Below are 144179 nucleotides of genomic sequence, written 5' to 3' on the forward strand. Positions count from 1 at the left end.
CCCCAGGTGATTCATTTTATCCATTTGGTTTTGATCTTTTAATTTTTCCGCTCAAACCATAACATTCCTGACCTTATCTAAAAATTCTGGGAGCCTATAATTTTGTTGACTGAGTACAATTCACATGGAGAGATCTATTTAAAAAATACATATATATATAATGCATTTCAAACCACTAAAAGATTAACATTTTTATATTCTTAATTTTAGCTGAATACATCCCAAGTTTCTGCCAGGTCTTCCCCACATTAAGGTATAGTCAAAAGCTGTTCTGGGATTAGTCACATCTCACTGCCTTCACCCACTGATTAACAGGCCGAGTAAAGTTCAGTTGCTTTCAAGCAGGCCAATGAAGTATTTCCATGCATTTACCCAATTTCTCAAATTGTAATATGAAACCTGTCAAGGAAGGATTATAAGTGGGAACCGAGACAGATTTCTTTAGTGTCCACCCACTACATTTTTTTTTTTTTTTTATGACTTATCCATTTACTTGAGAGAGAGAGAACACAAGCAGGGAGGGGAGGAAGGGCAGAGGGAGAGGGAGAAGCAGCCCCCCCACCGAGCAGGGAGCCCGATGCGGGGCTCAATCCCAGGACCCTGGGATCCTGACCTGAGCCCAAGGCAGATACTTAACCAACTGAGCCACTCAGGTGCCCCTCAACCCACTACATTAAATTTTGCCTTACCTCAATTTGGTTAGCTTCTTACTGCTGAAAGGATAACCAAAAATGTTACAAGTTTTGAAGTTAAAAATACAGCCACTTTAGGGGTGACTGGCTGGTTCAGTCGGTAAAGCATGCAACTCTTGATCTCGGGGTGGTGAGTTCAAGCCCCACCTTGGGCATACAGATCACTTAAAAAAAGTAAAAATTTTTAAAAGAATACAGCCACTTTATATTCCTCTAAAATAGCACAAAACAAAAAAGCCAATTGAAGACATCAATAGAAGTTCTCGTATTCATTTATTAACACTTCTTTGATTACAACTTATATATGCAACTTACCTTTTGTGAGACTACTTTAGATTTTCAAATATTCTCATGTTTTTACCTTTTCTATACTATAACCACAAACTATATACTTTGTAATACTTGAAAAATCATACTGCTGTGGATCACAAATTGGCTAGTTTTTACATGTGAATTTCTCTGGTAATATGTTCCTAAAGCTTTTGAATGGTTTAAACTTGTTTTGAAGTTCAGACACTGAACATTGCCTACGTACTGTTGCTGACCCATTATATTTTAATGTACAAGCCTTTAATGATGAATTTCCAAACCACTCTATGGGAGTTACCATGGACACTAAGAGGCACTCCACTGCCAAATCAGATGGATAGGAAAATGGTTTTTTAATACATTTCAGGTATCTGTAGACTTCCAGAACTGGTTCTATCACAAACAAATGGGATTTTGCCTTAATTTATCAGAGATTTTCTGACAGCATTTCAGCTACACATTTCTGTCTCATTCTCTTCTGCCCTCTGCCTCAGTCTGTATTTTATCTTTGTGAAAGACTTTACAGTGAAGACACAAGATAATTTCATAAATGTTATTTGGCTTTGACAATAAGGCCCGTGTTCAGGTTTGGACCAGTAGATAAGAAAAAGAGAGATTTGCTTAGTGTGTCTCCTTCACAAGGACATGCACCAAATCTTGGGGAGAATTATTTCTGCCTATAACCTTTCATTTGGTAAGTGTAATCTGCATGCATTCTTGTTGTATTTTTGTGATTGTTGCTAAACATGCCCTAAAACAATGAATTTAAAATCTATTTACCTTCTTGGGAGGATCTCCTTTGATAGGGATTTATTATGTAATTTAGTTGATACACTTATGAAGCCTATTCTACTAGGAAAAGGTTTGATATATTGAGGGAAATATCATTATGCTATTATTTTTACAATAACACGTATTTTGCTTTCTAAAATCTCTTAATTAAATGTTATAGAATGAGTTTGGGGCAAAATAGGGTTGGCTCTCTCCTTCTTACACAATAATTAGACATTTTTATATATCATCAAATATTTCTCAAATATTTCCATAAATTTATATTCACATATTACAATTTTGCTTCTTTAGTAGTGTTCTAAAGCTCATCTATGATGTTGAGTTAACCAAGGTGCTGTCAAAACTTTGTGTTTCCCTCATTCTAGTCATTTAATTATTTTTACCCTCAGACTAAATTTTTTTTCTAAATTTTTATTACTATTAGGCCTACACAAATTTAAATCCATTTCTGTAAACTGCTCTATGTCTCTTTTTAGAGATTAAGCCATTAAATATACATAATTCAGCAAAGTGTTATACAACATTATTCTTTATCTTATGATACCAATTACCTTTATTTAGGCCACTTGTTCCGAATCTCACCTATATTGGCAAGACTTTTGTTTGTTTTCATCTCTACAGCAAATGCCCAACAGATACATTAGGAAAATAGGCAGACAGCTGGTAAACAGACCAATTCCCTGCCTCAGGGCTGACAAAGCAATGTGCCAAATCCATCTTTCCCTAGTTTGTTTCACATCATCGCTGTTTCCAAATTTTCTGCTTTTGTTCTATAAGGATTTGAGCACTATCTAGTATATACACAGTAGCTGAAACCAAACCTGTACGTCACCAGTTTTGATATTAAGTGACAGGTTTTTCTTTTCTTTTTTACTAAATTGTGTAGCATGCATTCTTGTTTTTGGTTGGTTCGTGGTCCTCTAATTTTAATTAATTAATTAATTAATTTTTAATTTTATTAAAATTATTTTATTTTATTTGATTAATTAATTTTTAAATTTTATTTATTGAAAATAATAAATTTATTATTGTATTTATTTATTTGAGACAGAGAGAGAGAGCACAAGTGGAAACGGAGAAGCAGACTGAGCCACTCAGGCGCTCCAATTTTATTTATTTTTTAGAGAGGGAGAGAGAAGGGGGGAGGAGTAGAAGAAGAGGGAGAGACCCTTAAGCAGGCTCCACACCCAGGGTAGAGAGGAGGCAAGGCTGAAGACCAATTACAAAAGGTTTCCTTCAGTAGTTCATAAAAAAGACAACATTGCTTAGACCAGTGAAAGGGTATTGAAGATGAAGAAAAATAAATTGTTTGAGAAATAATTATGTTATCATTGATAGGAGTTGGTGATAGATTGGATAAAAGGGTTAAGGAGGGGCAGGAATTGGGACCCTGAGATCAATGACCTGAGCCAAAATCAAAAGTGCAGGCTTAACCAACTGAGCCACCCTGGTGCCCGCTTCCTTTTATTTTTAATTGTATCATGCAACTTCAATTTAAAAGATTATTATTATGGGGATGCTTGGGTGGCTTGGTTGAGCATTGGACTCTTGGTTTCGGCTCAGGTCATGATCTCATTGGTGGTGGGACTGAGCCCTGCATCGGGCTCCTTGCTTGGTGGGCAGGGATCTGCTTGAAGATTCACTCCCTCCGTCCCTCCCCCCACTCACAGTGTGCAAGCACGCTCTCTCTCATTCTCTCAATAAAATAAACAAATAAGGACACCTGGGTGGCTCAGTCAGTTAAGGTTAAGCATCTGCTTTCAGCTCAGGTCATGATCCCAGGGTCCTGGGATGGAGCCAGGCATCAGGCTCTCAGAGAGAGAGCACAAGCAGGGGAGCGGCAGAGGGAAAGGGAAAAGCAGACTCCTCGCTGAGCAGGGAGTCCAGTGTGGGGCTCTGTCACCAGACCCTGCGATCATGACCTGAGCTAAAGGCAGATGCTCAACCGACTGAGCCACCCAGGCGCCCCAATAAATAAATCTTTAATAAAAGATTGTTATTATGAAGACTGTAAACAATGTATTTCCTAGTATGCTCAATTTTGAATTTTCAGCATTAATCTTAATACAGTAATAGAATTTTAAAAATAAAATTTTTACTAATATTTTTGGTGCGGATGAAATCAATCACGGTTATGGGAAGACAAAGAATGTTGAGTTCCTTACAAAGTGTTGAGGCTACTGGCAATCTCATGCAAAGGAGGATAAAAGCCAGGGTCAGTGGTGTCTAGCCATGACTGTAAGTTATTTTAGACTAGGATGATAAGGTGATGATGCAGAGTCAAGAACAACAAGGCATTGTGATAATAATGACAGCCACTATTCCTAGACCCTCAGTATGTTTCAGGCTTTATGCTTATAACATAGTTATCCCTTTTAAAACTAACAACAACAGTGGGGTAAGTATTTGCCAAAATCCACATTTTGTGGATTTGTTATTTAATCAACAAATGTTAACTGAGTAATAATAATGTACCAGGCCCTAGGGATATCATAGTAAACAAGACTCTTGTCCTCATGGAGCTTAGGACCTAGTGGCCATACGCCACTTAACTGAGTCTTAGGAAGGTTGTGTAAGTAGCTCAAGATCAGTCTGTGTGGCTCCACATATTTACCTTCTACTTCGTATTAATGATGGCCGTGAGGTAGTAATCAGAAAGCACGTAATAGTCACAGGAAACATTGCGCTGGAGATCAAAGCCGGTTGGACACTAGGTAAGCAAGTAGGGTTCCAGAACATTGCTGATGAAAGAGCAAGAGACTGTTCTGTGTACTAAGAACATTATCAGAAAACCAAGTAGTCAAATGGGACAATGAATGCATTTTAATATATACTACACCATTATTAGAGTTCAGTGGTTCATGATAGGATATATGAAACAATACAAAAACATGAATAAAAAATCTGGACATTGTCAGTGTTCTTTGTAGGCTCTTCTTTCTCATCTGGTAGCTTGTTAGTTTTCACAGGGATTTCTCTTAGATCCTCTTCTCACTTGATGTACTGTCCCTGGGAGATTCTGTGTACTTAGGTAGTTACAAAAGCTGAAGACTTTCAAACCCAATCTCTGGCTCAGCTCCTTCTCCTCCTGCAACGTATCCAATTGCCTGTTGTCTATCTTTATGTGGCTATCTCACAGGCTGCTCAAATTCTCCATGTTCCAAGTTGAGCTCATCATGTCCATCTCCCCTGCATAAAGCCTACAGCCCCTGTTACCCTGTCTCAGGCCATAAACCTGAGAATTGTCCTTGATTCCTGCCCCTACTTAACTCTTTCATTCGATCTATCACCAACTCCTATCAGTGAGAACTTGTAATTATTTCTCAAGTAATTTATTTCTTTTCATCTTCAATACCCTTTCACTGGTCTAAGCAATGTTGTCTTTCTTCTGAACTACTGAAGGAAGGCTTTTGTCATTGGTCTCCAGGCCTTAAGTCTTGCCTCCTTTCCAATATTTTCTGTGCACTAAAAAATGTTTTTTTGTATACCGAAAATTTGATCATCTTATTTTCCTTCTTAAAACCCTTCAATGGTTCCACAGTGCCTTCCGGAGAAAATACAAAGTCTTTATTATGATCTATGGCCCAGAGAGACTTGGACCCCATATACCATTTCAGTCTCACTTTAGGTCTCCTGGCACTTGTGCTCTAGCCATTTTTGAACTGCCTTCATTTCCTTGAATGGGCATGCTCTCTCATGCCACCTGCCCTTTGCACAAGCGCTTCTCTGTCTCTTTGCCTTGCTAACTCCAGCCAATTGTTGCGTTCTCAGCTTAGATATTATCTCCTCCAAAAAACATTCCCTGACTCCCAAATCCAGTTAGGTGCACCTACTTTATGTTCCCTTAGCACCCTATCTTTCCCTCACCACAGCACTTAACATTCTATAATTATACCTCTACCTTTTTCTCTCACTGCACTATACATTCCACGAAGACAGGAACATCGTTGCCTAATGCTCATTGTATCTCCACAACCTAACACAGCGGTTCAGTACATAGTAGTTGCTCACAAGCAAATGTTAAATAAAGGAAAGATCAAAGAAATCAGAATGACCAACTTTGGAGGCCATGGCATATTCTTACTAGTTTGAAGCCTTTGCATAAACTTATCAAATGTATGAGCTAGAAGGGATTCAAGAAATCACTTTGTTCAACTTCCCACTCAATGTAAAAGCCCTTCTCCATCATGATTTATTTATTTATTTTTTAAAGATTTTACTTATTTATTTGACAGAGAGAGACACAGTGAGAGAGGGAACACAAGCAGGGGGAGTGGGAGAGGGAGAAGCAAGCTTCCCACGGAGCAGGGAGCCCGATGCGGGGCTCGATCCCAGGACCCTGGGATCATGACCTGAGCCGAAGGCAGATGCCTAACGACGGAGCCACCCAGGCGCCCTTCCATCTTGCTTTAAAGACAGCCCTGTATCCTCTTTATATGAACACTTCCAGGGGTGGAGAATACACTGATGTGCAAGAGTCTAATTGTTTTTTTTAAAGATTTTGTTTGTTTATTTATTTTAGAGAGAGACAGAGAGAGAGAGAGCACGAGCAGGGGGAGGGGCAGAGGGAAAGGGACAGAGAGAATCCCAAGCTTACTGCCCACCAAGCATGGAGCTCAACCTGGGGCTGGATACCATGGCCCTGACTGAGATCATGACCTGAGCTGAAACCAAGAGTCAGAGGCTTAACTGACTGAGCCACCCAGGCGTCCCTATGTCTAATTGTTTTCTTAAAAATCTTCCTCATTTTGAACACTTATCTGTTATAGCTTTCATCCATAGTTTAATGTCTGCCTTCTTGAGCAGCACAAAATTAATCTTTTCCTTTCTTGAGCAACTCAAAATTCATCTTTTCTAATCTTTAAAAAAAAAGTAGAGGACACCTGTGTGGCTCAGTCAGTTAAGCATCTGCCTTTGGCTCAGGTCATGATCCCAGGGTCCTGGGATCGAGTCCCACATCGGGCTCCTTGCTCAGCAGGGAGCCTGCTTCTCCCTCTCCCTGTAGCTTCCCCTGCTTGAGGTCTCTCTCTCTTGCTGACAAATAAATAAATAAAATCTTTAAAAAATAAAATAAAATAAAAATTAAAAAAACTTTTGAGAAGTAGAGTGATGATATTATCTCCTTTAACCTGATTTATGTACTTGTATTGAAACTGTACACAATTGTGTCACCAATTTTAGTAGATGTGTCACATTATTGTAATGTGATTTTGTTTTTAAGTAAAACCTGTTAGGGCAGGAATGAATTACAGGGAATGGATGACCAAAGGTCACAGGTAAGAAAGACGGAATGGGATGGGATGACAGTAGATAAATGCATATCCTGAAGAGGGGTAGCAATATATAGTATGTGCACTAAAGGCGACACACAGACTTCTCAGTAACTCCAGCTCCCCTCTCCCACAGCCCCTGAGATTTCCCACTGCCAGCTATTTGCAAGAACTGCTGCTCCCTGTCACCTACTGATCCTCTCTCCGGAGTCAGCCGATTAACAATCTGCTTTGCCTCTTATTATTATTAGAAAGGTGGTAGACCTGCTGTCCATCTTCTTAACCCACAATAAGAATCAGCATTCTGTAATCAGCCCTGCCACATCAGAACGAGTTGGAACCTTGGCACACGTCTTTGGAAACATTTTTGATCTCTAACAGACTACTGAGGGTACCTTGGCATATTTGTAAAAGATGATCTAAAACTCTAAAAATAGCTATGAGCACTATTCTCCCACATGCGTACAATTTGAATAGGTCTGGCAAGATGCTTCTAAGCTCATAAAAGTGTCATAGAATGTTATGAATTGGCTTTACATGCTTCAGTACACCCGGTGTACAGATTAGCACTTTCTGTTATGACACCCAGGCTCTGTGCCCTCTACTCCAAACAGCAGGAAAAATTTATGAGCCAGAAAACCTTTCTTGGATTTGGCCGCAGGGCAGTAAGCAGTGGAATTTAGTTGCTCACAAGGCTGGAGTCTGAGGCTCCCAGAAATCAGGGGGGAACAGCCACACTGAGTGAAATTAGTTGTTAGTGTATTCAGATGGAATGGTAAACCTGAAAGGGATTTAGGATTGCAAGTAACAAAACTTTGAAACATGGCTGCTTTGTGGTGAATGCAGGGATGGAGAGATGATCCTAACTGTGACCTGGAGAGAGGCAAGTTCAGAATGTGAGTCTAAAAAAAAAAGGATCATTCTATTGCAGATGTTAGGATTAAATGATTCAATTCTCACAGGCCTATATGTATACCTCAAAAGGGGTTGGGATCAGACTCTTTTAAGTGGTAGCCAAGAGCCAAATATAAGGTGTTGATCATGAGGCTTCTGTGATAGTCACCTTTGCATTCCTCTATTCATAGAACAAATATTTTTGAGCATCTACGTGCCAGAACACAAATATGGATTTGACATGGTCCCTGCCTTTTAGGAGTTCACATCTGAGGGGGAGGTAACAAGACAAAAAAGTGATAATATATTGTAACAACTAATATAATAGAGATAAGCCCAGGGTGTTCTGAGAACAGAGTGAACTGGAGGGAAGCCAGGTGATGAGAAGTTAAAGAAAGGCTTTGTGGAAAAGCGATGCCTAAACTGAATCCTGAAAGATGAGTAGGAGTTACCCAGAGGAAAGAGTCTGGGGAGTTCATTTCAGTCAAGAGGAATAGCATGGTATGTGGCGGGAAATGTAAGTAATTTAGTATGACTAGACTAGAGCATAAAGTACCAAGCAAGTGGGGGATGAGAGATGAACCTGGAGAAATAGGCAGGAGCCAAATCATGAAGGGCCCTGTATGCTATGCTAAGGCCCCTGAACTTTCTTCTGTAAGCAAGAGGGGAGCTGGTAAGTGACCATTTTGTTAAGTCACTCTGGCAGCAGTGTGGAGAATAGAAAGGACCAGAGAGAGGCAAGAACAGAAGGAGGGAGACTAGTTAGGAGCATGCTGTAATAGTCCAGGAGATGGGGGGGGGGCACCTGGGTGGCTCAGTCAGGTAAGCGTCTGCCTTTGTCTCAGGTCATGATCTCGGGGTCCTGGGATCCAGCCCCACGTCAGACTGGTTTCTCCCTCTCCCTTGCCTGCCACTCCCCCTGCTTGTGCTCTCGCTCTCTCTCTCTGTCAAATAAATAAATAAAATCTTTAAAAGAACCCCCACTAAATATCAATCAAATATCAAGGAAACAAGGAATAGAACTAATGATGTGGTGGAAATAAATGTCTAATCTGTCTCCAAGTCTTGTTGAGTCCTATAAAATCTCTTAAATTTGTCTCCTAAACATTTCTAATACTGCTACCTTAGCCTTCCATAACAGTGAATCTCTTCCACTCCAGTTTTTCCCTGCTTAAACTCATCAAGTATAAGATATCATGTCCTCTTGGAGAGATCTGTCTCATGAATCCAATCAAAACATTTCTTTCTGACCTGAAGACCTTTTATAGTCCAGTTCCATTCTACCTGCGCAAGCTTATCTTTCATTCCTTCCAACATGCCCCCTATGCTCTGGTCAGGCCATGCTGCATACTGTCCCTAAAATACTACATGTTCATTTCTGTCTCTGTCCCTTCCTGAGGTGTCATTTTCTATCCACTCTGTCTGTCCCATTGTCCTTTGAGGCTCAAATAAAATTCCAGCCCTGCCATGAAGATTTCCTTAACTTTCTTAGTTCTTTGATTTCCCATTACAATTATAAACGGAAACATATACCATATAGATAATTTAACTATTACTTAACTGTGTATTATATGCAAGTCTTACTTGTTCAACCACCTTATAAATTCATCAGCGGGATATAATTCAATATTACTTCAATTGTCCCAATTGGGTCTAGGCCATTTGTATTCTAACATTTTGCCCCATTTTGATACAGTATATATTTGAACTCTAAGAGCATGTTGATATCTTTCTTTCTTTCTTTTTAAGTAGGCTCCATGCCCAACATGGGGCTTCAACTCGTGACCCCGAGATCAAGAGTTGCATGCTCCACTGACTGAGCCAGCCCAGGTGCCCTGAACATGTTGATTTCTTGCTTATATGTACAAACATTTGATTCAGAATTACATTTCACTGACTGTTTTTGTTGAGAAAACATAGTAAGAGTGAATTCAACTAACCCAATGTAATTCTTTGATCAATTTTCTATTAAATGCTATTAAAACATTTTACTTTTTTTTGTATTTTTATTTTACTGAGCTTTTAATCTTAAACAATCTTTTCCATGTTCATTTTACAATGAATATTTACCAATTTTAACCTTTTTATAGAGGTATTATTGACATACAATGAACTATACATATTGAAAGTGTACAGTTTGATAAGTTTGGACATATGGTATACACCCATGCAACCATCACTCACGATTAACATAGTGAATATAACAATCTCTCATTCTGTCCTTTGCCTTTTCATTCTCTTAACAAGAATTTTTGTCTTTCAAAGAGCAGAGATTTGTAATTTTGATAAAGTCAAATCTGTCAATTTTTTATGGATTGTGTTATTGGTGTCATATTTAAGAAATCTTTGCCTAAAATCAAGGCTACAAATATTTCCTCCTGTGTTTTGTTTTAGGTTTTAGGTTTTACATTTAAGTCTATGATGCACTGTTGGTTTGTGTTTGCATGTGATGTGAGGTATGGATCTATGTTTGTCCTTTTTGCGTATGAATATTTAATTGTGCTAGCAGCATTTGTTGTAGCTATCTTTTTTCCACTTATTTGCCTTTATTTTTACTTTTAATTTTTTATTTTTAAGATTTGATTTATTTATTTGACAGAGAGAGACACAGCGAGAGAGGGAACACAAGCAGGGGGAGTGGGAGATGGAGAAGCAGGCTTCTTGCTGAGCAGGGAGCCTGTTGCGGGGCTCGATCCCAGGACTCCGGGATCACGACCTGAGCCGAAGGCCATCGCTTAACCAGCTGAGCCACCCAGGCGCCCCTTATTTTTATTTTTAAAAGATTTTATTTATTTATTTGAGAGACAGAGAGAGGGAAAGCACAGAAGGAGGGTGACAGGGAGAAGCAGACTCCCCGCTGAGCAGGGAGTCCGAAGTCTGGCTCAATCCCAGGACCCTGAGATCATGACCTGAGCCGAAGGCAGACACTTAACCGACTGAGCCACCCAGGTGCCCCTATTTCTATATTTTTAAACCAGTACCTCACTGTTTTGATTAGTGTAGCTTTGTCTTGAATTTTGGTATTCTTAGTCTTCCGACTTTGTTCTTCTTTTTGCAAATTGTGTTCACTTTTCTAGATCCTTTGCATTTTCATATGAATTTGAGAATTAGCTTGCCATTTTCTACAAAAATGCCTTCTGAGGCTTTGGGGAGAACTGACATCATAAAAATATTGTCTTCCTTCCCTTGAAGATGTTATCTCTCTCTCTCTCTCTCTCTCTCTCTCTATCATCTCCATTTATGACTTATTTAATCTCTTTTAGCAATGGTTTGTAGTTTTCAGTGTACAAGTATTTCACATCTTTGTCAGATTTTCTATTCTGCAACTGTGTCAAACTCATTTATTTGTTTTTGTAGCTCTTTTGTAGATCCCATTGGATTTTCTGAATGGATGATCATATCATCTGTGAATAAAGACTCCTTTCCAATCTAGATGCTTGCCTGCCTCAGACCCTCCCTCTCACCCTCACTCCCTCCCTCCTGCCTCAATCTCTCCCTCTAACGCTCACTCCCTCCCTCCCTCCCTCCCTCCCTTCTTCCCTCTCCCCATGCCTCCTTACCCTCTTATCTTCCTTTCCCCCTTTGATCTCTCCTTCCTTTCTCTTTCTCTCTCTCTTTCTTTCTTGCTTGCTTTCTTTCTCTCTCTTTATTTCCTTCTTTCCTTGCCTTCTTACTGTGTCTGGAAACTTCAGTACAATATTCAGTGAGTTGGTGAGAGTGGACCTCCTTGTCTTGTTCCTGATCTTAGAGAGAAAGCAGTCTTTCACCATCAAGTTTATTAGTTGTAGGTGTTTCATAGATCTTCTTTATTCCAGTTGAGGAAGTTTCTGGAAATTCTCTCAGAGCAATAAAATTGAGCATTTGCAGGTCTCACTTCCTTTGTGTCTCATATCTCATGGATTACTGTTTTTGTTGACTGATATTCAGTGTCTTGAAAACCATAGTTTCATATACTTTGTCCAAGTTTTTGATTATTTCAGATAGGACAATAAATCTGGTCCCTTTAAGCTATGTTGGCCTAAGGCGTAAGAACCACACTCTTGTTTTTCCCATATATAATATAGTAAAGATACTTAAAGACTGAACATTCCCAATACTGGGAAAATATTCTTAACTTATGTTGCCATTGACAATGCAAATAGGTTCAAACCTTTTGGGAAAGAACTTGGCAACATTTACTAAGAGACTTAAAATATTTTTACCCTACAATTGAGTAACTGAGTTTCTTGAAATTTAGGGTAAGGAAACAATAAATAAGAAAAGTGCTCTATTAATAATATTCTTAAAAGCAAGGTTATGCATAATAAAGGATTACTGGTAAGAACCTAAATATGCAATAACAGATGTACAGATCAAGTAGTATATGGTTATGTAATATAGAGAAATAGATAATATGCAGTATATAGTTATAATATCTGTAAAGAGGATCAATCTCTGGCTGGATCAGTCAGAAGAGAAAGAAGCTCTTGATCTCAGGGCCATGAGTTTGAGCCCCACGTTGGTTGTGGAGATTGCTTAAATAAATAAATAAGTAAACTTTGAAAGTAATATCTGTAAAGAGTATATAATAATAAAGAAAAAATTCTCATATGAATTTATAAAATAAATTATTATAAATATTTGTATATATCTTAACTAATAAGTAAAATAAAAGTTTATGCCACAGGAAAACCTGGAAACAAATCTATAAAAATATTATCACCAAATATACACCTTTGGTTGTCTTTGTGAACTGTGGCTATGGGTAAATTTTCACAATAATAATAATAATAATAATAATAATAATAAAACCTTAAAAAGGTCATTGTGATAATCTTGGTTTTATGGTATTTCAAAAAAGAAAACAGTCAATATAAGTCCATATAAGAAAGTAGTTGATTTAAAACACGATGGAAGTTGTTAATGAATAAACTTAATGATTTTATGTAAGTTAACCAGGCAGTACTTAACCACTGGTAATCACTGTTATATGGAGATAACTTGGAAGGAGTTAAGCAGTCAAGATTTTTTGGACTGAGAAAGGACACTAATCCAGATATATTACTGCCAGAAGTTACAGTGGTTAAAAGCCTACGGTTAGGAGTCAACCACGCTTCTGTTCAAATTTTTACTTTGCCATTTTTCAACTGAGACCTTGGATAAGTTCCCTAATTTCTCGGAACCAGTTTCCTCACTTACAAAATGGGGATAATGATAATGCCCACTCCACAGGACTTCTGTGTAATTAAAAGAGATAATTTGCTAGATAGTACTAGCAAGCAGAGTATGTTAATGATAATGACAATTAGACTAGCAAATGTTCTTCGAGTACTTACCATGTGCTAGATACTCTTCTAGGTGTTCTACATATATTAAGTAATTTGAACCCTCACAATATCCCCATAAGGTAGGTAGGATTACCATACCTATTTTTCAGATGAGACAAATGAGGCACAAAGAGGCTAAGGTGCTTGCCCAAGGCCACATAATTATTAAGTTGTAGAGGAGTAGAAGTGGAAAGGCCAGTTAGTAGGCTACTGTAGTAGTCCAGAGAAAAGAGTGACTTGAATTAAGGTTTTAGTGGTAGAGATGATGTTACTAGTCAGACAGTATGGTGCGTTCATGTCTTTAGTTTTGCCAACCTATCAAAAGGCTATTGCTTGGGGTGCCTGGGTGGCTCAGTCGGTTTAAGCGTCTGACTCTTGGTTTCAGCTCAGGTCATGATCTTGGTGTTGTGAGATGGAGCCCCGGATTGGGCTCTGTGCTCAGGGCTCTGTGCTCAACAATGGGGGAGTCTGCTTGAGATTCTCTCCCTCTAACTCCTGTCCCCACTTGCACTCGAGCACATGTGCTCTATCTCTCTCTCATATAAATCCATAAATCTTTAAAAGCAAAACAAGGGGCGCCTGGGTGGCTCAGTCATTAAGCGTCTGCCCTTCGGCTCAGGTCATGATCCCAGGGTCCTGGGATCGAGCCCCGCATCGGGCTCCTGCTTGGCGGGAAGCATGCTTCTCCCTCTCCCACGCCCCCCGCTTGTGTTCCCTCTCTTGCTGTGTCTCTCTCTGTCAAATAAATAAATAAAATCTTTAAAAAAAAACCAAAACAAAAGGCTATTGCTTATGGCCAGTAGGAGAAGCCATTGCCAACTAAGAAAATTTTAAAGTCCTCTGGTACTCTATGTATGTGTCCTGGAGAAAAAGATTTTAATCTAGGTAGAGATATTTAAGGTGAAGATTTTATTAAGGAGTATTTAAGATGTACAAAATGGAAGAAGTGGATCAAGTCATCAAGGATAACCTAGTTGTTTAGTAATTAGTACCTTAGAATTATCTACTCCATTAATGAATGACTATGTCTAGCTATTTCAATAGAGACTTTTAAAACCACAAAAGAGTGGGAAAGCATGTTAGTTTCCTACATTAACTGCACGTGTTAAAGCCAGGAAGTGTAAAACATGAGGGTATCACAACCAATATATTTTCTCTTACTTTGTGGAATCATATCATAATTGTAGATAAAGTACTTAAGCAGAAATAAATAGCTCTTAAGGGTTAGCATTGCCCAACCTAAACTTATAAGGTAAGTGAAAAGTGAAATTTCTGACCTCCTCACCAAAACAAAACACATCTAAAATATCCTGCAACATTTGATCACACACTCTCTTGTTTATGGAACACAGCTTTGACCCTTCCTTCTGACAACCTGCGAATAGGCTAACTGGGGTCATGATTATGACTGTAGTGAAGAAGAAATAGTCTTGTTGCCACATAGAGAAGAAAAACTGGATTTTAGAGTCATGTGTGACCCAGTTATCACTTTAGCGCTTTAGGTTTATAAGACTTTTATTTTTCTTCAAGTGATTTCTATACCCAGTGCGGTGCTCGAACTCACAATCCTGAAGTCAAGTGCCACATGCTCCACCAACCAAGCCAGCCAGGGGCCCCTGGAGCTTTAGGTTTATAGATACAGTCTTTAAAAGGAATTTTATCATCAAACCCAAAACAAATAAACAAACAAAAACCCCCAAAACAACAACAACAACAACAACAACAACAAAATGTTCATAATTTGAGTACACTGCCACCAGGTGAAACCTCAGTCACAGTCCCAGGAGATTTATGTCATATGTTTATTTTATTGAGAGAGAGAAACAAAACACATAAACCTGTAAACCAGGCATACTTCACATGAAATAAATGCTACATTTATGTAGCATTTATGTAGCAATAAATGTAGCATTTATTTCATGTGAAATGAAGATTTGAACCAAACTTTAAGATGAACAAATATGATTAGACTTGGGTAGATGCCCAACTTGATTCTTCATCATTTCATTACACCCTTCTATTTTATTTTTTTTAAGATTTTATTTATTTATTTGACAGAGAGAGAGAGTGTACAAGCAGGGGAAGCAGCAGGCAGAGGGAGAGGGAGAAGCAGGCTCCCTGCCAAGTGGAGCTCGGTCCCAGGACCCTGGAATCATGACCCAAGCCAAAGGCAGACACTTAACGACTGAGCCACCCAGGCTCCCCCTTTTTTTTTTGTTTTTAAGTAAACTCTACTCCCAAGGTGGGGCTCGAACTCAGGACCCCAGGATCAAGATCAAGAGTCACATGCTCTACTCACTGAGCCAGCCAGGTGCCTTATTTTAAGATATATTTTTATGGAGGATTTGAACAGATATTTAAATGGATTTCATGATATCAGGTTAACATACTAGAAACACAGAGGTCAAAATCTGGAATTGCATTAGAGACATTAAACAGGAATTCGAATCAGGTTATGGGCTCATAGTGATAACACAAAAGTTAGGAGAGGCGGACGTGTCGGGGGAGTTAACAAGGACCTAACCTCAACAGCAACACGGAGGAAAATGTTGGCTAGCGCTGGTGGCACAGTAATACAAAAGAATTTAAGAAGTGCCATGCTGATAATTCATGGTTCACTCAGCTCAGTGTTCTACTGACAAAGTGAACCTAGAAAATAGACAATAATAACCTTTATAATATGGTAGGTGTTTTATGTAATTATCTCATATAATCCTTACTACAATCCTATGAAATAGCTAATAGTGTTATGATTTCTGGTTTATAGATGAGGAATCGAAACTTTGAGAGGTAAGACTTGCCTATCTCATATCTTGTAAGTGTCATAGCAGGGATTCTAACCAAGATTGTAATAGTGCTTGCTGATGTCAGCACTGAAAACTAGGTACGTAATAGCTTCTTTTAAGTAATAGTGATCGTTGATACATCATTGATAATCTCTTTTGAGTTAATAAATATTAACTCTGGGATTAGTGAGTTTGTTAAGACTGGTTGAAGCAATGCAAGGGGTTTATCTGCAAGGGTAGAAGCAAAGACAGACAGGCATAGGAGGATCAGGGATGTTGTAAATAATGTGCTATAGATTATGATAAAATAAGTTAATGTATAGTCCCCTGAAGGTCCCATACCAGAACAGCGATTTTGGAAGGGACTGAAGATCAAGTTACTAGAGAGAGGAGAGCCAAGTGAGTTTCTCTAATCATTTTAGGTGTACTTCTCAGAGTTTTCTCTAATTCAGGAGTTGTGCTGAGATTGGAGTGAGCAGAACTGCACATTTCATTCTGGTGGCAGCTGTGAAATAGTTCAGCATGGGGTATATTAATAGCTTTTGCAGGGGCGCCTGGCTGGCTTAGTCAGTAGAGCACGTGACTCTTGATCTTGGGGCTGTAAGTTCGAGCCCGACATTAGGTATAGAGATTACCTAAAAATAAAATCTTTAAAAAAAATATACCCTTGTTGATTTAAAAAATAGTTTTTTTAGGGTTTCTGATATATATCTTGATGATACTCACCATTTCTTGTTTTTCCCCCTGAATTTTTTTTTTTAAGATTTTATTTATTTATTTGACACAGAGGGAGAGGGAACACAAGCAGGGGGAGCAAGAGAGGGAGAAGCAGGCTCCTGGCTGAGCAGGGAGCCGGATGCGGGGCTTGATCCCAGGACCCTGGGATCATGACCTGAGCCAAAGGCAGACACCCAACACACTGAGCCACCCAGGCGCCCCCCCCACCTGAATTTATTTATTTATTTTCAGTAAGCTCTATGCCCAACACGGGCTTGAACTCATGACCCTGAGATCAAGAGTAGCATGCTCTATGGACTGAACCAGACAGCCAGCCACCACCACCCCCCCTCCCCGGCCCTGGATTTAGCATTTAATTGAGCTGATGTTTTTCAGGGAACAAACTGCAGACTCCCATGGCTCTTTCCTGGATTCTAACCAGGACAGAAAAAAAAAAAGTTCATACTATAGTTTGATCTATTTAATCCCCTGGTTCGTTGACTTGCTCTAGAGCCTGAGATAAAACGTATCTCACTTTTGATTTATTTACAGACTGGTAAGAACATCCTGTAGTCTATTCCAATAATCTTGCTCTCCTAATAGAAGAATTTGGAGTTTTGGACTGTGCTTTTCCTCCTTTATATTATTTAGAGATGTTGGGTATCTAACTATTTGCTTGGGATAGTGATTATAAACTGGCCTGGAATTTCAAAAGTCCCCTTTGGGGTTCTTTTGAATACAAATAACCTTTGTCATTTGCCAGCACTTTATTTAATAGAGGGTGCATGTTTTGTTCAAAACCCCTTGTTTTCCTTCTGTAATCTTTGATATATGTCATCTAGTCTTGGTGATTTATCAACATTCGTTTTCTAAGTTTAGCTTGAATAATGCTGAGTATTGACTGTAATTTAACCAATTACCGACATATCCAGATCAGAAATAACATTGAAGTGGTAATCACTGTAAAATATTCTCTAGTGTAGACTGATGCAAAAAAATTCATGCAATATGTCAAATCTCTTTTTGTGCACAATTATCAATAAATTAACTGATTTTTCCCTTGACTTCCTCTATTTGTATATTTCTTATTATTTAGTTTTCTTTTATGAGAGCGGCAACGGTATAATAAAGAGATTAACATTTATTGAGTACCTAATGCTATACAATTCCTTGCAGAGAATAGTTTCTTGGCACAAAGTAATAGCTCATATGTGATCTTATTTATTCTTAGAACAATCCTATGTGAACTATACACTATTTTTCCTCATCTATAAAATGGAAGAATAATAGTACTTATTTTACAGAGTTGTTATGAGGATTGAATGACTTAGTATATGCAAAGCAATTACAACAGTTCCTGGTAAACAGTAAACACTATTTCATTTTATTTTATTTTTTTGGTAAGCACTATTTTAAATATTCTTCTTGTTATTTTCTAGTGTTACTTATGAGGAAACTGACGTACAGAGATTTTAAGACACTTTTCTGAGTATTACAGTCAGGTGGTTGGAACAAATTTCTAAATTTCATACTCTTCTGAACTTTTTACCTCCTGTTAAATTAACGAAACATGGGGGCCATTAGACTGAGGTGGCTCTATTGCTAAGGCAACTTACTTAAGCATACCAAAACCTAAGCCTATAAATATCTCAAGGTTATGAAATCAAAGTGCTAAGGACAACCAATCACAAACAGCCAACTAGCTTTAAGTTATAGCCAATCAGATAATTTCCTTTCTTTGCTTCCCCATGTTTTCTACATGCCTTTCCCTTGGTTCCTGTTGGCAGAGCACTCCTGGCCACTTCTAGTTTGGCATTGCCTAATTTAAATTGATAAATGCTCAGAACAGTTCTTAAATTTTTAAAATATGCCTCAGTTTATCTTTTAATACTCCTATGACCTTGGTGTTCTTGTGAAAGCTCTAGAATGTGTTATTTTGTCTGATTTTCACGTATACCTAACCTACTGTGCAGACTTCCTGTTTTTTGTACTTAGATTATCTTTTAATTCTTTGAAAGATTACTTTACTCTTAAATTTGGTTGTACATGGCCTTTTTCACTTGACAGGTATCCTGAGGGCATATTTTTCCTGGAGTCTGATACATTGTTTTAAATAACGCCAAAATTCTTATTGGCTAATTATTATTAAAATAGTTCCTTTCCTAATCTTTTCTCTAACTAATGAATTTAGTTTCTCCTCTCCCCTTCTTGATTCTGGAAGTTCTCAATTAATACTTTGAGAATTTTACTCGATCTCAATGCTTTGAGATTTTATTTTATTTAATTAGTTTTATTTAATAGCAATACTTTGAGATTTGATTTGTGATATAAAGATGAGATATAAGGTACAGCATTTCTTTCTGACACCAGTGGGCTTAAATACTTTGATTTCACTAGCTAATTCATTGTAGAGTCTGATTCTCAGTTCTGTTTCTTCTGTGGGTCATGCATATGGTAAATGTAATTTCTTGCAACATAATCATTTTAATTAACCTGTAGGGATGGCCACAATTTTTTTCCTGCATTCTTCCCCAAAGTAGAGCCAATGGCAGATTAACTTTTGTGATTTCTCTAAGAAAATGAGATTGTTAGCAGATTGCTCAAATTGAAATGGACGTAAAAGAGATGCATTTGATATTCAAATTGATGATGATTGAACATGCCCAAATATTCTGATTTTTTTTTTCTTTTTTGGGGGGTCACTTTACTTTCAGTGAAAAAGTTTTGAGTATTCTGAATGGGGGTAGAAGGGTTTAACAGTGGCCTGAATGGTTGGGTTCAGGTTCTAAAAATGACCTCCTAAAGTAGAAGATTGCTTAGCTTATTATCCCCAGTGTTAAACCTACAGAGTTCCACCTAAAACCAAAACCTTTATTTCGAAAATAAACTTTAAGGTTGCGTAATGATCAAAGAGTTTTCCATCAGCCATACCGACATGATGAGAAGAAACCTGAGATATTTTGGAGATCTTGGCACAACTTCAAAGAGTGATAGAACAGAATGCAGAGAACTTTTCCAAGTTTTGGAAGGCAGCAGTTTGGCTGAGACCCACACATACTGAAACGAGAGGCTTCCTTGAAAACATTTAAAAAGGGTTTTCCTATTTTGGAATTCTAAATTATGGCAAAATTCATATATGCTTAAAACTCAATTCTGCACCAGTTTCCCTCCCCAAATAACCCTCCACCGTTTCTCTCCGTGTCAACACTGGTAAACAATTCCTGAGGCATTTGCGGTAAGCGTTTCAATAAGGTGGCTGATAGTCCTTCTAAAACCCGTTTCAGTATATTCTGAAACGAATCCCTTTCACCCCTACCTAATATATTTGCCTTTGTTTTGCAGAGCGAGAAAGGTGAAGCAATTTACAGATCTGGGGACAGACCGCTAAATGACCTGTAGTTAAGCTGGTGTCGCTTCGCAAGATTTTGGTACCCAAAGCAGCGGAACCGAGACTTAGCATCCTTCCTCTGATCACACATTTCTTAAAGCGACCGTTCTGCACGTTGGAACACCGTCTCTTCTCTACCCAACACCTCCTCCCAGCCCGCCCCCTGGTTCCTTCCCACCCTCTACCTCGCCCCCCCTCCGCCCCCCAGCCTGCGCATGCGTCCTAAGAAACCCCTACACTCGCGGCACAAGCTGAGAGTATTGTCGGGGGCTATTCTCTCTCCCAGGAACATGGCGGCGAGTCAGGGAGGTGGTGTTAGCAGTGGGGGCGGCGGTTGTGGTGGAGGTGGAAGTAGCGGTGGCGGTAGCACAGCCGGAGGGGGAGGTGGCGGAGCCGGAGGGGGAGGCGGCGGCGGCGGCGGGACCCTGGTGGTGCCCATCCCGGTACCGACTCTTTTCGGTCAGCCGTTCCCCAACGGGCCGCAGTGGAACCCGGGGAGCCTGCAGCCTCAGCACACGGTGAGGAGCCTGGACCGGGCCCTGGAGGAGGCGGGCAACTCCGGCATCCTGAGCCTCAGTGGCAGGAAACTCCGAGACTTCCCCGGCAGCGGCTACGACCTGACGGACACCACCCAAGCAGGTGACAGGACGGGGTGGGGGGGGAGGGGAAGCTGGGCTCCGAAGGAGGAGGTGGGGGGTGTGGGTGGCTGCGTGGCTGCGTTGTTGGACTGCTGGTCTGGGCGGGTTCGCGGGGGCGGCGAGAATGACAAAGTCGGAACAGCCTTTTCTCGTGAATGTGAGGGGGAGAGAAGGGAATGGTGGTGGTGGTGCGGGGGCGGGGGGGTTGTTGACTGAAAGATGTATGGAAACCGGGCGGGATGTGAGGGGTGAAAGAGCAGTATTGTTAAAGCGAGTTTCCCCAGTAAGGAGTAGGGAGGGAGGTACTGACACCTTCCTTAATGCACTTCTTCCAACTCTCGTGGATGTTCTCATCTTTCTCGGGGGGAGGGGGCGGGGGGGGAGGACAATACGTAAAATCACAATCTACACATATTCTTTAAAGGCATACGTGCCTGGAAGAAAGGCATATTCCTTTTCGTCGTGCAGCCGCAGCATTGCCACGGTTTTTATGTGTTATTTTGTGTGTGTGTTTTAATCCTCCCAGAATATTCTTGCCTTCTGGTCACATATGCTTTTAAAGACAGATTTTTCATTTTCCTGGTGTTGAGAAGGTAGTGGTGGTTAAATTAGTATTTGTTGCTGTGGCAAATGAAATCAATCAATCACTAACATGTCTGGTATACTAGGGGAAAGGATCCTTGTTTTGAGTTATGTTAGTCTTAATTTTTATAGCAGAAATAGCCAAAAAATTTGAAGGCATTTTTAAGAAACAGAATTTATTCTTTAGGGAGTTGTGGGCTAATGGCTTATCATTTTGGTTGAGAAATTGGCTATTGTAGCGTTCTTCCTACAATCTCTGGTACTCTTTGTTGTGGTTGGCATTTTTTGTTACGAACATACTCTTTCCCCTCTGCCTTATAAACCAATGCTGATTATTTTAAATACGTTTTCGTTTGATGAACGGGTTTTTTGCTTTTCATGATCTTTGCATTTGTTATCTTTTATATTTGCTTTGCTGAAAGAAATCATGGACAAAATTATTTTGATAGGTGTAGTAATTTTGGAACAGTACAGTAAGTAGAATGACCTATAATGAGAAGTAATAAAAGGCCTCTTATTTTCAGAATAACACTATTTCAGTGTATTCAGTTTCTGGATATTAAATTTAGGTATGTGCTGGGAGGAGGGTGGGGAGAGGAGGAAAGCCTAAAAATTGAAGCCTTCCACCCAATTATTCTCTGAGGAATTATCCTAAGAACTATGAATGCGTAATCGATCACTGATGTTGTATTTTGGAAAGCATGTTTGAGTATTTACTCCTTCACTCTGAACAGATTTCCTAAACAATATGTTCACATATTTATGAATATATTGGCAAAATATTATAGGACTTGGTATGTTCTTCAAAGGCTCCAGGATAAATGGTTTCATACTGCATCATTATGGGGATATGTTGTTTTGCTTATTGTGCTTTATAACCTGTAAATGATATATCTGTAAGATTAAGTTTGAGCATCCTGGCCTGGCATTCAGAGCTTTCACTGTACAACTCCAGTTTGTTTTTGCAACCTTAGCACCCCAAACACTCCTACATAGAACCCTCTGTTCCAACTAGGTTAACTCTCTGTTCCTCAAATATATATAATGAATTTCTGCCTCATCTTTGTAGAAGGTCACCCACATGCTTGGGATTTTTCTCTTTACTCCATCTATTTAATTTTGTTCAAGCCCCAGCTTTTCCAGGAAGCTGTCTCTAACTCCCTTAGTCCATAGCAGTCTCCTGTTTTTTGAGCTCTTAACGGTACTTTACTACCTTTACCACTTACTTGCTAGGGCTGGCTTTATTTTCTTTTTTATGTTTGTGTCATGCTGTCCCTGAGAAGCTGGAGAGCTCCTTAAGGGTAGGGAATAAGTCATATAGTTGTTCAGTCTTCTCATTATATATTGCTTATATTGTACTTGATAATATTTTTCATAAACTTGAATATCATCTTATGTGGTTATAACCTTTGGCTTTTAAACCTTCGGGTTTTTTTTTTTTTTTCCTGAGGCAAGCTTTAACACAAAGCAAAGCCATATTTGTTCTTGTTAAGCATTCATTGGTCATAAACTTTATCAGTGTCTACAGTAACACAGGATTTTTGAGATGATTCCACCTCATTTTACTTTTTTTTTTCAGTTGAATGTGTGTTTCCTTGTGGAAACAATTCAAAATTTAAATGACATATTTGTGAGTGATTCATTTGCCATTCATTTTTGACAAAATTCAGTTGTGAACAATTTAGGGGCAATATTTTTGTATGTAAAGAGACTAGTATTCATTATGTATAAATGAAGGTGGGTACACTGGAACTGAAGAAAAATAGAGCATGTTTGAGAAAATACATACATACACGTACACATGCACACATATACATCTGTAAACATACGGTATCCTCTGATGAAACCAGTTCTGTTTGTTGGTATTGTTATACTTAAAATAACTCTCAGTGGGATAATGTTTCAGAACCAAACTGATGAGTTAGGCAAGCATATAATGGTTTATTCGGTTGGGAAGAGACTGATGGAAGGGAAATTAGGTAGGAAGGTATTCTGTTAATCTAGGTGTGAGGTGGTGAGAATCTGGGGTAAAACTAAATTGGATAAGAAGGGAAAATTGATAGATTTGAAAGGAAGCAGGGAGGGCTTTTTGCATTATTTTGCTGTTCCTCACGTATACATAAGACAAAACAGACCTGCGGTTCTTCACCTGGGCTGCACGTTAAAATCTCAAGGGAGTGTTTTTTAAAAACCTATGCCTGGGCCCTACCCCAGACCAATTAAATCAGAATCTCAGGGGCCAAGAGAATCTTTTTTTTTTTTAAAGTCTTCCCAGGTGATTCTAATGTGCAGACAGGGCTGAGAAACTCTAAAATAGTTCATTTTTTAGGTACTCAAGAAGTACTGTTTAGGTGAATGCGAACATTGATAAAAATTTAGTGACTAAAGTCACTTGTCAAGAGGGTCAAAACCAAAACTAGGAACTATGTATTCAAGATCTAGTTCAATATTTTTTTTAAAAGACTTGGTGAAGCAGAGACTTTTTTTTTCATTATATCATGTCTGTAGTGAATAGAAAATTGCCGGGAAGCTATAGTTTCTTCAGTTACCATGCATAACCCTGGTTTACATTTAATACTGTTGGATAACTTGGCATTAAGAAAATAGTGCTCCCAAAACATGTAGCAGCAAAATCTTGTTTTCTCTATTAATAGTCTTGCTCTGAGGGAAGACGGATGGTTGGTAGCTATTGGTGAAGTTTGTCTTTGGTGTCTTTTTACCTTTTTTTTGCATTTCTAGTGTGTGATCTTCACCTGCCTGTGCCCTCCTGCTCTCCTCGTTTCTTTTCCCCTCTTCAGCTCACTCCCCTTCTTTTGCTGGAATGTAGCTTGAAGCTAATTATGGCAGCCTTTTCAGGAGATTAATATTTAAAAGGGAGAGTTTGCTAATTTATTTGAATCTTCAATTGGTGGTTTGTGCTCATGACCTTTTTGAATATATCTGCCTTCCAGATTCTTCTTGATTAAAATCCTCTATATAGGGACATAAGAACAGGGATGAGAAAGTTCGTGATCCATTTCAGGAAAGTAGCTGACTCTTGTTGTAATGTCTTGTCTTAGATGGTCTATAGGTAGACTTGGCAGGGCAAAGGGAAATTGTCTAGAACATTTTAGTCTGTCTGGATACTGTGACAATTTGTTGACCTAAGAGAGCTTGAAAATGATTCTAATAGCCACTCAAACAAATCCTGAAACTTTCATATTTGACTTTGTCACCAACGCTACAAATAAGTCTCAGCCTACTTGCAGCTGCTCCCTCTGCTTCTTCATACCTCTTTATGTCTATAAACAATAGGTCTGTGAAACAGATTTAGGAGTTCTTATATGCATCAGATGGTGCTGTGTCCTGGTTAATCACATGTTTTCCTGTAAACCTGGAGTCAACTCTAGTATTTCCTACATGTGCTGGTTCACCCCTTCAACTGTGGGGCATGGTGCATTTTATCAGGTTGTAAAATGGAGCCAGATAAACTTTGCAGCATCTGATTATGTTGTGAGGTGAAGGCCCTCTTAGTACATTCAATGGAATGAACTTGTGATTGTGATTTTCTGGACTGATTCAAATATCTACCTTGCTTTGTGTAATAAATGTCTCCCTAAAAAGTTGAATGTGAAGCACATTTTTGACAGTTGACTCATATTTTAATTGCTCTAGATTGAATTTGAGTTGCTGGACCTCACAGTGATTTATTTTATTCAGTGATGAATTCTTCTACAGTATAAATCGTTGCCCCCTAATTTCTTTCTTTTGTAAGTTCACATTTTAAAATAAAATGTTATCTTAAATTGGAGGGTATTTCATCATTAAAATATTACCATTTATATAGCTCTTTATAAATCTCTAAGCACTTTCATGTATATTATGCCATTGTATCCTAATAATAACCCTGTGAGTTTGGCACAGTACATAGTAATTACTCATTGTTGTGAGAGGTTAAGTGATTTGCCCAAAGTTAAATGGCTAGTGTATGGCAGAGTGGGGGTCAGAGCCTAGGTTTTTTGACTCTAGCACTCACTATTCCAGTGTTATTTCCATTGTAATGCAGTCTGTCTATATAATAAAGGTATTTTTTAACTACACACTATGCTAATAAATAGATTATGTATTCTGAAAAATAAATGCTTATTTAACTTAATATGTTATATAATTTTTGCTTTGTGTGCAGTGTGTTTTGTGTTGTGTATGGCAGTTGCATAGCTAGTCTTCATGCCTCTCTTTCTGATGGTTTTAGAATAGATTCATTAAGCGTTTATTGAACTCCAACTTTGGAAACATGATTATAGCCAATAGAAAAGAAAGGGACTTGGTTATTGTCCTTGAAGAGTCTATTAAATAGCTGAATATGTACAGGAATATGTGTAACAATTAGAAAAGAGTTATAGGGGTGCCTGGCTGGCTCAATTGGAAAGAGCATGTGACTTTTTTAGAAAAGATTTATTTATTTGAGAGAGAGAGAGAGAGAGCACACTGGAGAGAGAGAATCTCAAGCAGACTCCTCGCTGAGCATGGAACCTGGTGCAAGGCTCGATCCCACCACCCTGAGATCATGATCTGAGCCAAATCAAGAGTCAGATGCTTAATGGATGGAGCCACCCAGGCACGCCAAGAGCATGCGACTCTTAATCTCAAGGTCGTGAGTTTGAGCCCCACATTGGGTGTAAAGATTACTAAAAAAATAAACTTTAAAAAATTACTAAAACAGTTCATAAAAAAGAAAAGAATTATATAACAATATTCAAAACTGTATACATTTATAAAATGTACAAGTAAGTGATGCAAAGCTGTGGCATAAGGCTTAATTTTATTGGGGTTAGTTAAGTAAGTTTGAGAAAGCTTTCTTTAAAGTTAGGTGTTTGCTGAATCTTGAGGTAAACGATCAGTATGGGATCAAGTTATGATTAGATAGGAGGGAAAGTTGCAGAATTTCAGGAGAGAAATTGTATGAATACAGAGTTGAGAATGATATTGTGTGTTAAGGGCAGATGTTAACCAAAGGTTTACTCTGTATTTTTGCAAACATACTGAGAGGCTGAGAGGAGGGAACATGTGGAGAGCTCAGTGTTCAAATCCAAGAGGAGTAGAGAGGACCTTCATTTGAAGGCAAGGGAAGCAAGAACAGTGTGGGGAGCTGTTAGCCATGGAAGGGAGAAGTAACCTGACTTTTACTAAGGTAAAAGTGAAGGTAGATGTTTGGGGACATTAATGTCTTAAATTTTAATCTTAAATGAGGCAGTGTCGTTGGGGAAAAAGTTGATGAGCATAGAAAAAGGTACTCAATAGAGCATAATGCTTTAAGGAATCAATATGGAGAATAAGCTACAGTATAGAATTAGGACTGTGTGGTAAGCAGCTAAATCAGTAGCTTTGAACAATATGAGCATATCATCTTTTATGAAAAAAATTATACTACATGACAGGTAAAAGAACAGAAGTGGCTGATTGGGATATTTTAGAATTGGACTTATAGGCACACTGCTTAAAGTTTAAAATTTAATATCCTGATTTAGATTGTTTTTTTTAAATTTTCTTTAAATTTTTTATTTTTTTTTTAAAGATTTTATTTATTCGACAGAGACAGAGTAAGAGAAGGAACACAAGCAGGGGGAGTGGGAGAGGGAGAAGCAGGCTTCCCGCTGAGCAGGGAGCCCGATGCGGGGCTTGATCCCAGGACCCTGGGATCATGACCTGGGCTGAAGGCAGATGCTTAACGACTGAGCCACCCAGGTGCCCCTATTTTTTTTTTTAATTTTATTTTATTATGTTATGTTAGTCATCACATTACATCATTAGTTTTTGATGTAGTGTTCCATGATTCATTGTTTGCATATAACACCCAGTGCTCCATTCAATACATGCCCTCCTTAATACCCATTACCGGGCTAACCCGTCCCCCCCCCAAAACTCTCAGTTTGTTTCTCAGAGTCCATAGTTTCTCATGGTACCTCTCCCCCTCTGATTTCCCCCCCTTCATTTTTCCCTTCCTACTATCTTTTTTTTTTTTTCAACATACAATGTATTATTTGTTTCAGAGGTACAGGTCTGTGATTCATCAGTCTTACACAATTTAGATTATTTGTAGTACAAACTCTGAAGCACTTATTTGTCATCAAAAGCATAAAGTTGGACAAGATCCCGAACCTTATTGACAAAATAAGAGATGATGCTAGGAACACTTTTCACAAATAAAAATATTTTTCACAAATACAAATAATTGAAGACTTACAGCTTATTGATTCCCTGGAAGGTGGTATTTAATTTCCAAGGCACTCTGAAACTTTGCAGAAGGGCATGTCATTCTCCTAGCCCACCCCAGCAGCCCACTCTAAGGCATGCTTATTAAACTGTGTGATGCCCACCCTCATTCCACAGAGATTTTTATCATGACCTAGAGGAGAAATCTTGGTTTTCTCTTTCTCGTTACACTTTGGTTGTATTGGGGGTACTTATTGAAGCCTTGTAATACTCTGAAAAGTTTCAGAAAGTTTTGTCTGGGATGCCTGGGTGGCTCAGTCGGTTAAGAGTCTGCCTTCAGCTCAGGTCATGATCCCAGGGTCCTGGGATTGAGTCCCATGTAGGGCTCCTTGCTTAGTGGGGAGCCTGCTTCTCCCTCTGCCTGCCACTCCCCCGTTTGTGCACGCACGCTCTTTCTCTCTGACAAATAAATAAATCTTAATAAAAAAAGAAAGTTTTGTCTGCTTCCCTTTTATGGAAAGGAACACCTTCCACTCCAGGGAACCATTTAAGGTAATAAGAGGAAACTGTACAAGTCAGTTTTATAACAATGATCTAAGTTTATGTTTAGTCTCACTTAAAACTAGTGCACTCAAGTCTGCTAATGGCCAAGTTTTAAATTTTAATCTTTACATTTCTCCTGTTTCAAATAAATTGTAAATTGATAGTATTCTACTTACAGACTGTCAGTCTATGTACTATAATGGATAATTAAACAATGGCTATTTTCTAATGTATTTTTTGATATGAAAAATTTTAAAGAAAAGTTGTTTTTTCCAAATAGAGAAGTAAGTCTTTTCCTATTTGTGGACGTTGCTAATTCTCTCTACTCTTTTATGATTTGTGACAGAGATTTTTGTCACTTTACTTTTAAATTAATTACTTCAGTCTTTTTCAGTAGAATTTTATATATAATATTAGGGATTTAAGGTGACCAAAGACGGAAATAAAATAGCTGCAGCATAAACTTTTATTTGAACTCTACGGAGACTAACCAATTCTAGAACGTTTGTGAATTTGGCTTTCATCCAAAAATCACTTTGTTAAATGATTATGCCCCAAAGAGACTTTAGAATGTGCAGCGTAGAAATCTTCCTCTCTTAAAAAAGTAATTACAATATGTAAATCCTTAATACTTTGAGCTAATTGTTTGGGGATGTCTGTGTCAATGGGAAATCAAGTACTTTTGAAGATATTTATAAGTTAAAAATAGTAAATCGACATAGGTAACCTTTTCCTTAACCTGCCTTAATATGTAAGAATGGACTTACCTATTTTACGTAAAAGGACAAGGTTGTAAAGTTGCTGCCTTAAGGAATTTATGATTTCATAGTGGTATAAAACAAGTACTCACTTATCTGTACTCACCTATCTATTATATAGGCTAAATCAATTGTTCTCAATGAGGGAAGATTTGCCCCAGGGGATATTTGGTAATGTCTGGAGATGTTTTGATTGCCACAACTTGGGAATGCTACTGACATCTAGCGGGTAAGAGGGGCCTGGGATGCTGCAAAGCATCCTACAGTGCACAGGAAGGACTGCCACATACAACAAAGACTTATCTGTTCCAAAATGTCAGTGGTGCCAAGACTGAGAATCACTGGGCTAGAGTAAGATAAATGTCATAAGTGAAAGCAAAGTGCAATGCAGGTTCAAAGAGGGAGAGATGACATTTGATTGAGTTGGTAGAACAGCAGAGAGGGCTTTATAAAGGAGATTGGAGGTAAGGGAGAGGATCAGATTTTATAATTACCCATGAAGGGGGGAAATTGTATGCATAGTGACATCCCAGGGTGTCTTCAAACTCAAAATATTAAAAAAAAATCAGCCTTTGCTATTGATTCTAGGCCCCCTGGTCACTCAGACCAGAAACTTAGGAATGATTCTCCATTCTTCCCTTCCCTTCCCTTTTATAACTAGTTAGGAACTAAGGCCTGTTGGTTATAGCTCTTTGAATAGCTTTCAGATCTCTTTCCTTCCTGTCTGTTCTCACTGCTATTGTTGTTCAGGTCCTCCTCTCCTCACCTTTAACTGCACTTATCTACAGTTTTCCTGAATAATTTCTCTGTCTCATATTTGTTTCAAGTCGGATTAGTTCTTTACATGGTAGCCAGAGCACTCTTTCTTTCTTTTTTTTTTTTTAAAGATTTGTTTTTTATTATTTATTCATGAGAGACAGAGAGAAAGGCAGAGGCAGAGGGAGAAGCAGGCTCCCCGCAGAGCAGGGAGCCTGATGCGGGGCTTGATCCCAGGACCCCGGAATCATGACCTGAGTGGAAGGCAGACGCTTAACCGACTGAGCCACCCAGGTGCCGCAAGAGCACTCTTTCTAATATGTAGGTCTGATTGTCACTTGTAGCTACTAAAACACCTTGGAGCTAGTAAGTCAGCTCCATAAGAATACATTGCTTATTCCTTGTTTTGAATATTTAAAAAATGTAAAAAAGCTAATGCATACACTATGCTTTATATGACTGGTCATTTTTATATTACTTAATATTAAATTGCTAAGATTCATCCAAAATGTTGTGTGAAGCTGTAGTTCATTTTCATTGTGTGACTATACTACATTTTATCCACTTTCTCACTGATGACCATTTGGGTTGTTTCCACAGTTTTGCTCTTGCAATCAGTGCTGCTGTAAGCATTATTGTGTCTTGTGTTGTACATGTGTGAGAATTTCTCTTGTACATATGCTTGGTAGTGGAATTTCTAGGCTATATGGCATGTCAGTGTTCAACTTGAGATAATGCCAAATTGGTTTAAGATGTACATTTCCTTCAACATGTATAAGAGATCCTATGAATCCATATGTCCAACACATAGTAGTGTCAGAACATTTTGGCCAAATGAGTTTAAAAAGGTACTCAGTGTAGTGTTTCTTAATTTACATTTTGCTCATCACTAGTGATGTTAACATATCTTCGAATGTCTGTTGGCCATAGGTGTTTCCTGTACTGTGAAATGACTTTTCATTTATTTTGCCCAATTTCTATTGGTGGACTGTCCTTTTCTTAACAGAATTCTATGAGTTAAAAAAGTATTCCTTACAGTACTCATTTGTCAGTTTTGTGTACTGTGAATATTTTCTCCTAGCTTATAACTTGCCTTTTTGCTTTTTAAGAAGTCTTTGAATGAGCAAATGTTGCAAAATTTTAATACAATAAGATTTGTTAGTGCTTTATAGTCACTGCTTTTTTGTATCTTGTTTAAGAATGTGCAAAATACATTCACCTATATATATATTTTTAAGATTTTCTTTATTTGAGAGAAAGCAAGTGAGAGAGAGGGAGGGAGAGAGCACACACACACACACACACACACACACACACACACACACACACACACACACACACGAGCTGGGGAGGGAGGGGCAGTGGGGAGACACGGGTCTCAATCCCAGGACCCTGGGATCATGACCTGAGCCAAAGGCAGATACCTAACTGACTGAGCCACCCAGGCGCCCCCATTCACCTACATTTTTTACTAAGAGTTTTAAAGGTCTGTTTTGGATGTTTAAGTTCCTAATCAATATGGAATTGATTTTTATATAATAGTGTGAGGTCCAGTTTCATATTTTAAGACACAGATCATCTTTTTCCAGATTTATCCCTGCCTACTCCTTTTTAATATTTTGTTGAGATTATAATTCACTACCAAAAATTCACCCACTTAGAGTGTATGGTTTATTGGTTGTTAGTTCTGTACTCATCACTACAGTGTAATTTTGGAATGTTTTCACTCACTCCAAAAGCCCCATACTTATTAGCAGTACCTCCCCATTCCCCCCTCACTCCCCACCCCCGTCTAGACTAGACTTAGGTAATCACTAATCTGTTTTCTGTCTCTACAGAATTTGCCTATTCTGGACATTTCATCTGGCCTTTTGTGGCAGGTTTCTTTTATTTACCATAATGTTTTCAAAGTTCATTTATGTTGTAGCATGTATCAGTACTTCATTCCTTTTTATATCCGAATAATATTCCATTGTGCATTTTGTGGACAATTGGGTTGTTTCCACTCTGGCTATTTATTATAAATAGTACTGCTATGATCCTTGATATACAAGTTTTTGTGTAGATGTGTATTTTCATTTGTCTTGTGTATAATATGTAGGAGTGGAATTGCTGAATCACATGGTAATTCTATGTTTAGTAATTTGAGGAAATGTTAAATTATTTCCAAAGTGTTTGCACCATTTTACATTCTCATTAGCAATGTATGAGGATTCCAGTGTAATCTCATTATGGTTTTGATTTGCATTTCCCTAATAACTAATGATGTTAAGTATCTTTTCATGTGTACATCTTCCTAACTGAAATATCTATTCAGACTCTTTGTCCATTTTCTAATTGGGTTGTCTTTTCATTACTGAGTTTAAGAGTTTTTATTTTTTTAATTCTGTACATAAAACCCTTATCAGATATATGGTTTGCAAATATTTCTTTCCTATTCTGTGGGTTCTCTACTTTAAAAGACAAAATTTTGAAATTTTGATGAAGCCCATTTTATCTGTTTTTTCTTACATTGCTTGTGGTTTTGGTGTCATATCTAAGAAACTGTTGCCTAACCCAGGGTTATGAAGATTCACCCTTATGTTTTGTTTTGAATTTTATAGTTTTAGCTTTTACATTTAGGTGTACTGTCCATTTTTAGTTTTTTGTGTATGGTGTGAGATCAGGGTCCAACTTTATCCTTTTGCATGTGGATATTCAGTTGTCTCAGCACCACTTCTTGAAAATATTTCTTTCCTCATCCACTTGTCTTGTCACCCTTGTCAAAAATCAGTTGACCATAAATGTAATGTAAATGTTCATTTCTGGACTCTCAATTCTATTCCATTGATCTATATTTCTCTTCATATATATATGTGTGTGTGTATATTTCTATTCTTATCCTAGTACCACACTGTTGACTTCTGTGGCTGTGTAGTAAGCTGTATATAAAATTTTATAGCCAGGAGGTGTGAGTCTTCCAACATTGTTCTTTTTCAGGATTGCTTTAGCTGTTCTGAGACCCTTGTATGAATTTTAGGATCAGCCTGTCAATTTCTTCAGCAAATGCAAGTTGGGATTTTGATAGGGATTTTGTTGAATTTGTAGATCAATTTGGGGGAATTTTACCATCTTAACAATATTAAGTTGTCCAACCTATGAATAATGGATGTCTTTTGATTTGTTTATAGCTTTCTTTCAACATTTTGTAATTTTCCTAAGTTTTTATTTTTTTGATAGTATTGTAAGTGAAAATTTTCTTTTTTAAAGTATACTTGATGTACAATATTATTATTTTTTATTTAAATTCAATTAGCCAACATATAGTACATTATTAGTTTCTGATGTAGTGTTCAGTGATTCATCAGTTGTGTATAACACCCACTGCTCATCACATGTGCCCTCCTTAATGCCCATCACCCAGTTACCCCATGCCCCCACCCACCTCCCCTTCCGCAACCCTCAGTTTGTTTCCCAGAGTCAGGAGTCTTTCATGATTTGTCTCCCTCTTTGATTTCTTCCCATTCCGTTTTCTCCCCTTCCCCTATGATCCTCTGCACTATTTCTTATATTCCACATATAGGTGAAACCATATGATATTTGTTTTACTCTGATTGACTTACTTCACTTAGCGTAATACCCTTCAGTTCCATCCACGTCGATGTAAGATGTACAATTTTATTGCAATTGTACAGTGTATTGATTTGACATTCATATACATTATAAAATGATTACCATGATGTCTAGTTATCATCTATCACTATAAAAGTTATTACAGTACTATTGACTATACTCCCTATGCTATACTTTACATCCCTGTGACTTACTTATTTTATAACTGGAAGTTTGTACCTCTTAATTCCCATCATCTATTTTGCCCATCCCTCCCCCAACCACCAGTTTGTTCTCTGTATTTATGAATCTGTTTGTTTGTTTTCTTTGTTCATTTGTTTTTTAGTTTCCAAATATAAGTGAAATCACAAGGTATGTATATTCTTCTGTCTGATTTTTTAAAAAAGATTTTATTTATTTGACAGAGAGAGACATAGTGAGAGAGGGAACACAAGCAGGGGGAGGGGGAGAGGGAGAAGCAGGCTTCCTGTTGAGCAGGGAGCCCGACATGGGGCTCCATCCCAGGACCCTGGGATCATGCCCTGAGTGGAAGGCAGACACTTAACGACTGAGCCATCCAGGCGCCCCTTCTTCAGTTTGATTTATTTCACTTAACATAATATCCTCTAGGTCCATCCATGTTGTTTCAAATGGCAAGATTTTTTTTTAATGGTTGAGCAATATGGAAATTTTTTCTTAATTTCATTTTGGGGGTGTTCATTGCTAGTGTATAGAAATATAATTGATTTTTATATATTGACCTTTTATCTTGCAACCTTGCTGAACTAGTTTCTTCATTCTAAGAGTTTTTTAATGGTTCATTAGGATTTTCTGTATACAAGATCATGTCATCTGCAAAATAGAAATGCTTTACTTTTTCCTTTTGAATCTGGATGCATTTTATTTCTATTTCTTACTTAATTGTCCTGGCTAGAACTTCTAGTACAATGTTGAATAGATGTGGTAAGAGTGGACATTCTTGCTTGTTCCTGAATTTAGGAAGAATACATTGACTCTTTCACCGTTAAATATGATGTTAGCTTTGTTTTTTTTCATAGATGCCCTTTATTAAGTTGAAGAAATTCCTTTTTAGCCAGTTTTTAAAAAAAATTTTTGTCACAAGAGGGTGTTGGATCTTGTCAGATGCTTTTTCTGGGTCTTTTGAGATGATCACATGGATTTTGTCCTTCATTGCATTACTGTGGTATACTTACATTGATTGTTTTTTGGATATTATATCCCCCTTGCGTTCCTGGTCTATCTGCTCTTCAAGTTAATCTTATACTGCCCCCAAACTGTATATTCCAGCCTACCAAACTACATGCTGTTCCTTGACAGTATCATGCACTTCCTTGTCTCCATATTTTTACCCCCAACTGTTAATGTCCTTTTCCTTCTTTTCTATCTTGTGAATTCCTATTCATCTTTTGTATCCCAGATCAGGTGTTTATTTGTTTCCCTGTCCTCTCATCTTCCACGTAGTGATTACTCTATACCTCTATTATAGCAGGTGTGATCCTTTATTGCAATTAATATATTTCCTCTGTTGTAGCATTTACCATCAATTTAATAACTTTTCTGGAAAAAAATACTTACACAATAAGCACATACATGGATTTCAGGAATGTTAACATTAGAGTAAAATGTGCATTGTAAAATCAAAGAAATACGGTATTTGTTTACCTTTCTCTTTTTATTGATTTTGGGGTTAATTTGAATGTAGTTACTTAGTTGCCACTCCAGCAATTAGTAGAGAGTGGTAGGTCTTTAACACATTTGTTCAGTTAAGTCTGCTCCTTACCCTGGGTGCCTTCTCAGGTCTCTCCACAATTTGCCTCTTTCCTTTTCCTCTATATTTCCCACTACTCATGTATGTACCGTTCTCCAGTCAGATTGGACTTCTCATTGTCTCCCTGATTTTGTCTTCATTGCTTTATTTTTATTTAAAAAAGGGAAAAAACTATTAGAAAAAAATTTATAATTGCTTCATAAGCAGAGATATGATTATTAAAGTTGAACTGTTGCAGATTAGCTATAGTTTTTTTTAAAGTTATTTATTTTTTTAGTAATCTCTATACCCAGTGTGGGGCTTGAGCTCACAACCCTGTGATCAAGAGTCGTGCACTTCCAACTGAGCCAGCCAGGCACCCTCCCCTTTTTAAAGTTTATTTTAGCTATAGTTTTTGTATATTGTTATATTGTACCATTGGATATGTTTTTATTTTAGAATAGTTGACTGCATTTATTTATTTATTTATTTATAGTAGACTCTGTGCCCAACATGAGGCTTGAACTCATAACCCTGAGATCAGGAGTGGCATATTCTACCAACTGAGTCAGCTGAGTCAGCCAGGTGCTCTGCAGAATAGTTGACTGCTTTTAAATATTTAGGTTAACTAATAAAATTGATTTTTGAGTAATGTTTATAACATTAACATTAAATAATATGTTTGCCACTGAAAATATTAAATTATAAAATGTTTTGAGGATTAATATGTTGCTTTAACAAATTCTATTTTGAAAATTATATTTGTAGATGAAGTCCAGGAAAAACTGGGAGATGAATGTACGTGTTTTGATTAGGTTTAGCAGTTTTTTTGATAGCATAGGTCTAAATTGTTTGAAATTGTATTTTTGCATGTCTTGTTCTAGTTTTCTTTTATTACATTAGTCTGCTGTCTTCCATTTGCCTTAGTCAGAGCTAAGATCTACTACTTCTGAGTTGCAAAGTTTATCATCCTCAGTAGGATCAGAGCTTAAAGGTCCTCTTAAACAACTCTTTGTATGTTCATTGCTTCTCATCACAGTAAAAAGCCTCATCACCTCATGGCTGAATTTTCTCAACATGTATATATTTAATGTTGCCATAAAAGTCTTCCCATTATAGTCTATTGTATAGTCTTCTTCCAAATTGTTCTTCCTGAGTCTTCCTTATGCCACTGTTCCGCTGAAGAAAAATATTTTATAACATGATTTTATCGGACTGCCTAATAGTTTATTGTGTGAACGTACCATATTTTATTTAACCATTCTTCTATTGTTAGATGTTTAACTTCCTACTTAATATGAGTATGCAGCCAGGTGCAATTGTATTCCTGGCTTTAAATTGCTTCCCCCAGGGTGCCTGGGTGGCTCAGTCAGTTAAGCCTCGGACTCTTGATTTCAGCTTAGGTCATGATCTCAGGGTTGCGAGGTGGAGCTCCTCATTGGGCTTTGCACTGGGCTTGGAGCCTGCTTCAGAGTCTCTTTCTCCCCCTCGTTCCCATAAGCACTCTCTTTCTCGCTCTCTCAATACATACATACATACATACATACATACATACATAAATTGCCTCCCCCAAGAGGAATTTAAACTCTTTGAGGGCAGATACAGAAATTACTTGTAGTGTTTGGTTCAGTGTTGTGCCTCTCTGCAATGGTTGATTGTGAATGCTTGTCAAATTTCTGAACTTCAAATTATGGAAAGGAACATGACATGGTATATTCTTTTATACACTGACTTCTTGTTCTGTTTGACCATAAACTAGTGGAATGGCTCTGCCATGGTACCTTGGTGATCTTGCACATTTCCACATAGTCTGCATAGGCCAGGCTCAACCACAGTCTGACCCAAATCTTGGGGGAAGACTCTGTGATCCTCCCTGGTACACAGCAAAATGGACAGATGACATGAGGTCATTCATTTCTTATCCACCTCCCTATTTTGTGGGAGGCTGCTGCAAGAGAGTTTATTATTTTCTTCTCTCATCCTGGGAAGACATGGGACATTCGGATATAGCTGTAAGTATAAAATTGCAAAGCTACCATCTAGAGTTAACTCCTCAAAAACAGAGCAACCCACCATGCATGTTGTCTGTCATTTGGTCCCTCCCTCCAGTTTGGTTTTGTCCTGTAGGACTGGAGACACAGAGAACTGACACCATAGTGATCATGCTTTCTCTCTTAGTGATAAACTCTCTGAACTTATTTGGTCTTACTGGGAGCTGCCGGTGCGCTGCTCTGTAGCGGCTGCTTAACCACTTAACACAAATTAATGGAGTTTTCTTTGGCCTGGTTTGTGGAATTTGCCATTACTTTGTAATTAGTTTACTGTAACTTGCTTTTAATTTCAGCATCCAATATTTAGTGCTTTGTTGTTAAACAGCTCAAGTAAGGATGATCCTTGCTCTGTAAATTCAGTATTTTTTTAAGGAGCACAGTATACTGCCTGTAAAATTCATCATAATCTGGATTCATCAAAAATGAAGCAGTTAGTTTTATTTAGCATGGTAGCTTTCCCTCAGGGTTTTTTTTTTTTAACCCTCCTCAAAGACTGCTTTTTTTAAGTAAGCTCTACGCCCAATGTCGGGCTCAGAATCAAGACCCCAAGATCAGGAGTTGCATGCTCTACCAACTGAGCCAGCCAGGCGACCCCCCTGACCCCCCCCCGCTTTTTTAAGGACTACTTTTTTTTTAAAAAAATATTTTATTTATTTATTTGACAGAGAGAGACACAGCAAGAGAGGGAACACAAGCAGGAGAAGTGGGAGAGGGAGAAGCAGGCTTCCCGCTGAGCAGGGAGCCCGATGCTGGGCTTGATCCCAGGACCCTGGGATCATGACCTGAGCCAAAGGCAGATGCCTAACGACTGAGCCACCCAGACACCCCTTAAGGACTACTTTTGTTTTGGAGTCCACGGCCTACTAGACTTATCCTGGGGAGTCAGTTTGATGCAGACTGTTCTCATATTACTTAAGATTTTTCTTTTCTCATGCAGTAGAAAGCTACTAAGGTATCTTAATTAAGGCAAATAAAAAGTATACTGTATAAACAAATTCACTTGTTTTTCAGTGGCTAGTTGATCTTGACCTGGGCAGGAGGAGCCTCAATGTCATATTAATTGTGCATCAATTCATATGTCTTGCAGATGGTGAAGATGATAATGTTTTGCCATTACTTACTTCACTAATCAGACTTACAACAATTCAGATTTTACAGTTTTTGGGTTTTGCTTTAAGAAAATAATTTACATGAAAGCATGATTTTGACATTAAAAGTTTCATGCTTTCCTGGTAATTTGCATTTTAAAAATTATGACATATAGTAGAATGTCAATATAACATGACTCAGCATAGTGATAGATGTTTGGTAGCAGGTTGAGGTAGCAGGACCGAGTTGTGCCCCATGAAAATGAAAATGATTATGGGGCTCCTGGGTGGCTGTTGGTTAAGCGACTGCCTTCGGCTCAGGTCATGATCCTGGAGTCCCAGGATTGAATCTCACATTAGGCTCCCTGCTCATCAGGTAGTCTGCTTCTCCCTCTGACCCTCCCCCCCCATGCTCTCTCTCTCATTCTCTCTCTCTCTCAAATAAATAAAATCTTAAAAAAAAAAAAAAGAATGATTAGATATAATACCACCTTACTGTACCTGTAACTGCACATACCATTTTTATGAGTGGAATGTGTATGGTTAGAATTCAGTTTACCTTGTGAAATACAGTACCTTTAAAATAGTATAATATTGTGTTTTTCTTATAACAGAAGCGGTGCTTGCTTATTGTATAAAACTTGGGAAATAAAAGCAATACAGAAGAAAATACAATACTCCTCATTCCACCAACCTTGAATAAATATTAACATTTTGGTGTATTTCCTTCATACTCCCACACTCATCACCTTTATATGTATATGAATGAATGTATGAAGTATACTTTCTAAAACTGTACATTTAAATTTTTTTAATTTAATTTATTTTTAAGATTTTATTCCTTAGAGAGAGAGAGAGAGTGTGCACACAAGCAGGGGGAGAGGGAGAAGTAGGCTCCCCGCTGAGCGGGGAGCCAGCCATGGGGCTCCATGCCAGGACCTGGAGATCATGACCTGAGCTGAAGGCAGATGCTTAACCATCTGAGCCACCCAGGTGCCCCTCTAAAAATGTACATTTTTTAAAGGCATATGTTTATTATTTTTTTAAGATTTTATTTATTCATTTGACAGAGAGAGAGAGAGAGGCAGGCAGGCAGAGACAGAGAGAGAAGCAGACTCCCCGCTGAGCAGGGAGCCCAATGCGGGACTCGATCCCAGGAACTCTGGGATCATGACTTGAGCTGAAAGCAGACGCTTAACTGACTGAGCCACCCAGGTGCCCTAAAAATGTACATTTTTCAAGGAAACAATTGGTTCATACTGTGTATATAGTTTGATACTTAAAATGTTCTAGTTATTGGGGCTCCTGGGTGGCTCAGGCAGTTGTGTCTGACTCTTGATTTTAGCTCAGGTCTTGAACTCAGGGTTGTGAGGTCAAGCCCTGTGTTGGACTCTGCGCTGCTGTGAGCATTCTTATATTCATATTAAGGAATCAAATCTATAATAGCATTTTTAAAAAAGATTTTGTTTATCTGAGAGAGAGAGAGAGCACATGAGCAGGGGGAATGGCAGAGGGAGACAGAGAAGCAGACTCCCCACTGAGCAGGGAGCCAGATGCAGGGCTTGATCCAAGGACCGGGATCACGACCCGAGCTGAAGGCAGATGCTTAACCGACTAAGCCACTCAGGCGCCCCTATAATAAGCATTTTTAAAGGCTGCAAGATATTCCATTTTAGGATATAGTATATTTTATCTAGCCTTTACCTATTGTTGGGCATTTAAGTTGTTTCTAATTTTCTACTGTTTTAAATAACCCTTAAATGTACATAATTTCGTATGTTTATTTGGTTTCAAAAATTGCTAGAGATTGATTTCTTGGATCAGTGGGTATGAACATTTTTCAGGAGCTTAATTCATATTGTCAAATTGCTTTCTAGACAGGTTACTTCATTTTGAAATCGCATCAGTGGTGTATGGAAGTGTCTTGCCAACACAGAGTAATACCTTTAAAAACCTTTAAATTTGATGAGTGAGTTATGGTATCTTATTCTTTGCATTTCTTTTGATTGACAGTGAGGTTGAACATATTTTCATGTACATCTTGGTCGTTGATAATTTTCATTTTTGCATCTGTTTATGTCCTTGGTGCAGGTTTTACCTATGAGCTCTTGGTATCATTTTGCTTTTTGACAGACTGTAGTTTTCCTTTCTTTTTATGTCACTAAATCTAGAAATCTTTTCATTTGTGAATTATTCCTTTATTGAAGGCTTGGAAACTCCTTCCCCATTCTGATATTAAGTGAGTATTCTCTAAAGTGTTATTCTAGTTTTTTATGGCTCTTTTTTGTTTAGCATTTTCCTCCATCTGGAATTTATTTTAGTAAAAGTTATGTGATGAGGCTATAACATTTGTCTTTTGAAAATAAAAGTTTTCCAAGAACCATTTAATAAATAATACTGCATGGATTCATAATGCCAAATTTACAGCATAGTAAGTCTTATAAGGGTTGAAGTATAATGTCATTTTTAAGCATGACTTTGATGTTTGAATGTCATTGCACAGTTAATTAGTCATTATTTCTTGGCAAAACTAAAACACTGCAGAATTTCTTACAGATATCTGCATAGAGCTGCCCCCTCCTTTTTTTTTTTAATAAAGTCCTATCCTACCACGTGGTTTAATAGTTGTATGACTCACAGTTCTTTTCTTACTGAGCATGCATGTAATCTGTCCTCTGGTTAACAGCTGTGGTTTCTTTCTCCTTGCAGCATCTGTTTTTGTTTGCACCCTTGCTTCTCAAAGTGCCTGTGCTCAAAAAGAGCTTTCCAGTATTGGTTGCTGTAGGCCAGTGAGGTTTGCTTGTTATTGTTTCTCATAATAGTTGGCTTTAAAGCATTTTTCTTTCATTTTTTTCAAATACCTACTGACCCTTTTTTTCTCTTCACTGTACTTACGGTTAGTATTTTAACTCACCATGGAGTAGCTCAGAAATTCTGTTACCTATAGGTCTTACTCATGCAATAAGGCTTCAGAGTTATAGATGGAGTTTTCCTTATCTTGTCCTGAATGACAGCACAACACCCTTCTAGGGAATACTGAATCAAGAAATCACCTGTCTTTGCAGAGGGCATCTGTTGAAAGCAGATGCCAGAGCCATGGGGTTGTCATTTCCCATCAGACTCCAACATCAGAGTCTCTAGTACTTCAAAGACACTCTCCATTCCTGCATCGACAACAGCTGTGGTGCCTCCTGTTTTCTTGTTGCTTTTGTTTCTAGTCCTGACATTTTTTTTAGGTGGAAAAATAAGGAAACATTAATATTTGAGAGCATATGAGATTTTACATACTGTAAATGCTTACATTTGAGTACTATCAGTTACTAAAGAGCACAGAAAATTTAATATTTAAAATTTTTATATTGGGAAATATGCTTTTGAGTTGGTTGATTTTATCCACTCTCTAAAGACATATAATTCTGGCATATAGTTTCCATGTCATAAGAACTGAATATAATAATCAATTTCTCTCTATTTTATACCTTTATGAACATATATATATCATTATGTGCAAGTTGATAATTTTCCCTTCATTTCTATTGCTTACTTCTAGGAATTTTTAGGTTGTTGTAGAATATTTACTCATATCTAATAGCTCTGAGATAGTGAGGAATAGTAATGGATTCTGGCAATGTTTCATAGGTAGTACATCAGTAGAAACAGAGTAGAGTTCAGATCCAGTTTACTGCTCATCTGCTAAAGAACAGTTACCCTTCCTTTTTCATTCCACCAGTCTTTGTGTGAACTTCATGATATATCCCAAGGATGATGCAGTATTGGTCCCACCACAACAGCTTTGTAAAAATTACAATTTTAGTAGAACTAAGTGGGAGTGATTCTTTTTGCATAGTTTCTTTCACTGAAGTGTTATTATCTAAGCAGATTGTATTTGGTGCTTGAGTGAAACAATAATTGGGATTGCTTAGGGTTGGTGTCTGAGTGGGCTTTTTACATACCTTAACACCTACTACCTAATTCATAGTGCTTAATAGAATTTTGTTTGAATAAATGAGTCCAGTCAGAATGCTGCCCAGGAAATAAGGAGAATGGGGCTTGGAAAGGGAAGATCAGGATTTGCCTGCCTCTTTCAGACAATAAGTCCAGGACTACAGAGAATGTGACCATTAAGGTAATTATTTTCCCTTGTATATTCTCTGTGGTAGGCTGCAACTTCTAATCCCTGCTTGATAAGGAATGTACATGGTACTATTGGGAGATAATTCCACAGGCTTTATGTTTCTGCACATCTTGTGAATGAGGCACTAATTGCTCTTTGTTCAGGACTGACTTTGGGAAGAATAAGATAGTTTCTCTCTGCAGAGTAAAGGACAGTCATGCTTACTGTCTAGTAAACTAAAGATAATGTCTCCCTTTGAACAAAGTGCATGCTGGCTTATTGTCTATTATAAAATATTTGGGTTCCCCTAGGTGAGAGTTTGTCTCCTATAATGCAATGTACTAGTGGGTAAGCATTCATCTGTACCCATCTATGTTACCCCTGTGGGATTTGGAAGGCAAGGGGAACTGATAAAAATATGCTGCTTTTGCCACTTGCTATGCTGTGAGTAATAAAGTCCTTTGTCTCTCACACAGGAATCTCATGCCTTCTGCCAACATCCATACAACTGTGTCAGGCTAACTTGTTGGCTTACAAGTAGGGTAAAGTCTCCGATATTTCAGAGTTTTTGGCAGGTACTGAGGACAGCGGTTTTGCCTGTAAGATGTTACTTCCCTTTTGAAGAAACTTGTTTATTTTTCTTTAATCCTTGTTTACTGAATTGGTTAAAAATACTGAAAAATTAATAAGGGTCCACTCTTTAAGGAGCCAAGAAAGCTATGTGTTGGCCCAGATGAAACGGTTCTGGATTGGTAAATTAGGAACAGCTGAGAGCTTTAAATAGTGTTCATTATTTTCTTAATTAAAAATTGGACTTAAAGTAAGGTTTATGTTCTGCTTTCTATTGCAAGAAGCAACCTAAGATATGAACGTGACAAGGAGACTGAGAATCTCTCGGACCCTGCTTTGTGATTCCAGTGGAACAGAATATTTGTAATCTGGGACAGGAAGTCACACTAGTGTGTTGGAAGAGTGGAAAAGCACACATAGAACATGGGCTTTGAAGTAACTATCTCAGTTTGGAACCCTGGTGCTGTCAGTTAGTACTAGTTTTTTAACACTGGGCATGCTATTGAATCTGTCTTTGATTCATATATATAATGTAGAATAATAGCTACCTCATAAGGGTGTTATGAGGATTAGACATAATTATGCAAAGCCCATAGCCTGTGATCTAGCATACGTGGTGTGTGTGGGAGGGGGCGGAGAGAGACAGAGAGAAGTAGAAATAGTCACCCCAGGTCCACTTAGGTTATTGTTGTGAATTTAGAGTTATCATTTCAAATTATTTCTCCACTTAACCTTCATGTTTCTTAAAAAAAAAATTTTTTTTTTTATTAAGTAAACTCTACCCCCAACGTGGAGCTTGAACTCATGATTCTGAGATCAAGAGTCCTATGCTCTACTGACTAAACCAGCCAGGTGCCTGCCCCTCATGTTTCCTTAAGCACAAAATTCTTTTTTTTTTTTTTTTAAGATTTTATTTATTCATTTGAGAGGGGGAGAGAGAGAGAGAGAGAGCACAAGCAAGGGGAGAGGCAGAGGAAGAAAGAGAAGCAGACTCCCTGCTGAGCAGGGAGCCCAATGTTGGGCTCGATCCCAGGACCCCAGGATCATGACCTGAGCTGAAGGCAGACACCTAACCATCTGAACCACCCAGGTGCCCCAAGCAGAAAATTCTGTGACAGTATCTCTGTTACTGATGAGGATGTGTTCCAGCAACATACTTCATTATTAGGAATTTTTCCAGAGGTAGAAATGTGTCAGATATTCAAACATTGTCTAAGATTTTTTTTTAATAAGAGGGACTATAGCAATCTATATCATTAAATATCACCTAAAGAAGGCTCATGCATCTTAGTTTAAGTTACAACAATTTGTGACAAAAACTGTACACTCTTTTGTACATGGAATAAAATAAAACTATAATTAGTATAATTAATATAGTGTAACTGTATAATTTCTGAAAGTCATTTTCTATACCTGCCTTGGCAGAAATGCTAGCCAGTGAGCCAGGAATTGCACTGGGTGGCATATGGACCCGTCTGTGGCTCTTGGAGCTGCAGCTTGGGAGGCAGCAAACAGATTTCCATTCCATCTGACTCCCCTCCTTCCTTTCCCTAGCTTCCTTGACCGCTGAAGCTCAAGAGTGATACAGAATGGAATTTAGATCAGATTATTTAAAATGATCTATTAACATCTTTAAAAGCCTCCTAGCAGTTTCACAAGGAGAGTTTTGAAGGAAAGCAGGAAACAGTACACAGCAGTCTGTCTGCTGTTGAGTTGTTGCCAATACTGCTTGATAGGATTTATGATTAAAGCAAGACAAAAGAAAAATAATTCAGTGGTTATAAAGGTGCTTATTGCCAAGGATACTAACGAACTGAGATAGAACCTTACTGCTTAAGAGAAAAAAAATATACAGCTCTTTAATTTAAAAAACTTTGCAGCCATTCTCTCATTGATTCTGATAAACTGTTTTTATGAGAAGTGTGTTAGGTTCCTGTGTCTGCTGTAACAAATTACCACAAACTTGGTGGTTCAAAACAACAGAAGTTTATTTTTTTTACAGTTCTGGAGACCAGACTATGAAACGAGTCTTAATGGGGCTAAAATCAAGTTTCAGCAGCACTGTTTGCCCTCCAGAGGCTCTACGGGAGAATTCTTTCCTTGCCTCTTGCAGCTTCAGGCAACTGCTGACATTCTCGGCTGCATCACACTCCAGTGTGTCCTCCATCTTCACCATGACCTTCTCCTCAGTGTGTCTGTCTAATCTCCCTCTGCCTTCCTCTTGTAAGGATATGTGCGATAGCAGGTAGGGCCCACCTGGGTCATTCAGGATAATCTCCTCAACACAAGATTCTTAATTATATCTGCACAATTTTACCATATAAGCCAACATTCACAGGAATTAGGACCTGATATCTTTGAGGGCCACCATTCAACTCACTTCAGGAAGATAAGGAACAAATTTTCATTTGCTCTTTGTGTGTGTGTGTGGGAAAGGTGGAACATCTTCATAATTGTCTTTTCCCAAGTCCTGCTTGTCCCCAAAGAAGGCAGGCTTTAAGGCTGTTGTGAAATGAATGTTGCCCATAAGGAATAAATTAACAGTGTGTTTTCTCTTCTTTAGATGGAACCATATTAAATACAATACCAATTTTGCATGTTTTTCTTGGTTATAATATGTTCGTTACCAGTCCTATTCTAGTTGCCCTAGTGTACATGTTAATTAAATTATTTTTAATGTAAAAATTCCTTTTTGGTTTAATTGTACATCACAAGATAAAAAATTTAAAAGTTTACATTTTATCCATTATATCTATATAGATGTTAATTTTCACTTTTTTGAAGGAAAATATGAGATGCTGTCAGTGTGAGATAGTTCAAGAAATTAAGATACAGAATGTTTTGTATTATTCCCTATTTTTCTTTCCATGGTTGTATTTTTCTTTTGGCACTGTTATTCTGTTTACCCAATTCTTAGAAAGGATATTTATACAGATTTAAAATTTGAAAAATCCTAGAACAAGATTTCCTTAATTAAGGGCTTTATAATAGCTTGAGTTTTAATTTTGAGTTTATTATGCTTTATTTGATTTCACTCAGTTAAGTTAGAATAGTAATTAATTGTAATTTTAAGTGGTGTTTATTAAGTAAATATATTAGCTCATCCAGAAAATAGTTTATTATTGCAAATTTAATTAAATTCCCTGGGGGACCTCATAATATTACTTGGTAATTTAACTAAATAATCTTTTTTTAGAGGGGAAAGAACATAAAGCCTCACACAATAATATGTAAGTTACTAAAATAATGGGTTCATAGTATTTGTTTTATTAAAATCACTGTTATTAATACTGATATTTTGGCTTTTTTTATATTGTCAAGAAATAAATTGTACACTCATTTTATTTCTGTTTGGGGCTACAGTTATGCATCACACCAACAATTAGCTTGTCTGCTGATCAAATCAAGAATAAGATTATGATTTCTTTTACCTTGTACCTGAACAAATAGTAATTTTGATTTTTTTTTTTCCCTTAAACACTCTTTATATGGTTATTGTGTTTTCTCTTGGCCATTATTTTCAGTCTTCTTTGCTTGCTTTTTTTCCCCTCGACTCAGCTTGTAAATATTGGCTGTCATGATGGCCCATTCTTGAACTCCTTCCAACTCAGTACTCTGATGTTAGGTGATCTCTTCCATTTCTATGATTTTATAGTACTAACCATATTCTCACAACTTTCAATTTTATATATCCATCCCAGACCTCATGTCTGAGATCTGTAATCATCTGATTGATCCCTCCATTGGCTCTCTTTCAGATATCTCACATTATACAGATAGAAAATTGAATCTTTGATTCTAACCTCTACTTCAAAAAACAAAATAAAACTCCCACCAGGAACAGCAACAAAAACAAAAATCTTGTTCTACCCCCCTTTCTTTTATTAAATAGCCTCTTACTTATCCCACATAGACAGTCACTTGCCCAATCTTTGTAAGTACTAATATGAAAATATATTTCAAATTCTAATTTTCTTATCCTTATTCTTGCAACCTTAATTTAAGCTACCATCATCTGTCCCTAGGACCACTGTATTATTTATGGGTCTATAATGCTAGATATTATACAGAATAATGAACTGGGCATAATTTTTATTTTAGGATTTCAGATTAATTGTAAACAAGTAATTTTCAACTCCTAGGATTCTGAAGTTACAAGAGTAAGAGGTAAAACCCTAAATGTAAAAGAAGCATCCTAAACTTAAAAAAAATAATGATTTAATTTTTCCTCCTCAATAGAACTGCATGATTCTTGGGTGTCCAGAGGAGGTAAGCCAGGATATTGAGAAACTTCTGTTTCAAGTTCAGATTTTGGTTCCTAGTAATTCTGTCTGTCCTTTTATTTAGTCATTTAGAATCTTACAGTGGTAGAAAGATGAATCCAAATTAATTCTCAAATAATCATAACTAATGTTTTCTTTTGCCTATTATAAAATTTTACATTAGGTGAGTGTGTGTTTATACACACACACACAAACATATATTAATACATGTATATTAACATTCTGAATAGGGAATTTACTATATTGCTAAGTAAATAGGTCTCATTCCTCAGAGTGAGGAAGTTAAGCATTGGTAGGAGGCTGTTCTTATGAGGGCAGAACACATGCTGAATGATGTATGGTGGGTTAAGGTACACCATCGATGTTCTTCCTGACAGAGATAAATAATATTCTTATTTTTTAACCAAATAAGTATAATGAATTAATGTTAGCAAAGTATATTTCTATAATGAGGTAGCGGTGGTTCTCAACAGGTTGTAGGGGGGTTTGAACCCCAGGGAATATTTTTTGGCTGCCATGATTAGAGGGTTTTAATGGCATCTGGTGGGTAAATGCCAGGGATGCTGCTAAAATCCTACAGTACCCAGGATAGCCCCACACAACAAATTGTCATAGAGCCCAAAAGGTCAATAGTGCTTGTTAAGAAACTCTTTTAGGGGATTTTTTTTTTTTTAACCTGCCACATACTTGTCCTAAGTATTTTTCAAAATTTCATTTAACCTTTAAAAGAGGTGTAATGGTTATAATAATAATTCCATGATTTTATTTTTGTGAAAACTGGAATGGGAGTATATTTTGTGTGTGTACTTGGAATAATATAGGGGAGGAAGGAATCGAGAATGAATACCAGGTTTTTGGCTTGCACAGTTCAACAGGAGGATGTTGGTGACATTATCTGAGATAAGAGAAACAGATGAGTGGAAGATCTTCAGTCAGATTTTAGAGAATTTGTACAGATTTTGTAGAATTTGAGGTACCTGAGAGATATCAAGAGAAGTTCTGAAGATCAGAACATAGGTGTTCAGACATAGCTTTAATTTGAAATTTGTTGGTATATAAATATAATTTAACCTTGGGATTGGATGAAATCACCCACTAAAGTGTATATCTTAAGAAGGAAAGGGTACCTTGTCACAGCTCTTAGGAACGTCAACATTCACAATACAGGTAGGGGAAAATCTAGCAAGAGACCAAGATGTAGCCAGAGAGATAATAAGTGATGCAGAAGTGTCATCTCCCAAGCCAAGAGAAGGGAAATGTTTCCAGGTAGATGAGTCGTTATTGATATGGAGGCTGTTGATGACCTAGGTGGGCATGAAAGTGAATAGAAACCCAGTTACAGTGGGTTGAGAAGTGCATGGTAAGTAAGAAATTTAGTTGTGTTGTAGGTTTATGTAAGTTTGACTGTGAAGGAGGAAGAGGTAGAAGGAGATGTGGGACCTGGGGAGGATTTTTTGTGTTTTTGAAAAGCTCAGAGTGAATTCCTCATTGGTGTTTTAAAAGATAAATTCTAAAGATATTGAAGCATATCAAGTACAATTTGTTAATAAACAAGGTTTAAATGAGTATATTTCTTTTTTTTTTTTTTAAGGTTTCATTTATTTACTTGAGACAGGGTGAGTGAGAGAGAGCACAAGCCAGGGGAGGGGCAGAGGGAGAGGGAGGAGCACACTCTCCGCCGAACAGGGAGCCCGATGTGGGATCATGACCTAAGCTGAAGGCAGACACTTAACTGACTGAGCCACCCAGGTGCCCTAAACGAGTATATTTCTATATGATTTTTTTGCCTTCACAATCATGTTGGATAATATTTTATAATATATATTTGCAAAAGATTTTATTTATTTGAGAGAGAGAAAGAGCAGAGGGAGAAGGACAAGCAGGTCTGGCTCCATCTTAGGACCCTGAGATCATGACCTGAGCTGAAATCAAGAGTTGGATGCTTAACTGGTGGGCCACCCAGGTGCCCCAATATTTTATAATATTTTATGTATGGGGCTTGAACTCATAATACTGAGATCAGGAGTCATGTGCTCTACCAACTGAGCCTGCCAGGTGCCCCATATTTTATAATATTTTATAATATTTTAAATAGTTGCTTAGATGCTAAGTGATTAAGGAAGTATGAAAATAGTTCTGTTAATTATAATAGATACGGTATATGTTTGGCAGTCAAATATTACTTTTCTTTTTCAGATCTTTCAAGAAATCGTTTTACAGAAATTCCTTCTGATGTCTGGTTATTTGCACCTCTTGAGACATTAAATTTATATCATAATTGCATCAAAACCATTCCTGAAGCCATTAAAAACCTCCAGATGTTAACATACCTTAACATTAGGTAAGGAAACCTTTTTTGGTAGATTTTGTTTTTTATTACAGTTCTAATCCTTTTTAGTAACAAAGGAATATGTTTGGTTTGGCTCTGTAACCTATATTTATCTCAACAGTATCTTATTTGTGTTTGTTATATGTTCACATTACTTTATAGGTGTTTGGTCTTGTTGAGAGCAGTGCTTCTCATCCCAGCCTTTAATCTGCACAGGAGTCACCTGGGGATTAAAACGTCTGATTACATAGCTCTGCAGTGGGGCCTGCATTTCTCACAAGCCCCCTGGTAATGCCAGTGCCTGCTGGTCCTTATCACTTTGAGTAGCAAGGCTTTATTTAGATCAGAAATGTTTTACTGAAATTATAGCACCACAATGCAGATTTATATATATGCATTTTCAGTTAAAGGGAAACATTATAAAGAAACAGTTCTTCAGCTATATTGTTCACTCTTGTGAGTTCTTGCTACTTTAAGGTTGGATAGGTTAGGATAGGAGTGTTGGAATGTTAAGAAGTAGATGACAGTCGGTGTTAATACTTAATAGATGCTTACTATGTGCCAGACAATATTACAAATACCTTATCCATATTACCTCATCTCCTCTTCACAACAGCATTTTGAGAGGTACTGTTTTTTTTTAAAGGTTTAATTTATTTATTTGAGAGAGAGAGAGAGAGAGAGAGAGAGAGAGAGTGGGGGGGGCAGAAGGAGAGGAGAAGCACACTCCCCCCTGAGCAGGGAGCCCGACGCAATGCAATGCGCTGTGATGTGGGGCTTGATCCCAGGACCCTGAGATCATGACCTGAGCTGAAGGCAGATGCTTAACCAACTGAGCCACCCAGACACCCCAAGAGAGGTACTGTTTTATCCTTGCATTACAGATGAGAAAACTGAAGCACAGAGAGTAACTATATGCCCAAAGTCATATGTGCTGTGTATGTATACACATATATAGACACACACACACACACACACACATACATATATATGCTATATACATACAGCAAGTGGTAGAGCCAAGATTTGGATCAAAGCAGTATGGCTGTAGAACTCTCATTCTTAGCTATTAACCTCTATTTATAACAACCAACATTTGACAAGTATAAGAAAAAAATTGTCCTGGGGCCCCTGGGTGGCTCAGTCGGTTAGGCGGCTGCCTTCGGCTCAGGTCATGATCCCAGGGTCCTGGGATCGAGCCCTGCATTCGGGCTCACTGCTCCGCAGGAAGCCTGCTTCTCCCTCTCCCGCTCCCCCTGCTTGTGTTCCCTCTCTCGCTGTCTCTCTGTCAAATGAGTAAATCTTTAAAAAAAAATTGTCCTGTCAAATGAGTGACATTGAATGGAAACTGGTAAATTGTGGCTTATGCTTAGAATCATTTTTGGGGCACCTGGTTGGCTCAGTTGGTGGAGTGTGTGACTGTTGATCTCTGAGTTGTGGGTCTGAGCACTATGTTGGGTGTAGATTACTTAAAAAAATAAAATGTTAAAAAAAAGAATCAGGGGTGCCTGGGTGGCTCAGTCGGTTGGGCATCCTCCTTTGGCTCAGGTCATGATCCCAGGGTCTTGGGACCAAACCTCCGGCTCTCTGCTCAGCGGGGAGCCTGCTTCTCCCTCTCCCTCTGCCTGCCGCTCCCCCTGCTTGTGCACTCCCTTTCTCTCTGTCAAATTGTCTTTAAAATTTTTTTTTCTTGTTTTTTTGTTTTGTTTTTTCTTTAATTGTAAGGGATAATTTCTTCCCCCTCCTTAACAAAGTTACATGTCTAAATTCCCATACAGGGAGGTGGTAAATATAATTAACGTATATAAATAATAATGCTCCTTTCTCACTGTGATACATTAATCCTATTTGTCTCCCCCAGTGGTGTCACCTGGCAGTACATACTACTTTAACTGAATGTTTATACCTTAAAATGTGTGAGAGGAAATTCTTTTCATAGATGTTAGTCATTTGGGTTGCTCTTTTCTCTGATTCTCTAATATCTCCTTGGCCTGGCTTGGGAGAGGTTTTGAGGCAAATCAGGCATTTTTAAGTTTTTTCTTTACTTTTGTTTCTCTTCATTCTCTTACAGAAAAAAAGTGATTTGTCGAAAATTGAATTATATTTCTATATTAATAGAAATGTGTGGAAATCTTAAAATAGTTCTACTAAAACTTTCTCTGATTCTTTCCTTTTTTGATCTTTATGTATTTTTAAAAAGATTTTATTTATTTTTTTTACGAGAGAGTGAGCACGCGAGAGCGAGGGTAGGTGGCAGAGGGAGAAGCAGACGCCCACTGAGCAGGGAGTCCAATGCCAGACTTGATCCGGGATCATGACCTGAGCTGAAGGCAGAGCTTAACTGACTGAGCCACACAGGCGCTCCTGTTTTGATCTTTAAAAGTCGCCTTCTGATTTTTGTTTATAGTCACAAACATTTTTTTAAAAAAAATTTTATTTATTTATTTGGGACAGAGAGAGACACAGCGAGAGAGGGAACACAAGCAGGGGGAGTGGGAGAGGGAGAAGCAGACTTCCTGCTGAGCAGGGAGCCCGACGCAGGGCTCCATTCCAGGACCCTGGGATCACGACCTGAGCCGAAGGCAAATGCTTAACCAACTGAGCCACCCAGGTGCCCCTAGTCACAAACATTTTTGAGCAAACTTTATTGAAATAACATTAGTCGTTGTTTTAACTTCCTTTGTCTCTGAAACATGGCAAAAAAGTGAAAATTAATGACTTCTTAGCTGTGTATAAAGAAATTCCATTCTGGGGCGCGTGGGTGGCTCAGTTGGTTAAGCGACTGCCTTCGGCTCAGGTCATGATCCTGGAGTCCCAGGATCGAGTCCTGCATCGGGCTCCCTGCTTAGCAGGGAGTCTGCTTCTCCCTCTGACCCTCCCCCCTCTCATGTGCTCGCTCTCTCTCTCATTCTCTCTCTCAAATAAATAAATAAAATCTTAAAAAAAGAAATTCCATTCTGGAGACAGCTGACTGTGCTAACTCAGTGAACCTGTTTCTTAAAGTAAGAAAATAGGCCAATTTTTTTTTAAAGTAAGGTCTAGGCCCAACCTGGGGCTTGAATTCATGACCCCCAGATCAAAAGTCACACACTCTATCGACTCAGCCAGCCACGTGTCCCCCCAAAATAGGCCAATTTTTAAACTTTTTGGTCTGAAGATTAGAATGAATTTGTATGTGCCATTATTTTTCCCACTTTATTTTTTATTTTGGTGAAAATATTTTGAGAAACTTGTAAGATGGTTTTTCAGCTCTCTCTTTCTGTGTAATACTCCCTTTTTCAGTAGAACTCTGCAAGAAGATCCTTGTGTGCTCCACACTGGCCACTTTCCCAAGGATCCTGTTTGATCCTGAAAGTGTCAAGGTTGTAACAAGCCCCTGGCATATTTGACATTCCAGTACCCGGGCCAGGATTGCTGGTCTCGGGGCATTTTTTTTTTCCTTTCTTTTTTGTAAAGTCTGTGCCTTGTGATTAAAGCCAGTCTAGTGTTTCTGGATGTCCTCTGCAGGCATAACATGGGGAGTTGAAAGGTCTTGATGTTCTTCCTTGGGGTAAGACTAGGTTTTTGTTGCTGTGCGTGTTGCACAAAATGCTGGGTACAGGTCTATAAATGCCACTTTGAGGGGTGCCTGGGTGGCTCAGTTGGTTAAGCATCTGCCTTCTGCTCAGGTCATGATCCCAGGGTCCTGGGATTGAGCCCCGCATTGGGCTCCCTGCTCAGCAAGAAGCCTGCTTCTCCCTCTTCCTCTGCCTGCCGCTCCCCTTGCTTGTGCTCTCTCTGTCAAATAAAATCTCTAAAAAAAAAAAAATAAATGCCTCTTTGAAAAACAGGAAAAATAACTTATTTTTATGAATACTTGATAGTATGTAAATGTAATGGTATACTTTATATTTTTTGGTGGGGGGATTGTCTTAGTCTGTTTGGGCTGCTATGACAGAATACCATGTATTGGGTGCCTTATAAACAACAGAAACTTATTTTTTACATTTCTGGAGGCTGAGATGTCCAAGATCAAGTCACCGGCAGATTCGGTGTCTGGTTAAGGACCTGCTTCCTGGTTCATAGGCAGCCATCTTCTAGCTTTCCTCACATGGTAGACGGAGTAAGGGAGCTCTCTGAGGTATTTTTTACAAGGACCCTAAACCTGTTCATGAGGGCTTCACCCTTATGACCTAATCACCTCCCAAAGGCCCCACTTCCAAATATCACATTGAGGATTAGGTTTCAGCATTATAAATTTGTGGGGGACACAAACATTGAGTCTACAGCAGGGATCATTTGGGTCAATCTATATTGTTATATAAATTTGACACACAGTAGGTTGAGGGTAAGGACCCCAGAGCCGTATTGCCCGGATTTGAATCCTGGCTGTCTTACTTACCAGCTATGTGACTTTGAGCAGTTTGCTTAATCTCTTTTTGACTGATTCTTCCTCTGTAAAATGGGCATCCATGATATGCTCTATTTTCCTAAAGTAGGTTGTTGTGATGTTAGTGGAGTTAATTCATGTGAGGTACTCTGAACATGGGCTGACACATAGTAAGCAATAAATGTTGGTTGTTGTTATATTTAAGTGTATCCACAGAGATAGGAATGTTTTATCAACTTGGAACTGAGGTAAAGGTGTTAGTGGGCTGTTCTACCATAAACCCATAAGAAAAGGGAATGGGTTAGGGTTGCTACAGGTCTTTGAAGATGTAGTTCTATTAATTCTTTCATAGATTTGAACTTAGTGCATTCAAACTTATCTTTGGAACCTTTCCTTTGTTAGAGTCATGGAGGTATTGAATGCAGTGAAATGATACCAGAGAACAAGGTTCTGGCATTTTCTAGCTCCGAAGAATGATTCTGGGTTTTGAGAACTGATGCTATGTAAGACAATATCATAGGTAACAAGACAGGCTTTGCAACCTTTTGTGACTGGGCAAGTCCCTTAGCCAGTTTTAACCTTTGTTTTCTTTTCTTTTTTCTTTTTTTTTTAAAGCTTTTATTTATTTATTTGAAAGAGAGAGAATGAGAGATAGAGAGCACAAGAGGGAAGAGGGTCAGAGGGAGAAGCAGACTCCCTGTTGAGCAGGGAGCCCGATGCGGGACTCGATCCCGGGACTCCAGGATCATGACCTGAGCCGAAGGCAGTTGCTTAACCAACTGAGCCACCCAGGCGCCCCAACCTTTGTTTTCTTATTTGTATAATGGAGATAATAATAGTGCCTGTCTTACGGGGTTAATGGGAGTATTAAATGAGATAGTGCATTAAAGGATTTTAGTGTGATACAGAGTAAGCACTCATTAAATGATAGTCATTATTTGGTGAAAGCTTTTTATTTACTTTTGAGGTGATTTGTTCATCTCAACATAATGTGAGAGATTTCAGACATATCTCATAATGAGACTTTCTTATTCTTTTCAGTCGAAATCTTTTATCAACATTGCCAAAATACCTATTTGATCTCCCCCTTAAAGTTTTGGTCGTCAGTAATAATAAACTTGTATCCATTCCAGAAGAAATTGGGAAGTTAAAAGACTTAATGGAATTGGTGAGTAAAATAGTTGCATTGATCGTGTATAGTATATAATATACATAACACATACCTTTATATTTTGGAAGATTGCTCTTTATGAAATTTCAGTGTAATTTTTTTTTAAAAGAGGAACTTGGTATATGCTTATGTTCACCTTAGTAAAATTTTGATATACCATTGCTTATGTCTGATTTTAGCTCACAACCACAATAAAAGCCTGGTTGTTCCTTAGTCCTAGTGAGGTCAGAAGGTTTGCTTATAAGTCTTAAGAAATGATTTTCAAACCAATAAACATTTTCTATTCATTTGGGGACAGTAAAGGTCTTAGACCAGGAAAAGATAAGTTTTTTTAAAGGTTTTACAGGACTACTATGAAAGCCTCAGAGAAGGGGGATAAAGGAAGAGAGTACAATGCCTGCAAACAATAGAATGAACAAAATAACTCTCCTCTCCTATATTCTCCTGTGATTTTATAACACTTTTGGGACCAAGATAAATGGAGAGAGGCCATTATATACAATTAATTGTAGAAATATAGCATTAATTTAATTACCTTTAACAGAACATTTTAGGTATTAAATGATATTGAACTTTGAGAGAAATATATCTTCAAAGCATTGACCTATTTTCTCACCTTTCTGTTACTTCTGTAGGGGGACAAGGGCAGGTGACACCAAGATGGGCTACTTTGGCATGATTATTTTCAGTTGAAAGCAATCAAACCCACAGATTTAGGAAAAGTTCTTCACCTCCCCCTCAACTGCCTAAATTTACATTGGAAAGGAGAGCCTACACCAGGAAAGGCCCTATTAAAAGAGATTCCTCTTTACCTATTTAACTTTACCTAACTTATTCGAATAATTGAGCACTGCTTTATTTTCCAAACATCTCCTCTCACCTTCCTGCTTATAATGGTCTTCCTCCCCTTTGTTTTCCCGGACTCCTACCCATCATCTCCTTAGCTCAGGATGTCACATAAGCCTCTTGTTCCCTGATTGTCTGTGGAATTTCATGTTTGTATGGATTCTCCATACTTATGAAACTAAATTTGATTTTCTCCTGTTAATTTGTCTCATGTTAATTTGATTCTTAGTCCAGCTGGAAGGACTTTGAAAGGCAGAGGACATTTCTTTCTTCCCAACACTTCCACCTCCATACAATATACCTTATTTTAATTTTTTTGTTTTATCTTGAGTAATGCTTTCCCAATACATAGACATTTTTAAAGTATTCTTAAGTATGACTTTATTATGTGTGGAGGGCCAAAAGTTTTCTTGGGGAACTTACCCACAATTATACAGTGGCAAAATAATGTGCAAATAGAATATAATGAACAGAAATTTCAGGAATGTCATTCTTTTATTTCTTTCATTCATTGATGCATGTGCAATTATAACACAAGGAGACTGCCTTGAACTTAGTCTTGTTACAATGTTTTAGAATCATAGACTTTAGCCACTTGCTAATGAAGGAATCCCTGACACATCTAGTTGTATATTTTCAATGGTGGATAAATCTTTTTTTGTGCGACTGAGGCATCCCTTATTCTCTTTTGCGAAACTTTGTGTTCTTTATTATTTTGAACTAAAATACATGCCCCTATCACTTTTATCCATTGGTCCTGAGACTACCATGTGAAAAAGTATAGATAATGGCAACTTTTCTTCCCTTCCGGTATTTGTAATCTGTCATATGTCTGCTCTCCATTTTGCCAAACTCTAAGACCTGTTTTTCTGTAGCTTAAACATTGTTGTTACTTTTATTCCTTTTTATATTTTCTATATTTCTATTCTTCATTACTTTTTATTTTTAGCTATTTCTGTCCTGAAAATGTTTCCTTTTATTAAGGTCCCTTTTAACATTATTCCCAAATGAGCAGAAGATTCTAGAGGTGATTTAACAAATTCATGGTAAAAGAGGACCAGTATTTTCTTTAACTTAGATACTGTTAATATTTTTAAAGATTTTATAAACATTGTACTTTATTCTGTGGCTGTATAATTTCTTTTTCTTTTGTTTCATTCAGTTTTTGACCCTGTCTTCTAAATTATATTACATGAGATAGTTTTGGGATAAATAAAATTTTAAAAATATTTAGGATTTTTAGATTTATTCTAGTATTTTTGGCTAAGTAGAATATTTTAAAACTATTAAATACCATATTTCACTAGGCACTGTAAAATTATCGTGCTTTTATTTAAATTCTTGAAATCAGTAACAGTGGATAGATAGCATTTGGATGGCTAACTGACAGTTGTAAATCACGTAATGAATTTGTAGGTATTACCTGTAATTGGAGTATTTCCCATGACACTATTCCACAAGAATGTGGTAGCCGACTACACTGAAATTCTGTCATCAGAAGCATAGGAAATATTCTCAGGTCTCCAGTACCCAGCCGAGTATTTTGTAGAGTACCCATTGGTGAGTGGGTCGGTTTTTTGTGCTTGGGTTTATTTCTTCTGGACAGCTATCAAATTTCTATGGATTTTTATATGGAAATCTCTAGTATTAGATACTTTTTGTAGGAAGCAATAGTATTAACTTAAAGGCCATTTTTCCAAAATTTTATTATCTTTCGTTTCTGATAATAACCTATTCTCAACATAGCTAAGGTGATCCTGTCAGAACATAAGTCAGATCATGTCATACCTCTGTTTAAAAGTTTCTGGTTCCTGCTCACATATCTCTTGAATAAAAGCCTAAGTTGTATCCCTCCTACCACTTCAGTCTCCCCTCTCCCCAACCTTGCCCACTACCTTCTGGTTACACTGGATTTCTTGCTGTTCTTTAGTACCTGTCAGGCATGTTTTGCCCAAGAGTCCTTTTACATTTATTATTCCTTATATTCCCTTCTTATATACTGGCATGGCTCATACTCTCAGCTCTGACAATACTGCTCAAATACCAGCTTCTCAATGAGACAATCTAAATTGCTAATATCCCTCCCCATTACTATTAGCACTGCCATTTTCCTTTACCCTGCTGTTTGTTTTTTTTCACAGCACTTATCACCTGTAATATTATATAATCTACTCTCCTTGCTAGAATGTAATAAGCTCCATAAAGAGCAACGAGGGCAGGAATTTTTGTTGGCTTTATTTTGTGGTGTGTCCCTAGCACCTAAAACTGGGCCTAGCAAATAGTTGGTATTTGATAAATGTTTGTCATTGAATGAAGATGCCTTAGATATAGTTTGAAAGAAGTATGTAGGATACATTTTTCTAATCACCTTGGCTCTATTGGATTTTTCCCTACATGGCTTTAATATTCTTCTGAATTTACCCTTCTGCCTTTTTTATTTTTATTTATTTTTGCCTTTTTTTATTTTTGATAGAACTGAATATATGTGCCACTCGTCTCCCTCCAAGCTAATATCATTTGCAGTGAAAGTTGGAAATTGGGGGCAGTTGCAGTAGCATGTGAATTTCATTTGCAGTGTGTCTGGAATGACTGCTGTGTGAGATCTTGTTGCAGATTTTTCTTCAAGAGGAGGAAGAGGAGAGCACAGTTAAGCTGTCTCTTATTAAGGAAAAGTGGTATCCTTTACCTTTAAATCAGGACTTGCATTTTAATTTAACCTTGAGACACTTCCGATTCAGATCTCCTTGGAGAGTCTTTGGGTTATGATGTGGGCCGCAGAATTTTGAGCTTGTAACCCCTCATTTTTGTATCCCTTTGAGAAAGAGGTTTAAATTGATTCTGACCATAGTCTTTGGTTCTCCAGCTCATGTCTGTAAATTCTTGACTCTCTCAGCTTCTGCCTAACAGAGTAACTCAAAACTACTGTAATTGACAGATTATCACAGTGATTGATAGTCATTTTTTATTTTACCTCTGAATGAAGAGCACCTGCATTATCCTTATAATTTTAGTTTTGGTTGGCGAGAGTGGTCTTTAGTTGAGATTTTCAAAAGGCTGAATTATGTAGTACTAAGTTATAACTTCACAGTGTTGCACATGTTAACTGTGCTAGATTGACCTCATGATGCAAGATAAATAGAAATCTGCCAGATAATCCATTTTTAGAGAAACAGCATTTGAGGTAACTTTTGCTAGCTATTAGCCATGTGCTTTAATTTTAAAATGGAAATAGGTATTTCTAGTTAGTTTGTTATAATTTTATTTTCTTATTTTCCTTAGGATATTAGCTGCAATGAGATTCAGGTCCTTCCCCAACAAATGGGAAAATTACATTCACTTAGAGAGCTAAATATAAGAAGAAATAATCTTCATGTGTTGCCAGATGGTAAGATGCTCATTATTTCTACTGAAATGAATAAGAGAGTAACTGTGTCAAATTTAATTTAATTATCTTTCATTTCTGAACAGAATTAGGAGATCTTCCCTTAGTCAAGCTGGATTTCTCTTGTAATAAAGTGACCGAAATCCCAGTTTGTTACAGGAAGCTGCATCATTTACAAGTAATGATTTTGGATAACAATCCATTGCAAGTACCACCAGCACAGGTTTGTAATAAAAATACGATACGTGTTTCTTCTCTTTTTACTCATAATTATACATCAAATTGGTAAATCAAAAAGCATCAGAATTAGGAGTCAAATTCTGTCAGTGTTCTTTTAAAAACATAGACTGTGGAGTCTCTCTACCTCTGTCCTACTCAGGTATGTATCTACTTGACATTTGTTGTACGATTGATTGAAACACATGCTTAGCACTGATAGATGGAATCCTAACAGAAGGAACAAGATATGAGCGGAAAACTATTAATTCAGCCTCTTTGAGTTGGAGGATTAAATCCAGGTGTTGTCCACTGAAGTGATAGTAAAGGAATATACTAAGATATAAACCCATAAGCCCAAAGAGTGAGAGAGAAGAGGGCAGCAGGGGAGAAATGGCAATGGAATTTTGGAAAATGGAAGACAGATGAAATAGCGGAAACTCGGGTCTTTACTTACATTGGCCTAAGAGGCACATGGCAGTGAAATGCCAGCCCCTTCTCCACTTCCAAGCTATGTTCCCTCGCTCAGGGTTCGCATACATCCAGAAGAAGGGTTGCTTTTTTCTTTCTACAAAGGTGCATTCCACTCATTCCAAAGGAGTTGCTTTTTCTAATTCAAATAAAGGCTGGCTTGGGTGCTGGTAGTAGCTGCCTTAGCAGGATGGGGAAAGCTGAAGCTTGGGAGAAGGCAACAAGAAGAAGGTTGATTTACTGTGTTAAACCTGGGAATGGCTTGTGTGTTGGAGGAAACGTATAACTGAATAGAAGGAAGAAAGACTGAAAATATGAAGGTCTGCAGAATGTCTAAGGCAGTGCTGTCTAGCAGAACTTCCTGAATTATAGGAACGTTCTGTAATTTGTGCTCTCTGATACCATTGCTGCTTGCCACATGTGGCTATTGAGTACTTGAAATATGGCTGGTGTGACTAAGGAACCAAAATCCAGATGTAATCTTATTTTGATTAATTTATAATTAAATAGCTTCATGTGACTAGTGGCTATCATATCGGACACGACAGGTCTAAGATTTACACCCTCAGGTTCTTGACCTTAGCTCTGCAGCGACGTAACTGGCCCTCACTTGCCTTAATAGAAGCCTGGGGTTTATGCAGTAGTAGAATAGGTAGGTAGATTCTCTCAGATTCTCTCCCTTGGCTCAGCAGCCAAATGACTATTGCTCTTTGCCTCAGCAGAATATTTTCTTGGTCATAATACTGTAAATACTGGATTTTGATTTAATGAGAAATTGTGACATAGTTATAATAATAGCAAAGATACATCTAGTGCTTCCTGTGTTCCAGGTGCTATTGAAATGCTTTACATGCATTAATTTATTTAATTCTTATAGTAACCCTATAAAACAGGTACTGTAATTATACCTCATTTTATATATGAGGAAACAGAGGCATAGAAGCTAAGGGACTTATTCAGTGCCACATAGCTAGCATGTGGTACAGCTGGTTTCAAACCAAGGTAGTCTGACTCGAGTCCATGCTCTAACCACTATGCTGTGCTTCTGAAGGAGGAAGTTGATGGGGATTGAAGATGGGACGATGGTATGGTGTTGATAAGTGATTAGTGGTGGTAGTGGTAATGTAAGAAATCTAAGTCCTCAATTTCCTTGGTAAGACCTCAATTAAGAAGATCTATAACTAAAAAAATAAAACAGTAGAACCATGTTACTGATAAATATAAAGGTAAGTAGCAGAAAACCAACTAAAAGTTGATATGTGGGGACTAGGTCTTGGAGATTGAAAGGGGTAGAATGGGGGGTTAATTTTTTATCAGGTTTATAATTCTCTTTGATTTTAAAACTGTGTACATGAATTACTACAGTGAAAAATTTATGAAAGGGGGCACCTGAGTGGCTCAGTCGGCTAAGCATGTGACTTCAGCTCAGGTCATGATCTCAGGGTCTTGGGATTGAGCCCTGCATAGGGCTCCCTGCTCAGTGAGGAATCTGCTTGTCTTCTCCCTCTGCCCCTCCCCCTGCTTGTGCACCTGTGAGCTCTCTCTCTCTCTCAAATAAATAAAATCTTTAAAAAAATTTACAAAAGGAAAGAATTCACCAGTATTTAATTTGATAATGAAAGATAATTATTTTTTGTTTTATACAGATAATGGGGTATGTTTTAATTGGTGGTATATTTATATTCTAATAGCTCAGAAGTTTTTCCTTTTAAATGAAATTTTTCAGTGGTCAGGTCAGATTTGATATCTATTACAATTATCTAAGAAACATTCTTCCTTTATACCAGGAATGATAATTATCTTTAAATGTACTTTTCTTACTGTTTTCTTTGTTGACTATTTTTGCATATATTTGTAGGTTATGTGAGCCCATAAAACAAAACATTTTTGATTATAGTTTTCTTAACTTTTTTTTAAAGTAAGTTCTACACCCATCGTAGGGCTTGAACGCATGACCCCGAGATCAAGAGTTGCATGCTCTTCCTACTGAGCCAGCCAGGTGCCCTATGATTATAGTTTTTGAGAAATATTTATATAATATTACTCATGGTGACTGCAGTTAACATTTGTAAAGCTGACTTACTGTTTTCTTACTGCTCATTGTCTTTTTTATATAGACTACTTTCTTTCACATAGTATTTTACCCCTTATAATTCCTTTTCTTCATCACCAGTGAAAATAACTTTTCAGGATATTATCTTAGTTGAATTGGCCATTTAAAAAACTTTTTTATTCTAACTGGCCTACTAACATGCCTTTCAACAAATTAATTTTTCCTCTATTTACTTTCTTTTGATTAGCTCTCTTGCAGTGCTTAGACCAAACAATTTAGTGTTTCTGATAAGCTTACCTTTTTTTTTTAAAGATTTTATTTATTTACTTGAAAGAGAGCAGGGGCAGGGGGAGGGGTGGAGGGAGAGGGAGAAGCAGACTCCCCACTGAGCATGGAGCCTGATGCAGGGCCCCTGGGACCCGGGACCCTGGGGTCACAACCCGAGCTGAAGGCAGATGCTCCACTGACCGAGTCACCCAGGTGTCCCTGACAAAATTACTTCAAAGAATGACATGGGTTATTTTTTTTCTTGTTGTCATCACTGCAACGAATATATTTCTTTTCACTTTTTTCTAATAAAAGCAACTTTTATGAATTATAGATTTTATATTATTTAGTGGTTTGTTATTGTACTTTTAACAAGAACACTTTAGTGACATACAGAAAAATTAACTTATTTTTTTCTAGTAAGAATAGAAACAGCTAAAGAATTTTAGTTGGTATCACTGTCAAATGTTTTCATAAAGTGTCAGCAGTGCAAATTCAAATATGTAAAATACCTATTATGATTGTGATGTCTCAGCATAATTTTAAGGTTATTAAAATATGTAAATAAATTGGTAGGTGAAATTTATATTTGGACCTATATAATTAAATCTACTTTCTCAATTATTTGACAGATATGTTTAAAGGGTAAAGTACACATATTTAAATACTTAAATATCCAAGCATGTTGCAGAATGGATAAGAAACCAGATTCTCTGGATCTTCCATCACTGAGTAAAAGAATGCCCTCCCAGCCTCTCACGGACAGGTAATGTAATATTCTTACAGTCTCATCTCATGATTGGTGTCTTCTCTGTATGTAAAAGGTATTTATTAATCTTGAGTGTACTGAATATATTTAGGTTGATTGGCCCAGTGTTAAAATCAATAATTGATTGAAGTGAAATCTTACCATCATAGAATGAACCTCTTTGATACTAGAATAAATTTGGGATTTTCTCAAAATATTAATTGTACTAATATTTTAGTAGTAAAATGTAAACGTTTGACATTATAGTACAGAAACACTGATTTCTCAGCACTCGACAACTGTTAATTTACTACTATAATCACTCTATTGTACTAATCAGTATTGTAATAACTAGCAGAATTTGACTTTGAACTGAGGTTAGTGGAAGAGCAAGACATTTTGGGGTACCTTTCTTCTTCATATTCTTTATTTATGTCTAGACCAAAGATGATTTATCATTGATATTCTGTATGATATTGATACTCTGTATGATATGAAAATCTCCTGAGATTTTGAAATGGTAGATTTGATTATCTGTTTTTAATCCATCCTTTTGGGATGTAGGTTGGTCTGAAAGATTTTATGGAAACATAATTCCATCCATTAGTATTGAAAATAATTTGGAATGGGTTGAGACTACAGAAAGGGAGATTACACTCTTGCCTAAAATGTTTAAAGGTTTGTCATTTTATTTGTGCCAAAATTTAGACTAATTGGAATGGCAGTATTTTAAGTACTGTTCTTGAATTCCCAAATAGGACATTTTCTTGAATATTTCTGTTGCCTAAGTAGAATTAAATATCTAAACATTATATTTAATTCCTAAAGATTGATTTGTTTATTATGAATGATAATAGACCAATTATACAAAAACTAGACTTTATTCATACTCTAAACTTCGTTAGTTTGCTTTATATTTATTTAAAAATGAATTTACTTGAGTAATGGCATTCATTATACTAGTCATTTATTTATTTTACAAATATCAGTTAAAAAAAAAACAAGTATCAGTCAAATGCCTGCTGGCAGGTTCAGGGTATGTTTTGTTGAATGATGTACACCTTGGTGTTGGCCCTCATGGAGTCCACAGTGTAGTGGAGGAGTCAGTCAGCAAACAAAGCAAATAAATAAAATATACATACACACATACAATTTCAAAATTGTGGCGAGTGCTGTGAAGGAAAGGAACATATTTCAGGAGTATGTTCAGGGAATGTCACTTTGGGAAGGTGAGGTTTTAAGTCAAGACCTGAAAGGAGAAAAGCTAGCTGTGTAAAGACTAAGGGGAAGAGCGTTTCAGGCAGAAAGAATGACATGTGCTAAGGCCTTAAGTTAGGAAGAAACTTGGTGTGTTAAAGAAACTGAAAGGCCAGCCTGTTTGGAGCAGAGTGGCTGAGGGTACAGAAGTACAAGTTGATTTTGAGGAGGTAGTCAGGGATTTTGAGGAGATAGTCAGGGCTTGAGGTAAGTCATGTGGGTGCTTTGGAGGCTGTGGTAAGGAGTTTGACTTATAGTACAATGGGAAGTCAGTGGACAGTTACAGGCAGGGGAATAGCATGATCTGATTTATGTTTTAAAAAAGAGCTGTTTTGGATCTTATAATAGGGAGAATAGATTGGAAGTAAACAAAAGCAGAAGCACAGGGACTAGTTAGGTTGTTGAAGTACTTCCAAGAGATCAGGGGGTCTTGAATAGGGTGACTGCAGTAGAGATGAAAAGGAGTGGACAGGATTGAGATATATTTTGGAGATGGTCTCTAGCAACGATGTCCAATAGAAATGTAATATAAGCTCCGTATGTAATTTCACATTCTTGTAATCCATTAAAAAAAGTAAAAATGAAACAGGTGAAATTAATTTTAATAATATGTTATTTAGGGACACCTGGGTGGCTCAGTGAGTTAAGCGTCTGCCATCGGCTCAGGTCATGATCCCAGGGTCCTGGGATCATGTCCCGCATCGGGCTCCCTGCTCAGTTGGGAGCCTGCTTCTCCCTCCTCTCTGCCTGCCGCTCCCCCTGCTTGTGCTCGCTCTCTGACAAATAAATAAAATCCTTAAAAAAAAAAAAATGTTGTTTAACCCAGTATATCCAAAATATCATTTCAACATGTATTTCATGTAAAAATGTTAGTAAGGTATTTCATGTTCTTTTTCTTTCTATTACATCATTTAAATCTGGGGTGTATTTTTTATTTATAGCACATTTCAATTTAGACTAGCCACATTTCAAGTGCTCAATAACCATATATATATGATAGTGGATACTATATAGGATAGTGCAAGTTAATAGAGTTTACTTAATGAAGTGACTCTTGGGTGTGCTAATTTCCTACTCACAGCCTGTATTGAACTACTTAGAACTAATTCACGTATGCACTTTCCACTTTTCCACTCATGCCTGGCTTTACGGTTCTTACTACCCAGAATAGCCTTCCATGCCTTGACTATTTTGTAAACTCTTATTCTACATAGGTAAGCATTATAGTAGTTAAGTATATCAACTTTTGGAGTCAGATATATATGCCCATGAAGCCCTTCTCCAGCTCTTGATAACTTTATGTCCTTGTATCATAACGTCTCTAGTCCTTAGTTTTCTTTTCTTTCTTTCTTTATTTATTTTTTAATTTTATTTTATTATGTTATGTTAGTCAACACACATTACATCGTTAGTTTTTTTGAGGTAGTGTTCCATGATTCATTGTTTTCTTTTTTTTTAAAGGAACCAGGCTTCTTTTTTTTTTTTTTTTTAAAGATTTTATTTATTTATTTGACAGAGAGAGCAGGAACACAAGCAGGGGGAGTGGGAGAGGGAGAAACAGGCTTCCTGCGGAGCAGGGAGCCCGATGTGGGGCTTGATCCCAGGACCCTGGGATCATGACCTGAGCTGAAGGCAGACGGTTAATGATTGAGCCACCCAGGCGCCCCTCATTGTTTTCATATAACACCCAGTGCTCCATGTTTTCTTTTATTTAAAAAGGAAAATAATCATATGGATGCTGTCAGGATTAAATTAAATAATGTATATAGAGTACTTAATACAATGCCTTACCCATACAGTTCCTCAACAAATAGCTTATTACTATCATTGTCAACTATTACAAATACACATATATTTTAGTATAGTACATGGATATATTATTGTGCAGTGGCGTCAGATGGATTTTGCTTCTAATCATGGTTTAACCTCTTAATTCCTCTGTAGCCTGTGTAAGTTATTTAATCTCTCTGAGCCTGTTTCTTTACTTAAAATGTTAACAATACCCACTTCATAAGCTTGTTGTGAAAATTAAATGTGTGCTTGGCAACTAGTTCAAGAAATGATATTCAGTAAATGTTACATTTTTGGGGGGCACCTGGGTGGCTCAGTCGGTTGGGCATTTGCCTTTGGCTCAGGTCATGATCCCAGAGTCCTGGGATTGAGCCAAGCAGAGAGCCCGCTTCTCCCTCTCCTGCTCTCCTTGCTTGTGCTCTCTCAATCTCTGTCAAGTAAATAAATAAATAATCTTTAAAAAAAATGTTACATTTTTTCCCCTTGGAAGTTAACTTTTATAAGCTCCATTATCCTCATTTGTAAAAAGAAATAATGCATAAATTGCAGAATATAAGGATTATAAATAAAATATGTGTACCTGGCACAGTAGCTAATACAGTGTAGACACAGTAAATGCTAGCAAGTATTGCCTCTCTTTATCCTTCAAGACTAAGCTCAAATGCCACTTTCTTGGGGGAGGCCTTTCCGAAACTTACCAAGAATTGATTTCTCTTTTCTCATAGTACTTTATATTTACCTTTGTCATAGTCTTCAAAATATATAAACATACTTCCTCTCTGGGCTGAGAGCCCTTCGAGGCCAAACATTTTTTAATTCATCTCATTTCATTTCAAGCATTCATAGTGCCTGGCACTTACTTGGTAATTGCTTACCTGAGTTTATTGATACACTCCTGAAAACTGTACAGATCAGTATTTGGGGAAGAAATATAGCATAGTGATGAAGATCAGGGACTTTATAGTGTTAGGTTCTTGGGATCAAATTTAAACTGCCATTTGTAAGTTGCGGGTCATTGGGTAACTTGTTCAATCCGTCCTGGCCTCTGTTTCCTCACCTGCAAAATGAGAAAACACCAACCTGCTAGAATTTAAACAAGGCATGTATGAGATAAGATCTTTAAAGCACTTAGCCTAATCCTGGCACATAAAAAATGGTCTATATAGAATATATGCAAATTTGCATGTATGTAAATTTGCAAAGTAAAGTGAAAAATACTTTACAACCTGGGTGGCATACTGTTGTGTAATTCAGAAATTTGTAAGGACAGTTCAATCGTCATACCAAAACGATGACTTATTCAAATCTTTGCTGATTTTTTTTTGCATTTTCTCTTAATTTTTGGATGGGCATTATTTATTAAGCTAAAGCATATTTTTAGAGCTAATGAAGAGATTATGAATTAAAGTTAAAAAATATTTCAACATTCTGTGGTGAAATTTGTTAAACCAGAAAAATAAAAATGTCTTTCATTAAGTTTATTTTCTAGCAGGATCCTCTGCTTTTCTGTATCTCTCAGGAGAAGTAATAGGTTATTGTTAACAATTGACACTTTAAAGATTTTATTTATGTTTTAGAGAGAGGGTGTGTGCATGCACACACACGAGCTGGATGGGGGAAGGAGCAGAGGGGGAGGGAGAAAGAGGGGGAAGGAATCTCAAGCCGACTCCTCACTGAGCATGGAACCCTACGCGGGGCTGGATCGCACAACTCTGAGATCACGACCTGAGCTAAAACCAAGAGTTGGACACTTAACTGACTGAGCCACCCAGGTGCCCCAACAATTGACACTTTACAACAGAGCACATGCAGGGAAAATATTACATGAGGGATATGAATAAAATATTTTATAGGAAGATTTCTGATATTTTCCCTTCATGTTCTTAAGGATTTTAGACATCAAGAGAATATATTCTCTGTTATCTAGGGAAATTTTAGGTCATGTCTGTATTTATTTAAGAAGAAAACCCTAATTGCCCTTAGAATTTCTATTTCCATAGTATGGAAGACTTTTATCCGAATAAAAATCATGGCCCTGACTCTGGAATTGGAAGTGATAATGGAGAGAAACGATTATCTACAACAGAAGTGAGTCTTTTCTATTGCTGATCTATTTTATTTTAAAATTTTGTTAGAGTTTTGAAATAGGTAGACACTTGCACACACTTGATTGTTTTTGCTTAAAAATATTATCATTATTACATTTTATGACTTCAAATGAAAATAGGACATGCACATTTTTAGAAGCAGAGCAGTAAACCTTAACATACTAATTTTTGGTTTCAGAACTGGAGATGTAAAGCAGATATTCTGCACATCCTATGTGAAATTAAAGCAATTTAATCCTATTCTATGTTTAAAATGCCTCATTTGTACTTTGTGCTTATTCCTTTCAGCCATCAGATGATGACACAATCAGCCTTCACTCTCAAGTCTCAGAGTCAAATAGAGAGCAGACATCAAGAAATGACAGTCACTCAATAGGAAGTAAACCTGATTCTCAGAAAGGTGATTCATATGGCACCTGCTATTTTTATTTCATGTATATTGCCCTTATTAAAAATGCATTTTGAAAAATTATAGTATCTTCGGCCAGTTCTTTTATTGAGAAAATCGACTATTATTCTAAACAATACAGTATGAAAGCCTACTGTTTACTATTTATATTTCCTAACAAATATTAATCTTTAATTAGACCAAGAGGTGTATGATTTTATTGACCCTAACACAGAAGATGTAGCAGTTCCTGAACAAGGAGATGCGCATATTGGATCATATGTCTCTTTCCTTAAGGTAAAGAAAATTTTGAACAAATACTAATAACATATTTTCTTTGATCTCACAAAAGTACACCACATAGATTTAAAATTATAACTTTCTTTTATGTAAGGGGAAAGAAAAAGGTCCTGAGAAATCTCAGAAAAATGAAGAATTGGGAGATGAAAAAAGGTAAGCACACAGGAATTCTCAAATTGAAATGTTACTTATACATGAAATATTTGTTAGGTATTCCTACTTGAAAGTGCTTTGAAAGAATATAATTTTTGGTTCATTTACCTGTGGTGTTCAGATAGTTAATTTGTAACTACTTCATTTTTCTGCATTCCTCAATTAAACTGAAAATTATAGTAAGCAATTAAGCTGAGTATAGTATATACATTTCCCCTGCCTCCCAGAAGTATAATTCTCCTATTATTATTACCAAGGAGGACTGTACTTTCACATACATTGCTTCATTTGAGCTCTTTAGCAACTCTTTAAAATAGATGATTTTTTGCATCATTTGGCCCATAAGGAAACCGACCTGGAGTTTCAAGTGTCTGGAACTCAGGTCTTCCAACTCTTGGTCTAATACACTATAACATCAGACTGGTTATAGTAATTTTAAGGGTTTTTATCTCTGTATTTTATTAAAATCCTTCTACTTTGGATTTTTTTTGCTCATTTATCTTATGAAATGATGGAATATGACTTGCGATATTCAGTCACTCCTTAAAATTGCTTTGTAGCTGCAGGAAGGAAGGAGGGAACATTTGTTGAATACCTACCATGTACCAGGATCTGTGCTATGTGTTTTCCCATGTTTCTTATTTATTTATTTATTTATTTATTTATTTTTTTACAGTTTTTAATTTTTTTTTTTTTAAGCACTCTCTACACCCAACATGGGGCTGGAACTCATGACCCCGGGATCAAGAGTAGCATTCTTTTCCAACTGAGCCAGCCAGGTGCCCCAAAGATTATTATTATTTTTTTTTTACCTTTTATTTATTTAAGTAATTTCTACACCCAAGGTGGGGCTTGAACTCATGACCCCACAATCAAGAGTCATATGCTCTTCCATCTGAGCCAGCCAGGTGCCCCTCATGTTTCTTATTTAATCTTCAATAAATGCTGCAGGGTTGATACTGTCCCTGTTTTTACAGATGAGGAAGGGGAAGCTTGAAGACTCTAAATTTTCTTGCTTAGAACCACTTAGTGTCCACTAGAACCTAGGGTGTGAACCTAGCTCTTTCTGATCCCTAAGCTTTTCTCTTTTCTTTACATTGTGCTTCCTCCACATGACCTCACTGGTAACTTTTTAATCAGTCATGAATTAGTCATCTCTGGTACCGCATAAGGTGGTTCATTGCTTTGTCTTGTACTCTTTATATTTCATTTTTCTCTTACTTTCTCACCTTATCTCATGAAGACAGTTGGATTGAGTGTCACAGTGGCATACAAGATATGGTCAAGATACAAAGTCTTAGGATTTGATACTGTGTTTTAAATGAAATACCTTTGGGATAAGATTACTAGAGTTTGGAGAACAACTTAATTAAAAATTCCTTTGTTCTCTTTGAATGATTAAAAATTATTTTAATGAGCATTTTCCTGCAAATTTGCCAATCTTACTTGGACCTATTTCGCATTTCTTCTACTCAAACATTTTACATGGAGATTTTTAACATCATGATGAATAAACTGATAAAAGTTTAGTGGTTTAGTAAAATTTTTATAACATTTGATATTTATAAAGACAGGCATATTAGAGCTTTGCAGTTATTACATTCAAGACTGGGGAGTATACATTGTTAAATTACACATTTCAGCAATTACAAAATAATACAGTTTACTTTGTTAGTCATTAATTATATTAATATCACCAGTGTGGTACATTTCCTATTGAATAGAAGATATATTTTTATATTCCTTAAATATTCCTTATTTCTTATTTTAATGTTTTAAAAACAAGGACATTAGGATTATTAGCTTTTTACATGATATTAGAAATGAAAAAATGGTTTCTATTTCTGGAAGCTGGCATTAAAATATCATCTGCCTTACATTTTGGATAACCATGTTTGTGTCACCTTTCAGACTTGGGAAAGAACAGTTACTTGCAGAGGAAGAGGATGATGATTTGAAGGAAGTAACTGATTTGAGGAAAATAGCCGCTCAGTTACTGCAGCAAGAGCAGAAGAACAGGTATTTTTTCCAGTAGTGAGATTTAAATAGGCAGACTTTATAATCATTAAATGATTATTCAAAGATTATCAAATGAAGTTTCCAGTACACAGTAGGACCATCTTAAGATCGATGTCAAGGGACTAACTACTAAAAGACAATAGGAAATAATTAGGAGAGAAGTGTAAAGTTATGTACACAATTGACAAATACTTTATATTCACATGGTCATTTTATTTAATTATTGTGTAGGTGTCTCTTTTTTATTCCTGTGTGCTATATAATAAGAACTGATTTATTGATACTCATTTTAGCTCACAATAGCGTTAGATACATTATGAGCATTTCTCCCCAAGTACATGTCATGTGTATGTAGTGCACTTTTTATCAGATTCCAGATTACTTGGGGTATGTGTAAACTCCTTAGAATTGAATGGAATTTTATAATGGTTGATTAAATCAACATGATGATTGGTCACAGGTTCACTTTGGTTTGTTCCTTGGTCAATGACGATTTCTCCCTCTGGCTAAGCTTTCCCCAGATACATGCCATTGGTGATAAGGAAGACGTATGAATGAATATAAAATCAGTGCAAGTCCATTTTTAATACAGCAGAAGTTCTCTGTGCTGCTGAGGGTCAGCTATTATGCCATCTTTATGTACTGAGAGTACTACATTTATAGTTTTGAAATAATAAAGAAGATTTGAGGTTTTTTGTTCGGAGAAAATTAAAAGAATAATTTTGGTGCATTTAACATGGGTAACTAATAAGTACTTTACTTCTCTTAACCAAAAAAATGTTTGTGGGTCACATGACCATGTTTTGGAACGTTTAAAATTTAAGTACATTGGCATTTGCTTTTAGATATGCTTTGAAAAATAATTACTATTGAAACTTATCAAATTGCAAATGTCTGGTTTTAAGGGCCACTATTTTTTTTAAATAATTACTAAATATCCTTTTTTTGTACAGCTATAAATTCTACACTTATAGAATTAAAAACCATACTAGAAAATATCACTCCTCTTTATCCCTTCTTTAATGTATCCTCATTCCCAGTTCACGTTTTTCTTCTACCATAACTTTCTGTCACCCTTTTCTGTGAAATTTATTTTCTAATCTTTTCCTATGATTCATTTCTAATGGACCTTTTTTTATATTGGCTACTTGTGAGGTTATGTATGTTTTTCTCCCTCCAGTATAATCAAAGTAATTTGGTTGCCCCCATGGTTTAAGAGGCCTGATGAAGCAAGCCACCACCTGCTCTGTTTAGCTTAAAAAATAGTTGTTTCTCTCTCTTCTACCCAACAGGTGAAATAATTGTATTTATCATTATGAGCAGAGAATACTGATTTTAAAAGTACCCACAGCAATATTTATTTCTCTGATTAGGTTAAGAATTGTATTTGAGTGTATAATTCTAGATTTTAACAATGTCATAGATATCATTTCTATATTTTTCAGTTTTCTATTATTTTTCATCTATTCCTATAACTTGAATTATTCTTTTTAGCTTTGAAACAACATCGAATGATGTTTCATAGGTTTTTTTTGTGTGTGATAGTTTTGTAATCTGTACAAAATAGTGCCTAGCACTGTGCCTTGTACATGGTAGGTACTCAGTAATACTGTATTAGTTAATTGCTTGCTTGAAGATGAGATTAACAAATTTAAAGCTAATAGGAACCATTAATTTAGTTATGTTCATTCTAAATAACTTGTTATTTTTTTAGATGTGTGCAAAAGTAATTTCTCTCTGATGTTTCTCTTCATCAGCTTTTCAGATGTTAGCACATATGAATATAGATCCTTTAAGATAAATATTAATATGCAGTGACATTAATGTAATAATTATGTCTTATTTTGGAAGCCTTAAAATATTTATGATATCTGGTCATAATGTAAGGAGTACATTTTACTTTTAAAATCTGTAATGTATAGACAATTTAAATTAGATCCTTGGCCAGTTCTGTTCTGTTAGTGACTGAACTTAAACTGATCTCAGAATTTTTGTATGCTGAATCTAGCATTTTCTTCACTAAATAATCTCTTCCCTTCTTCTAAAATATGTTGCTGTTGCCCATATCTCTTAGACGTAGATAATTAAAATTTTTGTTTGCTATTACAGTACTTGATTTGAGTGAGTCCAAAAAAATCAAAAGTAATCTTCTATAAAGATATATCCATCCCTTAGAGGATTTGATGTTAATTCTACCTTCTCTGGTTATAGATTTTTCTCTTTCACACTGTATTGTGTTTTAGGTTCCAACTTTATTAATGAAGAATCTGAAATGCTCTTTAAAATTGCAAGTCAGGGATGCCTGTGTGGCTCAGTCGGTTAAGCGCCCGACTCGATTTTGGCTCAGGTCATGATCTCAGGGTCATGAGATCGAGCCCTGAGTCAGATTCCGTTGCTCAGCATGGAGTCTGCTTGAAATACTTTCTCTCTCTCTAAGTAATAAATCAATAAAATCTTAAAACAAAATAAAATAAGATAAAATTGTAAGTCAATCAGGAGTTATAACATTTCATTTTAGGTTTTAACACAGTCATTTTAATGTTTTTGCTTGTTGTTTGTCTTGATTTAAAATGATTTATGTGGAGTAAGATTACCCTCACATATCAGAAAGTACGACCTAGAACTCCTACTCTGACTGTATGTTACTTAACTGTTTTTAGGTAGCAAATAGTTGAAGGTAAATACAGTGTTAGTTTCAGCTGAAAGAAGCCATGCATGTACTCCCAAATTAAAGGCAATTAAAAAACTGCTTAGATTGAGTTTGGTGATGATTTTCTTTTAAAGCAGCTTTGCCAGTTGGTTAGTTCATACTATTCTTAAAGGTGTCTTTTATTCTTTAAGTAAGTTTATACTAGTACTTGGTGGATGAAACTACCCTAGGAAAATAACAAGAGGGTATTGCACAGAATTAATAGTGAAAAAAGGTGGGGAAGGAGATGAAATAAATTATCAAATAGATAACTCACAAGTGTTCAAAGTCTGAAGGCCACTTTTTAGAAGACTGCTCCCTCTTTGTCTGAGATGCATAGATTAAGCTACTTTGTTTTGACAGTTTATTGTTGAGTTTTTAGAAGCTAATCTTTACCCCCCCTTGTTAAAATACTGGAATATTTCTACTTGTATTTGGGTGTATTGAAGTCCCTCTGAGTCGATGAAGCTCCTTATATTAAAATAGCTATTCTGTTAGTTTTTAATCTTCACTGTAATTTGGGAAATTAAAAAAAAGCTGTCATCTTAAAAAATTATCTTAATGTTCTAAATTATTTAGCTAATTCTTCAAATTTCCATCAACCCTCTTAATCTAATTATTAGAGAAATAACTACTGTTCTTTTTCATTTTTTTTTAAGATTTTATTTATTTTGGGGGGAGGGGCAGAGGGAGAGGGAGGAAGAGAGAGTCTCAAGCAGACTCTGCGCTGAGCGTGGAGCCTGATGTGGGGCTTGATGTTGTGACCCTGAGATCATGACATGAGCTGAAATCAAGAGTTGGACACTTAACTGCCTGAGCCACCCAGGCGCCCCCTCTTCATTTTCTTATACAGATATTTTTATTATGTGGCAGAATAAGTTGATGTTTAGGTGGCTTCTTAAAATTTGTGTGGTTATCATCATAAAGAAAGGATTACCATATATGTGGGCTTTTGCGATGAATAGCTTCAGTTGACTGGTTCCCATTGCATGTTCATTTCTGCTAACTTGCATAGTATTTTCTATTATGTCTTTCTTTTTAATAATTATTTTATTTGCTGTTAAGTGTGTCCTGAGAGTTTTCACGTATTGCGGAAAGATGTGCTTCTTAGTACTATGTAATATGGCTAAATTAAAAAAAAGTAATTTTGAAAAGTTATATTGAAGTATAATTAAGGATCGTGGAAAGGAAAATCACATTTTGAGAAGTTATTATTTTGGTTCAGAATTATAGAAATTATATACATAACTTATTTCATGTGATTTTTTTTTCTGATCATATATATGAATATTCCAGTTTGAGGGGCATCATATTAACCTCTAGCTTGTTATAACTAATTAGGTAGTTCTCCCAACCCTTGAAATCTATCCATTCTTTCTTTTTTGCTTGCTTTACTAATGACTTCCCTGTCCTCTCCCAAAACATCTTACTTCTCCCATCTTTTGGTTTGGTTGATGTACGGGAAATGTGAATACAGATGGAGGCCTTTGTGTTATAGAGCATCATTCAGTGAAAAATTCTTCCAGAGGACCAGAGCAGCAGGACATGCATCAAGGTATCTAGAGTTTGTGGAAACATTAAGTATTAAGGGGCCAGGTTGGTGCAGCTGAATTTTACAGTCATTTACTTAAAATACAGTACTAGTAACTGGGTTAGGGAAATGTGTTAATAATCTAGAATAATAGATATTTAGATAAAATAGATGTTTATTTTGACTTTGAGTATCACAGAGTAAAACATTAAATACCCATGTACAAACAAGCGTTTACGTAGGGGAATTCTCAAGTATATAAAATACATTTTATAGGTAAGTGGATCTCAACTTTGTTTTTCTTTCCGCTCCAATCTGATTTATACACATCAGTAATTACAATGCTAATAAGTGTGGTTTGCGGACAATTCAGAATTTACTATAGTGAGGGCATTGTAGTTTGATCCCTCACCTCCCGCTGTCAGCAATTCTGACATTCACCCCTCAGGACAGTTCTCACTGTTACATCTCCTTTTTAAAAATCACTCTTTAAAGATGTATTTCTTCCTAATAGTCTTAGATATTTTTTTTACCTTAGTTCTTTTGCATTTCATGATTAAGTGCACTTTTAGTATATGTCCATACTAAGAAGAATAAAGGTGTTGTTTGGTGCCAAACTGTACTGCTTTGCCTGTGATACTTGTCCTTTGCTTCTCACTGTGATTTCCTCCCAGGGAGGCTTTAATCCGTCCAAGCTAGTGAGGAAACCGAGGTAATAGAAATTGGTTTCTTTAGGTTAACCATCTTTCTGTAATTACCAACTTATCTTTAGCTTATGATATCTTTTAGTAGTAAATATGTGGTTTTAATTTTAAGTTATTTTCTCCTCTATGTTTTGATAGTTGACATCTAAAGGTTTTTGAATAAAAGACATATTTTATTCCTTATAAGACTAAACTTTAAAACTGAAAAGTAAGTTACATTTAAATCTATAGTAAATAGATAAATATTAAGAACTCTTAAATAGGTTAGTGACTTACGTGAAAGAAAGTTATTAATTCACTACTTTTGACTTTGAGAGATTAATACTTAGAATTCTATAAAATTATGGACAAGTATTGTCTCTCATGATGGTTTGTCATTCTTTCTCTTTTTTGTTCTCTTCAAATACCATTTCATTTGGGTTACTGAAAGTTTAATAAATTTGTGAGCTTTTTTTTAAATAATTGAACTTTATTTATTTATTTTAAAGATTTTATTTATTTGACAGAGAGAGACACAGCGAGAGAGGGAACACAAGCAGGGGGGGTGGGAGAGGGAGAAGCAGGCTTCCCGCAGAGCAGGGAGCCCGACGTGGGGCTTGATCCCAGGACCCTGAGATCATGACCTGAGCTGAAGCCAGACGCTTAACGACTGAGCCACCCAGGCTCCCCTAAATAATTGAACTTTAACATGGCTTTACATTTATTTTTATTAATTTATTTTTAAAATTTTATTATGTTAGTCACCATACAGTACATCATTAGTTTTTGATGTGGTGATCCACGATCCATTGTTTTCGTATAACACCCAGTGCTCCATGCAGTACTGGCCCTTCTTAATGCCCATCACCGGGCCAACCAATCCCCCCTCCCCGCCATGGCTTTACATTTAGAATTAAGATTTGTTATTTGGCTTTTGGCAAAATGGTCATCTGTTGCATCAACATAACTCGCGTCATTTGCTGTGCTGGGAAAATGAAATCAGTCATGATGGCACCTAAACAATCTGCATCTGTTTATTTTCTGTCTCAGCCAAAAGTTAGATACACACAGGGCAATAGCATGATTAGAAGATATCCAGGTTTCAAGAAAAGGTTTTTAAAAGAAGATGCGTGGCAGAGTTGGTGAGCTTCATTCCTTCATAATAGTCATGGGCATTAGATCTAAATAATATGTAAACATTGTTTTCTAGCAGAGATCTTCATGGACCAGATGCAGTTTATTATGGAGATTTTTTATATCATGTGTAAACACTTTTCTCTTTAATGTATTTTGGAATTAACGTATTGATTTACTTCTAGGATTCTTAATCATTCAACTTCTGTCCCAAGAAACAAGCCAAAACAAACTATGGAATGCGAAAAGAGGTATAAAAATATCTTAGTCCTTATATTTAGTATTTTATAATGAAACTTGATTCTCTAACAGTGATCTTCCCATATGTGGGCTTTAATTGAATAAATGATACAGATTTAATGTAACTAGATAATTTAATGAAGAAATGTGTTCTAGCACCAGTTAAATTTACTTTTGATAATCAAATTCAAAAATGCTGATTTGATCTCTTTGTGCTCATACCTGCATTTTGTTGTAATGATAGAAGCATTTATTCATTAACTCAGCAAACCATTTATTGTATGACCATTACTGCTGGGAATAATGTGTTTCTTCATCATCGTGTTTGTTCTGTTACCGTTCACTTTTTATTTCATTTCATTTGAGTTTTACTAAATTCTTCCATATGAATACAGGGTCTAAGTTAATATATATGAATTCCAGAGAACTAGAAAACCTTGAAAGTTTCTATTTATCTTTTTGGCAGTTTGAAAATTTGCATCAGGTTCAATTCCTGGGCCATTCCTGTAGGAGTGTAAAGGTCCAAGGCTGGGGGTAGGGTGGGTGTAGCAGTATACACAGAAAGAATTAACATTTCTTGAATGCTTTTATATGCAAACTGTTCTGAGTGGGTTAGATGTCTTATCTCATTTAATCCTCATAATAACTCTATGAAGTTGTTACTGTTGTTACCCCATTTTGTAAGGGAGAAAACTGAGGCTCAGAAATTACCATAATTTGCTCAAGGTCATACAGTTAGTAAGTGGTACAGTGAAGATTCAAGCTCAGGTTGTCTGGTTCCAGAACCCCAAGTCTTAACATATGGTAACAAGAACATTTTGCTTCCTTGAGATTCACACATCCCACTGATATCTTTTCCTGGATACCTCACAGTCTAAACTGAACTTATTTTTTCCCAAATTTATTTCTTCTCCTATATCGTTTGCCTGAGTGAGTGTGCCACTACTCAGTCACCTAAATCAGCAACTTTGAAATCATCGGAAACTTCTCTCTCTTATGCACCCCTCCCAATCTAGTCAATCACAGAAAATTATAGCTTTTGTTTTATTTTTGTTTTTATTATTTTTTATTTTATTTATTATTATTATTTTTAAAGATTTTATTTATTCATTGGAGACACAGGGATACAGAGAGAGAGAGAGAGAGCGAGAGCATGAGCAGGGGGAAGAAGCAGAGGGAGAAGCAGGCTCCCCGCTGAGCCAGGAGCCAGACATGGGGCTCGATCCCAGGACCCTGGGATCATGACCCGAGCCGAAGGCAGATGCTCAGCCATCTGAGCCACCCAGGCGCCCCATATTTTTTAAAGAGTTTATTTATTTATTTGAGAGAGAGAGAGAGCATGCACAGAGGGAGAATGAGCGGGAGAAGTCGACTTCCCGCTGAGCAGAGAGCCCGATGTGGGGCTCCATCCCAGATCATGACCTGAGCCAAAGGCAGATGCTTAACCGACTGAGCCACCCGGGTGCCCCGAAAATTATAGCTTCCTAGCATTCCTTGCATCTATCCCAACTTTTCCATTCCTAGCACAGCCATGTATGTTGGTGTAGGCCCCATCCTTTTCCTCCTGGATTACTGCAACAGTCCCCAGACATATCTCTATGCTTCACTTTTGCCTACCTTTAAGTTTGTCTTCACTGATGTAAGAGTGATGGTTCTAAAACCATCTAACTGTGTGACTGCCATTTATTATCTTCTACGGGTTCTTTATCACTTTTAGGATAAAGCTGAAAATGCTTAACTTAACCCGTAAGATTGAAGTGAGTTTCTGCCTTCCTTAAATCTTAGCATGCACTCTTCCACTGGCACCTTTTGCTGTTAGGAACAGTACTTTGTTTTTTTATTCTGTCATGGTTTTGCATCTCTGTGTTCTAGATCCTGGTTTCTCTACTGGGATTGCCTTTTCTTCTTTTTTTCACTTAGGCTTTCAGAATTCAGTTCAAGTGTAAAGATGACTTTTTATACTCAAGTCTAGAAACATTCCTCTACTCAAATTTCATTAATTGGATTTAACCCACTCCCACCCTTTTTGAATACTGATTCTGTTATCTTATATATTTGCTCTCCTTAAAGTTTATGTTATTCCTTTCCCCCTCACTTCCTTTCATTCCCATCTTAAGCTTCCTCCCCAGGCTCCTAATATTCTCTTGAGAAAGACCCAGTTGCCCAAACCTCAAAAGTGTGATATCTAATCCTGGCCTCTCCATAGAACTATTATTATTATTATTATTATTTAATATTTTATTTATTTATTTGACAGAGAGAGAGACAGCGAGAGAGGGAATACAAGCCCTGGGGAGTGGGAGAGGGAGAAGCAGGCTTCCCGATGAGCAGGGAGCCCGATGCTGGGCTCAATCCCAGTATCCTGGGATCATGACCTGAGCCGACGGCAGACGCTTAATGACCACGCCACCCAGGTGCCCCATAACCCCTATTGCTTCTACTTTTCTCATTTTCAAAACAATCGCTCAATTTTTTCTTTAAAAACAAAATTAAAAAATATTTTCCTGATTATAAGATTAATGTAGCTTTATTGTTGAAAAACTGTAAAATTTAGCAAACGCAAATAAATAAATAAATAAAAATCACCTATTATCCCACTCTCCAGAGATGACAAGTCATAGTATTTTGGTATTTTTCCCTTTAGACCCTTTTTCTATCTGTGTGCATGAATATTTGCACGTGCATGTGTTACATATATATACACCACAGAGTTGTATAACCTGTTGCCTACTCAGCACCTCCACGTGGTTATATAATAGGCATATGAAACTTAACTTTCCAAAACCACACTCTTAATCCCTCCTTGTACCTCTTGAATTTTTTTTTTTTTTAAAGAATTTATTTATTTGACAGAGAGAGAGGTAGCGAGAGCAGGAACACAAGCAGGGGGAGTGGGAGAGGGAGAAGCAAGAAGGCTTCCCGCAGAGCAGAGAGCCCGATGTGGGGCTCCATCCCAGGACCCTGGGATCATGACCTGAGCAGAAGGCAGACGCTTAACGACTGAGCCACCCAGGCGCCCCTCTTGAATTTGTTTTTCCTGTATTTTTTCCCATTTCAGAAAATGTCAACTCATCCTTATAGTTGCTCAGCTCATAAACCTCAGAGTCAACCTTAAATTAACATGTCACTTTCTTTCACATACCTTATCTAATCCAATAGCAAATCTTGTGGACTCTACCTTCAAAATATACCCAGAATCTGATCACCTCTTACAACCTTCACACCTACCACCCTAGCCCTTGCCATGTCTTTTTAAAAAATTCTTTAATTTTATTTTTATTATTTATTTTTATTATTTTTACTTTTTTTTCCTTCCAAGTTTTTATTTAAATTCAAGTTACATAACATGTAGTGTAATGTTGGTTTGAGGAGTAGAACTTACTGATTCATCACTTAACAACACCTAGTGCTCATCACAAGTGCCCTCCTTAATACCCATTACCCTACTAGCCCATCCCCCCACCCACCGCCCCTCCACCAATCCTCAAGTTTGGTCCCTAGTTAACTGTTTCTTATGGTTTGCCTCCCTCTCTGTTTTCCTATTTTATTTTTCCTTCCCTTCCCCTATGTTCATCTGTTTTGTTTCTTAAATTCCACATACGAGTGAAATCATATGATAGGTCTTTCTCTGACTTTTTTCAGCTCTAGCCATCTCAACTTCAGTTACATAAGCCTCCTAACAGGTTGCCTGCCCTTGCTTTCCTTTAGTCTGTTTTTCAAAAAAGCATCAGATTGTTGAAATGTAAGTCAGATCATATCACTCTTCATAATTCTCTAATCACTTCCCATCTCATTTGGAATAAAAACTAGAGTCCTTTAAGGACTTACAAACCTCTACATTATTTGGCTCCCTCCTGTCTTCCTCTCTTGCCTGGTCTTCCTGGTTAGTTAGTTCCTCTCTAGCTATACTATATACTAGGCCTCCTTGTTGCATCTCAATATACCAGGCATTTCCTGCTCCCTCAAGGCTTTGCCTCTGCCTGAAATGATTTCCCCCTGGATAACCATATGGCTTATTCCCTTGGTGTCAGGTTTCTGCTCAAATTTCACTTCATCAGCAAGGGGTTCCCTGGACAACTTAAATAAAAGAGCATGCCTCCCCCACTTCTTTGTCCTTCTTCCCATACCTTGTTTTATTTTTCTCCAAAGAACTGAATACCCTCTGACATTCTAAATTTATACGTTTTTACCATCTGGCATTCTGAATATATACTTCTTTATTTGTTTGCTGTTTGTCTTCACCACCACACCACTCCCTTGGCACACTACAATGTCGGTTTTATCAGTTATTAAGAGAAGACTATTGAAATCTCCAAGACTAATGGGGGATTTGTCTTTGAAGTTCTATCATTTTTCCTTCATATATTCATATACTCTGTGTGAGATACATAAATGTTTAGGACTGTAGTGTCCTCTTGGTGAATTTATAGCTTTGTCATTTTGAAATGACATTTTTTATATTTCTGGTAATATTCTTTGAAGTCTACTTTTCTGATATTGTATAGTCATCTCAGCTTTCTTTTGATTAGTGTTAACATGATACATACATCTTTCTCCATCCTTTTATTTTTAACCAATTTGTGTTTTTGTGGAGAAAGTGGGTTTCTTGTATTTAGCATATGGTAGCACCTTCCTTTTTTTATTTAATCTGACCATCTTTTAATGGCATTGTTAATATTGTTTATATTTAATGGAATTATTGATATTAATGTATTTAAATCTACCATCTTCTAATATGTTTTTGTCTTATCCTTTATAGACATCTTTCCTCTTTTTAATTTTATTTTAAAATTCCTATTTATCTCCTTCATGGGCTTATTAGCTATAATTTTTTGTTATCATACATTAGTGCTTATTTTAGGGTTTAAAGTATAGTATTTAACTGGGACACCTGAGTGGCTCAGTCGGTTAAGTGTCTGCCTTTGGCTCAGGTCATGATCCCAGGGTCCTGGGATTGAGTCCCGCATCCGGCTCCTTGCTCAGTGGGGAGCCTGCTTCTCTCTCTGCTGGCCGCCCCTCCTGCTTGTGCACTTGCTCACTCTCTCTCTCTGACAAATAATAAATAAATAAAATTTTTAAAAATAGAGTGTTTAACTTATTGCAGTCTACCTTCAAGTGCTATTATGCCATTTCATATATTGCATAACTTTACAACAGTATACTTCTATTTCTTCCCTTTTGGCCTCTGTGGTATTGTTGCTGTCCATTTTACTTAAATATATGTTATAAATCCCATAATACATTGTTATTATTTTTGCTTTAAAGAGTCAATTATTTCTTTTTTTTTTTAAAGATTTATTTGTTTGTTTGAGAGAATGAGATAGAGAGAGAGAACATGAGAGGGGGGAGGGTCAGAGGGAGAAGCAGACTCCCCGCCGAGCAGGGAGCCCGATGCGGGACTCGATCCCGGGACTCCAGGATCATGACCTGAGCCGAAGGCAGTCGCTTAACCAGCTGAGCCACCCAGGCACCCAAGAGTCAATTATTTCTTTAAAGAGATTTAAATAATCGGAATAATGTCTTTTATCTTTCCTCCCTTAGTTACCATCTCTATCTAGTAGCTCTGTATTCCTTTGTGTAGCTCTGTATTTCCATGTATAATTTTCTTTCTACCTGAAAGAGAAACTTTAACACTACTTTTATTACTGGTCCGCTGGTGTTGAATCCTTTCAGCTTCTGTATGAGAAAGTCTTTGTTTCACCTTCATTTTTGAAAGCTATCTTTGCTGATACAAAATTCTAGGTTGACATTTTTGTTTTCTTTCAGTACTTTTTATTTATTTTTTTAAAGATTTTATTTAATTGACAGAGAGACAGAGAGAGAGACAACACAAGCAGGGGGAGTGGGAGAGGGAGAAGCAGGCTTCCCGCCTAGCAGGGAGCCCGATGCGGGGCTCGATCCCAGGACCCTGGGATCATGACCTGAGCCGAAGGCAGTCACTTAACCAACTGAGCCACCCAGGAGCCCCCCCCCCTTTTTTTTTAATGTGGAAGAAACTGTTCCTTGAAATCAACATTGGAATTTATTATGTGCCTATTGTACATTTTTAAAAAAGATTTTATTTATTCATTTGAGACACAGAGATACAGAGAGAGAGAGAGCATGAGCCAGGGGGAGAGGCAGAGGGTGTGGGATAAGCAGGCTCCCCACTGAGCCAGGAGCCCGACGTGGGGCTCTATCCCAGGACTTGGAGATCATGACCTGAGCCGAAGGCAGACGCTTAACCATCTGAGCCCTCCGGGCACCCGTCTTTCAGTACTTTAAAGAATTTTCTCCACTGTTCTCTGGATTGTGTTGTTTCTTATGAAAATTGTGTTGTCAGTGTTTGTTTCATAGAACCTAATGTTTTGTTTTTCTCTGGCTGCTGTTTACATTTTCTTTTTATCATTTGTTTTTAAGTAATTTGATTATGATGTATCTTAGTGTAGTTTTCTTCGTTTTTCTTTTGCTTGGAGTTCTTTGAGCTTCTCAAATTTGTGGGTTTATTGTTTTCAGGAAATTTGAAAATTTTATTTTATCTTCAGATATAATTTCTGTCCCCTGACCTATTCTTCTGGAACGCCAATTATATTTATATTAGGCTACTTGAAGTTTCCACCAATCACTGAGGTTCTGTTCAGTCCTCTTCAATATTTTTCTTTCTGTGTTTGATTTTTCTTTTTAATTTTTTAAAGATTTTATTTATTTGAGAGAGAGAACACAAGCAGGGGGAGCAGGAGAGAGAGAAGCAGAACCCCAGGATCGTGACCTGAGCTGAAGGCAGACACTTAACTGACTGAGCCACGCAGGCGCCTTCTGTGTTTGATTTTTGATAGTTCTTTTACTAAGTCTTTATGTTCACTAATCATTTTTTTTTAAGATTTTATTTTTAAGTAACCTCCATCCCAACATGGGGCTCAAACTTAAAACTCCGAGAACAAGAGTCTCATGCTATACCAACTGAGCCAGCCAGGCTCCCCTCTATTAAATGTCCAATCTACAGTTAATCCCATCCAGTTTTTTTTTAAATTTCAGATGTTGTACTTTTCATCTCTTGAACTTTGATTTTTATCTATTTTATGTCTTTTGTGTCTGTACTTAACATGTTTAGTCTTTTCCTCTAGCTTCTGAACATTACCTGATTCAATTTTTGATTGAATGCCAGACATTCTGAACTTTACCTTCTTGGGTGCTGGATTTTACAGTATTATTATAAATATTCTTAAACTTTGTTCTAGGATGTGGTTAAATTACTTGGCGACAATTTGGTATTTGGGGGATTTGGTTTTATGACTTATTATGTGGAATCAGTGTGGCATTTAGCCTAGGACCAGATTTGGCCCCCTACTGGAGCAAGACTTTTCTTAGTACTATAGCTGATGCCCCATGAACTATATGCTTTTCCAGTCTAGCTGGTGGGAACGGGTATTATTTACTCATAGTCCTCTCAGAGTCGGAGAATTATTCTGTCTAATCTTTCTGGCTGTTCATTCTTTTGCCTAGTGTAGTTTTCTCATACATATGATCAGGGCTCAGTACTCTGTTAAAATTTTAAGAATGCTTCTGTAGAACTTTTAAGTTCTTTCTCTGTGCATTGCTTTTTTCTCTATTACTTTGTCCTGTTAATTCCATCCATCTTTTTCACCCTGGCTCCCAGCTCTGTCTCCTCAGTTCAGGGAGCCCCCTGGGCCTTACTTTGGTTCTTCCTCTCTGGGCTAGAAGCCTGGAATCTCTTTTCCTGCAGCAACCTGATGCAGTTATGGGGTTTCCCTTGTTTGTTACCCATCTGTAAGGGATAAAATGTCTTTTTTTTTCTTGCCTGATACTCAGTGTCTTGGAAAGCAGAATTTTATATATTTTATCTGTTCTTTTAGTGTTTTCCGTCAGGGTATAAATCTGATCATTGTTATTCTATCTTGGCCAGATGCAAAGTCTAATTCTTACATTTTTTTGTGTTTTGTCAATATTTAGTTTAATTGTTTCTTCCATATACCCCCCTGCCCCAACATTTAAAAAAATTACTGCCCATATTTTTCATATACTTATGTAATTTCATCTTTATTAATACTTAAATCTTTTAGTCATTAATTTGGGTATTTGATATGAGTTAAAGTATTTAGTTTTTTTCTTCCTCTCTTGCACCCTCTCTCCTTCTTTTTCTCACTCCCTGTCCTCCTCACCTTCTGTTTTTCTTTCTTTCTGTGTTTGTTTTATAATTGGTTAATCAGTTGTCTCAACACTGTTTGCTACATAACCTATCATTTCTACGACTATTGTGAATTTCATTTCTTAAATCATAAGTTGTTATATGTGTGGTCCTGTACTTGTCTCCCACTGGAAAATCTATAAATTCTGGATCTAGTAGTATTTAATTACTTTAATAGAATATATGCAATTATGTAACTTTTCTTTATCATTCATTCTTCCAAATTAACTTTGAAATTCTTTTATCAAATATTTAATACAAACCCAAAAATACTTTCTGGTTTTTTTATTATAGTTTACTTCAGCTGTCAATTAATTTGAAGAAGTTATACCTATAATATTTAGTCTTTCTAAGAATTTTCCAGTTATTCAGTTTTCTTACTAGACATTGGTAGTTTTGTTTTTGTTTTTGTTTTTAAGAGAGAGCATGAACGGGAACGGGGAACAGGGTTGGGGGCAGGGGGAGAGAGAGAATACCAAGCAGGCTCGATCTCATACCCCCAAGATCATGACCTGAGCTGAAATCAAGTGTCGGATGCTTAACTGATCATGCCACTCAGGTGCCCCAACATGGGTAGTTTTTTCATGTAGGTTTTATGCATGTCTAAGTTAAGTTTGTTCCTAGTATTTTTGCTTTTCCTTTCTTTTATGAATGAATTTTTTTCCTAATATATTTTATAGCTCATTATAATTGATACGTGAGAAAGCTATTCACTTTTGTATATTTTTTATAACTGGTAACCTTCTTTTAATAATAATAGATTTATCCCCCTAAGATAATCATGTCTTCCATAAATTTTGAAAATTTCTTTCTTTCTAATTTTTGAATGTTCTTTTCTTACTGCACAATAGCGAAGTTCTACAGCAGTGTTGAATAATGACCGCTCTAGTGGGCATTTTGTCTGTGTATTTTTTCTAAAGGAACTTCTTACCTAATGACAACATGTGCGGTCTACTTTCCTGACAAAATTAGATGAAAAGAATTTCTACCGTAGCCCCTGTGTGTCAGAATGAAGGGTTAGAGGTTCATAATTTGTAATTCAATAGTCAAAGAATTACTCCCCTAATTTCTTTGGCATTTAAACAAAATAAATTTGTATAAAATTATTAGTTTTTTGTTTGTTTTTTGTAATGATTTAATGTAATAAACATTCTGTTTTTTCACTGTATGTCTAGGTATTACATTTCTTTTGGCCTCTGAAAAGTCCTTAAAGTAGTCCTTTGCATAGGATGATATTAAATAAACTCATTTTGATGTTTTTTTTAAAGGAATAGAAGTGATTGGGAACTTATATATGTTTTTGTCGACTTTAAGTTTTATGTTATTAGTTCAAACCATAGACATGGGTAAATTCTTTAGATTTCTGGTTAAAAAAAAAGAGACAACTTTATATTGTTCATAATAAATTCCTAAGGGTAATTCTAAATTTTTTAACATATTAAGGCATCTTTAATTTTGTAGTGTCTCAGCAGATGAAGTTAATTCACCGTTATCACCCCTCACATGGCAGGTAAGAGGAAAATGAATTTCTGTTATATCTAATATTTTGTTCTCATTTATTTAGTTAAAAGAAATTGTCTCATTACAGCCCTTAGAAAATCAGAAGGATCAAATAGATGAACAGCAGTGGCCAGAATCTCAACCTATAATCTGGCAGAGTGAAGAAAGGAGGCGGAGCAAACAGATTAGAAAAGAATATTTCAAGGTACTTTATTAAATTGCAAATTTTACTTTGTAATTATTAGTTTTGATTTTATAAGTTTTGTGTTAATTACATAGACTATAACTAGTCACGTATAGTAAACGTGTTATTTTATCTTGGTTTCCCACATGCATGGGGATAGATAATATGATCTAGTTAAATATATAAAATTTCAGTAATTTAGGATAATTAAGAATGAGATTGTAGATCAATGTGAATTGTGATTTACCAGATACTTGACATGAAAGATGAATGTTTGCTATACTGCTAGTTGTAGCAATATGTAGTTATGTTTTAAAAGAATTGCCTAGAAAAGGTCTTTCAGTAGTATATAGTATAGTATTTATCTTCTTGCTCACATAATCTGGCTAATATGTCAGTACCTTTTTTACTTAGTTTCGGAGGCTTATCTGAAAAACACTACTATCCAAAATCAGTCTTGGCAACTGAGAAATAATAAATGAAGAGATCCATATACACAGACATACACACAAACACTTTCAATAAATATACAGAATAACAACAGTGCCATTAATAATTTACCATGGAACACAAAGAAATCTTGTGGCTCAGTCATTTACATGTGTTAGGATAAAGTTGCACAAAAGCTCCGTATGTTTCTTAACACCACAAAGCTAACAGGGCTAGTAGTATAGTAGTATAGTAGTATATAGTTCGCATGTATTTGCAATTAGCATTTAACTTTCTGTCTAAATAAGTGCTATTTACATGGCTCTAAAAATGCTTAAAAGTGTTTCTCCCCCATTTTTTCTTCTTGCATCCTTAGATTTCTTAAGATGATCTTTTATCTTAGTTAAAAACTTAGACTATTTGAATTATCTCAAATTTCTGGTTTAACAGGTTTTTAATGAAATTTTACTGTGTATACCTTTGTAAATATTGTAATATTATTCATTTGTGTTTAAAGTCTGCTATGTTTGTAGATACCAGTGGGATTAGCATAATCTTGAGTACTAGTCAGAATCCATTATTGGAATTCCTGACTCAGATGAACAGTGCAGACAAGCTTCCTACCCCATGAATACCAAATTCTGTTGTTTTTGTGCACCTTTCTGTTTCCCAAAGCCTAATTTTTATCTAATAATAATAATTTTATGTAAATACATGGTTCTGTGCTAAATTATAGGTAGTTTGAAGTTTATATCACTAACGGATAAGATTATATTTCATGGTTTTCTCTGAGTGAAGTGGTTATCTGTACACATTGATCTGTTTTCCTTATATGGGAATATAACATATTTGGAAGTAGTATCATACGACCAAAACAAGAATGATATGTGTCATAGCAAGTTGTGATAAGTTTCATCCTTCTACAAGTAATTACTGAATCCTTTTATTGAGCTTCATGTTACCTGGTCAATATGAGAGATAATGAAGAAATAAAAGACAGGGAAAAATAACAAGGACATTCTAAGCAGAACCCTGGTCAGTAATGGTGAATGTCTGTTTATCCCAAGTCTTTACAGATCTGCAGTTATATTTACATACTGACATTTATTTCAGAATCTCCTCTTTCAGTTTATAGGACCTTGAACAAAGGCACTCAGTAAAATTTGTTAGTAGATAAAACCTGATGAATGAGTGATGATGTGGGGGAAATTTTAGTTTTTCTAATGGAAGAGATTTTGATATTTATTTGATCTACTAGTAAAGTAAAAGCATCTAAATTCTGACAGTTTATCAAAACACTTGCATAGCACTTACTAAGTGCCAGGTACTGTTCTAAGTACAAATATCAACTCGTTTAATATTCATAACAACCCTATGAAGTAGGTACAATTATCATTCCTATTTTACAGGTGGGGAAATTAAGGCACAGAGAGGCTAAGTAATATGCTTCATGTCACTTAGCTAATAAGAAGCTGAGTCAAGATTTGAACCCAGAGCCTATGCTAAACTGCCTGTTTATCTACTGTGGATAGCTTAATATCAAATGAAAACTTTCAAATCAATAGTTGTATTGTTTATAAAAATACTTTACAGTAACCCAAGTGAACTTCTCAATAAAGTCTTAATAGAAGCCTCAGTGAGCCTTTAAAAAAATAGTTCTTTGATTTAGTAGCGTCATTTGTTAAATATTTTATTTTTTAAGGCTTAAACATACATCCTATAATATTTCTGTTTTATAAGCCGCTAAGAGATCAATTGAGGTAGTCTTTGAAATGTCCATTACGTTATTATCATTCAACATTGTTAATTTCTTCCATGCTTTTAATAAAGTGGGTGCAAAATTAAGCTTTAGTCATTGGGAAATAGTTTAAGGAGATATGTAGTTCTCTTCAATAGTCAGAAGATGTCAGTGTTAGGACACTGAAAAGAATTGGATGTCAACAGTTTTTTTCCTAAGATGTAAAAAAAAGATATAAACCTGAGATACTACTTCTAAGTTAAAACCATTACTCAGAGTCGCCAGTATTTTCTTGCTTAAGATGTCATTGATACCTGTGAAGTGTCTTTATTTCAAAAATAAAATTTCTCTTACTTAATCACCCATCTCCCAAGAATCAAAAGCGTTATTCATAGGATATATTACTGAACTTACTCTGGATTTATAGTTGATTAAATATGGAAAAATATACTACTTGAGAGATTTATATGCAAATATCACCAAGCTCACTCAGTAATAGCCCCGTTAGCTTTGTGGTGTTAAGAAACATACGGAGCTTTTGTGCAACTTTATCCTAACACCTGTAAATGACTGAGCCACAAGATTTCTTTGTGTTCCATGGTAAATTATTAATGGCATTGTTGTTATTCTGTATATTTGTTGAAAGTGTGTGTATGTCTGTGTATGTGGATCTCTTCATTTATTATTTCTCAGTTGCCAAGACTGATTTTGGATAGTAGTGTTTTTCAGATAAGCCTCTGAAACTAAGTAAAAAAGGTATTGACATATTAGCCAGAATATGTGAGCAAGAAGATAAATTGGGTCAGATTATATGAGTAAGTAAATCACTGTAGGAGAGTTACACCAACTCTTCTAGACTCCCAGACCACTCTTGTATAGATTACTACTCTACTAAATAAAACAATGTCCTCATTGCCAAAATAAAGTCACTGCATTTTTCAAAGCAAAGGTATTTCAGGAAATACATTACTTTATTAAAAATCTTTTACAGAAAGGCAAATGTATTTTACATTTTACAGAAAGGTATTAATGCTTTTAATAAGATACACAACAAAATATGAACATCTAATTTTTTGATAAATTATGTTTAATATAAATGAGTAGCTTTAATTTCTTCTAAAAATAATAATACATGGCTTTCTAAATGCACTTGATTGATTTCTAAACAAGAAAGTTAAAAAGCATTAGAATAACTATACAATATTAGTTTTAAGGATTATTTGATTTATTGAAATGCCATATATGTCTTCGAATGTATCTTATTAGTGTTATGATAAAACATTATAATGACCCTTAAAATACATATCTGATTTCATAAATACAGTATATCCTCATTTAAAGGCTAATGCCAAGGAAAATATTTTTATGTATTTTCTCTGATCATGCTTAATTTTGTACTGGAATAGGGAAACCAACTGGGTTTGTGAAATAACCTGATTTGTTTTGTTCTCAGTTCTCAACACCTTTTTTGTTTCTCTGGTTTGTAAATGGGTCTTTACTATATTATTTGAATTTGATATAATAAACTTCAGTTATTCAGACTAATACTAATTGAGGAAAGCTGAATTGATTCAGTAAAAGTTGGACTTACAGAACATTCTCAAACCTATGCATATATTAGGTTTTGGGTGTTAGGACCTTTAAATCTGTGCAGTAATGCAAACTGAGGTGTACCTTTCTAGGTTTTCATATGTAATGAATATTTTTAATTAGAAGTGTAGTTGAGTAATAGTAATACAAGTCTCATTACCTGTGTTCTTGACCTCATTACACTCTTTCTTTCCTTTATCAGTTATTCACTCACTCTTCTACATCGTTTCCATTTCTTTACTTGCCCTCTGATACATGGGCTCAGACCTCTGCACTTTTCCCCAAGTCCCCTTGCAGCTGTTGCCTTGTCTCTTTTCTTTTAGGGCCAGACTTACCATTTCTATATGTCCAGTTTCTGATCACTCCTTAATAGTCTGGCTTCCGCTTTCATTTCTCCATTGAAATAGCTCCTTACCTAGAGAACATGTACCTAAGAATTTGACAGCGGTGGCCACCACATTGGTCTTCATGAAACTCCTTTCTTGGTTTCTATCTCATTTTTCTTCCTTGGTTCTTCTGTTTTCTTTTGGATGTTCTTTCACTTCTCTTCTGACTTTGCTTCTGCTTGTTCTTAGGGGCTCATCCTCTTTTCATTACCCTAAAAACTCTCTCTGAAACTTTTATGACTTTGACTTTATGACTGTGACTTTTATGATGTCTCATATTCTGGCGGGTCTAAATTTACATCCTATAGCTTTTTTCCTGGTCTTCAGACTTGTGTTTCTAATTGTCTGGGTGCCCTGCATGTATTTCAAGTTTGATATGTCTCTGAGCCCTCCTGCCCTTCTGCCCCATGGAACTTGCTCCTCCTCTCTATTCTTTTTTTTTTTTTTTAAAGATTTTATTTATTTATTTGAGAGAAAGAGAATGAGAGATAGCACGAGAGGGAAGAGGGTCAGAGGGAGAAGCAGACTCCCCGCCGAGCAGGGAGCCTGATGTGGGACTCGATCCCGGGACTCCAGGATCATGACCTGGGCCGAAAGCAGTCGCTTAACCAACTGAGCCACCCAGGCTCCCTCCTCTCTATTCTTTATTCGAGTTAATAGTAGCAGTGTGTGTCTGGTGGTCTGTGCTCTATACCTCAGTCCTCCTGGATCTTTCCCTCTCTCATTCCTCTCACCTGATTGATCACCAGGATGTTAATTATATGTCCTTTCTCCAATTCATCATTTCTTCTCCATCTCTACTGCCCTTGCTTTTGTTGGAACCCTCATTCTTTCTTGTCTAGGCAATTGTAATAACTTGTTAATTTGCCCCCCTTTCTGTAGTTTCATAGTCCTTAGAGAAATCCCTGGCTTAAATTTGTTTCTTGGCTATTATCAGTAACACCAAGTTTGGGCTTTTAAAAAACTTAAGACGCCATGCTCACCTACTTCTCGAAGTTTTATTACCTGCCACAATTCACTCTCCTCTCTAGCCATATGGCTATTACTTTTTAGATTTATTTATTTATTTTTAGAGAGCTAGAGAGAGAGCATGGGTGGGGAGGGGCAGAGGGAGAGGGAGAGAGAAATCTCAAGCAGACTTCCCGCTGAGTGTGGAGCTCGATGGGGGCCTCGATCTCACAACCTTGAGATCATGACCCTAGCTGAAACCAGGAGTTTGACGCTTAACTGACTGTACCACCCAGGCACCCTGCCGTACTGCTACTCTTTGTTTTCTGCATAGGCTGAGCTTTTTTATTCCTTTGTGCCTTCCTTCTTCTGAGAATGCCCACTAGCCCTTTTTATTCCTGGCAAACTTATACTAATCATTCAGGATTTAGAGATGGTAGTATAGCATAGTGGTCAAGAGCCTTGGCTTCTAGGATCAAACCACTTTGGTTCCAGTTTTTAACTTGGATATTGACTGTGTGACTTTGACAAATCATGTAACCTTGCTGAGCTTAATTTTTTTTCTATCCTCAAATGACTCTAACAGTATCTTCTTTTACAGGATTCTTATAACTACTGAATTACGTGATAATGTGAAGTGGTTATGAGAATAGCACTTGCCACAAAGGATACATTTAATAAATATTAGCTTATTATTCACTCCAATGTCATTCTTTTGTTTTGGTTTTTGTTTTTGTACCAGTCATCTTTTATCAGGTATTAATTCTCAGTTAAAATAGGAAAGTATTCAGCAAATATCAGGGATGCCTGACAAAGAAGGTCATGGTCAGGAATGCAGACTGCGCCCTCCACACTGATACATGTGTAGCTGTTTATGTTTGAGTTCCTTGAATGAAAGGGAATACTTGAAAAGCATGTAAGATGCCAGCAACATAGAAACCCCAATGATGTTTCCTTTCTTCACATTGACATACTTGTAATACTGGTAGTAACCTCTTTGAAACACTCCAACCGTGCCTTTAGGGGTGAGATCCTGCAACAGTATTCAACTTGGCAGCTCCTCTGTTTTGACGTCCATGAGTTTTTCTCCTTTACTGTTATGACTGATGCCATCTTCAGGTCTTAGGGTCTGCTGTGCAAATGTCACTCTTTTGTTGAAGTAGAGTAGAACCAAGAACACATACTGTCAGCAAGCATCATGCCTAGGGGTGGCAAGTAGGTTTTTTCACACAGGCCAACTCCATTCAGTGGCTATCTGGAACACTGGGTTGCAAACATATTGAGAAAATGTCTGGGATCAGCTGGAAAGAGCACCCTGGTAGATTAGTGATAGTTGTCATAAATCACTGGAGAGACAATGAAGGAATTTAGATCTGGTATTTGTAATCCCTAATACTGCTTGCCTCCCAACCTGTGGTTGAGCTATCACGTAGATTATCTAGTTTTCCAAGAGTTATGGAATATAAAGCTGCATAAGTAAAGGGGGCCATTAAATAGAACTTTGAATGCCAGGTAAAGAAATTTGAACATAATTTGAAAGTAGGTGTTTCAGTAGGGGAGTCATGAGTTAAAAGTAGTGTTTGGAGTGTTTAAATCTGCCACTAATTTGCAGGATTATTTGTAGTGAGGAGGATTTAGAAATAAGAACCCTAGAGGACTTTAAAATAAGAACTCTGATGGTTGTCACACTGTATTTCTTTAATTCTTGATTCTAAAAACAAGCACTTTTCCACATACTAGCATTTTTTATTTTAAGCATATGACCTTGTGCCTCAGCATAAAATACAGATAATAGTATTTACTTTAGCATTGTTAGGACGATTAAATGGGTTGATACATGTAACACACATTCGTCAGTGCCTGGTATCTAGTAAACACTTATATAAATAGTAGCTATTATCACTATTACTGTTATTGTATAGTCAATATATATACCTAACATAATGGTTTTTCTTACCTGAAATCACTAGGTTTCTTAACAATAGATGGCATTTTTGAATGGTGAGATTACCAACTAGGTGTGAGGTAATGGGGGCCTAGGATAAGTTGGTGGTTGTAAGAATTCAGAAGTAAGTCTGAGAGACTATACAGAAAGAATTGACGATGATGTTTTGGATATAGTGGATTAAGAAAAACGGAGAGCTTAAGACAACTTTCAGATAGAAAACCTGAATGAATGGGAAGTGGATTGGCTCAGGAAGGAAATGTTAATAGGTATATAGAATGATGCCTTGCACATGAAATCACTGTATGTGTTAGCTATTAGTAAGTGGTAGGACCGTTTAAACTGGTTATATAATTAAAGTTAGTATCAGATAATTTAATAAAGGTACCAAAATATGAATAAACCTCACATAATTTACTGGTAGAGAACTCATATGTACAAAGAAAAATAAAGTGTATGTTTTAAATATTTTTCAGTATAAATCATCAAGGAAGAGTTCAAGTGGCAATGAAAACGATGAGGTGAGAAAAGAGGGTAATAGTAGCAATTATTTAAAATGTTTACTTTTCATATGTAGTTGGCTCAAAGTAAAATGTAATACTTCTGTCAGTTCCTTGGTTAGTGATTTAATGCATGGGTTTTTTCCAGTAATAAAAACTGAGTATCATCATACAATTATTAATTTAATAATGTAATTTCCATATATCCTTTATTTTGAACAGAATTTCTAATAGTTCAGTTTTAGAATTTTATTAACATTTGTCTTTTACATTTTCTCATCTTCTGTCTTCCTGAATCAACCTCGTGGTCGGTCAGTTGAGATTCTTTTAGAATTTATTAATCTTTTTCTACTAATTTTGTGTACTGTTTTAACATTTAAAATTAAAAATTGCTAATTTGCACATTATAAATTTTTCTATCTCGCCATTTTAAATTATGCATCAGCTTAACATTTTTAAATGATACTGTGTCATCACCATAAATACTTAAGCTTTGTGTATTTTTGATTGGAGGGATTGGTAGTTAATTTGATGTTGAGTACTTGACTTTAATTTTAGGAAATGGAATCATACAGAAAATGTTTGCTGAACCCTGAGCTAGAGGTGCAGCTTGGCTGTTGTTCCTGTCCCTTTGTATTTTATATCCACTTTGGTCCAGCCTGCCTTAATGTCTAATCAGTCACCAAAGACCTACTTTTTCTTTCTGACACTGAAATATTTTGAATACATTCCCCACCTGCATTTCTGTTTTTTCTGCCCTGGCACAGGCCCTTAGCATTTTTTGCCTGTACCACCACAATAGCATCCTTGCTCTTTTCCCTTTTTCCAGTCCATTTTCCTCCCTGCAGCCACAATGATTGCTCCAAAGAACACAAAAATGGGCTCAGGTCATCCCCTTGCTTAGAAAGCTTCACTGTGTCCCTGTCACTTAGAAGGTAAATTCTCGGTCCTTCCTGATCAGGCCTCCGCTTAGCACATCAGCCTCAGCTCATGATCTGTCCTGCTTTCTCTTTCTTTCACTGTACTCTCCAGCAATATGGACTGCTCAAAGGTTTTCTTTCACTTTTGCTTCTTTGCCTTTGTCCTTGTCCTTTCGGACATCTTGGAATGTTGTTCCCTTCCTTCTCTTTCTGGTAAACACTCAGTTTTTTACTTTCTCAGGAAATTTGCCTTTCTCCACCACCCCAAGTGCCCCTTACCTGTGCCTCATAATATGCCATGCCTTTCTCCACCACCCCAAGTGCCCCTTACCTGTGCCTCATAATATGCCATGAGAAGGTTGTATTACCGGTACAAATGAATCTCTTTTCCCCATAGACTGAGAGATCCTTGAGTGGATGGTATTTTACTAAATTTTAATATTCCCACTGTCTAGCACTGTGTCTGACATACAGTAGGCAGCCCATGATCTTTTCTTGAATGATGAATAAATGTCTTATGTGGTATGCATATTCAGGGTTAAATGTGAAGTTTTTTGTATTTGTTGGTAGTAGTCATTCAAAAAACATGGACCATTTAATACTATTTTATGCAGTTAAGTTCTTTGTAATTACTTTTAAGCCTATATTAGATACACATAATTTTCCACATAAAACGTTCTTACTTGGGGTGATGGAAATTTTGTATGCCTCAATGTACCTCTCTCAGATTGTAGCATCTTGTTGGCATTTCCCATCAGTAATTAATCCTAAATATGGATCTCTTCTAAGAAATATGGAAAGATTTTTTTCATTTTTGTTATTTAAAGGAAATAGATTTATAGAAATATTTGATGTGAATAGATAGTGCTTCTGATACCTTACAGTGCTTATGACTCAATCACCTGGGGATCCTATTGAAATATAGAGTCTGGTTCAGCAGATCTAGGATGGCCTGAGATTCTGCATTTCTCACAAGCTCCAAGGGGGAGGTTCATGCTGTTAGTTCACAGACCACACTTTGAGTGGCAAGGTGGTTGATGGTATTTTCTAGATTCTTCCTTTAGCACTTGATCAAAATAATTTTCAGTTTTTCTTTTATATGTCTAAATCATCATTTGTATTTAATTTCATCTTTCATCTTTTTATTTTTTTATTTTAGCAAGACATTGATAATGCTAATATGTCACCACAATCTCCAGTATCATCTGAGGTACCAGTTCTGTTTTTATATGTGTTTACATAGGTTTCTTCCTTGTCTCTTCTCTCTAGTCTCATCATTCTTTTTCTTTCAAACAATATAATTTATTCACCCACTTTAAAAAATCCACAGTAAGTTAATTTGTACAAACCTAGCCTATAAAAAATTCTAAGAACACCATCTTTTGTACAAATATTCATAATAACAATATCACCTGGATTACTTATTGGAAAATGCCTATAGAGCATAGACAAGACTTCATTTTATAGAATTCTTATGTTTTATAATTCATCTATATTTTGAAATAAATGATAAGAATAGCTTTGCAATTTTAAATTTGAAAGAAGTACTTCAGCATTGTGCAATGGCCTTTGGTTTTTCTCGTAACCAATTAGGTCTGAAAGCAATGCAAGAGAAACTTCCTTTTTCCACGAGAAACTTCCCTGTGGTGGGTTGTTCCTATCGACAGGAGGGTACACATTTCCTGGTATCTTAGACCTAAGGGGGAGCATGGGGAGAAAGGGTGGATGAGAGTTAGCATTTGTGAGATCTCACCCAGATATTCTGGTGGCTTGAATGATTGAGTCTTCTAATTTGTTAGACCCGTTGCTTTACAAAAAGAGATAAATTTAAAAAATTTGAAACAGTATCTTGTTCTACTTCAGTTTACCTTATTTAGTATTCTAAAAGTGTGTTGGCATTAGTAAATAAATGATTATGTATTCACTTGGTGAATTCAGAAACTTGTCTAAATGTTTGGATCATCCATATTCATCATATAACTTTGGTTAATTACATAGATAGTATTTCATTTTACATAGGTGGTGTTAATTTTTTTTTAAAAGCCAGGATCATTTGTCTTTTGTTTTGGGTGAGTTGCATTATAAAACTTTTAAATGAATTTGGATATTAGCTTTATAAACATGTTTCTAAATGATTTATATGGCAAGTAAAATGGTTTGCATCCTTTTAGAAAGTAATTTAAATTAGGATATCTTAAAATTAGTCTTTATCACATGCTCTTGTTAATCCTTTCTTTTACTTTCAATTATAATAAGTGTAAGCATATCAGTGACTAATTCCCTAGTTGCCTTATGATTTTATGATCTGTGCTCATGGAGAGAGTATTAGTGCCGGTTATCTCAATTAAATTATATTGCTTTTTTGTTAAGATTTTATTATTATTTGTTTGTCACAGAGAGAGAGATAGAGCACAAGCTGGCGGAGCAGGAGAGGGAGAAGCAGGCTCCCTGCTGAGCAGGGAGCCTGATGTGGGACTCGATCCCGGGACCCTGGGATCATGACCCGAGCTGAAGGCAGATGCTTAACCGACTGAGCCACCCAGGCGCCCCTATATTGCTTTTATAATACATTTTGCTTACATTTGGATAAGTGAAATTTTGGGGAATTCATAACACTTTAACCAAAATAATGAAGACAAACTGTGAGCTTGTGGATGAATAGGGTGATGAGCATGGGTTTTGGTGGCTCAACTAATATTCAACTTGAACTGCATAAAACATGTTAATCAACAGAAGATTTAGAGAATCAACAAAATTCTGATTACTTCTATTTCATCTGTGAAAGAAAATGGTAAAAACAATTAGTATAGTACTATACTGTTTTTTTATTAAAATTAAAAAAAAAATTTCAAGTAGGCTCCATGCACAACGTGGGGCTTGAACTCAAGACCCTGAGATCGAGTCACATGCTCCACCGACTGAGCCAGCCAGGCACCCCTAGTGTAGTACTATACTGTTTGTTTTTTAAGTCTGCTCCATGCCCAGCATAGAACTCACTGCAGGTCCTGAACGCATGACCCTGAGATCAAGACCTGAGCTGAAATCAAGAGACAGACACTTAACTGACTGAGCCACCCACGCACTCCTAGTACTATACTGTTAACAAAGTGCTTGCCTATACACTTGAACCTAAAGTAGTCCCATGAGCTGGGTATTATCCTCATGATTCTATAGCTAAAGAGATTGGTAACCTTTCCCAAAGACCCCAGTCAATAAATGGTAGACAAGTGACTGAAGCCCAGACTCTAGCTGCTTCACAGTTATTGCAAATATTAAAAAAAGATACAGCTGAAATTATGTTTTCTTATCACTGTACAATTTCCAAAGTGCTGGGGCGCCTGGGTGGCTCAGTCGTTAAGTGTCTGCCTTCAGCTCAGGTCATGATCCCAGGGTCCTGGGACCGAGCCCTGCATCGGGCTCCCTGCTCGGCGGGAAGCCTGCTTCTCCCTCTCCCATTCCCCCTGCTTGTGTTCCCGCTCTCGCTGTGTCTCTCTCTGTCAAATAAATAAATAAAATCTTTAAAAAAAAATTTCCGAAGTGCTTTCTTTTAGTTATCTCAATCTTCACAACAAACACCCCATCTTAAATATGAAGAAATAGTCACAGAGAAATTAAATGTTTTTTTAAATTTTATTTATTTATTTGAGGTAGAGAGAGCACAAGCAGGGGGGCAGAGGGAGAGGGAGAAGCAGGATCCGCACTGTTCAGGGAGCCCAACGTGGGGCTTGATCCCAAGACCTTGATCATGACCTGAGCTGAAGGCAGATGCCTAACTGACTGAGCCACCCAGGTGCCCTGAGAAATTAAATGTTTTGCTCAAAAGTTAGCCTAAGCTTTCTAACTCCAAGCTCAGATTTTTAAAATATACTATTTCTTTTTTAAAGATTTTATTTATTTATTTGACAGAGACACAGCGAGAGAGGGAACACAAGCAGGGAGAGTGAGAGAGGGAGAAGCAGGCTTCCTGCGGAGCAGGGAGCCCGATGTGGGGCTCGATCCCAGGACCCTGAGATCATGACCTGAGCCGAAGGCAGAAGCTCAACGACTGAGCCACTCAGGCTCCCCTAAAATATACTGTTTCTTTCCACAGCACAGCACTGTGTGAAAGCACTTCGAAACAATGTATTCAAATAGAAGAGATGATAATTAATCATCTGTTAGTATCACCTGTCACCCCCTATTAGTATGAATGTGCAGATTTGCCTCATATCATCTACTAAATGTGAAGTCCATAGTAGATACTGAGTGAATGTTGCTAATTTTTTCACTGAAGCTTATTTCACTTTGTAGAGGCTTTGATCTGGTTGTTCATTCAAAAAAATAATACCTATTTATTTATTTTTTAAAGATTTTATTTATTTGTGAGGAAGAGCAAAAGAGAGTGAGAGAGATTGAGAGAGCGCACAAGCAGGGGGGAGGAACAGAGCGAGAAGCAGGCTCCCCTGCTGAGCAGGGAGCCATATGTGGGGCTCCATCCCAGGACCCTGGGATCATGGTCTGAGCTGACGGCAGACACCTAACCGACTGAGCCACCCAGGTGCCCCCAGTACCTATTTACTTTATATAATTAAGTAATTTTTATTTTTCCTTGTACTAGGGGAGAGAAGTATTTAAAAGCTTATGTAGTCAGATCAATTAGCAAATATTTGTAGACTTTTTTTGGTAGACTTTTTAAAAGTGAAATGTATCAATTTGAATTGAAATGCCGTTTGCCTTTCTGTACTCCACTAATCATGGAAACAAATACTTCTAAAATTGGAATGGATATGAATAACTACCTTGGTTATTTTGAAAGAAAAATGGTTTTATTTGTTTTCTTTTTTTTTAGGAATATGATAGAACCGATGGTTTTTCACATGGTCCTTTTGGCTTGAAGCCTAGATCAGGTAAGTATATATTCTGCAAATAAAACTTTTTGGTTATATATGAAACTAGAGTTTTCCAGCTTAAGTGGGATTGATTCCATAGTTTTAAGTACACATAGATTCTTTCCCCTCTCCTAAAAGTAATTTTCTCTTAACCTTATTTGTCTTTCCAATTCCCATTCCCCATTTCTTTCTTCCTCTTTACCTTCAAGCTCCTGAAACCTCAGCTTTTTGCCTTAGATATACTGCAGTCTTATTTCTACTCTACTGTGACTGCTATTAGAATGACCACTCTGCCAGCAGACCAAACACTGTTTGAAATTATAGCACTCCATTATATTGTGGTTTTAAAAAGGGATCTTTTCGCATTTGGCAAGCCCAAAAGAAAATGGATCCATGTTACTTGGCAAGGTATTGAATTATAGTTTTTATTCCTGAATAACTGTATTGACCTTCAAGAATAATTTCCTTTTTCTTTAAAGATAATAAAGGCTGATTTATGTTCAATAATTTTTAACCTGGATCATAAGTTTCTAATAGCATATGTTTAAATAAGAACATGTGTAGGTGGTAGAAATCGTTACACTTGTCTTCCCTGTTGCTTTCAATTGTGCAGATGAGTAGATTTCAGTTATGTTCTATAAAAATATTTAGAATGTTTTAATAAGTAATAGTGTTTTATGTAGTTTTGCACTGATTCTTTTTTTATCATGCCTCTTTTCCCACCGCTGGATGAGTCTTCCTATTAGCCTTGTGATAAGCTAGGAAATTTCTGTTTTTATAGCTTTTAGCCGCTCATCTCGCCAGGAATATGGGGCTGCAGATCCAGGATTTACAATGAGAAGAAAGATGGAACATTTACGGGAAGAACGAGAGCAAATACGACAACTTCGCAATGTGAGTTTGACCTTACAGATTTGCTTTGTAGAAATGGGTTTAACTTGGAAAATTAGCAAGATATCTGAATTTTATTTGCAAAGCTTTTTAAAATTTTGGATTATATAACGATTAGTAATATAAATATGTAGCATATATATTTACATAGAATATCTGTGATTTATACCCATTTCTTTATAGAATCTCGAGTCCAGGTTAAAAGTAATTTTGCCTGATGACATTGGAGCTGCACTGATGGATGGGGTTGTTCTTTGCCATTTAGCCAATCACATAAGGCCCCGCTCTGTAGCTAGTATTCACGTGCCATCACCAGCAGTGGTAAGTTTTGTCTAGAGTTTGTCAGTTCTCCAAAGGAAGATAGGGCTTCTTGAAACTGTCTTTAAATAATATACCTCTATAAATTTAATTTTTATATTGATATATTTCTGTATAAATATGCCTGAAAAATGCCTGTTTCCTCTTACTTTACAGCCTAAACTGAGCATGGCAAAATGTCGAAGAAATGTAGAAAATTTTCTTGATGCTTGTAAAAAGTTGGGTGTATCACAGGTAACTGTTATTTTTTTAAACAAAATGATTTAAATATTAATTTATTGTGTGCATATTGGACTTCCTCTTCACAATCGGATGAATAATGCTTTCTGAACATGAAAATGAATACCTTCCCTTGGTACATTTTACTGAGTTCCAGCTTTAACCGTAGCAGCTATCTAATGAATGTGTTTAAGCTGCTTTTAAAGTCATTTATAAAACAGCTACATATATGGAAAAATTCTGTAATCATACATATCATTGAATAAACATGACATAGTGGCCATATTAAAACTTGATCGTGATGCAATTGCTACTTTCATTTTTCCTGCTGAAAGACATTTGGACTCCTTTGTAAATCAGTGGGTAGACTCTGATTAGAAGATTGGCATTCAGTGTTAACTGCGTTTTATTTTTTAAATTTTTTAAAAAGATTTTATTTACTTGAGATAGAGTGAGGAAGAGAGCACAAGCAGGGCGGAGGGGCAGAGGGAGAGGGAGAAGCAGGCTCTCTGCTGAGTAGGGAACCCAATGCAGGGCTCAATCCCAGGACCCTGGGATCATGACCTGAGCCGAAGGTAGATGCTTAACCAACTGAGCCATCTAACTGCCCTTGTTAACTGCATTTTAAACTTTATTTAAAACGTCAAATTGGGGGACGCCTGGGTGGCTCAGTCGTTAAGCGTCTGCCTTCGGCTCAGGTTGTGATCTCAGAGTCCTGGGTTCAAGCCCCGCATTGGGCTCCCTGCTTGGTGGGAAGCCTGCTTCCCCCTTTCCGACTCCCCCTGCTTGTGTTCCCTCTCTCCCTGTGTCTCTGTCTGTCAAATAAATAAATAAGATCTTTAAAAAAAATAAAAAAAATAAAATGTCAAATTGGAAATCTTAGTAACATATGATATGTCATGGGACAAACTTTGTCTGAAATTTGTAGGAATTGGCTTATGTTTCACATAATAGTTGCAGTACTATAAAATTAACAATTAAAGCAATATTGTAAATATATAATGAAAACGAATAATTAAAATATTACCTTTTTAGAAAACATTTTAGGCCTAACATCAAGATGATTGACTGTTGAGAGGTCATGGTGTTGTTAGCAGATCACAATATAGTTATGCTTTTTTCCCTTTTTTTATTTTTAAAAATTTATTCTTATTGCGATATGATTGACACATAATGTTGTGTAACTTTGTTGTACAGTGTGTTGATTTGATACTTTATATCTTGAGTTGTGCTTGGTTAGCTCTTTTTACCTGTGTCATCATAATCTGGCCTACAGATTCCACTTTGACCTCTTTCCTCAAGTGAATAAATATAATTTATTTAGAGAGAATCAGTTGAATTACAGTATAATTTGGAAACTACATGCTGTTCTCCTCTGATTACATGTCTGTGCTTGACATGATATTTTAGTGTATTTTTTTAAAGATTTTATTCATTATTTATTTGAAAGAGAGAGAGTGAGCAGGGGGGAGGAGTAGAAGGAGAGGGAGAAGCTGGCTCCCCACTGGGCAGGGAAGGGAGCCCAATGCGGCTCCATCCCAGGACCCTGGGATCATGACCTGAGCTGAAGGCAGCCGACCAACCGACTGAGACACTCAGGCACCTCTGACATGATGTTTTAAAAATTGAATTCTTGGGGCGCCTGGGTCGCTCAGTCGTTAATCGTCTGCCTTCAGCTCAGGTCATGATCCCAGGGTCCTGGGATCGAGTCCTACATCAGGCTCCCTGCTCAGTGGGAAGCCTGCTTCTCCCCACCCCAGTTGTGTTCCCCTCTCTGTCGAATAAATAAATAAAATCTTTAAAAAAAATGAATAAAAATTGAATTTTTTTATTAAAAAGATTTTTTTAAAAGATTTTATTTATTTGTCAGAGAGAGAGAGAGCGCACAAGCAGAGGGAGAAGCAGACTCCCTGCTGAGCAGGGAGCCGGATGTTGGACACAATCCCAGGACCCTGGGATCATGACCTGAACTGAAGGCAGATGCTTAACTGAACCACCCAGGCGTCCCTAAAAAATTTGATTCTTAAACATTTTTATATTCTTTCTTTTTTGTACTTAGTCTCTTATTGAGAAAACAAAAATTAGGAAGGTTTGTTTTCTAGTTGTGATTGTATTATATACATTTTCCTGTTTTACCATTTTTAAGGTTTTTTGGGGGGCATTCTCAATAAACATTGAATGCACATTTTACAGATGAAGAAACTGAATCACAGGGAAGTTAGGGAACTTGTCCAAGGTCACACCTTTAATAACCAGTGGAGCCAAGCTGTGAATCCAGGTGGTCTAACTTCAGAACTTATCCTCTAACGTGGATATTTTCTATTTCTGTTCATTTACATGAAAGAAAAGACATTGCAACATACTCCAGATACCTTCTTGGTACAGTAGGCAAGGGTGATCAGTTAGGAAGTTCTTATGAAAACTATTCTACTTAGCATAACTCTAATCTCTCTTTAGCTTGTTTTAGGGAAGGGCTAGTGCCCCACCCAAGCTTACTGTAAGAGGGACTGTGGAAGGACAAGTTATGAACTCCCTTTTTGAAAATACTCCAGCTACTGGCAGTGAGGGAAGAGTTTAATAGTTAGCTTCAATTTGTTTCCCTGACTTAGAGTCAATTTTTCATTTAGGTTTTTTTCATTTTAAGATTTTTTAAGTTTTTATTTTTAATAGCTTTTTTGAGGTATAATTGACATATAGATAAGGTGTACAATTTGGTAAGTTTTTACATGCATATAGCATGAAATCATCAACATAGTCAAGATAATGAACTTATTCATTACCCCCAAAACTTTCCTTCTGTCCCTTTGCAATCTTTTCCAGATAACCACTAATCTGCTTTCTGTTATTATAGTTTAGTTTGCATTTTCTATCTAGAGTTGTATATAAATGGAATGATAGAATATGTATGATTATTTTCTGGCTTTTTTCACTCAGTATAATTGTTTTTAAGACTCATCAATGTTGGTGCATGTATAAATAGGTCATTCCGTTTTATTGCTGAGTAGTATTTCATTGTATGAATATACGACAGTTTGTTGGTCCATTGACCTGTTGATAGCCATTTGGATTGTTTCCAGTTTTAGGGGACCACTTGGACAAATAAGACAGCTACGAACATTTATATAGAAGTGTAGAAGTGTTCAGATATATACATTCTTTAATTTGGGGTAGATATCCAGGAGTGGAATGACTGGAACATATGGTAGGTGTGTACTTAACATTATAAGAACGTACAAAACTGTTTCCCAAAGTGGTTGTTTTATATTCCTATCACCAGTGTATGAGAGTTTTAGTTCCTCTACATTCTCAACCAGCATTTAATATAGTCAGTGTTGTTTTTTTTCTTTTTTAATTTTTGCCATTCTAATAGGTATGTATTGGTTTGTCAGTGTGGTTTTAATTTGCATTTCCTTGAAGGCTAATGATGTTGATCATCTTTTCAAGAGCTTATTTGCCATTTGTATGACTTTTATGACATGTTTAATCTTTTGTCTTTTTTAATTGGGTTGTTTTCTTGTCCTTGAGTTTGAGAATTTCTCTACAAAGAATGGACAAAGTCCTTTATCAAATGTGTGAATTACAAATATTATAGCATAAGTCTTTGGTTTGTCTTTTCATTCTCATTATAGTATCTTTCAAACAGCAAAAGTTTTATATTTTTTGAAGTAAAATTTATCATTTAAAAAATTCTGCTTTTGGTTTCAAACCAAAGAAATCCTTGCATAACTCAAGGTCACAAAAATTTTCTCCTGTGTTTATTTCTAGAAGTTTTATAATATATATTTTTTAAGATTTTATTTATTTGAGAGAGAGACAGCATGAGTGGGGAGGAGAGGGAGAAGTAGGCCTTCCGCAAGTAGGGAGCCTGATGTGGGGTTCGATCCCAGGACCTCCGAATCATGACCTGAGCCAAAGGCAGACACTTCACTGACTGAGCCACCCGAGCGCCTCTAGAAGTTTTATAATCTTAAGTTTTACATTTAGGTCTATGATCAAATTTTAGTTAATGTTTGTATATGTTGAAAAATATGGATGGAAGTCCTCTTGTTTTTAGACCTGAGATTGGGCACACTCGATTTTTTTTTTAACATTATTACTGAAATATAATTAACATACTGTAAAGTTCACAGATTTAAAGTATATAGTTCAGTGGTTTGTAGTTTAGTCACAGAGTTGGGCAACAGTCACAACAATCTAACTTTAGAATATTCTTTTTCTTCCAAGTTTTTATTTAAATTCCGTTCAGTTAACATACAGTGTAATATTAGTTGCAGGTGTAGGATTTAGTGATTCATCACTTATGTACAACACCCAGTGCTTATTACAACATGTGCCCTCCTTAATACCCATCCCCCTGTCCACCTCCTCTCCAGCAACCCTTAGTGTGTTCTCTATAGTTAAGAGTCTGTTTTATGTTTTGTCTCTCTTTTTTTCCCCTTTGTCCATCTGTTATGTTTTTTAAATTCCATATATGAGCGAAATCATATGGTATTTGTCTTTCTATGACTGACATTTTGCTTACCATAATACTCCCTAGCTCCATCTCTGTCCTTGCAAATGGCAAGATTTCTTTCTTTTTTATGGCTGAGTAATATTCCATTGTATATGCCACTTTTTAATCCATTCATCAGTGGATGGACATTTGGGCTCTGTCCGTAATTTGGCTATTGCTGATAATGCTGCTGTGAACATCGGGGTGTATGTATCCCTTCAAATCAGTATTTTTGTATCCTTTGGGTAAATACCTAGTAGTGTAATTGCTGGATTGTAGGATAGTACTGTTTTTAAACTTTTTTTTATTTTTAACTTTTTGAGGAATCTCCATACTGTTTTCCAGAGTGGCTGCACCAGTTTTCTTTCCCACCAACAGTATAAGAGGGTTCCCCTTTTTCCGCATCCTCACCAATATCTGTTGTTTCCTGTGTTGTTAATTTTAACCATTCTGACAGGTGTGAGATCATATCTCATTGTGGTTTTGATTTGTATTTCCTTAATGATGAGTGATGTTGAGCATCTTTTCATGTGTCTGCTAGCCATCTATCTCGATGTCTTCTTTGGAGAAATGTCTACTCATGTCTTCCCATTTTTTAACTGGATTCTTTTTTGGGTAAGTGTTATAAGTTCTTTATAGATTTTGGATACTAACCTTTTATCAGATATGTCATTTGCAAATATCTTCTCCCATTCCAAAGTCTGCCTTTTGCTTTTGTTGATTATTTCCTTCGCTGTGTAGAAGCTTTTTTCCTTGATGAAGTCCCAATAGCTTATTTTTGCTTTTGTTTCCCTTGCTTCAGGACACATACTGGTAAGAAATTGCTACACCCAGTGTCAAAGAGGTTACTGCCTGTGTTCTCTAGGATTTTGATGGTTTCCTGTCTCACATTTAGGTCTTTATTACATTTTGAATTTCTTTTTTTTGTGTTTGGTGTAAGAACATAGTCAAATTACATTCCTTTGCATGTTGCGGTCCAGTTTTCACAACACCATTTATTGAAGAGACTGTCTTTTTTCCATTGGATACTCTTTACTGCTTTGTCAAAGATTAGTTGACCATATAGTTGTGGTTCCATTTCTGGGTTTTCTGTTCTGTTCCATTGATCTGTGTTTCTGTTTTTGTGTATCATACTGTTTTGATCACTACAGGTTTGTAATAGAACTTGAAGTCTGGAATGGTGATGTCTCCAGCTTTGCTTTTCTTTTTCAAGATTGCTTTGGCTATTTGGGGTCTTTTCTGGCTCCATACAAATGTTAGGATTGTTTGTTCTAGCTCTGTGAAAAGTGCTGGTGGTATTTTGATAGGGATTGCATTCAGTGTGTAGATCGCTTTGGGTAGTGTGGACATTTTAACAATATTTGTTCTTCCGGTCCATGAGCATGGACTGTTTTCCATTTCTTTGTATCATATTCAATTTCTTTAATCAGTCTTTTATAGTTTACTTTGTCAAATATTTTTTCTGCACCTATTGACAGGATCATATGGTTCTTATCCTTTCTTTTATTAATGTGGTATATCACATTGATTGATTTGCTAATATTGAACCACTCTTGCAACCCAAGGATAAATCCCACTTGATCTTGGTGAATGATTCTTTTAATGTCCTGTTGGATTTGATTTGCTAGTATTTTGTTGAGAATTTTTCATCAGGGCTATTGGCCTGTAGCTCTCTTTTTATGTGGGGTCTTAGTCTGGTTTTAGAATCAAGATAATCCTGGCTTTGTAGAATGATTTTGAAAGTTTTCCTTCCATTTCTATTTTTTGGAATAGTTTGAAAAGAGTAGGTATTAAGTCTTTAAATATTTGTTAGAATTCGCCTGTGAGGCCCTGGCCCTGGAGTTTTGTTTATTGGGAGATTTTTGGTCACTGATTCAATTTCTTTGGTGGTTATTGGTTTGTTCAAGTGTTCTATTTTTTTCCTGTTTCAGTTTTGGTAGTTTATATATTTCTAGGAATTTATCCATTTCTTCCAGATTACCCAGTTTGTTGGAATATATTTTTTTATATTATTATCTTATAATTATTTGTATTTCTGTGGTGTTGGTTGTAACTTCTCTCTCATTCATGATTTTATTTGTGTCCTTTCTCTTTTCTTTTCTTTTTTTTTAAGATTTTATTTGTCAGAGAGAGAGAGAGAGAACAAGCAGGGGGAGTGGCAGGCAGAGGGAGAAGCTGACTTCCCACTGAGCAGGGAGCCCTATGTGGGCCTCCATCCTAGGACCCTGGGATCATGATCTGAGCTGAAGGCAGACGCTTAACTGACTTAGCCACCTAGGCACCCCAGTGTCATTCTTTTTGTACTTGTTGAGGGCTGATTTGTGGCCTAGTGTATAATCTATTCGGGAGAATGTCAAATATGCCCTTGAAAAGAATGTGTATTCTGCTGCTTTAGGCTGAAATGTTCTGGACATATCTCTTAAGTCCATCTGTTCCAGTGGGTCATTCAAAGGCATTGTTTCCTTGTTGAATTTCTGTTTAGATGATGTAAGTGGGGTGTTAAAGTTCCCTACTATTATTGTATTATTACCAATGAGTTCCTTTATGTTTGTTATTAATTGTTTTGTATATTTGGGTGCTCCCAAGGTGCGGGCATGATTGTTTAGATCTTGTTGGATAAAGCCCTTTATTATGATATAGTGCCCATCTTCATCTAATGTTACAGTCTTTGGTTTAAAATCTAGTCTTTCTGCTATAAGTATTGCTACTCCTGCTTTCTTTTGGCATCCATTACCATGGTCAGTGTTTCTTCATCCCCTCACTTTCAATCTGTAGGTGTCTTTAGGTTTAAAACGAGTCTCTTGTAGGCAGCATATATATGGGTGTTGTTTTTTTATCCGTTTTGACACCCTCTGTCTTTTGATTGGAGCTTTTAGTCCATTTATAGTCAGAGTAATTATTGATAGATACGAATTTAGTGCCATTTTATTACTTGTTTTGTCATTGTTTCTGGAGATTTTCTCTGTTCCTTTCTTCTCTTTGTTGCTTTTTGTCTTTCCCACTCAAAGAATCCCCTTTAATATTTCTTAAATCGCTGATTTAGTGGTCACCAACTCCTAGTTTTTGTTTTTCTAGGAAACTCTTTATCTCTCCTTCTATTTTGATTGATAGCCTTGCTGGATAGAGTATTCTTTGCTGCAGATTTTTCCCATTCAGCCTTTTGAATATATCATGCCACTTTTTTCTGGCCTGCCAAGTTTCTGGGGAAAGATCTTCTGCTAACTTTATTTGTCTTCCCATGTAAGTTAGGGACTTCATTTGTGTTGCTGATTTTAGGATTTTTACTTTATATTTCACAAATTTAACTACAATATGGCTTGGTGTTGGCTTGCTCTTGTTGATTTTTTTAAGGGATTTATGTATTTATTTGGATTTTATTTATTTATTTATTTATCCATCCTCTTGAGGGGGAGGTTGAGGGAGTGGGAGAGAACCTCCAGCAGACTCCCAACAGGGGGCTCGTCTCATGACCCTGAGATCATGATCTGAGCTGAAACCAAGAGTTGGGTGCTTGAACCACCCAGACATTCCTGCTTTTGTTGATTTTGATAGGAGTTCTCTGTGCCTTCTGGGTCTGTTTCCTTCCCCAGATTAGGGAAGTTTTCAGCTATAATTTACTCAAATAAATCTTCTGCCCCCTTTTCTCTCTTCTTCTTGGAATCCTATGATATAATTGTTAATGGTTTCATGGAGTCACTGAGTTGCCTTAATATACCTTTGTGATCCAAGATTTTTCTTACCTTATTTTGATCAGCTTCATTATTTTCCATAATTCTGTCTTATGTAACGCTTGTTTGTTCCTGTGCTTCTTCCATCCTTTGTACACCAGATGTATAAATGGTGTATTGTGGTCATTACACCTGTTGGTTTCGAATCTCAGTTATTTCATTTATCATTTCAGCCTCACTGGTTTTAAGCTCTTTTCCTCTGCAGTAAGGGTCTCTCTGATGTCTTCTTTGCTTTTCTCAAGCCCAGATAGTATCCTTATGATTGTTTCTTTATATTCTGGAACAGGCATATTATTTAATATCTGTTTCAATTAGATCCCTGGCCCTGACCTTTTCTTGTTCATTCTTTTGTATTTTAAAGATTTTCCTCTTTTATTTGAGAGAGAGAGAATGTGAGAGAGAGAGAGAGAGAGAGAGAGAGAGAGAGATCATGAGCGGGGGGGAGGGGTAGACGGAGAAGCAGACTCCCTGCTGAACAGGGAGCCCAACGTGGGGCTCAATCCCAGGACCCTGGGATCATGACCTGAGCCGAAGGCAGATGCTTAACCAGCTGAGCCACCCCAGGTGCCCCTTGTTCATTCTTTTGTGTTGAATTCTTCTGTCTTGGGATTTTTTCTAGGTCTCTTTTCTCTCTGTGTTAGGAAAGCCTATTATCTTTCCTGCTTCTGAGATTAAAGGCTTTATGAAGAAGAGGTCATATAATGTCCAGGGCTCTTCAGGAAGTGTCTCTGGTGTATGCTGCGTGCAGTCTGCTGCTGTGTTATGGCTGGTCTGTCCCTCAAATCAGTCCTGTATAGAGTTTCTCCTTGCTTGCAGTGGGGAGTATGTTTAGACCTTGGCCAGAGTGTGGCGAGTTTTAACTAGGTGTGTTCTGGTCTGCTTGTTAAAAGAGACCTAATGCTATTTCTGCCACAGCTGACGCTTTGCAGAATTTTATGGTGTGTAGATACGGTACATGTGGAGGTTTGTGCTGGTCATCTGGGGGAGGGACCTGTGCTGCTATGGGCTCTCAGACACACTTGTCCTGGAAAAGCAGTACCAGAAGAGCACATGGTGATGGGGCTTGGTGTAAGCAATTTAGGCAGCCATTGTTGGCACTGTGCTGCTTCCTGAAGTTAGTTTATGCTGAGGGGTGGTGGCATGAAATGGCACCAGCCAGCTCCTTTGTCCCTGGAGAGGCAATGCCAACCCTCTCAGATGTGCCTTGAGAAGGGGAACCACAGATTACACAGTCTGCCCCCGGTTAGCTGCTTGCGTTCTGTACAGTAGCACTGCAACCCTCAGGGCTTTATACCAGCCATGTCATAGACCTCTAACATGCCAGTATGTGAGCCCCACTGACTGCAACAAGTCCTTAAAATCGGCCCCTCTCCTTTTCCCTGTCAGTGGCTTTAGGGAAGTGTTTTCCTTGTGTGACCCCCTTTGTGCTCCTCTCTCTCCCTCTCACATCTCTCTGTGACCAGGGCTCCCTCTCCTCTGTAGCACTCAAGATCCTTTTCTCCACCAAACCACATCTCCGTACCTCCGACCTTCCATGATGTGGTCTCCTCTCTCCCTCTGGTTGTGCAGTTTGTTTTTTTAGTCCTCAGATCAATTTCTTGGGTACTCAGAACGATTTGATATTTATCTAGCTGTGTTCCAGTAACGAGGCAAGCCTAGGGTCCTCCTCATACACCACCATCTTAGGTCCTCCCTAGACTATTTTTATCACCCCAGAAACTTCTTACCCATTAGTAGTCTCCCCTCCCATTCCCCCCACCATTCTTTCTCTATGGATTTGCCTCTTCTGGACATTAGTATAAATCAAGTCATACAGTATGGGATCTTTTGTGTCTGCTTTTTTTCATTTTGTATAATGTTTTCAAGGTTCATCCATGTTGTAGCATAAAGCAGTACTTCAGTTCTTCATATGCTTGAATATTTTATTGTATGTATGTACCACATTTTATTTATAATTCATAAGTTGATGGACATTTGGGCTGTTTTCACTCATTGTTTATTATCAATAATGCTGCTGTGAACACTCATGAACAAATTTTTTTTTTTTGAACACTTGTTTCAGCTTTCTTTGTTTTATAACTAGGAGTGGAATTGCTAGGTTATATGGTTACTCTTTGTTTATCTTTGAGTTTATCTTTGATTATTTTTCAATTTACATTTCTACCAGTGTTTGAGGATTCTAATTTGTCCAAATTCTCATCAACAATAATTAATAATAATTATCTTTTTGATTTTACCCATCCTTGTGGTGTGAAGTGATAGGTATCTCATTGTGGTTTTAATTAGCATTTCCCTAATGGCTAATGATGTTGGACATATTTTCATGTGCTTATTGACTATTTGTATATATTCTCTGGAGAATTGTCTTTTCAAATCCTTGGCCCATTTGTTAATTGGATTATTCAGTTTTTTCTTGAGTTTTAGGTGTTTTTAATATAATCCAGATATAAGTACTTTATTTTTTTTTTTTTAAGATTTTTAAAATGTATTTGACAGAGAGAGAGACAGTGAGAGAGGGAACACAAGCAGGGGGAGTGGGAGAGGGAGAAGCAGGCCTCCCGTGGAGCAGGGAGCCCGAGGCGGAACTCGATCCCAGGACCCTGGGATCATGACCTGAGCTGAAGGCAGACGCTTAACAACTGAGCCACCCAGGCACTCCTCAGATATAAGTACTTTATGAGATATATGATTTACAAATGTTAGCTGTTGGTTTTCTTAGAGATGAACTGTATCAGGTTGAGAAAATTCCTTTCAATTTCCAGTTGCTCAGAGTTCTTATCAGCAGTGGATGTTGAATATTGTCAGTTGCTTTTTCTACAGCTAATGAGATGATAACATCCTTTTTCTTTCACAATATTGTGACTTACCTTGGTTGATTTTCAGATATTAAGTCAAACCTGGATTCTTGGGATAAACCTTGGTCATTATAGATTTTGTTGTTTTTATATTGTTGAATTCAGTTTGCTAAAATTTTGTTTAGACTTTTTACATCTATCTTCATGGGGATAATGGTCTTTAGTTTTCCTTTATTATATATAACATATATTAATATATATAATAATATATATTATATATTATTAATATCTTTGCCTGACTTTTAGTGTCAAGGTAATGTTGACCTCATGGAATAGCTTAGGAAGTATTCCCTGCTCTTCACTTTTCCTGAAGATTTTGTGTAGAATTGATATTATTTCCTTTAAAAATATTTAGTCAAATTCTTTAGGGAATCCATCTGGGCCAAGGGTTTTCGTTTTTGGAAGGTTTTTAACTACAATTTTAATTTCTTTAATAGATACAGGGCTGTTCTGGTTTTCTCTTTCTTCTTGCACGAGTTTTGGTATACTATCTTTCAAAGATTTTGTCTATTTTTCTTTTTTTAATTTCATTTATTTATTTGACAGAGACACAGCAGAGAAGGAACACAGGCAGGGGGAGTGGGAGAGGGAGAAGCAGGCTCCCCGCTGAGCAGGGAGCCTGATGTGGGGCTTGATCCCAGGACCCCGGGATCATAACCTGAGCCGAAGGCAGATGCTTAACCGACTGAGCCACCCAGGCGCCCCGTCTTCTTCTTACAAAGTTGTTTATAATGTCCCCTTATTATCAACTTAGTATTTGTAGAATCTCTTGTGATGTTACTTCTTTTATTCCTGATATTGATAAATTGTGTATTTTCTCTTTTTTCTTCTGATTAACCTAGTTAGAGGTTTATGAATTTTTAGAAATTTTCTCAATGAGCTAATGTTTTGTTTCACTGATATTTTTTCTATTTTTTTCTGGGTTTTATTTTATTGTTTTCCTCTCTCAACTTCATATGTTCTTTCTTTCTGCTTGCCATTGGTTTAATTTGTTCTTTTTCTATCCTCTAAGGTGGAAGCTGAGGTCATTGATTTGAAACACTTTCTTTTCTAACATTTCAGTGGTTATTTGAAATAAATAAGCAAAACATTAGGAGGGCAACAGATGTTGTGAAAATGGAGATAAGAAGATAGCTTTTGAGAATGTTTCTGATAAATGGGATATTACCAGTAGTATTTGGTGAATGGTTTATGGGAATAAGGAAGAAAGAAAAGATTATTATGGAAAAAAAAGAAAAGATTATTATGATTTCCAGGTGTATGTTGAGAGAGACTGAATAGTGTATTACTCACTGAGGTATAGAATGTAAAAGGACAAGTTAATTTAGTGATGGAATAATTCTGCTGTGGACACATTGATTTTGATGTTTGTTGAACATCCATTTGCCTATATCGAGTTCATATTTGTTTCCAGAGCTCAGTAGAGAGATCATGGCAGGAAATAAAGATTTGAAAGTAATCAGGATAGAAGATATAGTTGTTACTATTTGGGAATAGGAGCCCAGTCTTGCCAAGGCTTCCCATGTTTCAAGAAACAGTGGATTTAGGGGCTCCTGGGTGGCTCAGTCGGTTAAGCGTCTGCCTTTGGCTCAGGTCATGATCCCAGGGGAGTCCTGCACTGGGCTCCCAGCTCAGTGGGCAGCCTGCTTCTCCTTCTCCCTCTGCCTGTTGCTCCCCCTGCTAGTGCTTGCTTGCTCTCTCTCTCAAATAAATAAATAAAATCTTTAAAAAAAACAGTGGATTAAAAAAATATATATAATGTTTTGGGACTCCTGGGTGGCTCAGTCAGTTAAACATCCAACTCTTGATTCAGCTCAGGTCATGATTTCAGTTCTGAAATCGATTCCTGCATGGGGCTTCCCACTCAGCAGGGAGTCTGCTTGGGATTCTTTCTCTCTCTCTCAAATAAAGAAAATCTTAAAAAAATGTAATGTTTCTAGATTTGTAAAATACTGTGCTAACCAAGTATAATACAGTTATAAACCAGATGGGTCCTGTAGATGGTCTGTTTGCTATTCACTCTATCCATTACTAGCTTATTTTCCTGAGATGAATGGGTGTCCCAACTGAAGCAGTGGACTGCATTGTTTCTTCAGAAATAGCTACCAAGTTTATTTGATGATATGCACATGCATGCAACCCTTCAGTTAACCCTTGCAGTTTTGATAAAGTTTTGAGAATACCAAAGAGAGGATATAGTCTAAAAGAGAAGAGGTGAAGACAGAACCCTTGAAAACATTAAGAATGTTAGAAGAGGGGCGCCTGGCTGGCTCCTTCGGTAGAGCATGTGGCACTTAATCTTGGGGCTGTGAGTTTGAGTCCCACGTTGGGAGTAGTGATTACTTACAAAAAAGAAAAAAAAAGAAAGAATGTTAGAGTAGAATCAGTGAAGGCTAATGAAAACCTAATGCAAAGTTGCTTCTAAACCTTCTTTCTTACAGAATTGTGAAGATCAAATGACATGTGATGTGCTTATAAGAGTAGGTAGTTGTTACTTACCAAATTCTACGTCACTGGAACTAAGAAGCAACAAAACCACTAGCAGCTGGAGGGAAGTAACCTTAAGATAAAAAAAGTACTGAATCTCTTCAGAACTAGTAGAATGAATGAACCAGAGCAGCCAATTTTGTACAGGCCTGAAGAGTTTACAAACCACTTCTACCACCAGACTATTCACTTTATTTCTCACACAGTCCTGTCTTCAGGATAAATAAAGTGAGTCTCAGGGAATTTTATTATCTTTAATACTTAATATCTCATGGCCCTTAGATGTCCTGGCTGGAAATGTAGTGCTCTTTCTACTCCAGCAGAAGAGCTTAGGGAACATCTAGCATGACTGTCTCACTTTAAAATATTTGCTTATGTGGGTCAGACCAGTCTCAGATCAAAACACAGCCGTAAAATAGAATCCCATACCATTAAAATCTATTGAAACAGCCATTTTAGAAGTAGAATTTACACAATGAGATATCATCTCACATCTGTTAGAATGGCTATCACCAGAAAGACAAAATGTTGGTGAGGATGTTGAGAAAAGGGAACCTTCATATCCTGTTGGTGGGAATGTAAATTGGTATAACCATTATGGAAAACCATATGCAGGGTCCTCAAAAAATTAGAAATACGATAAGATCCAGCAATTCTACTTCTGAGTGTTTATCCAAAGAAAACAAAAATACCAATTCAAAAGATATATGCATCCCTGTGGTCATTGTGGCATTATTTACAATAGCCAGGATATTGAAGCAACCTAAGTGTCCTTCAACTGATGAATAGATACAGATGTGGTATATATATATACAATGGAATACTACTCAGCCATAAAAAGAATGAAATCTTGCCATTTGTGACATGGATGGACCTTGAGGATATTAGATATTATGATAAGCAAATTATGTCAGAGAGAGAAAAACAAATCCTGTATGTTTTCACTTACATGTGGAATCTAAAAAAACCAAATGAACAAACAAAATGTACTTTATAGATACAGAGAATAAAATAGTGTTTGCCAGAGGAGAGTAGGTGAAATCAGGTGATGGGGGCTCAAGAGGTACAAACTTTCAGTTATAAAATAAGTAAGTCATGGGGGTAATGTACCGCATAGTGACTATAGTCATTAATATTGTAGAGTATACTTAGAGTTGCCAAGAGAGTAAATCCTAAAAGTTAACTTTGTATGGTGATGGATGGATGGTACTAGACTTATTGTGGTGATTATTTTGTATTATACTGTATACATATTTCAAATCATTATGTTTTACACCTGAAACCAATATAATGTTGTATGTGAATTACACCTCAATAAGAGAATTAAAAAATTAGAATTTAATTTAATTAGTATGATATACTTTTTACTTGACATTTTACAGGAAATGTTTTAAAAATCCAGTTCTGACTTGTTTAGGCTTTACTGCACTATAAAAGACAAATGTTCTGATATCATTTATTTTGTTTTTCAGGAAAGACTCTGTTTGCCTCATCATATTTTGGAAGAGAGAGGTCTTGTGAAAGTCGGTGTCACAGTTCAGGCTCTTCTTGAATTACCTACAACCAAGGCATCTCAGCTTTCTACAGCTTGATGTAACATTTCAAAATTATAAGTGTATAGTTGCATTTATTTGAAGTGATTTCAGATATCTCAAATTCATGATAAGAATGTCTAATCAAAGATAATTTTATTAGGTCAAGCCTTAGGTTTAAAAAAATCATGTTAAAACATCAAAATTAAATTTGAATTGCCCAAACTTCTTTTGGGGGAAAACTGGATTAACTTAATGAGAGTTTTTGGTAAATTCAAATTCTCTTTTTACTAAGTCAGTTGATAACCTTGATTATTTTTCAAAAACCAGATTGATACTAAATTTAAAATGTGGTTTCAATTTAATAATCACATTAGGTTTAATTTTTTATATCATAGCATACTAGTAAACACCTGGATGAGGTAATCATTTTTTTACCGATTTAAAACTATTCTATATTTGAGTTATTTAATACACTTCTAATTCTAGTTTATACACAGTTTCTTCAATCTTTGGTCTTAGTTTTCTAGAAAAAAATGAGTAGAAAATGCAGAACTCTGGCTTTATATTAAATTCTTTTAGTATTATAGGTTGGTGCCAAAATATTTTCAGTTGTACTGTAGATTGTTTACATGTGAAGTGCCTGTGTAATTGATGACTCTTATATAGTCTTAAGCATTTTTGCAATTTCTTTTTATGTATTAATGGAATCAATGGAACTTTAAAATATTTTAGTAGATTTTGTAAGGTCAGTAATATGTGAGGATTTAAATGTGCCTCACATTGTGACATCTGTGGTTTTTTATTTAGTACATTGCAGTTTTCCTAAAATTGGTTATGTCATGTTGTCAAAAAAAAAAAACCCAATGTTAATATGCTTAATTTATGCTATTTAATTTTGCAAAACTTAATCATCTTTTAAAATGTATTATTTGAAGAATATTTTATTTCTGTATTGAAAACATTACACAAAGCAGTAAGGTTTTTGAGAAGTAGCAAAGTACTAATTACCAAGGACATTTTGATAAAACTGCCAAAGTTTGGGTTTATGTCTTGACTTTCAGTAGCATTATGTCAGTATACTGCCATTAGTTTTATTCAGATTCAGAGAGCAGCCGTTGAAGAATAGGTTTTTATTTGAAATCTGGCCATCTGTGGATCCTGTAAGTCTTATGATCCTCAATTAACAAGATGTCGAATTAAACACAGACCATTCTATATATATTTTCATAAGTATACTATGTTATAAAGTCCTTGTTTAATTTGGAGATAGATAAATTTATGTTGGTAGTAGTGCAGGAATTTTTCAAAAACATTACTGTAATGAATACTCAGTTTGGTATAGAAGAACCTTAGTATAATTACTTTTGTAGTAGCCAAGCAAGTACCATATCTTAAATATGTGATTATTTGCACTTGTTACCTCTTAATATGGATGCAACTTATTAAAAGTGTTGACCTGGGTATTTCAAAGGGTATATATAAAAGGTAAAAACTAGTGTGCCAAATGGTATATAAGGGTTGGTTTAGGAACAACTCAACTTTTTTTGATCAGTTGGCATGAAGCCATATAATTAAATTTTGGCATTAGAATACAGATGTGTTCTTTACATTCCCCGAGTGTGAAATTGGAGCTTTTAAAGAATTAAAGCTTCTTATGACTATAAGGTTTAAAAATTAAATTATTAGTAACTTATTACTTTAAATATTTGAGCTAATTAGTTACTATTTTTCAGTTGGATCTAAAAAAAAAACTTCATTGGCATAATCAGTCTCCCTAGTGAAAACTTGGGTAATAAAGGTAAGAAATGGCAAATAAATATCTTAAGTTGTTAGTTTTTATTGTAGAAATTTGACAATGTTACAAGTGACCAGTAAAAGCTACAGCAATCATTCATACTGCTTTTATATTTATCATGCTGTAGGAGTCCTGTTATTAATCAACCTAGATGTTATTTTACAAGTATTTTCCTGTTTCATATCATTGAAATATTAGTGAAATTATAGGCTATTTCCTTATTGCATTTCACTTACTTGTCAGACCTTAAAGGGAAAATATACCAGAACGTTATAGTAACATTCTTTACTGCAAAGCAAAATTCCATTTAAGATGGGTCCATCTGAGGTCTATATCATGTCAGTTTATTTACTATACTGCCAGAAAGCAACACCACCTCTAAGTCAGTTTCTCACATAGTTCCCAAGGACACATTTTACCAAGGCTCTGATGTAATTCTTTTATTAGTTTTTAAATAAGTGTAAATTTTATTCTAAATGGTTCTTACGGTTATTTTATATTTACTTCATCAGTTATTGAATTAAGAATGATTATAATTTTTTGAATTGGATTTGTGATTTGAAGAGGGTTAAATAATCAAACTGAAATATTTTATTAGGCCCTAAAAATGTAGTAGGTAGCTACTTCTGCTAAATTTTATTACTGTATGGCACAAGAAAGAAGTGATGTTGGATATGTTAGAATTGAGATAAGGAGTAAAAATGCATTACCATTTGTTTAATAATTATCTCTACAGAATGCTAGTTTATTGACTTTTCTAAGTGAATTTTTTGAAGAATTCAGAAATCTTTGTATTGGTCACAGATCTATCATAATTGATTTTCTGATGCATTTAAAAATAAATGGAACACTAAATGTATATTACCGATGCAAACTGTGGATAAAGTTGAATGAAAAAATTAAAGTCTGAGATTTTTTTTCTCCCTCTCTACCTCTTCTCTCAACATCACAGCATCCATCTTTTCTAGGTATTTGGTAGCTTGTGTCTATATTCTCTACTATGGAAAAATAGACTTGAAGAGGATATTCCACGTAAGTTGTTTAAGAGTCCAGATTCTCTTTACATCATGTTATTTTCAGTAGATAATGTTTTCTTTAAAACACAATTTCCTAAGATATCTTCACAAAATAAATCACCTTTATATAAGTTAAACTCTTTATATATATGTAAGTGTCAGATAAACCTTTACATAAAATAAAAGATAGGATAGGTCAAATTTTGATTATTTGTATTGTAGGTTTTAGTGTTAGGTATATGATTGAGTTAACCTTAAGCAATTTGATTAAAAAATAATTTTCCATTTTCAAGTAATTCTAGTTTTTAAAAATTCCACATATTTTATTAAAATGACTGTCATTTATTCATAATTGTTGCCCATCCTAAAAGTGGAAGGTTATTCAGGTAAATAATATTAAAGATTATATTGCCCCTGTTTTATAGTTACTCACCCTAAAGCCTCAGATTTAAAGACGTACTTAAGTAAGTAAATATTAGGCATAAGTTGTTTGAAAAGTACTCTAGGTTTATCATAGAATTTTGAATTGTCTTTATTTGCTTTAGTAAATTTTGACATTGTACATGGAATGGTTCTAAGTTTCTCAGGAACCTATCTCAGCATCCAGAGTCCTCTGAGAGACTGGGTTCCCTTTGATATGTTACTGTATATTGAATTAATTTGGAAATGCCTAGATATCTTCTGTTCCTTAAGGCATAATCTCTTCTATTTCTGCATTTTAAAACATGACAAAAGTCCCTATGTTTATGGTGTTTAAATAGCTTGAAATTTCCACAGTGTGTGTTTGTGTTTTATGCAAGGCTCCAGATGTTTTAGCAAGTAGGGTCTTACTGGAAAATCAGAGTTTTTAGAAGTTATGAGAATTCTGACGTCAGTAGTTTAGGATGGGAAGTTGCTGATTGAGTCATTTAAAAGTTATCATAATTTGTAAAAAGAAGATTCTTTAAAATTATCTTTAAAAAAATTTGAAGAAATTACTGTGAACTATTTTCTTTGATTCTCAAATATATAATTTTTATTACCCTGCCACTTTAAGATTAGGAAAAATTAATTCATTTTTATGCTATTAATATTCATCAAGTGTCTGCCTAAATAAGTGAGATATATATTAGGTGTATTCATATGCAAATGTTTAAATAGAAATAGATTTTTCAGATGGCAAATTGAATTTTCTAGAACTTTGTTCAGGTATCTCAGTAACTTCTAATGCAAAGAAATAAAAAGTAATGCTGTATAATTTATGAAGTTATAATTAAAATTATGCTATAGGACAGTGATTCTTACACTCTAATATGCATATCGATCACCTAGTGACCTTATTGGCCAAATAACAGTTGATTCAACAGTTCAAGGATGGGGTTTGAGATCCTGCATTTCTAAGAAGCTCCCAAGTGATGCTGATCCTGCTGCTCCAGTGACCAGTTTTAGTAATAAGGCTTTATGGTTGTTCAAGCTTTATATTAATATCAGTTTATTATATAATAGTAGCTTGATATTTTAAGTGATGCTTCAAGGTCATTATAACAGGTACTTAACATTTTTTAATAGGTCTCTCTTCTGAATTGTGTTCTACTTCATTAAGGACTTTTAGATTTTCTTTTATGGCTTTAATTATTTTTTAAGGTCTTATTTTAGTTCCAGTTAACATATGGTGTTATATTAGTTTCAGGTGTACAATATATTGATTCAACAATTCTGTACATCACCTGGTACTTATCATGACAACTGCACTCCTTAATTCCCATCACCTGTTTGATCCATTTCCCCAAACCCCCCCTTCTTTTATGGTTTTAAAAGATGTGCTTTATGCTCTGATTAATATTATTTCATATTTTTATTTTCTTTCAAAAATCTATTTTAAACACACATGACCATGTAATTTTTATTTTTTTTTAAAGATTTTATTTATTTATTTGACAGAGAGACAGGGAACACAAGCAGGGGGAGTGGGAGAGGGAGAAGCAGGCTTCCCGCTGAGCAGGGAGCCAGATGCGAGGCTCGATCCCAGGGATCACGACCCGAGCCAAAGGCAGACGCTTAACGACTGAGCCACCCAGGCACCCCGACCATGTAATTTTAAAGTAAATTAGTCACATGAATAATAAGACATGTATTTATAAAATCCAAACAAGTTAATATAATGTTAAATTAGCAAATATTAATGCATAACACCTTCCTTTTTTGGAATGCTTAGAAAACTACACCAATTTTTCATGGTCTTGATGTTAGTCCATTCTCCTCTTGCTAGGCAGCAACTCCCCTTTTGCTTTTAAGCTCAGAGCATACTTACTCTTTTAGGCTACCATGGTGAATGTAAAATTTGAGCCATATACAACACATATTTAATTTTAAATATTTATAATTTTTTTTATCAGAGTTGAAATTTTTAATTACAGATTATATCGTCTCCCAACAAATGGGTAAAGGTATTTATTTCATTCTTTTTTTATGGTAAATTGTATTGATTTAAAACGACTTAAAACATTTGGAATCATTTATTTTAATGCCTTCCAAAGCATGTGGTATCATCCACTAAAAAACAAATTAAAATCCAAGTTATCCTGAATTACCAAGGGCAGCTGAATATCTTCTGTGGGAAGATAACTCATTTACTCTGAAGAAAATGTGGGAAAGTTAATAATTAAATATAAAGAAAGGAGGGAGAGCAGAATCATGTGAAGCATTGAACTAGATGCTTTTTTATAATTGAATTATAAATAATTTATATATTTTTACTTATGTTTATCTCTTTCATAATCTTTAAAATTTAAGGTTAGTATTAGTAGAAATTAGTATAATGCCATAACCCAAATTATAAAATTGCACTTAATTTTATATTATCATGTTCATTAGTGAAGAAACATGTATGAAATATACATTTTTTACAAAATGTACAAATATACCAAATATACAAATGTACCAATATACAAAATATTGTTATAATTTCTTGTTATTCTGTACCACCAAAGTTTCCAGGTTTTTTTAAATGTAAGGAATAGTTAATGATATACTCTTAGGTATAATCATAAAAAATTTAATGCCGTAAAAGGTTTTAGAATTTGTGTACTGCTGCTCTTCTATTCTTCAGACTAGGAAGCTGTGGCCTAGAATTATAGGATAGAGAGGCCAAAAATAAATCCATACCTATATGGTCAATTAATCTGTGACAAAGGAGAAAGTACAATGAGGAAAAGACAGTCTTTTCAATTAATAAAAAAAAAAAAAACCTCAAAATGGATTAAAGACCTAAATGTGTGAGACATAAAACTATAAAACTCTGGAAAGAAGAAATAGTAATTTCTTGGACATTGGTCTTAGCAACATCATTTATGAACGTGTCTCCTCAGGCGAGGAAAACAAAAGCAAAAATAAACTATTGGGACAACACCAAAAGGCTTTTCCACATTGAAGGAAATCATAAAACAAAAAAGCAACTTACTGAGTGGAGAAGATATTTGCAAATGATATGTTCAATAAAGGGTTAATATCCAAAATATATGTAGAAATTATACCACTAAACGCAACACTAAAAAACCCCAGACAATCCAGTTACCAGATAGCAGAGGTTGATAAGTTCTTTATAGATTTTCCATGCTAACCCTTTATCAGATATGTCGTTTGCAAATATCTTCTTCCATTCTGATAATTGCCTGTTAGTTTTGTTGATTGTTTCCTTCACCGTGCAGAAGCTTGTTATCTTGATGGAGTCCTAATAGTTCATTTTTGCTTTTGTTTCCATTGCCTCAGGAGATCTGTCTAGTAAGAAGTTGCTATGGCCAATGTCAAAGAAGTTACTGCCTGTGTTCTCCTCTTGGATTTTGATGGTTTCCTGTCTCACATGTAGGTTTTTAATCCATTTTGAATTTCTTTTTGTGTATCATGTAAGAAAGTGGTTCAGTTTCATTTTCTGCATGTGGCTGTCCAGTTTTCCCAACACCATTTGTTGAAGAGACTGTCTTTTTTCCATTGGATATTCTTTCCTCCTGCAAAGTCTATAAAGAATTTATCAAACTCAACACCCAAAAAACAAATACTCCTGTTAAGAAATGGGCAGGCGACATGATTAGACATTTTTCCAAAGAAGACATCCAGATGGCTAACAGACACATGAAAAGATACTCAGCATCACTCATCATCAGAGAAATATGAATCAAAACTACAATGAGATACCACCTCACACCTGTCAGATTGGCTAAAATTAGCAACACAGGAAACAACAGGTGTTGGCAAGGATGCAGAGATAGGGGAACACACTTACACTGTTGGTGGAAAGGCAAACTGGTGCAACCACTCTGGAAAACAGTATGGAGGTTCCTCAAAAAGTTAAAAATAGAACTACCCTATGACCCAGCAATTGCATTACTAGGTATTTACACATAGGATACAAAAATGCTGACTCAGAGGGGCACATGCACCCCGATGTTTATAGCAGCATTATCAACAATGGTCAAATTATGGACAGAGCCCAAATGTCCATCCACTGATGAATGGATAAAGAAGATGTGGTATATATACACGATGGAGTGTTACTCAGCCATAAAATAGAATGAAATCTTGCCATTTGCAATGACATGGATGGAGCCAGAGGGTACTATGCTAAGCAAAATAAGTCAGAGAAAAATACCATATGATTTCACTCATGTGGAATTTAGAGACAAAACAGATGAACATAGGGGGTAGGAGAAAAGTAGAGACTCTTAACTATAGGGAACAAACTGAGGGTTGCTGGAGGGGAGGTGGGCAGGGGGATGGGCTAAATGAGTGATGGGTATTAAGGAGGGCACTTGTGATGAGCAGTGGGTGTTATATGTAAGTGATGAATCACTAAATTCTACTCCTGAGACTAATATTGCACTATATGTTAACTAACTAGAATTTGTCTTTTTAAAAGATTTATTTATTTATTTGAGAGAGAGGGAGTGGGGAGGAGGGGCAGAGGGAGAGGGAGAGAGAGACAATCTCAAGCAGACTCCCTGCTGAGCATGGAGCTCAACTCGGGGCTCAGTCCCAGGACCCCAAGACCATGAACTGAGCCAAAATCAAGAGTTGGATGCTCAACTGACTGAGCCACCCAGGAGCCCCACTAACTAGAATTGAAATGGAAATTTGAAACATTAAAAAAAATGAACAGAGGACCTGAACAGACATTTTTCCAAAAAGGACATACAGATGGTTGACAGACACATGAAAAGATGCTCAGCATCACTCATCATCAGGGAAATGCAAAACCACAATGAGATATCACCTCAGATCAGTCAGAACGGCTAGAATCAAAAAGACAAGACATAGCAAGTGTTGGCAAGGATGTGGAGAAAAGGGAACCCCTCATGCATTATTGGTGGAAATGTAAGTTTGTGCAGCCACTATGGAAAACACTATGCAGGTTCCTCAAAAAATTAAAAATAAAAATACTATATGTTCCAGGGGCCCCTGGGTGGCTCAGTCAGCGAAGCGTGTGCCTCTGGCTCAGGTCATGATCTCAGGGTCCTGGGATCCAGCCCCGTGTCGGGCTCCCTGCTCAGTGGGGAGTCTGCTTCCCTGTCTTCCTCTGCCTCTCCCCCTTGCTTGTGCTTGCTCTCTCTCTCTCTCTGTCAAATAAATAAATACAATCTTTAAAAAAATACTATATTATCCAGTAATTCCACTTCTGGATATCTGCCGAAAGAAAACAAAAATGCTAATTTGAAAAGATATATGCATCTCTGTGTTTATCGCAGCATTATTTATAATAGTCAAGATATGGAAGCAACCTAAATGTCCATTGATAGATAAATGGATAAAGGGGTGTGTGTGTGTGTGTGTGTGTGTGTGTGTGTGTGTGATGGAATATTAGCCATAAGAAAGAATGGGATCTTGCCTTTTGTGACAACATGGATGGACCTTGAGGTTATTAAGCTAAGTGAAATAAGTCAGACAGAAAAAGACAAATACCACATGATTTCACTTACTGTGGAATTCAAAAAACAAACGTACAAAAAAAAAAACACCAGACTCTTAAATACAGAGAACAAACTGGTGGCTACCAGAGGGAAGTTGGGTGTGGGGATGGGTGAAATAGATAAAGGGGTACAAACTTCCAATTATAAATAAGCCACAGGGATGAGAAGTACAGCATAGGGAACATAGCCAATAATATTGTAATAACATTGTATGGTGGCAAATGGTAACTATATTTATCATGGTGAGCTTTGAGTACTGTACAGAAATGATGAATCAATATGTTATACATCTGAAACTAACATAACATTGTATGTAGTTCTACTTTAATAATAAAAAAAACCCCACTTTTCAAGCATTTACTGTATACCAGTGTTGCTGTTGTAGGCCCTAGTGGTATGGAGATGATGAAGACACAGTCTTTTTGTTCAGAGCTTTACAAGGTAAATCTGTTGCTGGTTTCTGGCTGATGCATTAAAAAAGATATTTAATGTACATTTATAATATTAAATTTTGCTGTTGAAATTGAGCATTCTTCATGCTCATGTTTTGCAATCCAAGTTTTAACATTTACCTGCCAGTATTACAGTTGTCATTGAAAATTAATTTCTGCTTGTTGGTCCCAACAATCCTGTTTCTTTGAAAAATAATCCTATTTAGTTTGAATAATTGTATATTACACTTGCATGGAAAAAATATATCTATTCACATATTAGTCAGGTATTTTATATATAAAACTATATTTCATAAAACTATATTTTCCTGAAATAACTTATTTTATAAACAATCGTTTTTGAAGTCTTTGTCAGTGTGAAGTTTTGGAATATTTCACGTTAGTTTAAATGTAATATTTTGTGTTTATGGTTTGATTTATTTTAGATATGCCATTAATACATCTCTGAAGCACGATGGTTTTTTTTCCCGCTCAGGGGCGGGAGGGGCAAGAGGAGAGGGAGAGAGAATCTCAAGCAGGCTCCCTGCTGAGCAGGGAGCCAAACGTGGGGCTCCATCTCATGACCCTGAGATCATGACGTTAGCTGAAATCAAGAATGGGAGGCTTGGGACGCCTGGGTGGCTCAGTCATTAAGCGTCTGCCTTTGGCTCAGGTCATGATCCTAGGGTCCTGGGATCGAGCCCTGCGAGCCTGCTTCACCCTCTCCCACTCCCCCTGCTTGTGTTCCCTCTCTTGCTGTATCTCTGTCAAATAAATAAATAAAATCTTAAAAAAAAAAATGAGTGGGAGGCTTAACTGAGCCACCCAGGCGCCCCTGAAGCTCTGATAGTTTTTGTTCTATGGAAATGCAAACCAAAAGTATTTTTTTAAAAAAGGTTTATCTATTTTATTATTAGTTTTTTTAAAGATTTATTTATTTACTTGAGAGAGAGAGCGAGAGCAAGTGGGGGGAGGGGCAGAGGGAGAGAACTTCCAAGCTGATTCCACACTGAGCATGGAGCCTGACGCAGGGCTCCATCTCACTACCCATGAGATCATGACCTGAGCAGAAACCCAAGAGTTGGACGCTCAACGGACTGAGCCACCCAGGCTCCTCTCAAAAGTATTTTTTTAAACAAACAATATGGTATAAAGATACATTTCATTATTTTCTGTACTTTTTTAGGTGCTTTTGATATTATTTGAAAATCATATTGGTAACATGTCAGTAGGGATCTCATTCTTTAATTGCTCTTTTATTCATTTGACCTGTTATTTCCAAATTGTTTTCTCTATCAGCAGCCAAGTTGGTGCTGATAAATACAAAGGGAAATGTTTTTCTTTCTCCTAGATCTTTTCATAAACCAAGCTGGCTCTTTAAAGTTGCTTCTGGAGTTTTCAGCCTGGTTGATCTACAGGAATGAAAGAAGGGAACACCACAAATAATCTCGTTTTGCCTTGTGGCCTAGACCCCTGTGTTATTCAGCCAGACCTAATAAAATAAGGTTTTGTTGATAAAGGGTTGAGGTGACTACTAAAAAATCAGACCTAATATTTAGTGAGTGGTTACTATGTGCATAGCATTGTACTGTATCTTTTCAAACATTATCTAATGTAATCCTCAAAATAACCTCGAGATGGGTACTATAATTATTTTACTTTTATGGATGAGGAAAACTAGTCCAGAGGTTAAGTAATCTGCCCAAATTTACCCATGTCATAGGTGGAAATCTAGGAGTCTAAGTATATCCAACATCAAAAAATGTTTATTCTGGGGTGTCTGGGTGGCTCAGATGGTTAAGTGTCTGCCTTCAGCTCAGGTCATAATCCCAGGGTCCTGGGATTGAGCCCTGCATCGGGCTCCCTGCTCAGCGGGAAGCCTGCTTCTCCCTTTCCCACTCCCCCTGCTTGTGTTCCCTCTCTCCCTGTCAAATAAATAAATAGAATCTTTAAAAAAAATGTTTATTCTGTCACACCACCTCCTGGAAATAACGTTGTATTCCTCCTAAGGAATTGTTATGCATCCTTCACTTGCTTATTTTTGTATTTTAAATTATATTTGCTCTGGCATATGTATATATCTGTTTTCTCTCTCTATATAAACAGTATATTAATAGCTCATATATATTTGCATTTTAATTATTTTTCTTATATGGAGAAATGTGCTGAAAATTTTGAAATAATAAACATTAGGCACCATGGCATGTCTTAATAATTGAGTTGTAAATCATTTAGAAAATACTCAATATCTATTACATGCCCAGCATTGTGTCCTGAGAACCACATATGCACTGGTGAGTAAGACAGATATTCATACCCTCATGGATCTCATAGTCATGGCACTCTTTCAATATTGAGTGTCTTGTTTAAGCAGAAAACCCAGACTCAAGTCAATTACTACAGTTTTATTAAAAATTTAGGTCTCAGCGTCCTGCCAGATAAGGAATATATTTGTACAAAAAGATTGCTCTTTCCTTAGGCTTTGCAGATCATTCAATACTGCATTCACTGAACCTTAAGTATAATAAACTATGTTACATATTGTGCACAGAGCATAGGCTTTGTAGGACAGACTCTTTAATCCCAAATTCCTTTCCTAGCTATGGAACTTTGTCCTAACTTAACCTGTTTATATGGCTACTACAGAGTAGAGTAGATGAAATGGGAATTATGTCGATTACCCAGCATAGCTCTTCATGTGAAGTGGGTTTCCTCCATTTCAGTATTAAACATGTAGATGGCCAAAGATAATTTTGTTGTGAAAATTATATCCTAATTCATATAGAAGCCTTATAGTGGTCAGCCACAGGATTACCTGTAGGTAGGTACCAAACTTCCTTTATGAAGGAGTAGCATCTATTTAAAAGTATAACAGTTGCTCAGTTGAAATTCCAGAGTTCCACTATAATGCAGAAGAGATTGCTTTAAACCACAAGGTACTAATTATCTCCTTAGCAATAAAATAACTTTAATATGATTCCTACCATATTGAACACTTCAGTTTTGAGTGGGAATGCTCTCCAGTAGTCCATCCAGAGGTAATTTATACAAATTATAAATGTTTCAAGTCTTCACATTCATCCCCACATTTTCTCAGTTGGTGAATTTCCTTTACAGTTCATTTAGTAAATAGAAATGACCAATTGGGAACTCCCTAATATTTCCACTTGTAAACTTAACTACCCTTAAAACTATTGGATCATTCAGGATTCTTACAATGGAAGATGTGTCTTTCCACTTATCAAAGGCCACCTATTCTCTGAAGAAAAAAAAATGTACTTTTTTGTTAATTTTCTTGCCTCCACCTTGATTGTTACCATCAACATAAAAGCATATGCTAGTGTTTGCTATTTGAAAACAATCACAAAACTCCCAGCAATTGACTGCTTTTCCTGCTTGCCTACAAACCCAAGTCTCTTAGAGGACTACTTATGCTGTCACCACTTCCTCACCTCCCATTCATCCTTCAAACTGCCTGTTCTAGTTTCCTATCTCATCTCTTCACTGATGATGATTGCTCTTGCCAAAATCACCATGATCTCAGTGTTGCCAGCTATGGTCAGTTCTTCCTTAACATCTGTTTGACCTCTCCCTCCTTGAAATATTGTCCTCTCATGTCTTTATGACACTGTATTCTCCTAATTTGCCTCTGTATCCTCCTGGCTACTCCTACCTTACTTCTAAATGAGTGTTTCTCAAACATTAGTATACGCTAAAATCACTTTGAAAGCTTGTTAAAATGCAGATTCTTGGGCATTCTCAGAAGTTGTGATTTATTCCCCATCACCTGTTCACATTCTCTGAATTAAGTCTAGGAACCTATCTTTAACCAGTACCCCAAGAGATTATGTTCTATATAGGTCATAAATCTCAATTTTTAAAACCTTTGCTCTTTAGGTCTCATTCCTGTACCTCCTCTCTGTCTACACTTTCTCTTCTGGAAAACTCATCCATTTCTATCTATGTTAGTGCTTCTCAGTTCTAGCTGCAATTAGAATCCCCTAGGGAGCTTTTGAAAAACGTCAGTGCCCATAACACACCAAGTAGACAGAAATGCTGGGAATCGAACCTGGATTAGTAGTTTTAAAAGCTTCCCAGGTTATTCTCATTTGCACTCAGGGTTGATAATCACACTATTCTGTAGATGTAGAACTTTTCTCTTTAGCTCAACTGTTTCTGAGTTTCAAACGTATGTATCCAGTTGCCTACTTAACATTATATTGCTATATCTCAGACATCCCAATCCTAAAATGGTCAATAAAGAACCACTGATTCTGCAGCTGGTTTCAAACACTATTCATACCCATAGAAATAAATGTTAATCTCATCCATTTGGTTGCTCATGACAGGAAACTGAGAGTCATCTTTGAGTTTTTTAACTTTTTCATATTCAAGGCATTAGTAAGACTTGTCACTTTTTTTGACAAGCCAAATGGAAATTTTATTTATTAAAATTATTTTTTTATTTGAGTGGAGTTGACACATTGTTAAAATACTTGAAGGTTTATGACATAGTGAGTCTCTGTATATTATGCTATTAGGGTTTGTCATTTTGCTTTCAGAATATACCTCTACTCTGTCTCATTTTTTTCATCTCTACCATCAGGATGCTAGCTGAAGCACCACCATCTTTGTCAGGACTGCTACAAGACTTTTAACTGGCCTCGTTTCCACACTGACTTATCTACTCCTTGCTCCACGTGGCAAACTCAAGTGACCTATTAGCCATAAATTCTCGTGTCATCTTCCTACTTAAAAACATCTCACTTAAAATAAACCCTGGCATACCTCTCCAATTTCAGCTCTACTAACTCTTTGCCTACAGCTCACCATGTTTAAACCATACATGTTTCCTTTCTGTCACTGACAACAGTGTATCAGGGCCTTTTTATACTGCTGAAAATGCAATTTCCACATGGCTGGCTTCTTGTCATTTAGCTTGGAAGTGTCCTCCTCAGACTTTCCCCCTATTCAATAACATAGCACCCTGTTGATTTCTTCATGGTTCATCTCAATGTGACATTTTAGTTTGTGTTTATAATACTTCTAGACTAGTTTGTAAGATTTCCTTATGTCAGGGATCTTAATATATATTGTTCATTACTTTATCTTCTTTAGGTAACACAGTACTTAGCCCCTAGTAGGGGCTCAATACAAATTTGAGTTATGAGTAAATCAATTTAATTAATATCTCCAGATAGCTAAGTTAAATGACTCCCTGAACCTCTACTTCCTATTTACTAAGCTTGACCAATTTCAATTCATCATTCAAATACAGGATTTCTCAGGTTTCTCTTTGCCACACCACCCCATTAGTTTAAGCTCCCTCCTATACATTCTCATACTGTTTTGTTTTTTTAAAGTTTTTATTAAAATTCCAGTTAACATGGGGCGCCTGGGTGGCACAGTCAGTTAAGCCGTTGCCTTCGGCTCAGGTCATGATCCCAGGGTCCTGGGATCGAACCCCACATCGCTGCACAGGGAGCCTGCGTCTCCCTCTCCCTCTGCCTGCTGCTCTCCCTGCTTGTGCTTGTGCTCTCTCTCTGTGTCAAATAAATAAAATCTTAAAAAAAAAAAATTCCAGTTAACATGCACTGTAATATTAGTTTCAGGTGTATAATATGATTCAACAATTCCATACACTGCTTATCACAGCAAGTGCACTCTTTATTCCCCATCACCTGTTTAACCCCATACCCCCCCCCCCCACCTCCCCTCTGGTAACCATCAGTTTGTTCTCTATATTGTTTTGTGGTTTCTCTCTCTCTTTTCCCCTTTGCTCATTTGTTTTGTTTCCTAAATTCCACATATGAGTGAAGTCATAAGGTATTTGTATTTTTATGACTGACTTATTTTGCTTAGCATAATTCTTGCTCCATGCACGTCGTTGCAAATGGCAAGATTTCATTCTTTTTTATGGTTGAGTAATATTCCATTGTATATATACTATATCTTCCTTATTCATTCATCAGTTGATGGACACATGGACTGTTTCTGTAACGTGGCTATTGAAGATAATGCTGTAGTAAATATCAGGGTGCATGTATTCCTTTGAATTAGTGTTTTTGTATTCTTTGGGTAAAAACCTAATAGTACAATTGCTGGATTATAGGGTAGTTCTATTTTTAACCTTTTGAGGAACTTCCATACTTTTTCCAGACTAGGTGCACCAGTTTGCATTCCCGCCAACAGTGCAAGAGGGTTTTCCTTTTTACACATCCTCGCCAGCACCTGTTTTTTCTTGTGTTGTTGATTTTAGATTCTGAGAGGTGTGAGGTGGTATCTGATTGGAGTATTGATTTGTATTTCCCCAATGATGAGAGATGTTGAGCATCTTTTCATGTGTCTATTAGCCATCTGGATGTCTTCTTTTGGAAAAATGTCTATTCATGTTTTCCACCTATTTATTTTTTTATTTTAGAGAGGGGCAGAGGGAGAGGGACAGAGAGAGAATCTTAAGCAAGCTCCACACCCAGCAGATCTCACAACCCTGAATTCATTAACCTGAGCCAAAATCAAAAGTTGTATGCTTAACTGACTGAGCCACCCAGGCACCTCTTCTGCCTATTTTTTAATTGGATTATTCATTTTTTTAGATATTGAGTTTTTTGTATGTTCTTTGTATGTTTTTTTAAAAAGGATTGTTTTGTTCTTCTGAATGTCTTTAAGTTTATGTATGTATGTATGTAATCTCTACACCCAACATGGGGCTTGAACTCATGACCTTGAGATCGAGAGTCACATGCTCTTCTGACTGAGCCAGCCGAGAGACCCAGTTTTTTTGTTTTTTTTTTTTAAGATTTTTATTTATTTATTTGACAGAGCACAAGCAGGGGAAGCTGCAGGCAGAGGGAGAGGGAGAAGCAGGCTTCCCGCAGAGCAGGGAGCCTGATGCGGGACTCGATCCCAAGACCCTGGGATCATGACCTGAGCTGAAGGCAGACACTTAACCGACTGAGCCACCCAGGCGCCCCAAGACCTAGTTTTTTATATATTTTGGATACTAACCCTTTATCAGATAAGTCATTTGCAAATATCTTCTCCCATTCCATTGATTGCCATTTAGTTTTGTTGATTGTTTCCTTCACTGTGTAGAAGATTTTTATGTTGATAAACTCCCAATAGTTCATTTTTGCTTTTTTTTCCCTTGCCTCAGAGTACATATTTAGAAAGAAGTTCTTATGGCCGATGTCAAAGTGGTTACTGCCTCTGTTCTCCTAGAAGATTTTTATGATTTCACGTCTCCCATTTAGGTCTTTATTACATTTTGAATTTCTTTTTGTTTATGGTGTAAGAAAGTGGTCCAGTTTCGTTCTTTTGCATTTTGCTGTCCAGTTTCCTCAACACCATTTGTTGAAGAGACTTTTTCCCATTGGATATTCTTTCCTGCTTTGTTGATGATTAATTGACCATATAATTTTGTGTTCATTTCTGGGTTTTCTACACTGTTCTATTGATCTATGTGTCTATATTTGTGCCAGCACCATACTGTTTGGAAAACTACAGGTTTGTAATATAACTTGAAGTCCAGAATTGTGATGCCTCCAGCTTTGGTTTTCTTTTTCAACATTCCTCTAGCTCTTCAGGGTCTTTTCTGATTCCATACAAATTTTAAGATTGTTCTCCCTCTGTGTAAAGTGCTGGTGGTGATTTCATAGGGATTGCATTATTGCTTTGGGTAGAATAGATAATATAGTAAAACAATATTTGTTCTTCCAATCCATGAGCATGGAATGTCTTTCCATTTCTTGGTGTCATTTTCAATTCCTTTTTCTTTTTTTTTAGAATTTTTTATTCATTTGAGACAGAGATACAGAGAGCAAGAGTAGGAGCAGTGGGGAGAGACAGAGGAAGAGGGAGAAGCCGACTCCCTGCTCAGCAGGGAGCCCGACATGGAGCCCAGTTACCTGGAGATCATGACCTGAGTCGAAGGCAGATGCTTAGCCGTCTGAGCCACCCAGGTGCCCCTGTCATCTTCAGTTTCTTTCATCAGTGTTTTATAGTTGTCAGAGTACAGATCTTTTACCTCTTTGGTTAGGTTTATTTCTAGGTATCTTATGGCTTTTCGTGCAGTCGTAAATGGGATAAATTCCTTGCTTTCTCCTTCTGCTTCTTCATATTGGTGTATAGAAATGCAACAGATTTCTGTACATTGATTTTATACCCTGCAACTTTACTGAATTTGTGTCTCTGTTGTAGTGAATTTTTGATGGAGTCCTTTGGGTTTTCTACATATAGTATCATGTTATCTGCAAATAATGAAGGTTTGACTTCTTCCTTGCTTATTTGGATGCCTCTTATTTCTTTTTGTTGTCTGATTGATGAGGCTAGGCCTTCCAGTACTATGTTTAAATACCAGTGGTGAGAATGGACATCCCTGTCTTGTTCCTGACCATAGAGGAATAGCTCTCAGTTTTTCCCCTGTGAGGATATACTAACTGTGGCTTTTTCATAGATGGCCTTTATGATGTTTAGGTATGTTCCCTCTATCCCTATTTTGTTGAGGGTTTTTATCATGAATGGACATTGTATTTTGTCAGATGTTTTTTTCATCTACTGAAATGGTCATATAGTTCTTATCCTTTCTTTCATTAATGTGGCATATCACCTTTCTTTCATTAATGTGGCATATCACATTTATTGATTTGAGAGTACTGAGCCACCCTTGGAACCCAATAATAAATCCCACTTGATCATGGTAAATGATTTTTTAAGTGTATTGTTGGATTTGGTGTGCTAGTATTAAGAATTTTTGCATCCATGGTCATCCAGGATATTGGCCTATAGTTCTCCCTCTCTCTCTCTCATTTTTTTTAAAGATTTTATTTTTGAGTAATCTCTACCCCCAGCATGGAGCTCGAATTTACAACCCTGAGATCAAGAGTTGCATGCTCTACTGACAGAGCCAGCCACGTACCCCTGTAGTTATCTTTTTTTGTGGTGGTGTTATCTGGTTTTAGTATCAGGGTCACACTGGCCTCACAGAAGGAATTTGGAAGTTTTCCTCCCTTTTCCATTTTTTTGAATAGTTTGAGAAGAATAGGTATTAACTCTTCTCTAAATGTTTGTTAAAATTCACCTGTGAAGCCATTTGGCCCTAGACTTTTCTTTTTTGGTATTTTCTGATTACTGATTCAATTTTTTTTCTCATTATTGGTTTGTTCAAGTTTTCTATCTCTTCCTTTTTCAATTTTTGTAGTTTTTATGTTTCTAGAAATTTATCCATTTCCTTCAGGTTGTCTAATTTGTTGGCATATAGTTTTTCATAATATTCTCTTATAGATGTTTGTATTTCTTTGGAGTTGGTTGTTATTTCTACTCTCTCATTTGTAACTTTATTTATTTATTTGGGTCCTTATGTTTTCTTTTTGATAAGTCTGTCTAAAAGCTTCTCAAAATTTTTTTTCCCCAAGAACTGCGCCTGGTTTCATTGATCTGTTCTATTGGGTTCTTTTTTTAAGTTTATATATCATCTACTTCTGCTCTAATATTTAATATATCCTTCCTTTTGGTGGGTTTTGGTTTTGTTTCTTCTTTTTTTAGCTCCTTTAGATGTAAGGTTAGGTTTATTATTTTAAATTTTTCTTTTTTTCTTAAGGTAGGCCTGTATTGCTATATACTTCCCTCTTAGGACAGCTTTTGCTGCATCTGAGGATTTGGACTGTTGTGTTTTCATTTTCATTTGTTTCCATGCATTTTTAAATTTTGTCTTTGTTTTCCTGGCTGACCCATTCATTGTTTAGTAGCATGCTGTTTCACCTCCATATGTTTGTGGTCTTTCCAGATGTTTTTCTTGTGGTTGACTTCTAGTTTCATAGTGTTGTGGTCAGAAAAGATGCATGATATGATGTCAGTCTTTGTTGAGTCTTTATTGATGCCAGATTTGTGCACTAATATGTGATCTATTCTGGAGAAGTTCCATGTGCACTTGGGAGGAATGTGTATACTGCTGTTTTAGAATGGAATGTTCTGATATATCTTTTAAGTCCATCTGTTCCAGTGTATCATTCAAAGCCATTGTTTCCTTGTTGATTTTCTGATTAGATGAAATTGTTGTAAGTGGAGTGTTAAAGTCCCCTACTATTATTGTATTATTATCAGTTACTTCCTCTATGTTTGTTATTAATTATTTTATATATTTGGGTGCTCCCATGTTGGATGCATAAATATTTACAATTGATAGATCCTCCTGTTGCTCTGTCCTGTTTATTATGATATAGTTCCCTCCTTTGTTTCTTGTTACAGTCCTTAAAAGAAAGTCTAGTTTGTCTGATAAACATATTGCTACTCCGACTTTCTTTTGACATCCATTTGCATGATAAATATTTCTCCAACCCCCTACTTTTGATCTGAGGTGTCTTTAGGTCTAAAATGTGTCTCTTTTAGGCAGGATATAGATGGGTGTTGTTTTTTAATCCATTTTGACACCTTATGTGTTTTGATTGGAACGTTTAGTCCATTTACCTTCAAAGTAATTGTTGATAGAAATGTATTTATTACCATCTTAGTACTTGTTTTATGATGGTTTCTGGAGATTTTCTCTGGTCCTTCTTGTCTGTCACTGTTGGTCTTTGCACTCAGAGTCCCCTTTAATATTACTTACAGGGCTGGTTTAATGGTCATAAACTCCTTTTAGTTTTTGTTTGTCTAGGAAACTCTTCATCTCTCCTTCTATTCTGAATGATAGCCTTGCTAGATAGAGGATTCCTGGCTGCAGATTTTTCCTATTTAGCACTTGGAATATGTCATGCCACTTTCTTCTGACTTGCTAAGTTTCTGTTGAATTTACTCCTGCTAGCCTTATGGGTTGTTCCTTTTAATTTAAGGACTTCTTTTGTCTTTGTGCTTTTGAGATTTTTTTTTTCTTTATCACTGTTTTGCAAATTTAATCACAGTATGTCTTTTCTTTTTTTGGCCTGCTTTTGTTGATTTTGATGGGAGTTCTCTGTGCCTCCTGGAACTGGATGTCTGTTTCCTTCCCCATATAAGGGACATTTTCAGGTATTGTTTTTGCAATAAATTTTTGCCCCCTTTTCTCTCCTTCTTCTGGACTCCTATAATATGAATGTTATTACATTTGAAAGAGTCACTGAGTTCCCTAAATCTGTTCTCATGTTGCATAATTGTTCTTTCTCTCTTTTGTTCAGTGTCATTATTTTCCATTATTTTGTTTTCTATGTCACTCTGAGACCTGTCACCACCTCCACTGGAACTGAGGCCCTGCAAAACTCTCTGGTTGGGAGATGTGGTATGGGCAGGAGTTTGTGCTGGTCTTTTGGGAGATGGGTCTATTCAGGTGAGATTGAGGCAAGTGTGACTGAGAAAGTGTTTTGTTCCCCCCTCCAGAGTGCAAGGAGGTGGGGCTTAGAGTAAGGAAGTTCAGCAGCCAGTGTCTGTGCTTTGCTGCCTCCCACAGGTGGCTCTATGTTTATGCTAAGGGGTAGGGGAGGGAAATGGCACCAGCCAACTCCTTTGTTCCAGGAGAGGTTTCTCTGTGAACACCGCCTGTCAGGGATACACTCAGAGAAGAGGAAATAATCTCCCCACTGTGTGCTCCCAGGTTGTTTACCTGCCTTCTTTCCAAGAGCAGCACAGTACCCTCTGGGCTCTATCCCAGCCAACCCCATTGACCTTTAAAACTCCAGACCTTAAGCCCCACTGGTTGCAAGCACTCAGGAAGTTTAGTCTCTCTTGTTTTCATAGCCAGTGGCTTTGGGGGAATGTTCTTGAGTGTTGCCCTGTGTGCTCCTCTCTCTGTCCCTTCTCAGCGACCACACTTCCTCCCTTCCACAACACCCTCAATCTGTTTCTCCCCTAAACCAGGTCTCTGCACTTCCCATCTTCTTCATTGTGGCCTCTCCTTTCCCTTTAGTTATGAAGTTTGTTCTGTCAGTCTTCAGGTCAATTTCTGTGTTATTTAGGAAGATTTGATAGTTATCTAGTTGTGATTGTGATAGGAGCCTAGGTTCCTCCTACTCCACTGCCATCTTCCTTCTCTCATACACTATGTTAAAAGTTATTTCCCTAGTATTTGTTCAGTCAGTGCATGATATATCAAAAATTCTAAGACTATACTATATCAAGTTACTTAGAAATGTTAGAAATGATGTCATTCCCACTCATTACAATTTCAAGATAGTATGGCAATATAGGCTGTGAAAAAATAGTGAATCTTGGGAACTATACCTAGATCATTTATCATACTTCGTAGATGGATCCACTCTATATATTCATGGGTCAAAAGTTTTTCATTAAGTTCTGTAAAATTCTTATGTAGTTAACTTTTTACTTGTGTGAAAATAAAGAACTAAGTCATAGTCAAATGGAGAGCATTTTTGAGAGGGATGAAGGAAGAAAAGAGGGAGCAATGGAAGAGAAGAGGGGGAGAGGATCGAATTCTGAGGAGATATTTAGAAAATTGATGGAACTGTAATCTTGGACAAAGAATATTAATTTGTTTCCATCCTGCCTAAATTATTCCTGAAAATTTTGAACAGTGTTTTCTGAAGATTGGCATTTCCAATGATTTAAATAATTATGACAGCAGATTTTTCTTGATTTTTTTTTTTAACTTTCACACAAAATTTTAATGTTTGCCCACTTTGAACTTAAAGTAGTTAATAAAATGAACTGTAACTGGTGGAATTTGTTTTCTGGTAGAGAGAATTCTGGAATCTGTAAAACATGGGGCTAGAACGTCAGGAGAAATAGCTCCAAGCTTCCAGTGAGCATTGATGTCTGTCACTGAGTGAGATGAAGGAAAATATAATCACAGAATGATAAGTAGAGAAGGAGTAATTACTAATAATTTTTGTCATTTGATTAAAAACGTGAATAAGTTTCTCTTTTGACCTATTTGACAGATTATCTTTTAACAAGATTAAGTTGTGATTAAATGGATATGATCAAGCATGTATCTATCTACATTTGATTTTAACTTGGAAGCTTGGTGAACCATCAGCGAAGTTGTGTTTTGTTCACTTCCTCTTCATTAAAATAGTACATTCTATAAGCAATTGAATGTAGATATTCTATTCAAAAATATTAACCAGTGGTGATATAGTTTGCAGGTGATGTGGTAAAAGTTGTCTGATTGCAAAGGGGCTTATTTTCTTACTGCAAAATAGTGGTGCAAGAGCAGAAATATTACTTAGCTTTGTCCTGTAGTTATGTTTAAAATGCCTACATTTATCATGTTTTTAAATGTGTTGTGATTGGGGAAATATTGTGTTTTTATAAAGACACATTCTTTCTTAAAGATTTATTTATTTATTTTAGGGAGAGAGAGAGAGAGAGAGAGCAGGGGGAGGGGCAGAGGGAGAGGGAGAGAGAAACTTAAGCAGACTCTGCCTTGAGCGCAGAGCCTGACATGGGGGTTGATCTCATGATCCTGAGATCACAACCTGAGCTGAAACCAAGAGTCAGCTGGTTAACTGACTGCACCACCCAGGTGCTACAAAACAAATTCTTTAGAAAAGGAAGGATTATTTGTCAAAATGGAATTCTCAGACCTGCTTTTGATTACAGGGACAAACTTGGAAGGCAGAGAATTTATAATTGTAACACAATGGCAGTAATCATTTATTTTTCTTCATATAGAGAGGATATTTTTTCAACACTATCTACTAAGTCATCTGTTATTTTTCCTTTGATTTGTGGTGCCATCTTTATTTTTTTTAATTCTCATATAAAAGCGTGTCCATCTCTGAGCTATTTTGTTATATAGGTTTTATTTGACTGTTGCAACAATATTATGGTTTTTTAAAAAAGTAAAAAAAGTTATTCTGGCTCTTTGTTCATCTTTTGTTAAGGTTGAAATATCAGTTTGTGGATTTATTATAATGTGTACATTTTTAGCACATTTATTTACTTAAAAATAAACTACCATTTTAGTTGAGATTACATGGAATCTAAATATTAGAATGTTTTTTTTTAATTATATTTTTACTTGGTTATTGCTGACATGGTAAAATGCTGTTCATTTTGTATCTGGAAATTTTGCTTAAGTCTTCTTAGTCTCAATGACTTGCTTATTCTACTGATTATCTTATGTAAATGGTCGTATCATTTTCAAATAATAGTTTTTAGGTCTGTCTCTAATCCTTAAACCTCTTTGTAACATTGGCCAGAAGCTGCAATATTATTTTATACTATGGTGATAGCTGGATGCTTCATCCTCATTTTGGTTTTACCAGAAATGAATTAATGTTATTCCATTAAGTCTAATATTTTCTGTAAGTTTTTGAACATTTATCAAGTATTCTAGTTTTCTAGACTTTTAATAATAATCATAAATAGATGTCCAACCATACTGAATATTTTTTGCATCGATTGTAATTTAATCCAATAGTCTATTATGGCAATTTACATTAGTAGATTTTCTGATGTTGATTCAGTCTTGTATTGATGGTATAAGTCCTTTTTGATAACAATTGTTTTAATACCTCATATTTCATTTGGCTGCCCTGATATCAACCCATGGTCATATATACCTGCTCTCATTACTATAATATTATTGTCTCAAGGAGATGAAGAGTAGAGGCAAAACCAAAACATAAACCTCTTTTCTTCCCTAACTGTTCCTTTTACTGCTGCATCCAGGTAACTTTTGTACTAGACTTCAACTCCATGTCCCCTCCCACATACATCAGTTTCTGTCTTCACAGGGGGTTTTCAAGGACTTTTATTATTTATTTATTTTTAAAGAATTTATTTATCTGACACAGAGAGCACAAGCACGGGGAGAAGCAGAGGGAGAGGGAGAAGCAAGCTTCCCGCTGAGCAAGGAGCCTGACGCGGGCTCAGTCCCAGGACCCTGGGATCATGACCTGGGCCGAAGCCAGATGCTTAACTGACTGATCCACCATCTCAAGGATTTTTAAATTAGTTTCTTGGGCCTGTGTTTTCCTCTCTAGTTTTTCTAGAATTAATTTCAGGGAAGAAGTTAGTAATTGTGCTAATTCTCCATCATTGACAGAATCTTTAGAAATCTTGCTTAGGTATTTATATATAAACTGCTATTGAGCCAGATTCTCTTTCTCTGTATTTGTACAATTTAGTTTTTGAACCTTTATAGTTTTTGTCAACATATTTAATCTTGTTAGTTGTCAGACGTTTCCAAAATATTTTTGAGTCTTTATTCTGTAATCTAGCATATTAGCAGTTATTCCCCTCCACATTTCATAAGCATACCATTTATGTCTCCATCTAAGTTTTTACTCTAAAGATTGTGTTCGTCAGTATTTTATCAATGTATTCTGGTTGAGACCTTATTCACTAATGATAACACTATCAAAGTAGTTTGTGAACTAGCTATGAACAGTTCCAAAATCATCTAGGCCGGTGCTTTTCAAACTTTAATGTGCACACAAATTACCTAGGAATCTCGCTAAAATGCAGATTCTGATTCAGTAGGTCTGGGGAGGAGCCTGAAATTTTGCATTTCTAACAAGCTTTTATGTGAGGTTGATGCTTTGAACAGTGAGGACCTAGGAACATTTTTCAATCTCAATGAAAATAGTCATAAACAGGTCTATAAATAACTTTTTCAGGAATAACATATATTATGAACAAGGTTTTTTTCCTGATTTCCCTACCTGGTAAGACCAATAAAAATAAATTTTCCATAAACCACCAGAAAAAACTGCCTGTTAGTCTCTGTATGTTGCCTGGTCTTCTGAAAACACTGTTTTGAAGATGCAATGTTTGGTAACAATGATATTAGTAATGAGTCTTATTTTGGACCAGCAAGGTTTCTGCCAGGTTTTCAACATACTCTCAAATTAGAACAAAATACTTAGAAACATTCATTGACTTCTTTCCATCTATTTATCCGCATGTTTCTAGGCTTCTGGTTATGATGGAAATGTGGAGGAATGCTAGATATACAGATAAGATTTATTAAAAATCTAGATAATGGTAAGTAGGTGCTTCTAACAGTGTTTTAGGGTAGTTATAAACAGTTTCCACATATTTTAGACATTCCATGCAGGGCTATTTTTACTTAGATTAATTTATTTCAATTATTTATGATAAAATATTTGTTAAGAAAATAATAGAACAAGCAAAATTTTGTCTGGCATGTTGGTATCAGTGCGATCCAAATATTTTATTGAGATTTAAATGTTTAGAACAGTGCTTCAGGATATGTGTCTCTGGGGCACCTGGGTGGCTCTGTCAGTTAAGCATTCCACTCTTAATTTTGGCTCAAGTCATGATCCCAGGGTTGTGAGATTGATTCCCATGTTGGGCTCTGCACTAGGTGTGGAGCCTGCTTAAGATTCTCTGTCTCCCTCTCCCTCTGCCCCTGCCCCCCTCTGAAAAAAGATATGTTTCCTATGTTATTATAAATGCAATGACATGAGAACCACCCACCTCCTGAAAGTAATTAAGAGTGCTGGGTTAAAATATATATATATTGCTGCAGACATTACTGAGCTGATAATTAGGAAGCTATAAGTACTAACCAGCCTGAGGGTTTCTGACAAAATTTGTTTTGATAGTTGCATAGGACTTGGGGACAGGAGATAAAACCTGAGATTTTCCCACGTTTGCATTTGAAAAAGATAATGTAACATGAAACTAGGACTTCAAAGGGTTTTTTGATGTACAAAAGAGGACAAGAAAATTTGCCTTGCTTGACTTTGACACTGAGTGAAAAGCCAAAAAAAAAAAAAAAAACTCCCCTAAGTATAACATTACATTAACCATCCCCAGCATGGGTTTATTACTTACTACATATTTTTTTGTGTGTATATTTCACAAACCACACACATAGAATTTAACGAAAGTGTACCCAGATTGGTAGTGTTTCCAACTGACTGAACAAAGCAAAAGCCTATCTCCTTTGGAGGAGTGCATCTTCAATCTCAAATTCACAGACAGGATTCTGTAGAATATGAGCTCACCGTTAAATTTCAAAACATCCCACAAAAAAACCAAAGGCTCAGCAGAGATAATAGAAAACAGACTAAGACATTAAAAGACTTTATTGGGTGGCTCAGTCATTAAGCTCTGCATTTGGCTCAGGTCATGATCCCAGGGTCCTGGGATGGAGCCCCGCATCCAGCTCCTTGCTCAGCAGGAAGCCTGCTTCTCCCTCGCCCACTCTCCCCGCTTGTGTTGCCTCTCTTGCTGTGTCTCTCTCTCTCTGTCAAATAAATAAATAAATAAAATCTTTAAAAAAAAGACTTTTTTTAAAAAAGATGTTTTTATTTATTTATTTTAGAGAGGGGTGGGGAGGTGCAGAGGGCGAGGGAAAGAGAATCCAAAGCAGACTCCCTGGTGAGTATGGAGTCTCACATGGGGCGTGATCTCATGACCCTGAGTTCACGACCTGAGTCGAAACCGAGAGTCAGACACTCACCAACAGAGCCACCCAGGTGCCCTAAGGACATGAAGAGGCTTTGTACATAGGCTAAAAATAAAACGTTCAAAAATGTTTAAAAAGTTAAAAACGAAATGGACAGATAGAGTAAAAGACAAGAGGCTATAAGATGAAGCATACTTTTTAAGATAAAATTATCTAGAAATTAAACTTATAATAACCAAATTTAAAGACTTAGTGATCAGATTTTGGAGCATATTGGAGGCATCTGAAGAGAGAATTAATGAAGAAATTACCAGAAATTCATCATAGTGAGACGTAGAGAAATTAAGAAATGGAAGATAAAAGGGAGAAGATCTGATATTAGTGTAATGGCCTTTCCAAAAGGAGAGGTAAAAGAAAGTGGGTGAGAGGAAGAAACATTTGAATAGATGAAACCTGAAATTTTGCAAAATGGAAGAAAGACAACAATTCTTAAAGAGCCTAGCACGTCTCAGTTAAAATAAAATGGATCAGGGATGCCTGGGTGGCTCAATCAGTTAAGCGTCTGTCTTAGGCTCAGGTCATGATCTCAGGATCCTGGGATCCAGCCCCTGCATCGGACTCCCTGCTCAGCGGAGCGTCTGCTTCTCCCTCTCCCTCTGTTCCTCTCCCTGCTTGTGCCCTCTCTCTCTCAAATAAATAAAATCTTTTTAAAAAATTCCATAAAGTAAGAAGTGAA

General features: G+C 36.6%; 1 protein-coding gene, 1 non-coding gene and 1 pseudogene across 7 annotated transcripts; 2 read left to right on the top strand and 1 right to left on the bottom strand.

Moving 5' to 3' along the window:
- Positions 1–20415: 20415 nt before the first annotated feature.
- Positions 20416–119640, top strand: LRCH2 (leucine rich repeats and calponin homology domain containing 2). Of its 6 annotated transcripts, XM_027609514.1 has the most exons (21): positions 20416–20793; positions 49285–49429; positions 54828–54954; positions 59083–59188; positions 59272–59408; positions 62825–62958; positions 67989–68076; positions 68385–68496; positions 68684–68781; positions 68879–68937; positions 70849–70956; positions 77179–77244; positions 86880–86928; positions 87007–87123; positions 94615–94659; positions 96718–96768; positions 100387–100444; positions 101208–101320; positions 101501–101638; positions 101792–101869; positions 116889–119640. In XM_027609514.1, the coding sequence occupies exons 1-21, from the start codon at positions 20445–20447 to the stop codon at positions 117006–117008; spliced, it is 2298 nt and encodes a 765-aa protein (XP_027465315.1). In that variant the 5' UTR covers positions 20416–20444; the 3' UTR covers positions 117009–119640. The 6 variants fall into 6 exon arrangements, with proteins under 6 accessions (XP_027465315.1, XP_027465316.1, XP_027465317.1 ...); XM_027609515.1 differs by lacking the exon at positions 96718–96768; XM_027609516.1 differs by lacking the exon at positions 77179–77244.
- LOC113931182 lies at positions 93020–93306 on the bottom strand (annotated as a pseudogene).
- LOC113931679 lies at positions 97109–97237 on the top strand. The gene has a single exon (XR_003522831.1). It is a non-coding gene; the product is annotated as a small nucleolar RNA SNORA35 (small nucleolar RNA).
- Positions 119641–144179: the final 24539 nt, after the last annotated feature.

This window comes from Zalophus californianus, chromosome X, assembly GCF_009762305.2.
Source record: "Zalophus californianus isolate mZalCal1 chromosome X, mZalCal1.pri.v2, whole genome shotgun sequence".
NCBI lineage: Eukaryota > Metazoa > Chordata > Mammalia > Carnivora > Otariidae > Zalophus > Zalophus californianus.

Coding starts and splice junctions, on each gene's coding strand:
- LRCH2 (XM_027609514.1), top strand. CDS start 20,445: ATGGCGGCGAGTCAGGGAGGTGGTGTTAGCAGTGGGGGCGGCGGTTGT. Junction 49,430..54,827: donor TTAACATACCTTAACATTAG/GTAAGGAAACCT, acceptor TATTCTTTTCAG/TCGAAATCTTTTATCAACAT. Junction 59,409..62,824: donor TGCAAGTACCACCAGCACAG/GTTTGTAATAAA, acceptor ATTATTTGACAG/ATATGTTTAAAGGGTAAAGT.